The following is a 144,179-nucleotide window of genomic DNA, read 5'->3' on the forward strand; positions in this document are numbered from 1 at the left end:
ACACTACAGTGGATGAGGCTCTTAATTAAACACTACAGTGGATGAGGCTCTTAATTAAACGCTACAGTGGATGAGGCTCTTAAATGCTACAGTGGATGAGGCTCTTAATTAAACGCTACAGTGGATGAGGCTCTTAATTAAAGCTACAGTGGATGAGGCTCTTAAACACTACAGTGAATGAGGCTCTTAATTAAACACTACAGTGGATGAGGCTCTTAATTAAACACTATAGTGGATGAGGCTATTAATTAAACACGACAGTGGATGAGGCTCTTAAACACTACAGTGGATGAGGCTCTTAATTAAACACTATAGTGGATGAGGCTCTTAATTAAACACTACAGTGGATGAGGCTCTTAAACACTACAGTGGATGAGGCTCTTAATTAAACACTACAGTGGATGAGGCTCTTAATTAAACACTACAGTGGATGAGGCTCTTAATTAAACACTACATTGGATGAGGCTCTTAATTAAACGCTACAGTGGATGAGGCTCTTAATTAAATGCTACAGTGGATGAGGCTCTTAAACACTACAGTGGATGAGGCTCTTAATTAAACGCTACAGTGGATGAGGCTCTTAATTAAACGCTACAGTGGATGAGGCTCTTAATTAAATGCTACAGTGGATGAGGCTCTTAAACACTACAGTGGATGAGGCTCTTAAACACTACAGTGGATGAGGCTCTTAAACGCTACAGTGGATGAGGCTCTTAATTAAATACTACAGTGGATGAGGCTCTTAATTAAACACTACAGTGGATGAGGTTCTTAAACGCTACAGTGGATGAGGCTCTTAAACACTACAGTGGATGAGGCTCTTAATTAAACACTACAGTGGATGAGGCTCTTAATTAAACACTACAGTGGATGAGGCTCTTAATTAAACACTACAGTGAATGAGGCTATTAATTAAACACTACAGTGGATGAGGCTCTTAATTAAACACTACAGTGGATGAGGTTCTTAAACGCTACAGTGGATGAGTCTCTTAAACACTACTGTAGGGGAGAACGGGGGACGTTGTCACACTTTTTACTCTAGTGTGAATTGCTCATTATCAAAACATCTTTCAATAGTCATTCCTACATTAAATTGAAGCTTAAGATGTTGGCTTGAAATGTGTATCCCTCTCATTTTCCAACGTATTGTAACAAAGAGTTAATCACCTATCAAAGACACTCTGACACATTGTGACAACCAACCCCATCATGGGGATGGTTGTCACTTGTCACCATGTGTTTTAATGGGGAAAAATCTTAAAAATAAGACAAGAAGGCAGAACTAAATTTGAAAGTTTAATTGCATTGACAAGTTGACAAATACATAACTTAATGCATCTTAACATGAACATAAACAGGAACACATCTTTAGGCCATCCTATATATAAAAAAAATTAAATAAGAACACTCATTCACTTGTTACAGTGATAGTTTGATATATATTGATCAATATATTGTCCCAATATAGCAGTGCGGTCGCACAGGGCCTCGCGGGAAGGGGGACCTCGCACAAAACGTTATTTATGATTTTTTTTATAATTATTTTTTATTTATTTTATTTTTTTTTGCGAGGCCCCCCTTCCTGCGAGGCCCTTTTTCATCACAGACCTAAAATCTAGTTTTGCTTATATGCTTATATATTTCACATTAGACACGTTTGTAGAATGTGTCTGACTTGTTTCTGGCTCTGCGGCTCTGCAGCAGACATACTCACTATTGGAGCTCTGGGGCTCTGCAGCAGACATACTATTGGTTTCAACGAAGGGAGGGGTTACATCATGTGTACGCCGGCGTGCGTCAGCTGCGTTTGACTATTTCGCGCGTGCAGCTTTGGAGGTTATGCCAGCCAAGACGAAGAGGACAGTCATTCGGCAGATGGACTGAAGATGAAAGTTGTTGCATGTTAGACAGTTCAGTCAGGCTAGCCATGTCGGCTTAGCTAAAGGCAGGGACAGCTAGTTAGCTTTAGCTACGTTATAATATCGAGTGCTAACGTGTGGTTCAGTCGGGATAGCCATGCTGATGTCGGCTAGTAGCTAGCTTAGCTAAAGGCTAACTAGCGTTAGCTAACCTAGAGAGAGCGCGTGCAGCATTGTTATGCCACTGTGTACTCTCTGTTTAGGGCCAAATAGCATTTCAATTTGCTCTGGTTTTGGGTTGTTTCTTTCCAATGTGTCTCTCTCTCTCTCTCTCTCTGGCCTTGCTCTGGTGGAGGGTCAGGGGCATTGCCGGGTCTGTGCAGCGATAACACTGTATATTGACTGTAGAACGGGAGCTCTCTCTCGCTCTCTCTCTTGCTATATGTTGACTGTATCATGCCCAGCCTCGGGCAGCGCTATTATTTAAGAATATGTTGACTATATGAAAAACACACACTTAATGTCTAGGTGTTAGTCCTCATACAGTACACACTTAATGTCTAGGTGTTAGTCCTCATACAGTACACACTTAATGTCTAGGTGTTGAGGTCATACAGTACACACTTAATGTCTAGGTGTTGAGGTCATACAGTACACACTTAATGTCTAGGTGTTGAGGTCATACAGTACACACTTAATGTCTAGGTGTTGATGTCATACAGTACACACTTAATGTCTAGGTGTTAGTCATCATACAGTACACACTTAATGTCTAGGTGTTAGTCCTCATACAGTACACACTTAATGTCTAGGTGTTAGTCCTCATACAGTACACACTTAATGTCTAGGTGTTAGTCCTCATACAGTACACACTTAATGTCTAGGTGTTAGTCCGCATACAGTACACACTTAATGTCTAGGTGTTAGTCCTCATACAGTACACACTTAATGTCAAGGTGTTAGTCCTCATACAGTACACACTTAATGTCTAGGTGTTAGTCCTCATACAGTACACACTTAATGTCTAGGTGTTAGTCCTCATACAGTACACACTTAATGTCTAGGTGTTAGTCCTCATACAGTACACACTTAATGTCAAGGTGTTAGTCCTCATACAGTACACACTTAATGTCTAGGTGTTAGTCCTCATACAGTACACACTTAATGTATAGGTGTTAGTCATCATACAGTACACACTTAATGTCTAGGTGTTAGTCCTCATACAGTACACACTTAATGTCTAGGTATTAGTCCTCATACAGTACACACTTAATGTCTAGGTGTTAGTCATCATACAGTACACACTTAATGTCTAGGTGTTAGTCATCATACAGTACACACTTAAGTTCTAGGTGTTAGTCCTCATACAGTACACACTTAATGTCTCTGTGTTGATGTCATCATACAGTACACACTTACCTTCCAGACGTTGAGGTCTTTGTTAACTCATTACTCTTCTGCAGAGAGTTGCAACGTGACCGATCTGCCTGCAAGCAACTGGACTCAGGGGAACGTCACCTGTTCTCCATCCAACAGCAGCTTCGCAGTGCAGAGCTCCAGTGAACAGTACTGGGAGTAAGAATACTGAACATGCACGCATGCAAACACACACACACACACACACACACACACTATCCTTGTGACCCCCCCACACACGCACACATTATCCCTGTGACCCCACAGTGACCCCACAGTCATTCACCACCCCTGTCTTTCTGAAATGCATAGAACTACTAGGAATGTCTGACCATCAAGTGTGTCTGACTCTTACCACCAAACCTGCACGGACTACAACGTATAACGTATGACTTAGATCGTGCCAGTTAGGAATATCTTATTCAACTTTCTCTCTCTCTGTCTCTATATCTTCAGCTGTATATAGTGGCGGATGGCAAAATCTCACATACCTGCTGCAATGTGGGATGATGAATTGAATGCATCCCAAACTGGCGTGTCCTTTACTTACTGTCCTATACTACCATGCACCCCTCCTACTATACTAATATGTGTTATGTCTATGCACTAGTTTCAGCACTGTTTGATCATTGTTACTCAACTGAAAGAGTTGTACCCTTCCTGCTGACTTGTCGTACAGAACTTGTAAGTCGTTTTGGATAAAAGCGTCAACTAAATGACAAAATGTAAATGGTTCAGGTGGAATTCTATTAGGAAAATGCAATAAATTAGGTCTTGATATGAGAGGATTTCCCATGTGTACCAGTCCCCTTCAGCCCATAATAACATATATTGGGGCGGCTATGTGGCGCAGTGGGCAAGCCGCTCGCAACGAATGCTGGAGACTAGGCTCAAACAGGATTCCTCCTGTTCGAGCCCCGCTCTCCACATTGCTTTCAGTTTAGCTGGTCGTCCACAGTAATACACATTGGCCGCATTACGGGGAGGGAAACTGAAGGGTGGGGATCGGGCGTTGTGGACAGCGACTCCTACAGGTCGGTTGGTGCGCCTGCGCAGTAGAATCAAGAAGCGACGGGGGCGGGGCCCCTCCAAGCCCAGACCCCCGACGCTGAAAGATCGAGCCGCGCAGGTGAAAAGATGCGACGGCTGTTACCTCGAGTATCAGAGGGGACTTGTGCTATGTATGACTTAGTCCACATTGCAGCCGGCTTGTGGGAGGCAAGAAACAACGTTCAAAAGACAGGGGAGGGTTGAATTGGACGATATGAAAATTGGGATGGGAGAAAAATAGAAAATGGGAGAAAAAGTGGATACAAATAAAATAATAACATATATTATAAAATACATTATTTTATAACCTCTCTCTCTCTCCTCCCCCACCCCAGCCTTGTGGCCCTGCAGCGCTCCAGTGGTCTGGACGAGACTGGACCGATCGTCTGGCACCTGGCGCTCTGCCTGCTCTTGGCATGGATCCTTGTGGCCGCCGCCCTCTACAAAGGCATCAAGTCCTCTGGCAAAGTACGTCCACTCCACTCCTGTGTAGCTCCACGGGTCTAGAGATGCGCGTTGCTCTCGAGCACGGCACAAACACTGCCAGGGTTAGGGGGGTTTGATTGCCATTTCCCACTTGGACCACCTTGTGGTGGAAAGTAACCGAAGCTGAATAACTTACTCAGTCAAAAGAGACCTGGTTAATACAGTTTATTAACGCAGTCAATATATCAATACAGAAATAGTCAGAGTATGGCTGGATGACTCTCAACGAGGTGGTTAGCTAGGACACCCGGAAGACCCCCCACCAGATCTTGGAACATCTTTATACAAAACTGGAAAGAGTGGGGGTCAAAGGAATGTGACAAGATTACAAACATCACAAAACAAACTGGTCAGACTACTACTTGACCGTACTCCTAAAACCCACCTCACCCCTGCCTACTTTGACTACCTAGGATGGCTTAGAGTAGACGACGGAGTACAGCAACATGCAATGGGCCTGGTCTACAAGATACACTACACCACACAGGTACCCATGTACATGTTGAAATACTTCCCAAAGGTCAGTGAATACCACGCACACAACACCAGAGGGAGTTCCACAAGTCATGTGCAACCCACATTCGGCTCAAACAAGGGATTAAACACGTTTTGCAATTATGCCACAATAATGTGGAACGCCCTACCCACAGCCGTAAAAAAAATTTAATCCCTACCCACATTCAAAACCGCTCTTAACACATTGTGCGCCATAAAAGGTGTAAGTCGTTATTGCCCGCCATGTGTTGAACGCCAACAACGGCGTAATTTTTGGGATCAATATTTCATTTTTTCGCCATGGCATTCATAATTCATCCAGCCTCCCTCCGGACTGCAGCGGCACCCTGTCTGAGATTGCAACGCCTCAATACCGCCGCCTGGTGGATGGTCGGGCGAGTTACACTCACACCAAACCGGAAGTGGCGATCGGTGCATCGAGGAAATCCCTCCGGCAGTCATATCTTGTTATGTGGGTCCAGACAAACACTTGAGTGCATTTGGATCGCTTTCTAAATGCAATAATCGATATGATTTCGGCGTTTATTGCGCCATACAAACCGGAAATGGATCTAGGAGATCGACGTCAAATAATTGGAATCTTTTTCCTCCAGTCTCATCGGCGAACGGTAAGAGGACACTAACGTTATTTTCAGCCCGATTGTCCATTTCTTTGTTTGCAATCAGTCTGATCAATATATCAACCCATACTAAATAAAGCCGTTACTGACTATCAAGGAATTATAAACGACCCCCCCCCCCTTTCCTTCACGCATGATGAAGCATAATGTATACCGATCATATACATTAAACATTTTTAATATAGCGTGTATAGGAAAGAAACGCCAATCGCTAATCTATCATATGCGTCAGGGCTGTGTCTATTCTTATCCTAACTGATTTCTGCTTCCGCGTTCGCGTTCTGCGATCTGATTGGCCACTGATGTACGCTAGTTTTGCCCCCCCCCCCGGTATGACGCCAGGCGGGCGTAGAAATAATGCGTGGAGAGCGAGCCTCGCACACACGCACTTTGAAATGAATCATTCCAGCAAAGTAGGCTTCTATTATTCGAATTACTGTTTTAATGGGTATCACAGTAGTAAGTCCTACTGTAGAACATGACATATTAGCATGACATCTGATTTATTAATGCCAATACTAAAGATTAGGGACAAACGCAATTGGCACAAGTGTAAATCATGGATTAGTCACTCAGTTTTAACATCTCACTTAGCTCACCTCGTTAGTCTGCTGGCTGTGGATCCTATGGTCACAAGTTCAAATCAATCTTGGTTAAATTTTTTTTTCCCACTCTGGTTGGATGGTGTGTATGTATGTATGTAGCGTGCTGTATAATGACAATACATTTGAATCGAATCTCATTTTGAAATCGCTACCTGTTGAGTGGATCACCATGGTGCAATGCAATCACCTCCGAAGCTGTCTGCCACTGTCGTGTCCATACTTAGGCAGCGTAGCGATTTCAAAATGAGATTCTATTCAAATGTATTGTCATTATACAGCACAATACATACATACATACACACCATCCAACCAGAGTGGATAAATTAATTAAACGTAAAAAAAAAAAAAATTAACCAAGAGCAATTTGAACTTGTGACCATAGGATCCACAGCCAGCAGACTAACGAGGTGAGCTAAGTCAGATGTTAAAACTGAGTGACTAATCCATGATTTACACCTGTGCCAATTGCGTTTGTCCCTAATCTTTAGTATTGGCATTAATAAATCAGATGTCATGCTAATATGTCATGTTCTACAGTAGGACTTACTACTGTGATACCTATTAAATACCTATTGATACCATTGAATTGGATGATACGAAAAAAACAATATTTGTATATCCAGTGAAATTATTAGTTACCTGAAATTATTCCGTTTTTTGGACGGGGAAACCCTGCATATATCGTATCGGTTGATATCGGTATCGGAAATTAAGAGTTGGACAATATCGGAATATCGGTATCGGTAAAAAAGCCAATATCGAGCACCCCTAGTTGTTACATAGTGTCATTGTCATTGAGCATCCTGATCCGGCGTATTCAGACCACTATCAGTAGGGCACGTGCCCTACTGATGATCATCTGTGCCTCACTGATTACAATTTTTTTTTTTTTTTTTTTTTTTTTTTTTACAAATGTTTTTTATTTTCCCTTTTTTAACATGATCAAATGATCATTTAACATGATCAAATAATTATTATAATATTTTTTACTTTGCTTTGAAATATTATAGTGAAATATTTTGCACTGCATTTATCTAGTTGAAATCCTCCAACAGGCTCTTTTTTGTAAGTTGACTGGTTTGCACACCAATAATACAGTGCAATAATAGAATAGTAGAATAGATAGTAAAATTATGCAATAGAATGGCCAGAGTAAAATGGTGCTACAGTACAATCAACAGCGGGGTGTATTAGAAGGCTATGGTGAAGAGGTACGTTTTTAGCTTATTTCTGAAAATATTAAGAGATCTAGCTTCCCTAATGTCCATAGGTAGTGTGTTCCATAACTTTGGTGCATAGTTAGCAAAGGCTGCATCCCTGATTTTCTTTAGACTGTGGCTTGGAACCTTCTAGACCAGTAGTAGATGATCGCAATGTTTATACTTTGTATATAAGGAGGAGGACCTTGAAATCAATTCTAAATGTTACCAGAAGCCAGTGTAGGTTACTTACTTGTAACTTCGGGTTTGATCCAAGGAGTAAGTTGCCCCATATTGCTCTGTAACATTTCTCTTTTTGTTATAGGACCGACTAGTAGGATTTCAGTTTTGCCCTCATTTAATTTTAGGAAGTTGTTCGTCATCCATTTGTTTATTGCTAAGAGACGGGCGGAAATGGAGTTTATAGCTGTGTGATCATTTGGTTCAGCGGAGATGTACAATTGTGTGTCATCTGCGTAACTATGGAAACATACATTGTGCTTTCTAATGATGTCTCCTCAATGTTCAATGTTCAATGCAATGTTCAATGCAAGTAAAGCACTTTAAACTTTAAGTATGACTAAATGCTTTCTTGACTATATATATAGTAACTGTTCCAAAATGCATAGATTTCTATGTATTTTAGGAGTTTGGGTGGCTAGCTCTTTTTAATATAAATGTCAGATTGTTTTATTTATTTCATAGATTTCTATGCATTTCAGGAGTTTGGGGGGCTGGCTCCCCAAAATAATTAAATAACATAACCCTAACCTAACCCTAAAACCGAAATAAAGTAAAAAAAAAAATAGTTACAAAATCCACCCATTTTCGCCCACAAACCGGCCAAAACCGGCCACATTTTTTTCATAGATTTTGGTGCCCTTCTGTGCCCTACTAAAGTGCTGGGTCTAGATACGCCCCTGGGTGAGAGAGGTCAAAGAGAGAGGGGGGGAAGGGAGTTTTATCTCCCACAACCTGTACTGGGGGGAAATGAATGCAGTCATTGTCTTCTTGGACTAAAAAAAGCGCCATGGAAACCATTAATTCATTTCATATTAAACATCAAGTTTACAAAAGACCTGCAGCGTGACGTTACCTATACCGTCGTCGCTACAACTGGCTCGAAACCTCTCCTTATATACCTCACTGACCTCCTCCACCCCCACACTCAGTCACAGTCCCTGCAATCCTCGGACACTGGTCAGCTCTCCATTCCCCGAACCAGACTGCAGACCTTTGGGAGCAGAGCTTTCAGCGCAACGCCCCAACTCTGGACTCCTTAAAAAAAACTCAACTTACCTCTTCAACATGGCATTTGACCCCTAACTTCCTACATTGAATGTTGTGTGTCTGTCTACCATGTTTGTTATTGTTGTTTTTCGCCCTATGTAAAGTGAACTTGGGTTTTATGAAAGGCACTATACAAAACCAAGTTATTATTCTCTGCATGACAATTCTCCATGCAGGCCCCAGACTAGCCAAGCATATAATTCCATTCCAATAGCGTTCAACCTTGACCTCCTCTCTCTTGTCTCCCCAGGTGGTGTATTTCACAGCTACCTTCCCTTACGTGGTGCTGCTGATCCTGCTGATCCGCGGCGTGACATTAGAGGGCGCTAAAGACGGGATAGATTTCTATATCGGAAGTCAGTCCAATCTGACCAAACTGGCTGAATCAGAGGTCAGGGCCGTGTGCTGTTACCCTTTAAATTCACCTGCCCCCAAAAACTGTTGCATACTAGGGCCATTCTACCGAATTGGTTGAAAGTCAGGTTGGAAATATTTTGAATTTTTGTATGTTTTATTCCCAAAACAGAATATATATTGTACCATATCTAAAGTACATATATCTAGTGAGCGTACTGTACATTTTTATATTGTATTTTCAGAATATTTTTGAATGTTTTTCCTCTCCCAAAAATTGTCACTACCGAAACATAGTAATACACCCTAGTTGTGTAAGATTTGTGAGATTGTTTCCTTCCCTTCTCTAAAGAGTATTTTTTTAAAAAATCTTGAAGGTTTTCACAATTAAATCATTAAAAATGAAATGTTTACCAAATTTCAAAGTTCAATTGATACAATTAATCAAAATCTAAAAGCAATCTTTCTCTGTAAAATGCATAACACTGATCATATTGATTTCAGAGTTAATGATTGATGAAATTGAACGTACATTTAACCAATCAGTATCTATAACTCAATATACTTATTTTTTTTTACAAAACACCCAGTGTTTCGGTAGTGACTGCATAATACATAAAACATAATATTTAGTATAAAATGTATTGAAGAGAATATGTGTTCCATTCTTAAAGTTACACACTGATTTTCTGACTTTGGAACACATTTATTAAAAAAAATTGAGATTTAACTACTTATCATTCCATTTTGTCACTACCGAAATGATCACATCACTACGAAACTTTACCATATGTTTCGGTAGTGACTGTTTCGGTAGTGACAATTCTGGCTAACTTTGAGCATAACTAAAGAATGCTAGCAAGCACATGGCTAGTATACACATCTTTGAAGAGGTGTACACACATAAAAACATAATACTCTGCATGAAACCCCAAAATAGTTTACTTAATTGAAGAAAATATGTGTTCGGTGGTGACAATTATTATGGTTACACACCAATTTTCAGACTTTGGAACACATTTATTTCAAAAGTATGGGATTTAGCTACTTACAGCCATGAGGGACAGGGAGGCAGTGTCAATGCCTGGTCAAGAATGCAGGGGTGTGGCTAAAAACCAAGCTCAGCCAATGGACTAAAACTCCTGTGTTTCGGTAGTGACATGAAAACTAGGGACAAGGTTTTTTGAGTATAGTTTTTTAATTAAAAAATTAAACCCACAATTAATCTAAATCGTTCAACTTCTGTTTAAACTTAATCATGAAGATATTTGAAATTACACCATTGAACTAAATCTAAAAAAAAATGTAAGTGTTATTTACATACATTGAAATGTACATGTCAGGGTTTGGGACAGCTACTTCCCAATAGAAAGTACCCTATAAATGATGATTTTGTATATATTTAGCTCATCACAATATAATTTAATGCCTTGGGTTTAAATAGATCATAACATAATCTTAGTAAATATCTATGTCTGAATACTTAATTGTTTTGTTAAATAGTTTTTCTTGTTGTGGGACTGCACTTTGAACTAATTCGGTAGAATGCCCCACTAACTAGGGATGTTCGATATTGGCTTTTTTACCGATATCCGATATACTGATATTGTCCAACTCTTAATTTCCGATACCGATATCAACCGATACCGATATATGCAGGGTTTCCCCCCCAAAAACACAACATTATGCATACGTTTCACAATAAATAAAATAAGAATTTGTTCTTACTGTACTTGCTTGCCTGGGTAAATAAATGAAAAAAAAAATTAATACAAAAAATTTGAAAACTGATACCGATAATTTCCAATATTACATTTCAATTCCAATATCGGTAGGCCGATAATATTGGACATCCCTAATACTAACTATTGTGCTAAGTGTGTGTTTGTTTGTTTTAGGTTTGGCGAGAAGCGGCGACTCAGATCTTCTATTCTCTGTCCATCGCGTGGGGCGGAGTCACGGCCCTGGCCTCCTACAACAAGTTCCACAACAACGTGTTCAAAGACACGCTGATAGTTACCCTCACTAACTGCGGTAAGAATCCAGCAACAACCGATCACACGTCACATCTTCATATGAAAGTAGAGGAAGTGTGGATTTAGAATAACTGTAGGGATGGATAGTTCAAGTTTTGTTTTATTTTATTTGTCACATATAAGGTACATTGTACATTATAGTGAAATGATTGGTTCTGTATGACCCTCCTGAGATTGTGCTTCATACAGTAAAAGAATAAAGACCACACTATACAAAATATACAAAACTAAAATGTGCAAAAATTAGGTAGAAGAGGTAGTGCAAATATTTTAGTAATAGATAGATCAAATATAGTGTAGTGTTTAAAGTGAGTGTAGTGTTTAAAGTGAGTGTGTGCATGTTGTGTGCAATGAGTGTAGAATGGATGAGTTGGTGTTGCATAGAGTTTGCAGGTACAGTAGGATGTTAGATAGGATGTTACCATTAAACACGTGTTGTGTGATCATCACATAATTATCGGAGGAGACTTTAACCACGTCCAAAACATAGAATTGGATAGGTCCTCGGATAGACGAACTACCATCTCCAAAGCAGCGAACATCCTGAAATTTCATATGGAACAACTTGGCCTTATAGACCCTTGGAGAGCAAAATTTCCTACCGATAAACTTTTCTCCTTCTTCTCCCATATCCACCACACGTATTCGAGGATAGACTTCTTTTTGCTAGATGAAAAACTACTACATAATGTAGTCTCTACTAAGTACCATAGTATAGTCATTTCCGATCATGCCCCGACATCCGTTGAAATTAACTTCCCCCAGGGTAGAACACTCTCTAAATTTTGGAGATTCAATTCCCACTTATTATCTGAACCTGAATTTAGGGATTTTATCCATGCACAAATAAAAGTCTTCTTTGAGATAAACAACACACCTGAAGTTGGCAGTGACATGCTCTGGGAGGCCTTTAAGGCATATCTCCGCGGACAGGCCATCTCCTTTACCTCTCATTTTGGGAAGCAGGAACAATCCAAATGAACGGATATATCAGATGAGATTAAACGATTGGACATCCAGTATTCATCTAAACCAACTCCTGCTCTATACAAGAAACGACTCCAGCTCCAATCACAATATGATTTGCTCTCAACTAGTAAGATCGAGAGACTACTCTTGCACACCAAGCAAAGTTTTTTCGAACAGGGGGATAAGGCTGGAAAATTACTTGCGTACCAAGCACGAGTGGTGAGTGCCTCTAGACTGATTCCCAGGATAAAATCCCAATTAGGTGTCACTACAACAGACCCTACGGACATTTCTGAAATTTTCTCTGACTATTATTCCAAACTTTACACGTCGGAATCTTCACAGCAGGACTGGGATCGCCCAAACCCCCTTAAGTCTCTCAAGTACCCTCAAGCGAATATAGCGGAGGCTGAAGAGTTAGGCACGCCTATAACCATCTCTGAAGTGACTGAGGCAATCAAATCTTTACAAAGTGGTAAATCACCCGGGCCAGATGGCTATACTACAGAATTTTATAAAACGTACTCTGTGTTGGTTGCTCCTTTCCTACTGAGAGTATATAACGACTCCCTTCTAAAGGGCCAAATGCCACCCACGCTATCAGAGGCGTCATTATCCCTGCTGCTCAAAAAAGGTAAAGACCCTCTCCTTTGTAGCAGTTACAGACCAATCTCCCTCCTTAATGTGGATTGTAAAATATTGGCTAAGGTCCTTTCATGCCGTCTTCAGAAGGTGGTCCCGTTCCTGATAGACCCGGATCAGACGGGTTTCATCATGGACAGGCAATCCTTCTTTAACACCAGAAGGCTGCTAAATATCCTTTTCACAACCACGACTGGCGCACCAGAAATGGTACTCTCCCTAGACGCTGAGAAAGCGTTTGACAGAGTGGAATGGAGGTACCTGTTCCATACACTTGAGAAATTCGGTTTGGGACCGGGTTTTATTTCATGGATAAGACTCCTATACTCGTCCCCGGTGGCCTCGGTCAATGTGAATGGTACCAAGTCGGGCCAGTTTGTGCTCTATCGCGGTACTCGTCAAGGATGCCCGCTTTCTCCCTTGCTCTACGCGCTCGCCGCAGAACCCTTAGCCATTTGGCTTCGCAGTGAGGTTAGATTTGAGGGGATTGAGAGGTTCGGCCTGGTTCATAAACTCTCATTGTATGCCGACGATCTCCTACTTTATGTCTCCAATCCGTCATCGTCCATCCCTGTTATCCTTGATATTCTAGAACAACATAGGCAGCTCTCTGGATACAAACTCAATCTCCAGACAAGTGAATATTTACCGGTTAATGCGTCTGCGGAACGGCTTCCTCAATCGCTTTTCCCCTTTAAAAAGGCCACGGAAGGATTCACATATCTAGGGATTTTTATGGCCAAATCACAGACGGAGCTCTTCGCAAAGAATTTCCGTCCTCTGCTGGAGCGCTTTAGGCTAGATCTGACAAGATGGTCCTCTCTCCCCCTCTCGCTTCTGGGAAGGGTGAACCTGATAAAGATGGTGGTCCTACCCCGATTTCTATACGCTTTTCAGCATATACCGATATTTATTAATAAAGCCTTTTTCACTTCGATTGATCAACTTATAGGTTCATTCCTGTGGGGTAACAAAAGAGCACGTATTAAGAGGACGATTATGCAACTTCCCAAATCGGAAGGGGGTTTGGCTTTGCCTAATCTTCGCTATTACTACTGGGCATGTAATATAAACAAACTCCTTTACTGGAGGACCAGGAGGGAGGAAAAAGACCAACTCCAATGGGCTCGGATGGAAGTCTCCTCTTCAAAGTACTCACTCTGGTCTGTGGCAACATCCCAATTACCCATTTCGATCCCTATTAAACAGGTGGCTCAGAACCAAATTGTGACGGAAACTTTGAAAATCTGGAGTCAGTTTAGGAAACAATTTGGCCTACACGCTCCGTCAGGGCTAGCTCCAATCTCTCGTAATCACCTATTCTTACCATCCTGTTCTGATCCTGTATTCAGAAGCTGGGCAAACAAAGGTTTGCTAACCATTAATGACCTCTACTCCGGAGGTGTGTTCTCGTCGTTTGCAGAATTGTTGGAAAAATTTGGTCTCCCAAATTCCCACCTTTTCCGTTTTTTTCAGATCAGACATTTTGTTCAGAACCAATTCCCACAATTCCCTAGCCGTCCTCCAGACTCTAGGACTGACCCTCTCCTATCGCTCGGTACCGGGCGGAAAGGGCTCGTCTCAATTTTATATGATAAAATATTTTGGATGAACCCAACTTGCTTAGACTCCCTGAAAGCCAAATGGGACGAGGATCTGGGAATTATCATTACAGATGAACAATGGGATCATATACTAGACCTGGTACACACTTCCTCTATATGTGCAAGACACAGTTTGCTGCAGTGTAGGATACTGCATAGAGTTCACTACACCAATGCGAGGTTAGCAAAGATATACCCGGATAGAACGGATGCGTGTAATAGATGTAAACAATCTCCAAACGATTATATGCACATGTTTTGGACGTGCCCCAAACTCACAGAGTTTTGGACTACAATATTCAATACACTGAGTAGGGTCCTGGGAGTGGCGGTAGACCCAGATCCACTCACTGCCTTTTTCGGAATCCTGAATACCCCTACGATAATATCTAGGGCTGCAAAACGAGTTGTGGCGTTTACTACCCTCCTCGCTAGGAGACTTATTCTCTTTAAGTGGATACACCCTTCCCCACCTACTCACAACAGATGGATACATGAGATCAGGGCCGCCTCAGGGGGTGTGCGAGCAGTGCGGTCGCACAGGGCCTCGCGGGAAGGGGGGCCTCGCAAAAAAAAAAAAAAAAAAAAAAAAAAAATTGTGAGGCCCCCCTTCCCGCGAGGCCCTTTTTCATCACAGACCTAAAATCTAGTTTTGCTTATATGCTTATATATTTCACATTAGACACGTTTGTAGAATGTTCCTGGCTCTGCGGCTCTGCAGCAGACATACTCACTATTGGAGCTCTGGGGCTCTGCAGCAGACATACTATTGGTTTCAACGAAGGGAGGGGTTACATCATGTGTACGCCGGCGTGCGTCAGCTGTGTTTGATTATTTCGCGCGTGCAGCTTTGGAGGATATGCTTAGTTATGCCAGCCAAAACGAAGAGGACGGTCATTCGGCAGATGGACTGAAGATGAAAGTTGTTGCATGTTAGACAGTTCAGTCAGGCTAGCCATCCAGGCTAAAGGCAGGGACAGCTAGTTAGCTTTAGCTACGTTATAATATTGAGTGCTAACGTGTGGTTCAGTCGGGATAGCCATGATGATGTCGGCTAGTAGCTAGCTTAGCTAAAGGCTAACTAGCGTTAGCTAACCTAGAGAGAGCGCGTGCAGCATTGTTATGCCAAGATGAAGAGGACGGTCATTCGGCAGATGAACTTCGTCAACTCCACACGGTTGTCTCCATCCTCTTGGACGTTTGGTGAGTTTTTAATGCACTCTATTCTATTCCCGCCGTGGATATATCTCTCTCTCTCTCTCGGGAGCCAAACGGGCCGGCTAGCTGTTGTAGTAGCTAACGGTGTGTGGCCTGGTGTCAGCACCTGGTGCGAGGGAGGTGAGCTTGGTGTTTCATTATGAGAATATCTCCATGCTCAAGTCGGCTATAGTCCGCGAGGGACTTGTTGCCGGCACCGCTATGGTAAACACCACTCTGTAGTGGGACGTGTATTGCCTTCTTTTTCCCTTCTCTCTTCGGATGAGAAGAGAAAAACACAGCGGCTGTCTGAAGTGTTGGCCTGTATTGCTTTTCTCACGTTGTACAGTTTTTCAGTTGTAGCCGCATAGCTTGCTTCTGCGTTAGCTAGTGGTTAGCGATAGCCGGGTTGAGCTAACTGTTAGCCAGTTAGCTGTTTAGCTACGACGTTAGCTGCTCGTTTTCGCTCGGCTGGGAACGTTAGCTTGATGCTATCAGTTAGCCTAGAGTTAGCTGTTAGCTTGTGCTACGACCATTGACATTAGCCGTGAGAATAGCAGGCCCTGGCACTCTGACTACGACATCATCTTTGACAGAAGATGTAGTCGGGCCTGCACCATGACAAGGCTCCGGCCATAGCTTCTTTTTGTCCCGCCAGCGAGAGGCCTTTCGTCAACGTGGAGACCTGTGTTGCGGCCTTTCGCCCTGCGTTCCTTGGTGCAGGTAAGATGTCCATTGGACATTACCCCACTCTTCCTTCCTTCCCCTCCCGAATGTTTTGTTAATAACGATGTTTTTTTCCAGGCAAAACATTATGTTACTTCACAACATTTGGAGATATGACATGTGCTGTGTGTGAATTGTCTTGGTCATTTGTGTAGCTTGGGTAGCGTTGGCCAAAGCTGTGTGTGGCCTGGTGTCAGTACCTGGCTACTCTATTTGCAGTTAGCCTATTTAGCTGATGTCGGCCATTGGCTCCTTGCTACTTTGTTTTCTCTGGTATAGACCCTCTTCTCTTTGGATTTAAGTGTTGATCTTTGTCCTTTTGGATCTATGTATATTCATGTTGCCTTTGTGAAGTTATCTTTTCCTTCTGTTTTGTTCTTCCATTAAAAGTTGAATATCCTTTAGGGGCTCATCTTTGCTTATCTCTCTCATACATGCTCTCTCTCTAACACACACACACACACACAGACATGCTCTCTCTCTCTAACACACAAACACACATGCTCTCTCTCTCTCTCTTTCTAACACACACAGTCTGCCTATGGCGGCCTTTCTCGATGGCTAGGCTGTGCTCGCTGAGTCTGTACCTAGTCAAGGATCTTCAGTCACAGTGCTCAGGTATTCTGCCACTGTGTACTCTCTGTTTAGGGCCAAATAGCATTTCAATTTGCTCTGGTTTTGGGTTGTTTCTTTCCAATGTGTGTGTGTGTCTCTCTCTCTCTCTCTCTCTCTCTCTCTCTCTCTCTCTCTCTCTCTGGCCTTGCTCTGGTGGAGGGTCAGGGGCATTGCCGGGTCTGTGCAGCGATAACACTGTATATTGACTGTAGAACGTTTAAATCTCGCACAGGGCCTCGCATTTCTCCCAGGCGGCCCTGCATGAGATACTACATTGCGTTAAGCTTGAGCGAATCAGATTCTCCCTAAAGGGCTCCCTTGAAACATTCCAAGTGACCTGGCAACCATTTCTGCAACACATCGATACCCTGACTATCAATGAAGAGACTTAGAAAGGATAGAGCTTTACACCTCTAACTACACTTCCTTATTTTTTATCGTTATTTTATTCCTATTTTCTAATTCCCCCCCTCCCCCCCCCCCCCCCCCTCCCTGTCCTGGTATGTATGGGTGTGAATGAGACCCCCGGGGGCTGGGTGGGTAACTGGGGGAGGGAGAGGGGAACGGGAGACGCAGCTGCGGAAGGTCAGACTACTCAAGAATTACCACAATATTATGGGCAGGGGTGGGGAAAGGAGTGAAATAACCTCATTGATGACGTTCTTCCACAGCCACAGCCGTGCTGGAGAAGTTTTCTTTCTGTGTTTTTAGTTCTTTCTTTACTTCTTTGTATCAAAATATTTGTGCATGATACAGATAGGTCTGATTGATACTATTATTGTTTTTTTATTTTTTTATTTTTATTTTTTTTCAATAGCATCTATGCTGTATGTTTGGATGTTTTGCAGATGTGTCTTCAAAAACCTTGGTGTGGGGGGGGTGGGGTGGGTATGAGGGAGGGGAAGGGGAAATGAAAGGGGAAGAAAAGAAGAAAAGATGGAGAATGTATAATATTGACGAGTGTAAATGTATGTACGTACTACTTTTCCTGCAATAAAGAAATTAAACAAAAAAAAAAAACGTGTTGTGTTGTGGTATGGTATATCATAACTGATTCATTGTTTCTTGTTTGGTTATCTCCACCCAGGCACCAGCGTGTTTGCTGGTTTTGCCATCTTCTCCATCCTGGGTAACATGGCACATGTCTCTGGTAAACGTGTGAGCGAGGTGGCCCAGGAAGGTGAGACAGACTCAATATCAGCCAATACTGACATTCTGCCAAATTATAATGTAACCAAGTGGATTTGAACCTGGGACCATCTAGGATCCACAGGCGCCTGCACTAACCAGCTGAGCTAAAGGGTCAGAATCCACTCTGTCACATTGGTGACAGCGGTGGGATCTCACTGCCCTGTGAATCTGTATCCAACAATGGAGGTCAGTTCTCAGTCCCTTAAGTTAATGAATGAATGAAAACTTTATTTAACAGATTGCAGAATGGGTACAATACAGTACGGCTCAATACACACAATTGTTAAGGGGATGCAGACCAGAGAAAGACGTTTGTCTTGTTTACATCAGGGTCCCCCATTTTCAATTCATAGTGTTAAAGGAAAACTCCAACATTTTGGGAAATTCGCTTATTTGCCATCTACCCTGGAGTTGGACAAGAAGATACATACCTTTTTTCTTCTCTGTGCATGCAGTAGGAGTAGGAAGACGCGCACCGTTAGCCTAGCTTAGCGTCAGTCACTGGAAGTAGGTTCCTCCATTAGCCTAGTTCCCAACGTCTTCCTACTCCTACTGCATGCACAGAGAAGAACAATGTATCTTCTTGTCTAACTCCAGGGTAGATGGCAAATAAGCTAATTTCCCAAAATGTTGGAGTTTCCCTTTAACCCTGGGAATAGGTTCAAATCCACTCTTGTTACACTAATACCAAAATTCTACCAAATGCTAATGCCAAAATTCAAAAATTCCACCAAATGCTAATACCAAAATTCCACAAAATGCTAATACCAAAATTCCTCCAAAACCTAATCTCAAGTGTGTGTGTGTGTGTGTGTGTGTGTGTGTGTGTGTGTGTGTGTGTGTGTGTGTGTGTGTGTGTGTGTGTGTGTGTGTGTGTGTGTGTGTGTGTGTGTGTGTGTGTGTGTGTGTGTGTGTGTGTGTGTGTGTGTGTGTGTGTGTGTGTGTGTGTGTGTGTGTGTGTGTGTGTGTGTGTGTAGGGTTCGGGCTTGTGTTCATTGCGTACCCAGAGGCCCTGTCCAAGCTGCCCATCTCTCCTCTCTGGTCCGTTCTGTTCTTCTTCATGCTCCTCACTCTCGGGCTGGACTCCCAGTTTGCAGGAATAGGTGAGGTTTTTGTTTTGTTTTTCAAAATTGCTAATAAACGTACAAATTGTGAACAACAAGTCGACAGGTACATCTCTGGCAGCTAAAGGTCAATGGCGTTGTTCATCAGTGTCGAACTTGGGTGTATATTTTCATTGAGTCATTTAGCTGACTCTTTTATCCAAGCCACTTACAAACTTTGTGTTTGTTGTGTTATTGCAACAGGCACAGTTAACCACCTCTACCGTATGCACTTCATATGTTTGTTGTGTTATTGCAACAGGCACAGTTAACCACCTCTACCGTATGCACTTCATATGTTTGTTGTGTTATTGCAACAGGCACAGTAAACCACCTCTACCGTATGCATTTCATATGTTTATTGTGTTATTGCAACAGGCACAGTTAACCACCTCTACTGTATGCATTTCATATGTTTGTTGTGTTATTGCAACAGGTACAGTAAACCACCTCTACCGTATGCATTTCATATGTTTGTTGTGTTATTGCAACAGGCACAGTTAACCACCTCTACCGTATGCATTTCATATGTTTTAGTGGCATGACAGAGATTCTCTGACCTCAACATGGGGTCACTTGCCAATATAAATCCTGGTTTACAGATTACCCTGTGGTTCAATAACTTTCTAGTGTTTGTGTACAGAGTATAATATATTATGTTTCATAGGTTGAGTGACGTGTTGTAAACTCCTTCACTGTCCTCAGAGGTCATCTCCACCTGCCTGCAGGACAGCTTCCCTGAGCTCTTCAAATCCAAACGCTCGTTGATCTCCTTAGCAACCTGCGTTGTGCTCTTCCTGCTTGGTCTACCATGTGTCACGAGGGTAGGTCTGCTATGCTATGTTGTCATTTTACTGGTGTGTGTGTGCGTGCGTGCAGTGCACCTCTGTAACCTGTCTGTCATTTAAGAAAATATATTTTTTTAAGTTTACTTCAAAGCCCCTCTTAATTGCATGATATTTTATGATGAAACTGATTTTAATTGGATTTCTTTTATACAAACGATGTAACCAATAATAATAATAATAATAATAATAATAATAAACTTTATTTGTATAGAAACTGCAGCTCAAAGTGCTTCACAACAGAAAAAAGACGGGCATAAAATGAGCACATGAAGTGCAGACATATAAAATCACCGTTTTTCACATTAGGATCTAACATCCCAACAGGCCACCTAGTTTATGCTTTGATTCAGTTTTAAATAGACAATAATAAAAGGAGCAAGATAAAATAGACAGAGTAAAATAGTGCAACAGTGCAGTGCAATAAAATTGTAGAATAGAATGGATTAAAAAATATATATTTTTTACAGTGCAATAAAATAGTTCTGGATTACTGTTTCAACAGTTCAAAGCCGTCCCAAACCTTTGTTCGGTATCCATAGTTAAAAACATGACAGTCTTCTCTTCTGCCTGACACCACAATGCACATTTTAAGGCAAGCCATATCAGACAGTATTAAAGCTGACGGTCTCCCCTGCTCATGACAGTCTCCTGTTGCCTGACACCACAAATGCACATTTTAAGGCAAGCCGTATCAGACAGTAGTCTCCTGCTCATGACAGTCTCTTCTGCTCGATACACACACAGTTCAATACCCGACAGTTTTGAACCTGTAATAAACAATAGACGGAAAACTGTAGCCCAGTGCAATAAAAACCTGACTGTTTTGAACCTGTAATAAAAAGCAATAGACAGAGTAAAATAATACAGTGCAATAATAGAATAGTAGAATAGAATAGATAGTATAATTATGCAATAGAATGGACAGAGTAAAATAGTGCTACAGTACAGCGGAGTGTATTAGAAGGCTATGGTGAAGAGGTACGTTTTTAGCTTATTTTTGAAAATATTAAGAGATATAGCTTCCCTAATGTCCATAGGTAGTGTGTTCCATAACTTTGGTGCATAGTTTGCAAAGGCTGCATCCCCGATTTTCCTTAGACTGTTGCTTGGAACCTTCAATAGACCAGTAGTAGATGATCGCGATGTTCTAGGAGGCACATAGTTGACTAGAGACTTTGCAATGTAGCTTGGTCCTGTTCCATTTAGTGCTTTGTATATAAGGAGGAGGACCTTGAAATCAATTCTAAATGTTACCGGAAGCCAGTGTAGGTTAGCTAATACAGGACTGATGTGGTCTCTCCTCTTGGTTCTAGTTAGTAGCCTAGCTGCTGAGTTTTGAATGAGTTGGAGTCGTTCTGTGGTTTTTTTTGGGAGGCCAGTGAGGAGTGCATTACAGTATTCAAGTCGGCTTGAGATAAAGGCATGGATCCGTTTTTCAGCGTCTTTTTGATTTATAAACGGCCGTACCCTATAGCTATGTTTCTAAGATGGGAAAATTTATGTTTTTGTCACCTTGTTGATGTGTGATTTAAAGCTTAGGTCTGAGTCTATTATAACACCAAGACTTGTAACTTCGGGTTTGATCCAAGGAGTAAGTTGCCCCATATTGCTCTGTAACATTTCTCTTTTTGTTATAGTACCGACTAGTAGGATTTCAGTTTTGCCCTCATTTAATTTTAGGAAGTTGTTCGTCATCCATTTGTTTATTGCTAAGAGACAGGCGGAAATGGAGTTTATAGCTGTGTGATAATTTGGTTCAGCAGAGATGTACAATTGTGTGTCATCTGCATAACTATGGAAACATACATTGTGCTTTCTAATGATGTCTCAGAGTGGCAGCATGTATAGTGAGAATAATAATGGACCAAGGCAGCTCCCCTGTGGAACTCGTCCACGCCTTTGTTTCCTCCAGGCAGGACTATTGCAATGCACTCCTCATCGGGATTCCTATTAAACGCATTCAAAAACTGCAAACCATCCAGAATAGCACTGCTAGGATCCTGATGAGGGTGCGCAAATATGATCACATCACCCCCACCCTCAGATCACTTCACTGGCTCCCCGTGGAACACAGGATCGCGTATAAGGTCTCCCTCCTCACTCACCAGTGCGTACACGGTGGTGCCCCTGCCTACCTCAAGGAACTCCTCACCCCCCAGTCCTCCTCACGCTCCCTCCGCTCCGGCACAGCCTACCTCCTCAAAGCCCCCAGGACTAAGCTGCACACCATGGGCGATCGAGCCTTCTGCTCTGCCGCACCCAGACTGTGGAATGCTCTCCCCATCCACCTGAGAGCACCACAATCCGTCGAGGCTTTTAAAAGGGGCCTAAAAACATTTCATTGCTTTTGCCTGAATTTTTCTTTTACTTTTATTTTTATTTCTATTAATTTTTAATTTTTATTTTCATTATTTTAATCTATTTAATTTTTATGTTCTTCCATTTCATTTGGTTGTTTTATTCATTTGAATTGTTTTATTCATTTCACTTTTTGTCTTTATCTCCTGTAGCACTTTTTTTTTTACAAATGTAAAGTGCGGTACAAATTGAATTTATTATTATTAACTCCGAAGTAGGTGTCATGTTTCTCAGAAGAATGATCTCCAAGCCTGACGTAATATTTTCTCCCTTTGATATATGTTCTGAACAAGTTTAATACATAGTCAGAAAGACCAACTAACTTTTCTAGACGATTTATTAGGATATCATGGTCGATCGTGTCAAAAGCTGCGCTTAGATCTAATAGGACGAGAATTGAGACTTTGTTTGCATCAGAGTTTATTCTGAGGTCATTTAATTATTTTTATAAGAGCAGTTTCAGTGCTATGGTGCATTCTGAAGCATGATTGAAATTCCTCCATGATGTTTATTTTCTTTGAGAAAGGAGTTTATTTGTATTGAGACAATTTTTTCAACTATTTTGCTGATGAATGGGAGGTTGGATATTGGCCTATAGTTGGTTAGTACATTACTGTCTAGTTTGGGTTTCTTTAGTAAGGGTCTTACAACAGCTGTTTTTAATGCGTCTGGGAAAATACCTGTCAGAAGCGATGTATTTATAATATTTAGGACATGACTTGCAATACTCTCGAATATTCGCTTAAAAAATGCTGTGGGTATAGGGTCAATACAGGAAGTCGAGGAGTTACATTCCATGACAGTTTTGTAAAGCTCAGTTGATGTAATGCAAGCAAATTTTCCTATGGTTACTTTTTTGCAGGGTTTGCTGATGGTGTTCATGTTTGTATCAGGACTAATGCTGGCTCTAATTGGAGTTATTTTGTTATTGAAGAATAATGCTAGTTCTTCACATTTTGATGCAGATGACTGTGGAGGGGTGGGGGCAGTGTTGAGTAGCTGGTCGATGGCTGAGAATAATATTCTAAAGTTTCCAACCAATGACCACTGAAATAGAATCTGAGCACTTTTATATTCATACATATAGTGGAACTTCTTGAAATATGTCTGACTTGTCGTACAGAACTTGTAAGTCGCTTTGGATAAAAGCGTCAGCTAAATGACTAAATGTAAATGTAGACTTAAACCACTGGGGTTTGTCTGCAGTGCTATAAGAAGTAGCTGCTCGTTTAAAGCTAGAATATGTAATGCCATCATAAGGCGACCTCTAGTCAAAAGCGCCTCGCTTGGTATTGCACTTTGTTGGACAATGTTTAAAAGAGCCTCGCTTGATATTGCACTTTGTTGGACAATGTTTAAAAGAGCCTCGCTTGATATTGCACTTTGTTGGACAATGTTAGCCTCGCTTGGTATTGCACTTTGTTGGACAATGTTTAAAAGAGCCTCGTTTGGTATTGCACTTTGTTGGACTATGTTTTCTGTACACAAGAGGTGTCCCCAAAAGCATTTGAAGCCTCTGTTAATTATGTGTGTGTGTGTGTCATAGGCAGGAATATTCTGGGTCACCCTGATTGACAAGTGTGTTGCTGGCTGGGTTCTGCTCATAGCTGGTCTGTTGGAGATTATTGGCATCTCTTACATATACGGTAAATATACAAAGTGGTTCCGATTCACATTGGAATGCATTTTAATGTCATTGCACAGCACAAGTACAGTACAATGAGTAAACATGCTAAACTAATGTACAGTATTATATAGGTTTGATTGATTGATTGAACATTTTATTACAGTAACAAGATTGTAGAATGGGTACAATACAGTACGGCTCAATAGACACAATTGTTAAGGGGATGCAGACCAGAGAAAGACTTTCGTCTTGTTTACATCAGGGTCCCCCATTTTCAATTCATAACATTTATGACATACGTGACATACAGATATATATACACACAGACTGTGTATATATATCAGTGTTATTGTACATTGTTATCATACAGTGTTATATGGATATACTATAGATTGGGGTAGGTAGTTATGAGTACAGTGTAAGACAGTTGTAGATAAGTATGGATTGAGTATATGCAGAGGGGATAGGATGAGTATAGGCAACAGAGGGTATAGGTTGAGTATAGGCTTCAGAGGTTATAGGTTGAGTATAGGCAACAGAGTTCATCGGGTATAGGTTGAGTATAGGCAACAGAGTTCAGAGGTTATAGGTTGAGTATAGGGTTTATTTATATTGTGCCTTTATTCCAGTGGTGTGTGTGTTTATACCTTTTCACGTGGCTTCCAGGTGGTAACCGTTTCATTAAGGACATCGAGATGATGATTGGGACGAAGAGCGTGTGTTTCTGGCTGTGGTGGAGAGCGTGTTGGTTCTTCATCACCCCCTGCGTCATCATAGTGAGTACAGTCTGTCTGCAGCATAAACATAAACAAGTACCTCACCCAGCAATACCACACTAACTCATTCACTCACGGTTGGCCACTCTGCCCCTAGTGGCCACTCACATGCACTTGATTGATTGATTGAAAACTTTATTAACAGATTGCAGAATGGGTACAATACAGTATGGCTCAATACAAAACAAACTGCTAAGAGGATGCAGACCAGTTACGATAGCATGTCCCTTCTCATAATTACTGTGTGACTAACATCATGGTAATTGACCCATCTCAAACCCCACCCTCTTTTCTTGATTCTCCAAACAAAGTTTGTCCGAGGAAAGCCTGTTGCTGTAATTGGAAGATTTAGAAGGGCGGGGTTTGAGAGCTTTATTTCTGCCGGGTTGGATTTATAATGAAACGTGTATGTAGGGATGCACCAATACAGGGTGTTTATTTTCACATCAAGTCCGAATCTAAACTTTTAAATATTAGCCAATACAGTATAGCCTTAGATGTTATTTTCTTTCTCTCTATTAAAGGGAATATGCTTCTATACAAATCTTCATGTTATAGTACCTGGTGAAATTCTCCAGTGCCCTGTTGTTCAAATCCAAGTCCACTATCAGTGCATTCCTAGTGCTATGCTGTGAAAACATGTTTGACTCTCTTCTTTTCCTCCTCTTCTCTTCTTCTCCTCTTCACCTCTCTTCTCCAAATTTGTTCTCCTCCTCTCTTCTCCTCTTCTCATCCTCACCTCTCTTCTCCTCTTTTTTCTTCTCTTCTTATCCTCCTCTCTTCTCCTCTGCTTCTCATCCTCACCTCTCTTCTCCTCTCCTTTCTTCTCCTCTCCTCTCTATTTGTGTCTAGGTGATCCTGGTGTGGTCCTTCCTGACATACAAGCCTCCAACCTATGGGTCAATAAACCCAATAGAGTACCCTGCCTGGGGAGAGGCACTGGGCTGGTGTATGACTGTCTTCTGCCTCATCTGGATCCCTATCTTTGCTGTGTATAAGCTGATCAGAGCACAGGGGAACCCTTGGAAGGTATGTGTCCATGCGTATTAGGGCCGGGTGATTTTAATCAAGTTTCAATTACGATTTTGGCCTCCCACAACCAATCAAATCAACCGAGGGGAGGGATTACAAATCTCGGGTATCTGAAGATAAATTGACAGCAAAACAAACGGGTCCTACTAATCACCACAAAGTACCACAAAATACCCCAAAGTATACCCCAAAATACCCCAAAGTACCACAAAATACCCCAAAGTTCCACAAAATATGGTACTTTGGGGGTATTTTGTGGTGATTAGTAGGACCCAAACAAACCCATCGATAATGGAGGAGAAGCTAATTTTGTGAAGCTATAACAGCAACGCCTGTGAGGACTGTGAGTAGCCACGTTACTGAGGTTAGCTGAGGTAGCGCTCGTTGCGCCCTGTGCACTTGGATTTTCTGTATGCCGCCGTGCCACGCGTTTGAGCGCAAGAAAAAGGCGTCCAATCTGATCACAGCCGCTCACTGAACCCCCAACTGCTCCAGTGGAGTTGCTGAGACTGGTTGTTCAGCTCTCAGGGGTGAGAATGTGTGTAACTGTGTGATCGTGAAGCAAAAGGTGTGTTGCTGAAAAAGAACAAATATGCTAATTCAACTCTCCCCCCTGGAAAATAATGAAGGTAAAAGAAATAATAGGATATTATTTGCACCTGTATTCACCGGAGAGTAAGAATCCAATTGTACACTTGTTGCATATGGCAAATAAAATCTGAATCACGGTCCTCTCCTGTGTGTTTCTCCCTGTCTGCCCTCTCCCTGTGTGTCTCTCCCTAGTCCCTACAGCACCTGAAGTCTGTGTGCTCCCCCTGTGAAAATGATCTGAATCACGGTCCTGTCCTCTCCCTGTCTGCCCTCTCCCTGTGTGTCTCTCCCCACAGCGTCTGAAGTCGGTGTGCTCCCCCTCTAGAAACTATGAGTCACGATCCTGTCCTGTGTGTCTCTCCCTACAGCGTCTGAAGTCGGTGTGCTCCCCCTCTAGAAACTATGAGTCACGATCCTGTCCTGTGTGTCTCTCCCTACAGCGTCTGAAGTCGGTGTGCGCCCCCTCTAGAAACTGGCATCCGTTCCTGGAGATCCACAGAGGTGAACGCTACTCGCCAGAACGCTGCCTCTACAGGAAGAGCACCGTGACCGAAGCAGACAATGATGCGTTTGTCATTTCCCACACACGACTCTGACCTGTGTGTGTGTGTGTGTGTGTGTGTGTGTGTGTGTGTGTGTGTGTGTGTGTGTGTGTGTGTGTGTGTGTGTGTGTGTGTGTGTGTGTGTGTGTGTGTGTGTGTGTGTGTGTGTGTGTGTGTGTGTGTGTGTGTGTGTGTGTGTGTGTGTGTGTGTGTGTGTGTGTGTGTGTGTGTGTGTGTGTGTGTGTGTACGGTATGTGTGTACGGTATGTGTGGTAGGCCTATAGGTGTGTGTGTGGGTGCGTGTGTGTACACACCGCTGTAACCTGTCAGTCCTTCTTATTTTATATAATTGGTTTCTTTGAAGCCCCTCTTAATTGTATGATATTTTACTATGAAACTGATTTTAATTAGATTTATTTTATACAAACGATGTGACAAATGACCACTGAAATAAAATCTGAGCACTTTACATTGTTCTTCTAGAAATGTGTCTACGCCTCTCGTACAGCCCCTCCGGGGTTTGTCTGCAGCGCTATAAGAAGTCAGAAGCTGCTTCTTTAATAAAGCTAGAATCTGTAATGCCATTGAACAGCGACCTCTAGTCAAAAAGAGCCCCCGCTTGGTATTGCACTTTGTTTACATATTATGTTTTGGTCTGATGTGTGGGTTGAAGTGTAGTAGGGGGGGGGGTGCTATTGATTTCTCACATATTTCCAGCTGCTCATCTCTCTCCTGTAGCTTTCGGAAAACGATGGGACCATTTAATGGATCGCTCAAGTGCAGTATAGCAGGCTAAATGACTGGTAAACGAGAAAGGAAAGCAGCGATTTTACACACAAAAAGGAACCGGGTCAAAATGATGACCTAAACAAAGTTCAAGATGGGCTCTTCTGCCTGGAGTTCGCAGTTTGATGCCATTTAAGATTCTAGGTTTAAGCATCATGCTGGTGATGGTGTCTCTGTTATATTCTTAGTGTTGATGTTATGTTCTATAGTGTCTGTTATATTCCTAGTGTTGATGTTATGTTCCTAGTGTCTGTTATATTCTGTAAGCTTTGTTCTGCTGCACCTCTGAGGTTTAATGTTTTTACTATCTTCAATTGTTTTTATCAGCAGTGTCTTATTTATGTACACTGGTTGTTACAAAGGATCAGATTAAACCGAATATATATATTTATTGATTGATATATATTGCATAGTATTTGTATATCGTTTGATATCCCTTGTATATTCCTTGTACATATACACGGAATGTCCCTTTAGCCTAGTACAGACCATAATATTTCATTCTCCTATTGGACAGCGGTCCACCGGCGCCAGGGCCGTGCCTCCAGAGTCAGGTTCAAAGCCACCGTCAAGACATGTCTGTACATGCCCGGCCTTGCCCAGGAATACGAGACAGAAATGAGGTTGGCACTAGATTGTTCGCCGTGCATATAAATATGGCGCAGGTGAATACAGAAGTAGAGTTACCCAATAAGTTGAAGCCTCACCCACGATACTCCGTGCGGTGAAGTATGGCCTGTTTGGCCCCAAATAGAGCATTGAGACCGCGTGCAAATTAATAACTGAATTGTCAGAGTTTGGCGCTATACCGTCGAGTGCGACATATTTCTATTAAGTCAGTAATAGTCTATTTGTGTATAGTGTATCGTGCGGTTAAAGTTCTACAGTGACCAGCATCACCAACGCTTCCTCGTATCAGCTAGAGTGCTTATCCAGGCTGGGCTGCTTTCATGGCGCTTTCACCCGAGGAGACCTAGACGAGAACCGTGTGGACATGTACACTGGATTAATCTACCCGACGACTACATAGCCCTTTGCGGCTGGATTATATTTGTTTTGGTCCTGTGATTTATGGAGCGGAGAATCGCCGACGCCTACACGTGTGGGATTTACCCTGTGAGGAGCCAGGTCGAGTCTGCGCCTCAGAGAGCCTGAGGCCGGCTAGCTTTCTTCACTGTGGAGCTACAGTCTACGGAGAACAGCTGTATTCGTCTGTGGATCAAGAGACTATTGCACCGTCTCCTGTACTTGGAGTCTCCTTAGTCATCGTTGACCAGACTCTCTACTACCGACAGATCCTGTACCCCTGCTGGCTTACAACCGGGGGGACCCTTCCAGTATCTCCCGCTATATATTACTAGTGTACCATAGATATAATTCCCTAAGATTCAGGTTGTATAATTACCTCCTGCGTAACCAGAGAATGGACATTCATTATTGATTTGCCTACGCACATTCCTTTGCCTTATAAGCGCATCCAAAGTAAAATAGAGAAGTATATTATGTACCTTTTGCTGCAATAAATACTTAATTACCACTTTGTGTGGAACCGATTCATTGTGGGAAGTGTTCATCATATTTATATATCATGTACTGTATGGCCAGTAATTAAAGTACATAAAGCGGTAGTGGTTTAATGATACCATACTTATCAATACAGTCAGGGAATTGTACCCCTCAGTTACAATTGGTCCTTCGAGCCGGAGGGTAACTAGTGTAATATTAATATAGTGGTATTAATATTGACATGGCCTATGATGAACACTCCACAAAACGGTTCTCCTAAAGTAGATCGCCCGCAGCGTAGACGGCAGACACCTCAGTACTTAGAGGATTACGTTGCCAATATACTACCTAGCTTTCTACAGACGGTAAACGCGGAAGAAGTAGATAGTAAAATTATGTCCGACCCTATCGACCAGGCTACCCCGCCAATAGAGGCCCTAGTGGGTTCTAACGTAACTGACCAAGCTCACGGTAGGGACCAGGAGGGACCCGACATGACTTTACCCCCCGCCAAGACCGAAGAAGTAGTCCCCGGAGAGCTCCAGGATAAAGACAGCCCTCCAGGGATGGAACTCTACCCGCTACAAGAAGAGGAGAGCACCCCGGAGATGGATCTCCAGGACTCGCCACAGGAGAACAGATCTCCAACGAGTACTGCCAGGAGCGGATCACCTCAACCAGCGTCTTCCCCCAGCGAGGCGGACAAGATGCTGGCACAGGCATTCCTCGCCAGCCTAGCAGCCTCAACAGAGCGCGATCGACTCCAAGCACAGACGCTTAGTGAGCGCGAACATTCTTCCATGGAAAGAGAACGCCTTCAGGCGCAGCAACGGAGCGACGAAGATCGTATACGTCTAGAGATTAGACGCCTTCAGACGGAAGAGAATATGGTAAGGGACCGGGCCGAAGCCCAGCGCGCCGCCGCCGAAGCCCAGCGCGCCGCTGCCGGTGCCCAAAGAGAAGCAGAGCGCGACCTCGCTCTCACCAAGCGCGAAGCCGAGCGCGACCGATTACAAGCGCAGATAATGGAGCAGCTGATCACCAGGGCAACACCCCCTCCCTCCGCACGGGGTTCCAGGGCCTCGTCAAGACAAGGGTCAAGGGCACCCTCCCCTACCCGATCAAGCGACCCTGAGCCCGACCACCAGAGAGAGCCTATACCCCCCTCCGAACTCCTTCCCCGACCGGTCCACGCGAGACCCAGCTACAAGGAAGAAACGGTCTACACCGCGGAGAGGCTAAATAGACGACTACAGGATCTAGAGGACCTGCCAGAGGAAGAAGAAGAGGGAGAGGAGGAGAGTCAAGCCCGACAGCAGCACAGTACTCCACAGGACCAGGAGGTCCAGTACAGCCCAGGCTCTACCCCCGCGGCTCTGCGCTACAGACCCCCGACTCAATTCACGGGTGAGCTTGACGCACGACCAGCCCCGAGGAACAGCACCTGGATACGCGGGCCATGGTACCCAGCAGGTACCAGCCCACCAAGAGGCGTAAGAGGAGACTCGCCTAGGAGGCCTCTCTTCCAACGCTCACCGATGTGCCAGCCATCCATGGCATCATACATTGGCACACCGACGTTTCCGGACTTCACCCACGAGAACAGAGCACAGTACACGGAGCTACGAATGTGCTTAGAGACAATGATGTCCGATGTAGCTGATGAACCGTACAAGTATGCTATCCTACTGAAGCACCTCAAGGTGCCCCGAGCGCACAATATAGCGCTGGCCTATGCCACCTCTACTACCCCATACACAGCGGCTCTAGCAGCACTCGACCAAAGATATGGACGCATATGGGACTACGTAATACAAGAGATAAGGCATATTGACCGCCTACCCCCAGCCACAGACAATCGCTCACTAGATGACCTGTCTATCAAGGTACAATCCCTGGTAGGGATGCTGGGGGCGCAAAGAGAAAAGGGTATGCACGAACTGTACGCGAACTCTAATGTCGAGAGGATTTTAGAGAAGCTTCCGCCCGCCCGACAAGAGCGCTTCAGGCGGCAAAGAGACCACGTGATCCTAACAGTCCCGAGCCATCCCTCCTAGACCTAGCCGACTTCCTGGCGAGAGAAGTCAACAGCCTACGGTTGGATACGTTCATGCGGAGCACCCCAAGCTCCAGAGAGGGACCTAGGAGAGCAAACGATGGCCGAAGATTGGTGACCGTCATGCACCAATCAGAATCAGTACCGAGCAGCAAGAACCACAGTACCCCCTCGATGAAAGAGAAGTGGAAGATGGTGTGCCCGTACTGCGAAAAGGAACACTGGTTGTCACAATGTGACACGTTCAAGAAGATGACCGCCGACGAGGTGAGTCAATGGATAAAGTCCAACCGACGCTGTTACCGATGTGCGCGCAGTCACATGGCAGCCGATTGCCGCTTAAAGAAGAGGTGTAGTCGGTGTGACGGAGCCCACCTAGATGTCCTACACGACAGTAACAGAAGAAAGCCTGCACCCTCAAGCAGCACAAAGGCAAGTGTTATGTACATTGACCCCGCCAGCAGCGGGGGCGCCCGGGTGCTCTTAAAGGTGGTCCGCGTAACACTGAGTTACCAAGATAAGGTCATGGACACTTACGCCGTCCTTGACGACGGGTCAGAGAAGACCCTTCTCCTCGCGTCCGCTGCGGCCCAGCTGGGGCTGCGGGGGAGCGAAAACCAGATGACGATTCGGACAATAAGAAGAGATCTAAAGACGATAAAGGGCGAGAATGTCTCCTTCACTATCGCAGCAAGCGGGCAGCCAGAGAGACGGTATAGGATTACTAACGCTTTCACCAGCCAAGAAATAGGCCTGTCGCAGTACACCTACCCCATCGCCAAGCTGATGGATAAATATGTGCACCTGCGTCAACTACCTATACCGCTCATAGACGGTGCCACCCCGACCCTGCTGATAGGCTCCGACCATGCAGACCTCATCGTCCCGATAGACCGGGTCCACACAGGGCCCAGAGGCTGTCCTGCAGCAGTCGAGACCCGCCTAGGATGGACATTACAAGGCCCCCTCGCTAAGTCTCTTAACCGAACAGCAGCCACTAACTGCCTCCACTCCAGAGTGACAGAAGAAGACACCACCCTCCTACAGCATGTCGAGAAGCTATGGACACTAGAGACAATGCCCTTTAAGAACGAAAAGAAAGACATTCGTTCCAAGGAAGACATTTACGCTATAGCCCTCCTCGAGCAGGGGACAAAGAGAGTCAAAGTCAACTGAGTGATGAGATACGCAACTCCACTCCTGAGGCGAGAGGGTATGCCTACCTTCCACGCCCCAAAAGAAGCGACGGAGCGGTATCTATTGAACACAGAGCGGCGCCTAGCCAGAGACCCCGCTCAAGAGACGGTGTACCGCGCTGAGATTAACAAGCTAATCACAGCGGGACACATAAAGAAAATTGACATTAAAGAGGCCGATCAGACGACCGAATCATGGTACGTGCCGCACCACAAAGTCCACCACAACGGCAAGGATCGTATTGTGTTCAACTGCAGCTACCAGATCGGATCACAAAATCTGAATAAAGAGCTCTTGCCCGGCCCAACACTCGGCCCCTCTCTACTAGGCGTGTTACTACGTTTCCGCCAAGACAAGGTGGCCATCAGCGGCGACATCAAAGGGATGTTCCTGCAGGTGAGACTAGTGGAGGAGGACAAGCCCCTGCTGCGGTTCCTATGGAGAGAGAGGATCGGGGATGAGCAACCAGCCATCTATCAATGGGAAGTCCTCCCTTTCGGAACCACATGCAGCCCATGCTGTGCTACGTTTGCACTGCAAAAACACGTCGCAGAGGACCCAGCAGCTGATGAAGAGGTCCGACAAAGTGTAGGAAATAGTTTCTACGTGGACAACTGTCTGCAAAGCGTCTCGACGCCAGAAGAAGCCGAGGCCCTTCTACTCAAGCTCCGCGCCTCCCTGATCAAAGGCGGCTTTGATCTCAGGCAGTGGGCCAGCAGCGACCCGCAAGTATTGCGCAGCCTCTCCCCCGAGGACAAGGCAGCAAGCAGCGAGACCTGGATGGCGACCATCCCAGGAGAAGCCCAAGAAATGACATTAGGACTAGTCTGGCGCTTCAAAACAGACTCGCTCCATTATAAACACACACCCCTGACCAAGGAGCAGGGAAGGTCGACTGCACTACCGACCACCAGACGGAGTGTATACAGAACACTCGCCAGACAATATGACCCGTTGGGATGTATTCTACCTTACACCACCAGGGCAAAGATGATTGTAAGAGCGTTATGGGACAAGGACCAGGGCTGGGACGACCCCATACCCGAACACCTTGCATCCACATGGAGAGAGTGGGAGACGGAACTCAGCTCACTCCCAGGTGTCAACATACGCCGCAGCTACTTCCCACCCACAGTGAGGTCGGAGACGTGCCAGATGGACCTGCACGTCTTCAGCGACGCCTCCGAAGTAGCCTACGGTTCGGTGGCCTACTTGCGTGCCCGAGAAGAGGGAGGAGAAATACATACTGCTTTCATCCTGGCTCGCTCAAGAATAGCCCCACGAAAGCAACAATCTATCCCGCGTCTAGAGCTCTGCGCAGCCCTAGCAGGAGCGCAACTCGCCACGTTAATCCAACGTGAACTCACCATTCCGGTGCAAAGAACAATCTTGTGGTCAGACTCCACGACAGTACTCACATGGATCCGGTCTGATTCGTGCAGATACAAGGTCTTCATGGGAGTCAGAGTCACAGAGATTCAAGATTTAACAGAAGTAGCAAGCTGGAGGTATGTGGACACAAAACACAACCCAGCTGACGTCATCACCTGGGGAATGTCCCTGGATGACCTCACCCGTCACAACCTATACAGTGACGGGCCAGAGTTCCTAAAGCTCCCGGAAGAAGAGTGGCCTACACCCACCCCACGGGAAGCGAGTAAAGAGGAGGCCGAAAACAAGAAATCTATGTTCTGTAGATTGAACACACTCGTCTCCACAGACCCCGACATAGACGATTGCCTCACCCTAGAGAGTGCGCAGCTAAAGACATTCCTGTGGCACCACCCAGAGGTTCAGATCACTACTGACATTACAGCAGCTGACTACGAAGAAGCAGAACTTCTTCTACTACAACGAGCCCAGAGAGACTCGTTCCCCGATGAGCTAGACTGTCTACAGGGAGCAAAGCCCGTCCCATCAGACAGCAGACTGCTCCACCTAGCCCCCGAGAGCGACGCCCATGGTCTCATCAGAGTGGGTGGTCGTCTGCGGAGAGCTCCAGACTTACCGGATGACATCAAGTACCCGATAGTCTTAAACAGCCGACACAAGGTCACAGAGCTGATCATAAAGAAATACGACGAGGATGTGCATCACGCCGGGGCAGAGAGAGTCTTCGCGGAGATCAGACGTCGTTATTGGATACTGCAAGGGAGAGAAGCAGTGCGGCGCTTCCAGCGAACCTGTCTAGACTGTCGTAAGTGGCGAGCGCAGCCCAGTATACCCCGGATGGCTGACCTACCTCCCTGTCGCCTCCGACTCGGCGACAAGCCTTTTCACTCCACCGGTATGGACTGTTTCGGCCCGCTGTATATAAAGAAAGGAAGAGGAACCGAGAAGCGGTGGGGTATTGTATTCAAATGCATGACCACCCGAGCGATGCATATAGAACTCCTTCCAACCATGAGCACAGACTCATTCCTTATGGCCTTCCGAAGATTCATATCGCGGAAAGGCAAACCGTCTATATTATTGTCTGATCACGGGACAAACTTCAAAGGCGGAGAAAGAGAGCTGAGAGAGAGCTTCCAAGCTATGGGCCCAGAACTTAAGACCCACCTCGCTCCATCCCAGATTGACTTCCAGTTTAATCCCCCGAACGCACCTCACTTCGGTGGAACTTGGGAACGAGAAGTACGTTCAATAAAGACAGCCCTGTACGCCGTGCTTGGGGCCCAGACCGTGGCGGAAGAAGTCCTAATGACAGTCCTCACGGAGATCGAGGGAGTATTGAACTCAAAGCCCCTCGGTTACGTCTCAAGTGATGTAGCAGATGTCGACCCAGTCACCCCCAACACACTCTTGATGGGGCGGCTGGACCCCGCGCTACCACAGACAATGTACAGGCCTGAAGAAGCGAACGGCCGAAGAATGTGGAGGTACAGTCAAGTATTGGCTGACAAGTTTTGGAACAGCTTCCTACTCCACTATCTACCGTCTCTACAGACCCGCCAGAAATGGGTGAAAGAGAGAGACAATTTGACAGAAGGGACAGTCGTCATGATTATCGACCAGTCACTACCCCGAGCTATGTGGCCGGCTGGCCGCGTAAGCAAAGTGATCACCGGTGCCGACGGAAAGGTCAGAGCAGCCGAAGTGCTCGTCCAAGGACGGATCTACACCCGACCCGTGGCGAGGCTAATAGAACTGCCAAGGCTCCCCGATACTATCGATGACGACCATGACCCCATGACTTTGTGAACTGCCCGACCCCTCACAACAGACATTGAGTAGTGGACAGTGCGGTTAATCTGTCTCTGCTTAGCTAATTAGGTGGGACTAATTAGGAGGCGGCTGTTACAAAGGATCAGATTAAACCGAATATATATATTTATTGATTGATATATATTGCATAGTATTTGTATATCGTTTGATATCCCTTGTATATTCCTTGTACATATACACGGAATGTCCCTTTAGCCTAGTACAGACCATAATATTTCATTCTCCTATTGGACAGCGGTCCACCGGCGCCAGGGCCGTGCCTCCAGAGTCAGGTTCAAAGCCACCGTCAAGACATGTCTGTACATGCCCGGCCTTGCCCAGGAATACGAGACAGAAATGAGGTTGGCACTAGATTGTTCGCCGTGCATATAAATATGGCGCAGGTGAATACAGAAGTAGAGTTACCCAATAAGTTGAAGCCTCACCCACGATACTCCGTGCGGTGAAGTATGGCCTGTTTGGCCCCAAATAGAGCATTGAGACCGCGTGCAAATTAATAACTGAATTGTCAGAGTTTGGCGCTATACCGTCGAGTGCGACATATTTCTATTAAGTCAGTAATAGTCTATTTGTGTATAGTGTATCGTGCGGTTAAAGTTCTACAGTGACCAGCATCACCAACGCTTCCTCGTATCAGCTAGAGTGCTTATCCAGGCTGGGCTGCTTTCATGGCGCTTTCACCCGAGGAGACCTAGACGAGAACCGTGTGGACATGTACACTGGATTAATCTACCCGACGACTACATAGCCCTTTGCGGCTGGATTATATTTGTTTTGGTCCTGTGATTTATGGAGCGGAGAATCGCCGACGCCTACACGTGTGGGATTTACCCAGTGAGGAGCCAGGTCGAGTCTGCGCCTCAGAGAGCCTGAGGCCGGCTAGCTTTCTTCACTGTGGAGCTACAGTCTACGGAGAACAGCTGTATTCGTCTGTGGATCAAGAGACTATTGCACCGTCTCCTGTACTTGGAGTCTCCTTAGTCATCGTTGACCAGACTCTCTACTACCGACAGATCCTCTACCCCTGCTGGCTTACAACCGGGGGGACCCTTCCAGTATCTCCCGCTATATATTACTAGTGTACCATAGATATAATTCCCTAAGATTCAGGTTGTATAATTACCTCCTGCGTAACCAGAGAATGGACATTCATTATTGATTTGCCTACGCACATTCCTTTGCCTTATAAGCGCATCCAAAGTAAAATAGAGAAGTATATTATGTACCTTTTGCTGCAATAAATACTTAATTACCACTTTGTGTGGAACCGATTCATTGTGGGAAGTGTTCATCATATTTATATATCATGTACTGTATGGCCAGTAATTAAAGTACATGAAGCGGTAGTGGTTTAATGATACCATACTTATCAATACAGTCAGGGAATTGTACCCCTCAGTTACACTGGTCATGTTTACTACTGTCACGGTCCTACATGCATTAACTTATGGGGTGATAATTACAATGACGATGATTGGTGTTGACCACATCTCTGATAATCTCAAAGTTCTGCTACAATAAAGAACTTCTTGGTACCTCTTTAGTCTACGGTGACATTATTGACACCAACTGTAAATAGAGCTGATCAATAGAAGACACAGGAGACTCGTTTAAATCATGTATTTATTTGGAAAATATCGGTGATGTTACTTTCTATGGAACTCTAATTACATGGGTCATACCATCATGGTCTTTAGGGATGCACCGATGTTAACCAATATTACAGATGTTGATATGATCTGTATACATAAAACAAATTTATATAATAATCGAATTATGTACATACTGGAACAATGTTAGTCATTGTCTCATGCAAGTAACATTACCCAAACAAACTCATACAAACACACAATGGCAGCTAGACAGAGAAATAATACATGTCCCACACAGATCCCAGACCAGCCCCTAACTGAAGAAGGTAGGGGGAACAATTCTATAGAACTGGAACCAAGTCCTTTTTAAGCCCAGTTGCAGCACTTGCAGCTGACGTCGAAGACCAGGCCGGCAGCACAGTGCTGGTCGTAGGTCTGTCCCCGGGAGCACTGGTAGAAGTGGTTCTTGTTGGTGAGGTCAGGGTAGAGTCCGTCAGACTTGCCAGCGCAGAAGCCAGTTCCACCACTTCCACCACCACCACCACCACCTGGCTGGGTGGGGATGACAACAGGTGGCAGGGGTCGTGCTGTGCAGTCTAGGTGAGATGGAAGAAAAGAGAAGAGATATCAAGAGAGCGAATTGTGTCTGAAGGGATGTGTGTGTCTCTTATGTGTGTGTGTGTGTGTGTGTGTGTGTGAGTGTGTGTGTAGTATGTGTCTGTCTTACCGCCGCCAATTCCCAGGCCGGTCTTGATGGTGTTGATCAGAGGATATTTCCCCTGGCCACAGAAGGTGCCGCTGAAGTCATCCATGTCCAGACTCCAGACCATGGCTCCTCCAAAACCACTCTTCTTCAGCCAGTCAATCTGTAGAGAGACACACACGGGTTAAACTGGGACTGTAGAGACACAGAGTGGTTAAACTGAGACTGTAGAGAGACAGAGTGGATAAACTGGGACTGTAGAGACACACAGTGGTTAAACTGAGACTAGAGAGACACACAGTGGTTAAACTGGGACTGTAGAGACACACAGTGGTTAAACTGGGACTGTAGAGACATAGAGTGGTTAAACTGAGACTGTAGAGAGACAGAGTTGTTAAACTGAGACTGTAGAGACACAGAGTGGTTAAACTGAGACTGTAGAGCAGCGGTCGGGAACCTATGGCTCGCGAGCCATATATGGCTCTTCCGGTGACGGCATATGGCTCCCAGACAATTTAGAAAAAAACAATAATAATAATAAAAAAATTATTTAATTTTAAAATAGTTGTGATATTTCTTAATAATACTGTGTCATTTTAAAGTAAACAGAAATTAGTTTTGAAGATACATTTCACGGGTCGGGTCGGGAACCAATGGCTCGCGAGCATGTCCGGGTCATTGTAAAGGTGGAAAGTCTTGCGCGACAGCGAGCAGAGCTGGACAGAAATGAAAAATCTTCAACCTGAAGACCAGCTGATTCTTAAAACTTGGAACGAGCTTCCTGTGACATACCACACAATGCAGCGTGAGTATTGCCGTATTGACCATGTTTGGCTCTACATATGCATGTGAGCAGTCATTCTCGCATATGAGGAACATTAAGACCAACCTACGCTGACGTTCGCCTGCATGAAGCTCAACCTCACCACGTATGAACCAGACTACAAAGCCATCAGCAAAACCATGCAGCACTAGAAGTCGCATTAAAAGTAAGACATATTTAATTTATTATATGTTAAAAATACTATATGGCTCTCAATGAAATATATTTAGAAATATTTGGCTTTTATGGCTCTCCCAGTCAAAAAGGTTCCTGACCCCTGCTGTAGAGACACAGTGGTTAAACTGAGACTGTAGAGAGACAGAGTTGTTAAACTGGTCATAAAGCACAGCGACCAAATACAAGATTAGTGATACATGCAACACATCTGAACAATCGCATATAAACAGACCTTGATGTTGAAACTCTTGATGTTGTCATATCCGACCCAGACCTCACTGGTGAAGGCATAGGGCACCTGCTGAGGGGCGTCCCAGGCCTCAGTGGCTGTCTTCAGGAAGGTGCAGATCTGAGGGGAGAGGGGGCAGAGATTTAGGTCTCTTTCTCACACATGCACACACACACACACATCAAACAAATACACATATTAACAGTAAAGAGACATGTGTAACTGAGGGGTACAATTCCCTGACTGTATTGTTAAGTATGGTATTAAACCACTACCTCTTGTACTTTAACTTCTGGCCATCCAGTACATGATATAGATATGATGAACACTTTCCCACCTGATGAAACGAAGTCCACACAAATGTACAAATCGAATATTTAATATAGCAAAAGGTATATACAACGTTCACTTGTTTACACTTATGATTTGAAATGCACTTGTATGGCAAATGAGTATTCGTAGGTAAATCAACATTGAATGTCCAATCTTTGTCACGCAGGGAGTAAGTATACAACCCGGTTCTTTAGGAACTATAGCGATGGTACTTAAATGATTATAGCTGGATACACTAAGGGGGGGGGGGGGGGGGTCCCGCTGGTTGTAAGACAGTAGGAGGGGGGGGTTAGAGAAGCCGCTGGCGGTATCCCATCTGGCCGACGATTTCTTGGGAGAATTCAAAGTCTTGAACACGGTGCCCACAGAACCTCGGTCCGCAGATGAATACAGCTGGACCCTCTGGTGGACGGTAGCTGCCGGTCCACAACGGAGAGACGTGAGGCGACCTCACTGGTGTAGAGCGCCGTCTCACCTGGAGTCCTCTCCGGGGGGTAGTTCCAACACTCCGCAGTGTTGGCCGTTATCCATGGAATAATCAAAGCACCCAAAGCATAATCCAAGCCGTGGAAGGCTCGCCGTCGTCCGGGTAGAGTAATCCAATGTACAGGTCCAGTCGCCCTGGCCCGGAGCTCCTCGGATGCAAGCACCACTAGTGGTCTGCCCAGCCTGGTTAAGACTCCAGATAAGGTCAGGAACGATGGGGGTACTGATAACTTTATAACTCTAACCGAACGATGCACCTATACATAATAGACTATTATTAGCTTAATAGAATACGTCCAACTCGACGGTATAGTGCCAAACTATGACAATTCAACTATTAATCCACACGATATCTCAATGCCTATTCTGAGGCCAAGTAGGCCTTACTGCACCACACGTGCGTCGTGGGTGAGGCTTCGCGTCTGTTACTCGGTTGGAGGGTAAAGAACTAATGGACTAAAAGAAAGTTCTACTTTACTTGCGCCATATATATATGCGCTGTGAACAAATAGTACCATTCGTATTTCGCCAGACGTATTCCTACGCGGAACCGGGCTTGCCACGACATGTTGGGCGGCACGATTGAACTTGAACCTAGGGGTATGGCTGCTGGCGCCAGGTTCTCGTCCAATGGTAGAATGAAACTATTATGGGCTGTTTAGTAGACTAAAGGGATATTCAGTGCATATTGTACAAGGAATATACAGGGGATATCAAACGATATACAAATACTATTAAATATATATAAATAAATATATATATTCGGTTTAATCTGATCCTTCACAACAACCGCCCCTAATTAGTCCCACCTAATTAGCTAAGCAGAGACAGATTAACCGCACTGTCTACCACTCAAGGTCCGCTGTAAGGGTCAGTCAACTCACAAAGTCATGGGGTCATGGTCATCATCGATAGTGTCTGGGAGTCGGGGCAGTTCTATTAGCCTCGCCACGGGTCGTGTGTAAGTGCGCCCTTGGACGAGTACTTCAGCTGCTCGGACCTTGCCATCGGCACCGGTGATCACCTTGCTTACGCGGCCAGCCGGCCACATAGCTCTGGGTAGTGACTGGTCGATAATCATGACGACTGTTCCTTCTGTCAAATTGTCTCTCTCTTTTACCCACTTCTGGCGGGTCTGCAGAGACGGCAGGTAGTGGAGTAGGAAGCTGCTCCAAAACTTGTCAGCTAGTACTTGACTGTACCTCCACATTCTTCGGCCGTTCGCTTCTTCAGGCCTGTACATTGTCTGGGGTAGCGCGGGGTCCAGCCGCCCAATTAAGAGTGTGTTGGGGGTGACTGGGTCGACATCTGCTACATCACTGGAGACGTAACCGAGGGGTTTTGAGTTCAATACTCCCTCGATCTCCGTGAGGACTGTCATTAGGACTTCCTCCGCCACAGTCTGGGCCCCAAGCACGGCGTACAGGGCTGTCTTTATAGAACGTACTTCTCGTTCCCAGGTTCCACCGAAGTGGGGTGCGTTCGGGGGATTAAACTGGAAGTCAATTTGGGATGGAGCGAGGTGGGTCTTAAGTTCTGGGCCCATAGCTTGGAAGCTCTCTCTCAGCTCTCTTTCTCCGCCTTTGAAGTTTGTCCCGTGATCAGACAACAATGTAGACGGTTTTCCTTTCCGTGATGTGAATCTTCGGAAGGCCATAAGGAATGAGTCTGTGCTCATGGTCGGAAGGAGCTCGATATGTATCGCTCTGGTGGTCATGCATTTGAATACAATACCCCACCGCTTCTCGGTTCCTCTTCCTCTCTTTATATACAACGGGCCAAAACAGTCCATGCCTGTGGAGTGGAATGGCTTGTCGCCGAGTCGGAGGCGACAGGGGGGTAAGTCAGCCATCCGCGGTATGCTGGGCTGCGCGCGCCACTTTCGGCAGTCTAGACAGGTTCGCTGGAAGCGTCGCACCGCTTCTCTTACTTGAAGTATCCAATAGCGACGTCTGATCTCCGCGAAGACTCTCTCTGCTCCTGCGTGGTGTACATCCTTGTCGTATTTCTTTATGATCAGCTCTGTGACCTTGTGTCGGCTGTTCAAGACTATCGGGTACTTAATGTCATCCGGTAGATCGGGGGCTCTCCGCAGGCGACCACCCACTCTGATGAGATTATGGGCGTCACTCTCGGGTGCCAGGTGGAGCAGTCTGCTGTCTGATGAGACGGGCTTTCCTCCCTGTAGACAGTCTAGCTCATCGGGGAACGAGTCTCTCTGGGCTCGTTGTAGTAGAAGAAGTTCTGCTTCTTCGTAGTCAGCTGCTGAAATGTCAGTGGTGGACTGAATCTCTGGGTGGTGCCACAGGAATGTCTTTTGCTGCGCACTCTCTAGGGTAATGCAGTCATCTATGTTGGGGTCTGTGGAGGCGACTGTGCTCAGTCCACAGAACATAGGTTTCTTGTTCTCAGCCTCCTCGTTACTTGCTTCCCGTGGGGTGGGCGTAGGCCACTCTTCTTCGGGGAGCTTGAGGAATTCTGGTCCGTCACTGTAGATGTTGCGACGGGTGAGGTCATCCAGAGACATTCCCCGGGTGATGACGTCAGCTGGGTTGTGTTTGGTGTCCACATACCGCCAGCTCGCTGCTTCTGTTAACTCTTGAATCTCGGTGACTCTGACTCCCACGAAGACTTTGTATCTGCATGAATCAGACTTGATCCATGTGAGTACTGTCGTGGAATCTGACCACAAGATTGTTCTGTGCACCGGAATGGTGAGTTCACGGTGGATTAACGTGGCTAGATGCGCTCCTGCTAGGGCTGCGCAGAGCTCTAGACGCGGGATAGATTGTTGCTTTCGTGGGGCTATTCTTGAGCGAGCCAGGATGAAAGCAGTGTGTATCTTTCCTCCTTTCTCTTGGGCACGCAAGTAGGCCACCGATCCATAGGCTACTTCGGAGGCGTCGCTGAAGACGTGTAGATCAATCTTGCATGTCTCTGGCCTCACTGTGGATGGGAAGTAGCTGCGGCGTATATTGACGCCTGGGAGTGAGCGGAGTTCCGTCTCCCACTCTCTCCATGTTGAGGCAAGGTGTGCGGGTATTGGGTCGTCCCAGCCCTGGTCCTTGTCCCATAGTGCTCGTACAATCATCTTTGCCCTGGTGGTGTAAGGTAGAATACATCCCAACGGGTCATATTGTCTGGCGAGTGTTCTGTACACACTCCGTCTGGTGGTCGGCGTCGCCGCCGACCCTCCCCGCTCTGGAGTCAGGGGTTTGTGTCTATAGTGGAGCGAGTCTGTTTTGAAGCGCCAGACTAGTCCTAGTGTCATTTCTTGGGCTTCTCCTGGGATGGTCGCCATCCAGGTCTCGCTGCTGGCAGCCTTGTCCGCGGGGGAGAGGCTGCGCAAATACGTGCGGGTCACTGCTGGCCCACTGCCTGAGATCAAAGCCACCTTTGATCAGGGAGGCGCGTAGCTTGATTAGGAGAGCCTCGGCTTCTTCTTGAGTCGAAACGCTTTGTAAACAGTTGTCCACGTAGAAACTGTTCTTCACACTGTGTCGGACCTCTTCATCTGCTGCTGGGTCCTCTGCGACGTGTTTCTGTAGTGCAAATGTAGCACAGCACGGGCTGCATGTGGTTCCGAAGGGGAGTACTTCCCACTGGTAGATGGCTGGGTTCTCATCTCCGATCCTCTCTCTCCATAGGAACCGCAGCAGGGGCTTGTCCTCCTCCACTAGTCTCACCTGCAGGAACATCCCTTTGATATCCCCGCTGATAGCCACCTTGTCCTGGCGGAAGCGCAGTAGCACGCCTAGTAGGGAGGGGCCGAGTGTGGGGCCGGGCAAGAGCTCTTTATTCAGATTTTGGGATCCGATCTGGTAGCTGCAGTTAAACACAATGCGATCCTTGCCGTTGTGATGGACCTTGTGATGCGGCACGTACCATGATTCGGACGTCTGATCGGCCTCTTTAATGTCAATCTTTGTTCCGTGTCCCGCTGTGATTAGCTTCTCAATCTCAGCGCGGTACACACGCTCTTGAGCGGGGTCTTTGGCTAGGCGCCGCTCTGTGTTCAATAGATAGCGCTCCGTGGCGTCTTTCTTTGCGTGAAAGGTGGGCATTCCCTCTCACCTCAGGAGTGGAGTTGCGTATCTCATCACTCCGCCGACTGTGACTCTCTTTGTCCCTTGCTCGAGTAGGTTGATGGCGTAAATGTCTTCTTTAGAACGAATATCTTTCTTTTCGTTCTTAAAGGGCATTGTCTCTAGTGTCCATAGCCTCTCGACATGCTGCAGGAGAGTGGTGTCTTCTTCTGTCGTTCTGGAGTGGAGGCAGCTAGTGGCTGCTGTTCGGTTGAGAGATTTAGCGAGGGGGCCTTGTAGGGTCCACCCTAGGCGGGTCTCGACTGCTGCAGGACAGCCTCGGGGTCCTGTATGGACCCGGTCAATCGGGACTATGAGTTCTGCATGGTCGGAGCCTATCAGCAGGGTCGGGGTAGCGCCGTCTATGAGCGGGATAGGTAGTTGTCGCAGGTGCACATATTTATCCATCAACTTGGCGATAGGGTAGGTGTACTGCGATAGTCCTATTTCTTGGCTGGTGAAAGCATTTGTAATCCTATACCGTCGCTCTGGCTGCCCGTTTGCTGCGATAGTGAAGGAGACATTCTCGCCCTTTATCGTCTTTAAATCTCTTCTTATTGTCCGAATCGTCATTTCGTTCTCGCTCCCCCGCAGTCCCAGCTGGGCCGCAACGGACGCGAGCAGAAGGGTCTTCTCTGACCCATCATCAAGGACGGCGTAGGTGTCCATGACTTTATCTTGGTAGCTCAATGTCACACGGACTACCTTTAAGAGCACTTGGGCGCCGCTGCTGCTGGCGGGGTCAATGTACATGACACTTGCCTTGGTGCCGCTCGATGGTGCAGGTGAAGGCCGTCTTCTGTTACTGTCGTGTAGTATATCTAGATGGGCTCCGTCGCACCGACTGCACCTTTTCTTTAGGCGGCATTCGGCTGCCATGTGTGGTCGCGCACATCGGTAACAGCGCCTGTTGGACTTTATCCATTGACTCACTTCTTCTGTATTCATCTTTGTGAACAGGTCACATTGTGACAGCCAGTGTTCTTTCTCACAGTAGGGACACACCATCTTCCACTTCTCCTTTCTCGAGGGGGTACTGTGGCTCTTACTGCTCGGTACTGACTCTGATTGGTGCATGACAGTCACCGATCTTCTTCCATCATTTATTCTCCTGGGTCCCTCTCTGGAGCTTGGCGTGCTCCGCCCGAACGTATCCAGTCGTAAGCTGCTGACTTCTCTCGCCAGGAAGTCGGCTAGATCAAGGAGGGATGGTTCGGGGCCGTTGGGATCCCGGTAGTCTCTCTGCCGCCTAAAACGCTCTTGTCTTGCGGGTGGCAGCTTCTCCAAAATCCTCTCGACGTTAGAGTTGGCGTATAGCTCATGCATGCCCTTTTCCCGTTGCGCTCCCAGCATCCCTACCAGGGACTGCACTTTGATTGACAGGTCTTCTAATGAGCGATTGTCTGTTGCTGGGGGTAGGCGATCAATATGCCTTATCTCTTGGATTACGTAATCCCATATACGTCCATATCTCTGGTCCAGCGCCGCCAGGGCTGCTGTGTATGGGGTCGTAGAGGTGGCATAGGCCAGCGCTATATTGTGCGCTCGCGGTACTTTCAGGTGCTTCAGTAATATTGCATACTTGTGGCGTTCATCAGCGACATCCACCATCATTGTCTCTAAGCACATCCGGAGCTCCGTGTACTGTGCTCGATTCTCATAGGTGAAGTCTGGAAATGACGGCGTGGTAATGTATGACGCCGTGGATGGCTGATACATCGGCGAGCGTTGGGGGAGAGACCTCCTAGGCGAGTCCCCTCTTGCGCCTCTCTGTGGGCTGGTACCGACAGGGTACCATGGCCCGCTGGTCCAGGTGCTATTCCTCGGGGCTGGTCGTGCGTCGTGCTCACCCGTGAATAGAGTCGGGGGTCTGTAGCGCAGCGCCGCGGGGGTATAGCCTGGGCTGTACTGGACCTCCTGGTCCGGTGGAGTACTGTGCTGTCGTCGGGCTTGGTTCTCCTCCTCTCCCTCTTCTTCCTCTATCAGGTCTTCCAGATCCTGTAATCGTTTATTTAGCTTCTCCGCAGTGTATGCCGCTCCTTCCTTGTAGCTGGGTCTCGCTTGGACCGGTCTGGGAAGGGGGTCTGCGGGGGGTATAGGCTTGGTCTGTTGATCAAGTTCAGGGTCGCTTGCTCGGTTAGGAGACGCTGCCCTTGACTGTTGTCTCGACGAGTTCCTTGAACCCCTGGCGGAGGGAGAGGGTGTTGCCTTGCGGATCAGCTGCTCCATTAGCTGCGCTTGTAACTTGTCGCGCTCGACTTCGCGCTTGGTGAGATCTGCTTCTCTTTGGGCACCGGCAGCGGCGCGCTGGGCGTCGGCCCGGTCTCTTGCCATATTCTCTTCCGTCTGAAGGCGTCTCATCTCCAGGCGTGTGCGCTCTTCTTCGCTCCGTTGCTGTGCTTGGAGTCGGTCGCGTTCGCCCTGAAGTCGGTCGCGTTCGGTAGAGGCTGTCAGGCTGACGAGGAACGCCTGTTGTAGCATCCTCTCCGCTTCGCTGGGGGAAGGCGGTTGTGGAGGTGAGCCGCTCCTGGGTGAGCCGCTCCTGGGTGTACTCGTTGGGGAGTCCTGGAGCTCTATTTCCTCGGCGCTCTCCTCCTCTTCTTCCGTGCAGAGTTCTCTCTCTGTAGGGTTGTCTTCCTCCCGGGGCTGGTCGGGGACTACTTCTTCGGTATTGGCGGGGGGTAAAGGCATGTCAGCTCCCTCCTGGTCCCCACCGTGAGCTTGGTCAGTTACATTAGGACCTACTAGGGCCTCTGTGGTCGGGGAAACCTGGTCGTTAAGGTCAGACATAATTTTACTTTCTACTTTTACCGCGTTTACCGTTTGTCGGAGGCTAGGTAGTTGACTGACAGCGTAATCCTCTAAGTACTGAGGTGTCTGTCGTCTGCGCCGCGGGCGTTCTACGTTAGGAGGACCGTTTCGTGGAGTGTTCATCATAGGCCATTTTAATATTAATAACACTATATTAATATTACACTAGTTACCCTCCGGCTCGAAGGACCAATTGTAACTGAGGGGTACAATTCCCTGACTGTATTGTTAAGTATGGTATTAAACCACTACCTCTTGTACTTTAACTTCTGGCCATCCAGTACATGATATAGATATGATGAACACTTTCCCACCTGATGAAACGAAGTCCACACAAATGTACAAATCGAATATTTAATATAGCAAAAGGTATATACAACGTTCACTTGTTTACACTTATGATTTGAAATGCACTTGTATGGCAAATGAGTATTCGTAGGTAAATCAACATTGAATGTCCAATCTTTGTCACGCAGGGAGTAAGTATACAACCCGGTTCTTTAGGAACTATAGCGATGGTACTTAAATGATTATAGCTGGATACACTAAGGGGGGGGGGGGGTCCCGCTGGTTGTAAGACAGTAGGAGGGGGGGGTTAGAGAAGCCGCTGGCGGTATCCCATCTGGCCGACGATTTCTTGGGAGAATTCAAAGTCTTGAACACGGTGCCCACAGAACCTCGGTCCGCAGATGAATACAGCTGGACCCTCTGGTGGACGGTAGCTGCCGGTCCACAACGGAGAGACGTGAGGCGACCTCACTGGTGTAGAGCGCCGTCTCACCTGGAGTCCTCTCCGGGGGGTAGTTCCAACACTCCGCAGTGTTGGCCGTTATCCATGGAATAATCAAAGCACCCAAAGCATAATCCAAGCCGTGGAAGGCTTGCCGTCGTCCGGGTAGAGTAATCCAATGTACAGGTCCAGTCGCCCTGGCCCGGAGCTCCTCGGATGCAAGCACCACTAGTGGTCTGCCCAGCCTGGTTAAGACTCCAGATAACATCAGGAACGATGGGGGTACTGATAACTTTATAACTCTAACCGAACGATGCACCTATACATAATAGACTATTATTAGCTTAATAGAATACGTCCAACTCGACGGTATAGTGCCAAACTATGACAATTCAACTATTAATCCACACGATATCTCAATGCCTATTCTGAGGCCAAGTAGGCCTTACTGCACCACACGTGCGTCGTGGGTGAGGCTTCGCGTCTGTTACTTGGTTGGAGGGTAAAGAACTAATGGACTAAAAGAAAGTTTTACTTTACTTGCGCCATATATATATGCGCTGTGAACAAATAGTACCATTCGTATTTCGCCAGACGTATTCCTACGCGGAACCGGGCTTGCCACGACATGTTGGGCGGCACGATTGAACTTGAACCTAGGGGTATGGCTGCTGGCGCCAGGTTCTCGTCCAATGGTAGAATGAAACTATTATGGGCTGTTTAGTAGACTAAAGGGATATTCAGTGCATATTGTACAAGGAATATACAGGGGATATCAAACGATATACAAATACTATTAAATATATATATATAAATAAATATATATATTCGGTTTAATCTGATCCTTCACAACAACATGAGAATGGCTCAATGGGCAGAGCATGGCACTAACACTACCAAGGATAGAGGTTCAATTCCCACTGGGAGTCTGAAGAAGTGTGGTGTGTTTGAAATGTCACTATTCTGTTGTGTGAATAAATTCCTTGCGTCTGGAGATTTCAGTGTACAGACTCTATAGTTCCCTGTTGCGCACTCATGCTCGTTCCACCACCTTAAGATCATTGGATGTGTGTTTTTTTTTGTTTTATAGTCAATTGACCTGTCTCATCATATCTCACCTCATAGTAGGACAACAAGTCTCAAGCCTCATCTAATCTCACCTCATAGTAGGCCAACATGTCTCAAGACTCATCTAATCTCACCTCATAGTAGGCCAACATGTCTCAAGACTCATCTTATCTCACCTCATAGTAGGCCAACATGTCTCAAGCCTCATCTAATCTCACCTCATAGTAGGACAATATGTATCAAGCCTCATCTAATCTCACCTCATAGTAGGACACCATGTCTCAAGCCTCATCTTATCTCACCTCATAGTAGGACACCATGTCTCAAGACTCATCTTATCTCACCTCATAGTAGGACAACATGTCTCAAGCCTCATCTTATCTCACCTCATAGTAGGACAACATGTCTCAAGCCTCATCTTATCTCACCTCATAGTAGGCCAACATGTCTCAAGCCTTATCTTATCTCACCTCATAGTAGGACAACATGTCTCAAGCCTCATCTTATCTCACCTCATAGTAGGACAACATGTCTCAAGCCTCATCTTATCTCACCTCATAGTAGGCCAACATGTCTCAAGCCTCATCTTATCTCACCTCATAGTAGGACAACATGTCTCAAGCCTCTCTTATCTCACCTCATAGTAGGACAACATGTCTCAAGCCTCATCTTATCTCACCTCATAGTAGGACAACATGTCTCAAGCCTCATCTAATCTCACCTCATAGTAGGACACCATGTCTCAAGCCTCATCTTATCTCACCTCATAGTAGGACACCATGTCTCAAGCCTCATCTTATCTCACCTCATAGTAGGACACCATGTCTCAAGCCTCATCTTATCTCACCTCATAGTAGGCCAAAAAGCCAGTCTGACGGGTGAAGGGACCGGCAGGTCCAGCTCCATTGTTGGGAGCTCCCACAGCTGTGTTAGAGGAGGAGGCCAGCTTGAAGTTGTGTCCATAGGTGGCCATACCAACCAGCAGCTTCTCAGCTGGGGCACCGTTGCTCTTCCAGTAGTTCATAGCATAGTCCTAAGGAGAGGGAACCAGGCGCTATGAGAAGAATTATCACAAAAAGTTAAAACAAAAATCTGTAAAAAAGTGTTTCATTTACTTTCATTCAGCCATTACTACCACAGCTATATACAATAAGAAATTAACTAAACATTATAATAATAATAATAATAATAATAATAATAATAATAATAATAATAATAATAATAATAATAATAATAATAATAATAATAATAATAATAATAATAATAATAATTATAATTATAATAATAATAATAATAATAATAATAATAATAATAATAATATCTTAAATTTATATAGCGCCTTTCAGGTGTAGCTACAACCTGCATTGGAACCAAGGCTAAGAGCAACAGGGATGATGAGGAACAAACACCAACAATCACCGCTTGTCACCACTTGCTACAAAACAGAGAAAACACTGAATAATCTCAGTGCAGAGACATATCAACACAGTACAATGACAGCGGAACATCACATACACAGTGCACTTTCATATTAACTTGTCATTCAGTGCTATTACAGTGATATTCATTACATCCAGTGATATGGACCTGTTCTCAAACCCCGCTCTCTTTTTCTTGATCCTCCGATCACAGCGGTTGCTTCCCGGAGATTGGAGGATCAAGGAAAGAGGGCAGGGTCATAGGCGGCGGGTTACTAAGGCTAGGCGAGGCTATGCCTTACCCAAATCGTTATGCTGGGAATCTTGAAATGTATATAATATATGCACAGGCTGCTGGCTATTGTGTGTGTCTTGTGTTGCAGCCGGCTGGCCGAGGTGTCAACGACGAAGGTGTCAATCGGTGGCAGCGTTTAACATTCCAGGTACAGGCAGTAACCAATCACACATAGGCTCAGGTTAAATAATGTAGCCAATCACATCATTCACATGATCATCCTGATCCCGCAGGCCGAGTAAAGCAAACATCTGCGTTCCGAATTTCAGCCCGCCGATCGCTTTGTAGCGAACACCAGCGCACTATTTTGAGTCAAATTTCTAAAAGCAAAATGGATATACGGTATTTTTCCAAGGCATAAACAAAGTAATTTAGAAGCTGCACCGGGCTGGCCCTGGGCATAACTACCGATCACCTGAGGCTGTATGTTGTTTTATCTTGGCAAACAAGGGCTTGCTCTAAGAGGACATGATGAGAGTCCGAGTTCATCAAATCGTGGAAACTTTTTAGAGCTACTGTATGTACATTGTTTTCAAAGCATGATGAGATCTAAATTACGAAAAACGTTCCCTTCATTGCAACTTGTGATTCAAGTTGTGAACGGTCTTTCTCACCAAGACGAAACGTCGCATTTATCTGCATTAAGGTAAGACAATGGTTAATATATTATTGGATGCCTTCATTTGAACACTTAATTTGCACTATATGAAATGAGTGGGGCTCGCTGTAATAGCCTAGTAGTGTGTGTGCGTATATGAAATCAGAACCTGGACAGCATCATTTGCGTGCAACCAAAAAAAAAAGGAAACATTTTGCCATTCTAATAATAGCCTTCCCTAATGTCAAGCTCACCCGCCGCCTATGGGCAGGGTTTGAGATAGGTCAATCAAGTTGCCCTGATTAACAGCATCTGCTAAATGCCTAAAATATGATCATAGTAAATGAATCCTCCAGCTCACCATGTTGAAGTAGATGAGGTCTCCCTTGTCGGCGGGGCCTTTGTACAGAGGGCTGTTCTCTCCAACCACGCGTTCCCAGGAGCCGTGGAAGTCGTAGGTCATCACGTGGAAGTAATCCAGCAGGCTGGTGACAACAACACATGGGGATAATTTCATTTTTATTCTTTTTTTCATGTATCTAAAAAGAATTTGCACCAAATCCATTACAAATAAAAGACAACAGACCCAGTTGGTGTGAAAATATGCCGACAAACATTAAATATCTTTGGAACCGTTTGTGTTCAATTGTATCTGGATCGCAAGATTAACTTCTCTCTGTCAAAACTGAAAGTGTATCTCACCGTCACATAAAGGCTGGCTGGCAGTGCGCATAGAATAAGGCATAGATTATTGAAATTCGTTTTCCTCTAACAAACGCATCTATTTCTATATTTCCTATAATTTCTCTATCTACTCGTGGTTAGCTTACTGGGGGTTGGAAACTCAAGATTAGCCGCCTGCAGATGGCAGGGAGAGGTGCCGGGGTGTGACGTATATTTGAGTTGATGAAATATTAAACACTTTTTTATTTCAGTGTCACAGTATCACCTCAATCTCCAAAATAAGAGGGAGCCACTGCAAAGGGGCTGAAGAGCCGCAGGTTTCCGACCCCTGCCCTATCCCCACTCAATTCCAACCCACACATCAGACCAAAACAAAACAGTTAAACAATGTGTAATACCCAGCTGGGCTCCTTTGTCTAGAGGCTGCTGTTTGATGGCATTACAGATTTGATCTTTAAATCTAAAGTGTGTGTCTTTGATAACCGTATGCGTGTGCTTGTGTACGTAATATTTGTATGTGTGCATGTCTGTGTGTGTGTGTGTGTTTGTATGGGCATGTGAAAACGTGGGAGTGCATGAGAGCAGGTGTGCATGTGCACGTATGTGTACTAACGCTCCAATCTCAGCAATCTGGTATCCAGTCTCAATGGTTCCCTTTCCAGCGGAGACGGCAGCCGTCAGCATCAGACGAGGACGGTTGGTGCTCTTGCCCTCCGCCTCAAAGGCCGTCAGCAGCTCCTACAAGAGGGATAGGAGGATGAAGGAGGAGGAGGAGGTGTAGATACATTGTATTGTTGCATTATATTCAGATATATTCATATATCCTAAGGGTGCTATTATAATAATAATGATAATAATAATATAATAACAATATCATATAATATTATATGGATTAAAGCAGACAGACCTGACACAGGACAGTGTAGCGCGCCTTGTCCACAAGTGGGGAACCACGAGACCCGGGGTACTCCCAGTCAATATCCAGACCATCAAACCCGTATTGGCGCAGGAACTTGATCACACTGGTGGTGAAGGTCTGGCGGTTAGCGGCACTGGCCACCATGGCTGTGAACCTGAGGAGAGAGACAATAACAATCAGCATCTTAACTGAGGAGAGAGACAATAACAATCGGCATCTTAACAAGGGACTCAAGGTCCTGGCATCATTGATCCTATTGGATACTCACTTGGCAGTGCCAAAGTTCCATCCTCCAATAGCCAGCAGAGTCTTCAGGTTGGCGTTGCTGAAAGCAGAGGAAAGCGTACTTTGATTTAGTGCTCTCGCCTCATTTTACAGGCATGATTCATGTACTTTTGTGTCTATGCCTCTGTGTGTATCCTGCTGGATTCACACTATCAGGCTAGTGTTTCAATGGAAGCATTAATCAATGGTCATGGTGCTATCATCACGTTCCTCAGAAGTGTCATACTGTAACTCAGTACAACAGAAAGCAGATCGTTTTTTTGTCAGTGTATATATATATATAGTATGTGCATGTACATGTATGTACTAACTCTTTCTTGAGGGCCTGGAACTCAGCATAGAGCTTCTCGTCGTTCCACTCGTAGGTCGAGATCTCGTTGTTGTTGTTCATCACGGAGAAGGCATAGATGAGGTGGTCACAGAGACACGGGTCCACGTTGGCAGGGAAGTACTTTCCTGCTCCGGGACGGTACTGTCCCCAGTTGGTGAAGTAGCAGGAGAGCACGTATGATGACCCTGTGGGAGGTGAGGTACAGGTACAGGTACAGCTACAGTTACAGGTACAGGTACAGGTACAGGTACAGGTACAGCTACAGGTGAAGGTACAGGTACAGGTACAGGTACAGGTTGGAGGATATTGTGCTATTCTGCCATCGTCGTGACATATTGTGTTTGTTAATCATTCTTTCTGTATCTGCATTTAAAGTTTCCAGGTCGTTATGTGTCGAGTGAGGTTCATGATCCTCAGACCCAGGGAACCACTTCAGAACATAGAAGATGTATATATTACATTATATACTGTATTTTACTGTATATTACCTAGCTGTTACATTACTGTATTATACTGTATCTTACCTAACTGTTACATTATATACTGTATTATACTGTATCTTACCTAGCTGTTACATTACTGTATTATACTGTATCTTATCTAGCTGTTACATTATATACTGTATTATACTTTATCTTACCTAAATGTTACATTATATACTGTATTATACTGTATCGTACCTAACTGTTACATTATATACTGTATTATACTGTATCTTATCTAACTGTTACATTATATACTGTATAATACTGTATCGTACCTAACTGTTACATTATATACTGCATTATACTGTATCTTATCTAACTGTTACATTATATACTGTATTATACTGTATCTTACCTAGCTTTTACATTATATACTGTATTATACTGTATCTTACCTAACTGTGACATTATATACTGTATTATACTGTATCTTACCTAGCTGTTACATTATATACTGTATTATACTGTATCTTACCTAACTGTTACATTATATACTGTATTATACTGTATCTGATGGATGTCCGGCTTCAACATGGACGGTCGCATTTTACGTAGCTCCCGTAACCAACGCAACAGAGCAACAACAAAAAAGTACTTTGCGCATTTTCTACTTTCCCTCCTGTGGATTATGGATTTGTACCTGAATTCACAACTCAAGCAGCAACTCCAGACAGAAGTGGAGGGTAGCGAAAACGTAAAACAGCAGTCCCATTGCGACTTCTATTTGTTAACGGGCTCGGAGAGGAAACATCCAGCCTTCGGAGCCACGACCATCCACACAGTACTTACTGCAAATCCGGAACGAAAGAAATTACCCCCGGCAGGCAAGTGTAATAAGAAATCAATGTTTTTATTATATCTGCTCATGTCGGGTGACATTCATCAGAACCCTGGTCCCGTAATGACACGGAACCAGAGACTACAGTCAAATCTGCTGACCCAAGAAGCAGCAGCCAGCACAACAGATCAACGGCTACCCACACATACTGCGGCTAACGACATGATCAACGGCAACATTCCTCCTCTGCCACCTCTGCAAAAGAACCCACAAGAGGCCACAGCGAGAGGGAAGGAACCGGGGTTCACAACCGAGGCGCCCAGCACGTCGCGGGGACAAAACAGCGAGGCATCGCTCCTCACACCGGCGCCGGAGATCAACAGCATCCACGCAATTGACGCTTCAGCCAGCAGTTGCACCAGCCGACCAGCAAGCGGCGACATACCCTCACAGAAGCCCCAGCGGACTCGGCGAGTGGCTAAAGGGAGAGCGGCGCGGAACATCAAGGTCACCAAGGACCCGACGGTTAGCTTGGCTGGCCCCGCCAAGGCCGCCATGCCAGCTAGTCTACCCGGGCCGAGGCCAGGACAAAAGGCACCCCCCCTCCCCCACAATGGAGTACAATCAGACATATCTGTAATCAACCAGCCCCCCCCCCCCTCATCGTGGGCTTTCACACAAAGGAATACAGACTCCAGCAAAGGACAAAGCATCACCCCCTCCCCCCCTCACCACCCACGGCACAAACAGCAACAACGCCCCCCCTCCCCCCACCACAGGACAGGACACAATTGAACAGAGTTACCTCAACTGTGATGACGTCAATCATATTACAAGCAAAAATGGACTTCACATATTTCATCTAAATACAAATAGCCTGAGACCTAAACTGGCTGAAATCAAACAGTTGTTTTTAAACGGTAAGGCTAACATATTGTGTTTCACAGAAACAAAATTAGACTCATCTGTACAGGATCCAGAGATTGAAATTGAAAACTACTCAATAGTCAGGAGGGATAGGAACCAGTATGGAGGTGGCGTCTGTGTGTATATACACAAGGATACCAAATACATCAACCGTACTGACCTTAACCATGATGAAATTGAAACTGTTTGGATTGAAATCTTATTAGACAGGGCGAAACCAGTACTAGTAGGCACAATCTATAGACCACCAGAACAGAGTGGCTTTTATGACACACTTGATGGGTGTTTAGCTGGGGTGGAGGGGGTAGAAAAAATTCTTATTGGGGACTGGAACACGGATATGCTGCGTAAATCAGCACCCGTCTTCAAGGCCTTCAGTAGATTTTCTGACCTGCACGGTTTCAGCCAGCTAATCACACAACCCACAAGGGTATGCGATTCGACACAAACCACCATTGACCTCATTTTGACCTCTGACAAGTCCATGATCTCCAGTAAAGGGGTGATAGCATGCGGGTTAAGTGATCATTATATGATTTTCTGTACCCGCAAAAAGCTAAAACAGAAGGCCGGCTGTCACAAAACAGTCACATCTAGAGACCTCAAAACTTACTCTAGAGAGGCCTTTAACCTAGAACTGGGGAGCTTGGACTGGTCAGATGAGCTCAGTGGTACACAGGTTGAAGAAACATGGCTTGGATTCAAAACCAAATTCACAGCAATACTCAACAACATGGCACCGATAAGAACCACCAGGGTTAAAAATCGCGCTGAGGCATGGATGCACACTGAAATACTGGCCGCTATGAAAACCAGAGACAAAAAATGCTCTGAACTTCATAAAAGTCAGACAAAGCTTTCTAAAAGCTCAAACAGTGAACTCCAAGCCCACGTGGTTGAACTAAAAATCCAAAGAAACAGACTAAGAAATGACGTAAACACCATGATCAGAACCGCAAAAAGAAATTTCATCAACGACAAAACTGAGGAAAACAAAAACAAACCCCGCGAACTTTGGAAATTACTCAATAATCAACTAGGCTGCAGTAAAAAACTTAAAACCAGATTCTCAAACATAAACATAAAGACGGACAACACGCTCATCACAGACAAGCTGGATGTAGCCAATTACTTAAACATCTTCTTCACAAACATAGCCACAACACTGGTAAACAAACTACCCTCCCACTCAGGGCATTATGGGGTAGAACACATAGTAGCATACTACAAAAACCTAGGGGTCCACAAAGACGACTTCAAACTTGAAATGGTAACAACCGATGAGGTACTCAAAAAATTGAGCGCCCTCCAACCTAACAAGGCCACTGGCCATGACAACATCCCCTCCAAATTCCTCAGAGACGCAGCAGCCGCCATCACCCCAGTCATCACACACATAATAAACCTCTCTATAAGACAGGGGCACGTCCCCAAGGACTTCAAAATTGCGAGAGTGACCCCTCTACACAAAAAGGGCAGCAAATTAGACCCAGGCAACTACCGCCCTGTTTCTATTCTTACCTCCATCTCGAAAGTCATGGAGAAAATAGTCTACGAACAGGTCGAAAAGTACCTGGCGGAAAAAAACCTAATCTACGAATTCCAATCTGGCTTCAGAACGTCCCACTCCACTGACACATGCCTCCTCTATTTGAACGACCACATCAAACAAGAGGTGGACGCTGGCAAATACTGCGGCATGGTCATGCTGGACCTACAAAAGGCCTTCAACACTGTCAATCACTCCATTCTAATGGACAAGCTAAAAGCAATTGGTTTTGATAGCCTATCAGTGAGCTGGATGCAATCCTACCTGGAGGGGAGAGAACAGATGGTAGAGGTAAATGGTACTCTATCCCCCCCCCTCACAGTGAGCTGTGGTGTTCCACAAGGAAGCATACTAGGACCGCTACTCTTCCTAATTTATGCAAATGACATGTCGTCAGCCTGTGACTGCAACTTGTTCCTGTTTGCGGACGACTCAGCCCTGCTGGTCTCTGACAAGAACAAATTGCAGGTTGAAAAAACCCTCAGCTCGGAACTAGGCAAAATCTGCATATGGCTCGCTGATAACAAACTATCATTACACATGGGCAAAACAGAGTCCATTCTCTTCGGTTCAAATAACAAACTCAGCAAGACCGACGGATTCTCAGTTACAGTGGGTGACAATATTGTCACAAGGAAAGACGAAATTACCTACCTGGGTTCCATCCTAGAGGCAAATCTTTCCTGTGACAAAATGGCATCCAATGTAATAAAAAAAGTCAACCAACGAACTAGATTCTTGTACCGGATCTCCTCTCTGGTAAACAAGAATACCCTGAAGACTCTGGCAGGAGCACTCATTCAAGGGTACTATGACTATGCGTGCACCTCATGGTACCAAAGCACCTCAAAGGCGCTTAAAACAAAATTACAAACATCACAAAACAAACTGGTCAGACTACTACTTGACCTGAACCCCAGAACCCACCTCACCCCTGCCCACTTTGCCAACCTAGGATGGCTTAGAGTAGACGACAGAGTACAGCAACTTGCAATGGGCCTGGTCTACAAGATACACTATACGACCGGGGTGCCCATGTACATGTCAAAATACTTCCCAAAGGTCAGTGAATACCACAACCACTACACCAGAGGAAGCTCAACAAATCATGTTAAACCCAGATTCGGCTCAAACAAGGGACTAAACACGTTTCGCAATTATGCCACAACAATGTGGAACGCCCTACCCAAAGCTGTAAAGGAATGTGAATCCCTGCCCACATTCAAAACCGCCCTTAAAGGGCACCTACGGGAGGCTGCAATTCGAAACTGGCCACCGTAAATGCCCAAAACCCCCACCACCTCCTAATAGACAGTCTCCTCCCCACCGCATGTATATATTCCCTCCCCGCCGTATGTATATTTCCCTCCCACCCACCCACCCCCTCCTAATGTACAGTCCCCTCCCCATCATATGTATATACTCTGTCAGGATCTAGGGGTAACAGTACTGTATATTTGAATACCGCCTATGTCACAAATGTATCAGTACTAAATACCTATATGTCCCTATGCCATAAATGTCATGTATGTTGTGTATGTCATAAATGTCTATATGAATTGAAAATGGGGGACCCTGATGGAAACAAGACAAACATCTTTCTCAGGTCTGCATCCCCTTAACAATTGTATGTATTGAGCCGTACTGTATTGTACCCATTCTGCAATCTGTTAAATAAAGTTTTCATTCATTCATTCATTCATCTTACCTAGCTGTTACATTATATACTGTATTATACTGTATCTTACCTAGCTGTTACATTATATACTGTATTATACTGTATCTTACCTAGCTGTGACATTATATACTTTATTATACTGTATCTTACCTAGCTGTTACATTATATACTGTATTATACTGTATCCCACCTAGCTGTTACATTATATACTTTATTATACTGTATCTTACCTAGCTGTTACATTATATACTGTATTATACTGTATCCCATCTAGCTGTTACATTATATACTGTATTATACTGTATCTTACCTAGCTGTTACATTATATACTGTATTATACTGTATCTTACCTAGCTGTTACATTATATACTGTATTAGACTGTATCCCACCTAGCTGTTACATTATATACTTTATTATACTGTATCTTACCTAGCTGTTACATTATATACTGTATTATACTGTATCCCACCTAGCTGTTACATTATATACTGTATTATACTGTATCTTACCTAGCTGTTACATTATATACTGTATTATACTGTATCTTACCTAGCTGTTACATTATATACTGTATTATACTGTATCTTACCTAGCTGTTACATTATATACTGAATTATACTGTATCTTACCTAGCTGTTACATTATGTACTGTATTATACTGTATCCCACCTAGCTGTTACATTATATACTGTATTATACTGTATCTTACCTAGCTGTTACATTATATACTGTATTATACTGTATCTTACCTAGCTGTTACATTATATACTGTATTATACTGTATCTTACCTAGCTGTTACATTATATACTGTATTATACTGTATCTTACCTAGCTGTTACATTATATACTGTATTATACTGTATCTTACCTAGCTGTTACATTATATACTGTATTATACTGTATCTTACCGAGCTGCACGTGCAGCAGGAGAGCCAGACCTGCAGAGAGGAAGGGATTGAGAAGGAAAGAGAGACAGAGACAATTAGAAGTAGAATTACATTTGTACACATACCAGGAATTTGTCCTCTGCATTCAACCCATCCTAACTGTAGGTAGATTCCCAAAAATATACAACAAACGCAGGAGAACATTCATATTGATTGCTCCTATCCTCGAACTTAAGCCCAAAAGAGGGACCAAATTCCACCTGTGCATGTCTTCTTTTATATATTTATTCTTAGCGTGTGTATATATATATATATATATATATATATATATATATATATATATATATATATATATATATATATATATATATATATATATATATATATCCTCTGTCCGTATATACCTGCATATAATAATTTTTACATATCTGTAGATATTATATCTATATCTATACAGTGTACATCACCTACTCTTACTAGTTACGCTGCTGACCAGTATGACTTACTATCTACCATACTGTCTTTATACTTGTATCACTGTACATATTAATACTCAAACTCTGTACATACATCTGATTAGCACTATTACTCGGTAGTAGCTTATACTCATTTATATATTTTATACCCAGTTTAACCACCTGTACAGTACTATTGCACTTTATTGTTACATTTGCACTCTGGTTGGATGACAAACCTCTTTTCGTGTGCTGTACTTATGCTGTATAATGACAATACATTTTAATCGAATCTAATCTAAGTATGTTTAGTTTGAATATAAAAAAAAAACAGTACCTAGAAATACCTACATATTTAAAATGCAAAAAGAAGGATGAGAAGCAACTTCTCAACTTACAAACGAAGATGAGGAATTTACCCATGGTGCCTCTCTACAACCATCTGAAGGTCTGCGGCCCCTTATATACTCGCCTGGTCCGTCTCCATATCTGTAGGCCATGTTTGATCTGGCCGATTAAATCCATATAACTCCATATAAAGCAGTAAGCCTGACTCACTTGTTCTGACCAAGACCTGGATATTCCATTGACATTGCTGAAAGCACTGATAAACTTGAAATGCCCTTTGATAAAGATTTGCGTGTATGATTGTACATTCACATTTACAGTCAATATTCAGTCATTTAGCTGACGCTTTTATCCAAAGTGACTTACAAGTTATGTACAAGTCAGCAGGAAGGGTACAACTCTGGCAGCTAAGGCTACGTTTTTAATTTAATTTCATTTAATTTCATTTAAAAACTTTATTTAAACTTGAAAGGCAACTAAGGTTTCCCTCATGTACAGTCACATCGAGTGTACGTACAGAAATAAGAACACAAAAAAGCACATTAAATCACACCATAAAATCATAACAATAAGATAACAAGACGAGGCAAAAAGCAAACATAACAAATATATTAAAACACGTAGAACTTGATTGACAAAGGTTGGAGATCAAGGTTTTAAACTCTGCAACAGAGGGGAGAATCTCAAGCTTTAAGGACAGTTGGAGTTCATTCCATGAGCTAGAAGGGCATCATAGCAAAATGCAGATTTACCCTGTAAAGAACGGGTTCCATAGGTTCCAAAATTCCATTCCATTTATGATGTAGTATAAGGTAGCTTGCCAATAAGGGCATAACCATTAACAAATACCAGTGTTTGTTGCACCTCTCCATCAGAGAGGGCCAACCAACCTTCTCATAAAGGACACAGTGATGAGTGTCGTATCTATCATTAGTGATGAATCTGAGGGCTGAGTGATGGACAGAGTCCAGGGATTTAAGGGTTGAGGCCGCAGCATGTCTGTAGATTACATCACCATAGTCCAGGACTGATAAGAAAACTGCTTCAACAAGTCTCTTCCTACTAATCGAGCCACACACCAAGATATTTATATTCAGTGAGTCTCTCAATGCTAGAACCACTTACGGTAGATATGTGTACACAATCATATTGATGATATGATATGATATGATACATTTATTTATATTTGGCCCGGGGCGTAGCCCGGGAAAAAAATAAAAACAGAAGGACATGAACAATACCAATTATAATTGCCGATAACAAGGCCAGCGGCCTTGATAATATTTCAGCAGAGCAGTATGCGAGCCCCAGGGTTGCTGTCCTGCTCTCTATCTGCTTTACAGGTCTCATGACACATGGGCTGCTGCCGGACTCCATGCTATCAGTCACTGTGGTGCCAGTTATCAAGGACAAGGCAGGAAAGGTGGGGAGTTTGGACAACTAATGAATGAATGAATGAAAACTTTATTAACAGATTGCAGAATGGGTACAGTACAGTACAGCTCAATACATACAATTGTTAAGGGGATGCAGACCAGAGAAAGACTTTCATCTTGTTTACATCAGGGTCCCCCATTTTCAATTCATTGTAACATATATGACATACATGACATACAGATAGACAGTACTGCTACATCTATACATTTATGACATACCAGATTTGCAAATACAGTACTGTTTGTGATACGAAAAAAGTCCAGAAAAAAAAGTATATACATTTGACTTGGAAACTGTACATTGGAGGAGGTTGGTTAGGTGGGGGGGGTGGGGAGGACTGTACGTTGGAGGTGGTTGGGTGGAGGGGGGGGTTGAATGGGAGTGGGGGGGAGGTTGAGTAGGAGGGGTGGGTGGGTGGGTGGGTGGGGGACACTGTACCACTGTACAAGCAAAACTGTACATTGGAATATTGACAAGACCATACTTGGTAATTTACTGTACATTGTGTTAGGACATTGTTGTTAGGACCCATTGCGCTGGCCAGTGTACTTTCTAAAGTCTTAGAGAGAATGTTATTGGATCGTTTAAGTTATTTTTTAGTCACTTTGAAAATCAGTTTGGGTTCAAAGCCAAGCATGGCACTGACCTTTGTATCTATGCTTTGAAAGAAGTTATTAATACGTATAAGGGTAAGAATTCCTCTGTGTTAGTGGATTTTATTGATGCCTCTATTGATGCCCGCGGGATGATTCTGACCGGCCCGCAAAAGATTACATGATAAAAAAATTAAATGAATAATTTTACTTTTTTTTTTTACTTTTTTTTTATGTCAACGTTCACATGCACAATTGAGGGAAAACTTTGCAAGTCGATTTGATGAATTTGACATGCCCAGAGAATTGATGCATTTTGTGAGCAACCCATTTGCCAATGTAGCTGCTATTTCCACAAAAGGACAAGAGTTCCTTGCATCACTTCACATTGATGAAGGTCTCCTGCAACTTGAAATAATTGACATGCAAGCATCATCTGCTCTGAAGCAGGCACTTGAGAATGAATCCACCACAACATTTTGGATAAAGTGTATTCATGTCAACACATTCCCCAAAATAAAAACGCTGGCAATATCAATGTTTGGCTCAACATACACCTGTGAATCCAGTTTCTCTCACATGAATGCCATTAAAACAAGCAACCGTGCCTCCTTGACAAATTAGCATTTGCATCACTGTTTGCGGGTAGCCCTCACTTCCTATGAACCCTCTTTCTCTGCCATTGCCCAGTCAAAGAAGTGCAATCTCTCTCATTAGATGTGTGTATGTAGGCTAGGCCTGTCTGCCCCCCACCCCCCATGATGTTTGAGAGTTAAGAGTGGACAATAAGTGCTAATAAGATGCTGTGATTTGCTGTTGTTGCACAGACATGAAGCACTTTTTCATAAGCTCAGCTGCACTATAAATGTGTTTTTTTGTTCAAGTGTTGATGTTAGAATGTTCAGATGCACATCATGCACTTGTTTGTTTTTTATTTAATTTTTATATTGAAATGTTGAAGAGGAGATGTTGCAGTTGTTGCACAGTCATAAATGAAGCACTTTTTGCAGGAGATGTTGCAGATGTGGCACATGAATGAAGCACTTTTTTTTTTTTTTAAGTATACTACTTTTGCAATGTAGTTAAATAAAAGTTGTGAAAATGTGGTTGCGTGTTGTGTCAAGTGTAAATCATAGCACGGGGAGGTGCCGTGGCAGTCCGGCCCCTGGCCCCTTGGGTTTCTGACAATGTGGCCCCCTGAACAATTTAGTTGAATAGCCCTGCTCTAAGGCATTCGACCAAGTTAACCACCAGAAACTGTTTTTAAAGCTGAGGGAGAGGGAGGACTTCCGGTTCCGATCCGCAGCGCATGGCTGGCTGATTTTACAGAGCTCGGCAACCAAACCACATTAACCCTGATTACGTTTTATTTTTTATACCATTTGATTTTCTTGAAGTTAGAATTATGTCTAAACAGACGGAGAAAAAGATGGGAACCCTGAACGACGTGGATAAGGAACTCATCAGGTCGATATTCCGTGAGGAAACAGACGCTATCATGGCTAAGCTAGCCGGCAGGGTAGATGCACTACAGGAGACGGTGACCGCCATAGACGCACGATTAGCCATGGCAGAGGGAGGTATGTCCGCGGTCGTGGGAGGTAGCTGAGACCAACGTCGCGGGAATATTATACTTGGAGGACAAACTACGTGATTGTGAGATGAAGTCGGCGGACCTGGAGGACCGTGGTAGAAGATGTAATGTTAGAATATACGGGTTACCGGATGAAACGGAGGAGGACGAACCGATAAAATACCTCGAGGAGATGATACCAAAATGGTTTCCGAAACTGGCTCGCCCCGAGATCGAAAGAGCGCATAGGATCTTCAGACCCGCTACCCAGTTGAAGGGCGAGCGTGCAAACCCTCGCACATTCATATTCTGCTGCCTGAGATTCCAGACAAGACAGCATATATTGAGAGAGGCCAGACTGAAACCTCCGGTGGTGAACGGCCGTACCTTGAGATTCGCCGCTGACTTTAGCGATTACACAGCTAAACGTCGCAGAGCATTCGCCGGCGCCATGGATCTAGCATGAGAGAGGGCGGTGGAGGTATATCTACTATTCCCAGCAACGCTGAAGGTGAAGACGGGATGGGGAGAGGTATCGTGCAACCGTCTATTCAAGTCACCATCCGAGGCGGAGGACTTCATTCGAAAAAGCAACACAGTCACTCCGACTGAGAGGAACAGACCGGCCACGGTGGAGCATACACCGAGCGACGGGCAATGAGGGGCCGGCGCGGGTACCTGAGGCTGGCTTCACGCGTGGCCTGCTAACATGCTAGCTATCCAGGCTAGCGGCTCTGTAGGAGTGGAGCTGGTTCCACACGTGGGCTGCTAGCATACAAGCTAACCAAGCTAACGACTCCACTGCACGTGAGCTATTAGCACACCGGCTAGCTATCCAGGCCAGCACTATGGTAAACACGTTCGACCGTGGCTTTCTCAATCCTCAGGATGGTAATACTTGACTTCTCTATACGGTACTGTCTCAATCACAAACATGATTACTGACTATTTGAATGTAATTCAGACGCCCCCAAACTCTTATCAGTTTTTTCTTTATTCTTTATCTCTTGCCATTTTTATCATCTAACACTTGAACTATCCATTGAACGGCGCAAGGTTTGTTACGTATGTTTGTTGTCTTTATACGGCTCTAACCGAGCGGGATGAAGATCACAATTTTCACTCAAACAGACTGAATGTGCTTATGATCCGTCCAACCGAGGGGGTTGATCCCCTTTGCAACGAACTGTATGCGGGTGGCAGATCGAGGCTATCCTACCGCTGCGGACAATGCGTGCATTTAACACTCTTTCTTATCACAGCAGAACACAAGACCGTCACCGACGCTGCACTACCTCAACGATGGCAGCACGGTAATGATCGGGGTTTATTTCCACAGTGGTATTATTTCGACATGTGTTAAGAGTACCTCACTTTAATCAAGTTCAGTTCGGACGAACTATGTTTCATGTGCCTTTATCGTCTGCATAATGTTCTATGCACTGAACTCTATATAGATATAGATTGATTCTCTCTGTTGAGAGATGGGGGGTTCCCCTATTCCTAATTCGTTACAATATACAATTCTGGTTAGAATGGTTAAGTTACGTAATGTGGTTTTGGTTGCTGTGACCCGGTGAGGGGGGGATACGGGGATTTTAGTTTTTTATTTCTTTTGGCTCGTTCTACTGTATGTCTGCTCTCGCCCAACAGGACCTTAGCGTGGGGATGTGTATATGTTGTGGTGCTCTATTTCGGGGGAATCACGTTCAGTCATAGTGCAACCTGGTTGGACTATGGCTAATTTAAACATCTTGATCTGGAATTCAGGGGGGCTTAATATTCAACATAAACGCACAAGTGTACTAACATGGTTGAAAAGACAGGAGGTTGAGTTTCAAGTTTCAAGTTCAAGTTTCTTTAATAGTTGTCATACAGAAGTACAGAATACTTTCATACAAAATGCTTCTTACTGTTACGCTCCAGAGACTGTGCTAGACAAGATAGTATCAAATAACATAGTATAGCATGTAATTTAGAAGAAGAAAATGAGGTCACAGTGTTCGGTATAGACATATGTACAATGTTCTGAGTTACCATATAATATACAATACTATGCAGTGTACTAATGTACAGTACTATATAGTGCAAAGCAGAAATGGGATGAGGTACAATTTAGGTACAATTTACAGTAAGGTGTACGAGTTGTAGTGCAATCCTTCATCAATAAATATAAAGTGTGGGGAGTGGGTGCTACAGTGTGTTTGTTTAAAGTGGGTGTGTGCTATAAAGTGTGTGGAGTGGGTGCTACAGTGTGTTTGTTTAAAGTGAGTGTGTGCGTGTGGATGTGTGTGCTATGTGCGTTTGGTGGTTGTTGTTGTGTAGTGTTCATTGTTCATTTAGCAGCCTGATGGCCTGGGGATAGAAGCTTCTTCTGAGTCTTTCTGTGCTCGCCTTGAGACTCCGGTATCGCTTGCCTGACCGCAGCAGTTCAAAGAGGCAGTTGTTCGGGTGACTGGAGTCTTTAATGATTCTCTTAGCCTTGCCCTTGCAACGCTTGTTGTAAATGTTCTGGAGGGTGGGGAGCCCCCCTCCAATTGTGCGTTCGGTTGAACGTGTCACTCTTTGTAGTCTGCTTCGGTCTTGTGCAGTGCTATTCCCAAACCAGGAGGTGATGTTGCCGGTCAAGATGCTCTCTATTGTACATGAGTAGAAGTTCTTAAGGATCTTCTGACTGACTTGGAACTTCCTTAGGCGCCTGAGGAAGTAGAGGCGTTGTCGAATGTCCAGAATGTTTTTTCCTCCCCTAGGCTATTCGATAGCTTTGACGTTGACTTGAAGCCCATTGCACTGTCAGACCACAAATACATCCTCCTTAAGGGTTTGCTCAGCAAAATGACGTCTCGTGCCACTAGATGGCACTTTAACTCAACGCTGCTGAAGAACGAGGAATTGAACCTACAATTTAAGGAGCTCATTGAATTCTTGCAGTTTAATGCTGGATCGGTACAGGACCCCAGAACTTTGTGGAATGCGGTTAAGGGGTTTATTAGGAGTAATACCACTCTATTCGCTTCCAATCTCCGCAAGGGGCGTCTCTCCAAGTTAGTAGAATTGGAAGAGCTGCATAAAACATGCATATCTATGCATAAAACATGCATATCTATGCAGCAAAGATACTCTAGCCGACTTAAAGTGGTGAAAAAGGAGATTAACTCCATTTTAAGACAACAATCTGAATTTCAAATGCACAGAACAAGACAACACTACTACTTTCATAGCTCTAGACCCAGTCACCTACTGGCTATGAAGATACGGGCCAGCGATCAATTTGCAGATATCCCTGCCATTAAGAACCAACAGGGTGAGATAACCACCAACCCCAACAAAATCAACGATACATTTCGCTCATTTTATTCCAACCTGTACGAGTCGGAAGTGGTCTTTGATCACGCCAAGCTGGAGGACTATCTTAGTCAAATTAACCTACCACAAATCTCAGAGGAGGACGCTAAACGGTTAACTGAACCTATCACACTAGATGAGCTCAGGGAAGCAATTGCTGATATGCAACGGGGCAAGGCTCCTGGTTGGGACAGCATTCCACCGGAACTCTATACTGCGTTTTGGGATATACTTGGTCCCTTATTACTTTCAATGATTTTACACTCAGTCGAGGAGGGCAATTTTTCCAGGGATGTCAATATGGCACTTATATCTGTTCTACTCAAGAAAGATAAGGACCCCACAGTTTTTTTTTTTTTTTTTTATAGTTTTTTTTTAAACATAACATAAATTTAGACACACAAGCATTAACAGTAAATATCCTAAGTAAATCACAGGATTATACATTTCAAATCAATATAAATGTAGTTTACGGGATATATATACCTAATACTTGCAATCCAATACATACATATGCTCTTGCTCGCTCTCCCCCCCCCCCCCCCCCCCCGGACCCCCACTTGGATAATCCATCCATTTTCATTTGTTTCTAACGTTTCTACCTAAAATTCTTGCTGTAGATATCTCTAGATAAATCACATCGAGATAGGTAAGAATCCATACCTTCCGGCAAATTTTTTCCGGTTGAATCCATCGTGAAGCTATCAGCTTTTTAGCAGCTGTAAGACCGGATAAAACTAGTCTCTTTAGCTGTATAGGGGCTGCATACTGAAAGACATCATTCAACAGCAATACAGAGGGATGTACAGGTATATTCAGAAGTAAGAATTCTGATAATTGCAGGGTCACTTCTTCCCAGAATTTCTTAACAGGTGGGCAATCCCAATACATATGCATAAATGTACCCTCATCACCATTTGTACATAAAGAACATATAGAATCTTGTCTAAGTCCCATTCTGTTCAATCTTATAGGAGTCAGGTATGTCCTGTGAATATAATTAAGATTAATTTGTTGATGATCCGGGTTGCGTGATGCAATTCGAACGTTTTCCCAGACTTCTTGCCAATCAAAATCTACTTCCAAATCTGGTATATCCCTCCTCCATACTAAGTCTAGGGGAAGGATTTCATACGAAGACGTTAGTAAGTGATGATAAAAATCAGATACGAATCCTCTCGATGTCTCTCTTTCATAGAAGAATTTGTGATATCTGTGATGCTCAATTGGTATTTTTAATGGGACTCCATGAGCCTTAAAACATTTTAATAACTGTGCGTAGAAATAATATGTGGAACTGGTGAGGTTACATTTTTTATGTATATCATGATAGCTACAAAAACCCTGTTTGTTGAAAACATCTCCCAATGTATGTATGCCCTGCTTTTCCCATTTGGGGTATCTGATAGGTCTGTGAGGATTGGCTCGTTCCCCGCCACACGCTTCTTCAAGGTACTGTGTTGATTGGTGCATTCCCCGCCACACGCTTCAGGAGCGATTACCAATTCCATCACCCACCTGTCGTAGTTTGTGATTAGCGCTCCAGAGGCTTCATATACTCGGACCTTCTTTCAATCGTTGTCGGGTCGTTTTGAATACTACTGCTACTGCCTGCCTTCCCCCCGTTGTTGTGCCTCGTCTACTTTCTCTCCAGGACATCTTTGGATCGCCGCTGGTGAATATCTTGATCATCCGTTTGGAGCTGCGCCTCATTGCCCGCTTTACGCGTTTGCGCTTTGGTGAGTTTTGGAAGCAAACCTTTTTGGATTATCTGTTTTTGTGTGTTTGGATAACACTGAAGAAGTACCATTTTGTTTTGTACTGGACTCAGCTAAATTGTGTGTTTGGATAACACTGAAGAAGTACCGTTTTGTTTTGTACTGGACTCAGCTAAACTTGTGTGTAGTTTACACCATAGATCAAGTCACTTGTATTTCATACTGGACTCAGCTAAGGGAGGACTGAACTGCACTGCCTCTGTGTACTGTTGGACTGTTGTTGATCTCTCTCTCTCTCTCCGTTTCCACTCCGAGTTGGAGCTGGGAGTATCTGCAGAGCCGCAGCGGCGCCTACGCCGATTCCCCACCTCTAACACTGGGAGGATCTGCAGAGCCGCAGACAACTCTGCCGAAGGCATTCTCTTTTTTTGTTGATTCAGAATTGTTATTTGGCTCTTTTTGATTCTGTAATAAATACGCCCTAGTGTTTGGCTTACTCTGAACTACCTGTCTGTGCCGTGCTGTTGAGGTCGGTTTCAAACCCTAACAGTTTCCCAATAAGGAGTGCATTGTTATTGAATAGGGGAGTATGGCTATGCCAATTATGTTGGTTAGTATATTTCTTTTGTGTTTCTCGCCATAACCGAATCACATGTGTAATAAGAGGGCCAAATTTCACTTCGCATTGCTTAATTGATAGTTTGGTGTATACTATGTCCTGCAGTCTATGTGGTGCTACTATCTTTTCTTCTAAGGAGGCTTTCTCACTCAACATCGGGGTCGAAATCAGCTCCGTGCCGTCCTCATTCCGAGTTCCGTGCCGAACTCCCCCCCCCCCTCTCCCCCCTCTAGTTTGTGTACACACTTCAGTCTTGGTGCGCTCTGGGTTTTGTTTACGGTTTGCGTTTTGAGCTTGTAAGCTTGCCGTAGTCGATGATGTCACGCTCGAAATGTAAACACAGAACACGGAGACTGGAGAATGGTTGTTGATATAAAGAAACAAATAACTAATAAATATGAAGTTATATTTGAACCTCTGTTGTCAAGCCTTGTCAATATAACCCACCCCCCTTTTCTCACAAATGGAACTCTGTTGTAGAGTCCGCTTTTGATCGTTTTGCAGGGTTAACAACAACGCTAAGCTAACGGCTAACGCTAACGTTACTACATGCAACATACTATAGTAACATTGCTCGCATCGATTATATTGAATGTCATTGATCTACTGGTCGACCGAAAATGTAAACGGGAATGTCTTAACACGACTGCGGACTCTGGATGTTGATATAAAATGAACAAATTGCCAATAAATATGAAGTTATATTTTATCACGAATGGATGGTGTTGTAGAGTCCGCTTTTGAGCGTTTTGAGCGATCTACTGGTCGACCACGGCCGACTGGTTGGGCACCACTGGTCTAATAGAAATAAATGCATTCGAACAATGTATAGACATAGCAATGGCAAACAAAATTTATGACGTTATGTCAGCACCAGGCACCACGCCCGTGAAAAGGTACAAGCTCGCAAAGCCACACCCCCCGTTCTCCCGGGACCGACCCCGAGACCACCTCTGCCAGCTGGTCCCGTTCAGCGGGGGGTGAAACGATTCAGCGCCGACTCGCACCCCAAAAGTGGTGAGTGAGAACACTGCCCCCCGTGCTCCGGGACGGTGATTCGATACAAAAGGCTGAGTGTGAAAGCCCCCTAAGTTTCTCCAGGATACTGATGCTTGGGAGTCAAACCAGGTTGTCAGTGGTCTTAAAGAGTACGCTTTAAAATAGTGGTAAAAGTCTGGGAATGCTAATCCACCGTCGGCTTTGTTTCTCTGTGCGGTGAATCTTTTTATTCTTGGAGGTTTATTATTCCAAACAAATGTATATGCGGTGGAGTGTAATTTTTTCCAGTAACCATCAGGAGGGGGTAGCGGTAACATTGAGCTAATGAAGTTGATTCTAGGTAAGACATCCATCTTAACTATTGATACTCGGGCCTGTACTGAATTTTTTAGTTTGGACCACCTGTCAAAGTCGTAATTGATCTTATCTTGGACTTTTGTGTAATTGTACTTCACCGTTTGGTTTATAGTAGGGAATACCTCAACTCCTAAACATCTGAAGTGTTTTACCATTGGTATTTTTCCTAGAAGGAGTATATTCTTTGCAAGGGCGTTAAGTGGTAGGAAGGCCGACTTTGGCCAATTTATCCTAAATCCCGATAGATTGCCAAAGTCATCAATCAACTTGAGAAGATGAGGCATTGAGGTGGTAGGGTTTTCCATGAACAATATTACGTTGTCCGCATAGAAACTAATATGATGTTGTGTGCCCTTGATTGAGATTGGTTCTATGGATTGGGATTGTCTTATAAACTGTGCTAAAGGCTCTAAAGAGTCTTTTCTGGACTCTTTTCGTATCACAAACAGTACTGTATTTGCAAATCTGGTATGTCATAAATCTATAGATGTAGCAGTACTGTCTATCTGTATGTCATGTATGTCATATATGTTATGATGAATGGAAAATGGGGGACCCTGATGTAAACAAGACGAAAGTCTTTCTCTGGTCTGCATCCCCTTAACAATTGTATGTATTGAGCTGTACTGTACTGTACCCATTCTGCAATCTGTTAATAAAGTTTTCAATCAATCAATCAATCAAAACCAAATGTGGCAGCTATAGACCCTTAAGTCTCCTCGGAGCCGATCTCAAGCTATATGCTAAGGTGCTAGCCATCCGACTTCAAAAGCATATGACATTTCTGGTTAACCCCGATCAGACCGGCTTTATAAGAGGCAGACTGGTCACGGATAATATCAGACGGTTAATGCACGTGATTGATGCCAGTAAGGATGTTGCAGCCCCTACGGCTGTCATGTCCTTAGACGCGATGAAGGCCTTTGACAGATTGGAGTGGTCATATTTATGGGCAGTACTGGGAAGGATGGGATTGGGCGAGGGTTTCATTCACATGATCAAAGTCCTCTACACAGATCCCTCTGCCATGATCTTGACAGGGAAGCTTTGCTCACCACTATTCGCTGTTTCGCGCTCTTCTAGACAGGGTTGTCCTCTTAGCCCAGGACTCTTTGCTCTTTCACTCGACCGGGTCAAAATGATGACCTAAACAAAGTTCAAGATGGGCTCTTCTGCCTGGAGTTCGCAGTTTGATGCCATCTAGGTTTAAGCATCATCCTGGTGATGGTGTGTCTGTTATATTCTTAGTGTTGATGTTATGTTCCTAGTGTCTGTTATAGTTCTAGTGTTGATGTTATGTTCTATAGTGTCTGTTATATATATTTTTTTCTTTTGTATCCACTTTTTCTCCTTATTTTTCTATTTTTCTCTCATCCCAATTTCGCCTCGCCAATTCTCCCCTCCCCTGTCTCAAACGTTGCTAGACTATGCCTCCCACTGGTCGGCTGCAGTGAGGACCAAGCCTTGCATCACGTGTCCCCTCCGGTACACGAGGAGGGAGCCGTCGCATCTTTTCACCTGTACAGCGCGATCTCTCAGTGGCGAGGAGTACCGCGTGGGAGGCTCACGCTGCCCCGGTTACTTCCTGATTCTGCTGTACAGGCGCACCAACCGACCTGTAGGAGTCGCTGTCCACAACGTCCGATCCCCACCCACCAGCTTTCCCACCCCTAACACTGCCAACTGTGTTAGTATGAACGACCAGCCAAGCTGGTAGCACGCCGAGAGCTGGGCTCGAACCCAGCATCTCCTGCGTTAGTGGCGAGCGCCTTGCCCACTGCGCCACTTAGCCGCCCTATGTGTCTGTTATATTCTGTAAACTTTGTTCTGCTGCACCGCTGAGGTTTAATGTTTTTACTATCTTCAGTTGTTTTTATCAGCAGTGTCTTATTTATGTACACTGATAATGTTTACTACTGTCACGGTCCTACATGGATTAATTTATGGGGTGATGATTACGATGAGGATGATGTCATTGATGATAATGATTGGTGTTGACCACATCTCTGATAATCTCAAAGTTCTGCTACAATAAAGAACTTCTTGGTACCTCTTTAGTCTACGGTGACATTATTGACACCAACTGTAAATAGAGCTGATCAATAGAAGACACAGGAGACTCGTTTAAATCATGTATTTATTTGGAAAATATCTGTGATGTTACTTTCTATGGAACTCTAATTACATGGGTCATACCATCATGGTCTTTAGGGATGCACCGATGTTAACCAATATTACAGATGTTGATATGATCTGTATACATAAAACAAATGTATATAATAATCGAATTATGTACATACTGAAACAATGTTAGTCATTGTCTCATGCAAGTAACATTACCCAAACAAACTCATACAAACACACAATGGCAGCTAGACAGAGAAATAATAGATGGCCCACACAGATCCCAGACCAGCCCCTAACTGAAGAAGGTAGGGGGAACAATTCTATAGAACTGGAACCAAGTCCTTTTTAAGCCCAGTTGCAGCACTTGCAGCTGACGTCGAAGACCAGGCCGGCAGCACAGTGCTGGTCGTAGGTCTGTCCCCGGGAGCACTGGTAGAAGTGGTTCTTGTTGGTGAGGTCAGGGTAGAGTCCGTCGGACTTGCCAGCGCAGAAGCCAGTTCCACCACTTCCACCACCACCTGGCTGGGTGGGGATGACAACAGGTGGCAGGGGTCGTGCTGTGCAGTCTAGGTGAGACGGAAGAAAAGAGAAGAGATATCAAGAGAGCGAATTGTGTCTGAAGAGCTGTGTGTGTCTCTAGTGTGTGTGAGTGTGTGTGTGTGTGTGTGTGTGTGTGTGTGTGTGTGTGTGTGTGTGTGTGTGTGTGTGTGTGTGTGTGTGTGTGTGTGTGTGTGTGTGTGTGTGTGTGTGTGTGTGTGTGTGTGTGTGTGTGTGTGTGTGTGTGTGTGTGTGTGTGTGTGTGTGTGTGTGTGTGTGTGTGTGTGTGTGTGTGTGTGTGTGTGTGTGTGTGTGTGTGTGTGTGTGCACTATGTGTCTGTCTTACCGCCGCCAATTCCCAGGCCGGTCTTGATGGTGTTGATCAGAGGATATTTCCCCTGGCCACAGAAGGTGCCGCTGAAGTCATCCATGTCCAGACTCCAGACCATGGCTCCTCCAAAACCACTCTTCTTCAGCCAGTCAATCTGTAGAGAGACACACACAGGTTAAACTGGGACTGTAGAGACACAGAGTGGTTAAACTGAGACTGTAGAGAGACAGAGTTGTTAAACTGAGACTGTAGAGACACAGAGTTGTTAAACTGAGACTGTAGAGACACAGAGTTGTTAAACTGAGACTGTAGAGACACAGAGTGGTTAAACTGAGACTGTAGAGACACAGAGTGGTTAAACTGAGACTGTAGAGAGACAGAGTTGTTAAACTGGTCATAAAGCACAGCGACCAAATACAAGATTAGTGATACATGCAACACATCTGAACAATCGCATATAAACAGACCTTGATGTTGAAACTCTTGATGTTGTCATATCCGACCCAGACCTCACTGGTGAAGGCATAGGGCACCTGCTGAGGGGCGTCCCAGGCCTCAGTGGCTGTCTTCAGGAAGGTGCAGATCTGAGGGGAGAGGGGGCAGAGATTTAGGTCTCTTTCTCACACATGCACACACACACACACATCAAACAAATACACATATTAACAGTAAAGAGACATGAGAATGGCTCAATGGGCAGAGCATGGCACTAACACTACCAAGGATAGAGGTTCAATTCCCACTGGGAGTCTGAAGAAGTGTGGTGTGTTTGAAATGTCACTATTCTGTTGTGTGAATAAATTCCTTGCGTCTGGAGATTTCAGTGTACAGACTCTATAGTTCCCTGTTGCGCACTCACGCTCGTTCCACCACCTTAAGATCATTGGATGTGTGTTTTTTTTCTTTTTTTTTTTATAGTCAATTGACCTGTCTCATCTTATCTCACCTCATAGTAGGACAACATGTCTCAAGCCTCATCTTATCTCACCTCATAGTAGGACAACATGTCTCAAGCCTCATCTTATCTCACCTCATAGTAGGACAACATGTCTCAAGCCTCATCTTATCTCACCTCATAGTAGGCCAACATGTCTCAAACCTCATCTAATCTCACCTCATAGTAGGACAATATGTATCAAGCCTCATCTAATCTCACCTCATAGTAGGACACCATGTCTCAAGACTCATCTTATCTCACCTCATAGTAGGACACCATGTCTCAAGCCTCATCTTATCTCACCTCATAGTAGGACACCATGTCTCAAGCCTCATCTTATCTCACCTCATAGTAGGACAACATGTCTCAAGCCTCATCTAATCTCACCTCATAGTAGGACAACATGTCTCAAGCCTCATCTTATCTCACCTCATAGTAGGACAACATGTCCCAAGCCTCATCTTATCTCACCTCATAGTAGGACACCATGTCTCAAGCCTCATCTTATCTCACCTCATAGTAGGCCAAAAAGCCAGTCTGACGGGTGAAGGGACCGGCAGGTCCAGCTCCATTGTTGGGAGCTCCCACAGCTGTGTTAGAAGGGGAGGCCAGCTTGAAGTTGTGTCCATAGGTGGCCATACCAACCAGCAGCTTCTCAGCTGGGGCACCGTTGCTCTTCCAGTAGTTCATAGCATAGTCCTAAGGAGAGGGAACCAGGCGCTATGAGAAGAATTATCACAAAAAGTAAAAACAAAAACCTGTAAAAAAGTGTTTAATTTACTTTCATTCAGCCATTACTACCACAGCTATATACAATAAGAAATTAACTAAACATTATTATAATAATAATAATAATAATAATAATAATAATAATAATAATAATAATAATAATAATAATAATAATAATAATAATAATAATAATAATAATAATAATAATAATAATAATAATAATAATAATAATAATAATAATAATAATAATAATAATAATAATAATAATAATAATAATAATAATAATAATAATAATAATAATAATAATAATAATAATAATAATAATAATAATAATAATAATAATAATAATAATAATAATAATAATAATAATAATAATAATAATAATAATAATAATAATAATAATAATAATAATAATAATAATAATAATAATAATAATAATAATAATAATAATAATAATAATAAGGCTAAGAGCAACAGGGATGATGAGGAACTAACACCAACAATCACCGCTTGTCACCACTTGCTACAAAACAGAGAAAACACTGAATAATCTCAGTGCAGAGACATATCAACACAGTACAATGACAGCGGGACATCACATGCACAGTGCACTTTCATATTAACTTGTCATTCAGTGCTATTACAGTGATATTCATTACATCCAGTGATATGGACCTGTTCTCAAACCCCGCTCTCTTTTCTTGATCCTCCGATCACAGCGGTTGCTTGTTCCCGGAGATTGGAGGATCAAGGAAAGAGGGCAGGGTTTGAGATAGGTCAATCAAGTTGCCCTGATTAACAGCATCTACTAAATGCCTAAAATATGATCATTGTAAATTAATCCTCCAGCTCACCATGTTGAAGTAGATGAGGTCGCCCTTGTCGGCGGGGCCTTTGTACAGAGGGCTGTTCTCTCCAACCACGCGTTCCCAGGAGCCGTGGAAGTCGTAGGTCATCACGTGGAAGTAATCCAGCAGGCTGGTGACAACAACACATAATCTTTCATTTTTATTCTTTTTTTCATGTATCTAAAAAAATATTTGCACCAAATCCATTACAAATAAAAGACCCAGTTGGTGTGAAAATATGCCGACAAACATTAAATATCTTTGGAACCGTTTGTGTTAAATTGTATCTGGATCGCGAGATTAACTTCTCTCTGTCAAAACTGAAAGTGTATCTCTCCGTCACATAAAGGCTGGCTGGCAGTGTGCATAGAATATAGGCATAGATTATTGAAATTCGTTTTCCTCTAACAAACGCATCTATTTCTATATTTCCTATCATTTCTCTATCTACTCCTGGGCCCTATTCCCCGTACCTGGTTCAACTAAGTCGATCAAGAGTCCCATTATCCAGATTCAATTAACCCGATGTTTGAAGCCGGGATTTTCCTGTTCCTCGAAGGTGGATTCAGTCTCGTTAACTCGAACCAGACTTGAGACCCAGGATAAGTGCGCGCGGCCGCTTCAGTTGAAAAGCCAGCACGTATCGATAGCAGAGATCCTGATTTTCTAACGGCATTGATTGATTAATTGATTTAAAACTTTATTAACAGATTGCAGTACGGCTCAATAGCCTCGCCGACAAGTTAAATGCATAATCTATAGGCTAATTTTAAGTCCCTCATTACCCCAATCAATCAGATTATATTTCTTTAAACTTGCCTGCTGGCAGTAGGTTTATGGATTGAATAATCAAATGAGATCTTGCTAGCGAAAATAATTAGTTCAACTGTTATACAGAATAAGGATACGGCTCTCTTACCCATTGATTGATGTATGGTGGATCTTTTACTTTTCTGCACTGTGGTGTGACGGTTTGTGGTTTTGACTTTCACGCAGACGGCCCGGGTTCGAATCCCACTTCTCCTAGTCTTTTCCTTCTTTTTGCAATGTAGGAATAATTCAATTTGGTGCACGTTGAGAGCTATATAAAGAATGACATCCTCAATGCATGTAGATTTATAATATTTTAACTTAAAACTAGGCTACTTTTGCGTATAATCATTAATATTATATTCCAAAAAAATTATATTGGAAACGCGGGGTTTCGAACTCCTGTCGCCCGGTTGCCAGGATTGAGCACTAGCCTCTGCGCCACTGTGCCAGACGGGATATATTCATTGTTTATCCATTAATGGACGAGAGACCCGTGTTTAGAATATTTTTCTTTTGAATGAAGTTTTATCTCTTTATTCTCAAATGCATTAATGTGACGTCAACGGCTCATTCAATTTCTCAAATCCGTCAAACAGCGCATCTCATCAGACATTTTAATCCCAGTTACAATATCACACAAAAACCACAATCCACGCATAGACACTTCAATTTTATGCTTGAATGAAACACAATCCGGGCGCTCCGTTAAGCAAATCTACAGCGGAGAATATATGAAACTAATCAGAGCCAAACGGCCGATAGGTTTCATTCATTAAAGATATCCCCGCGGGATTCACATTTGCAATGCGCCGTTATTAAAATAACCACATGCAGCGTGTATCGCGACTCCGAGCGCCGTATATGACGTGCATTATTTTATTTAGGACAAAGTAAATCTATAGGCTCAATATGATTTATTATCAGCATTTAGTTCTATTATTATACATTTCAAAAGCCCCCTCTAGGAAAACGAAGCACAGAAACATAATTCAGAATGGTATAAATGGGATCTCTAGACTGTGAGAATCATTTCAGGAAGCGAGCTGTCATTTATTTGCGGGGGCGTGGCCATGGTTCATCCAGCTAACTGAAGTTAACCCTGCTCTCGACCAGGCTCAAACTTTTTGATCTGTTGTCATGGTGATTTGGACAATCGAGCGTCGGGGAATGGAAAGGTTCGGCTTAAGTCAGGCTAGACTGGAAATTATCCGGCTAACTCAGTTATCCAGGTACGGGGAACGGGGCCCTGGTTAGTTTACTGGGGGTTGGAAACTCAAGATTAGCCGCCTGCAGACGGCAGGGAGAGGTGCCGGGTGTGACGTATATTTTAGTTGATGAAATATTAAACACTTTTTTATTTCAGTGTCACAGTATCACCTCAATCTCCAAAATAAGAGGGAGCCACTGCAAAGGGGCTGAAGAGCCGCAGGTTTCCGACCCCTGCCCTATCCCCACTCAATTCCAACCCACACATCAGACCAAAACAAAACATTTAAACAATGTGTAATACCCAGCTGGGCTCCTTTGTCTAGAGGCTGTTGTTTGAAGGCATTACAGATTTGACCTTTAAATCTAAAGTGTGTGTCTTTGATAACCGTATGCGTGTGCTTGTGTACGTAATATTTGTATGTGTGTATGTCTGTGTGTGTGTGTTTGTATGGGCATGTGAAAACGTGGGAGTGCATGAGAGCAGGTGTGCGTGTGCACGTCTGTGTACTAACGCTCCAATCTCAGCAATCTGGTATCCAGTCTCAATGGTTCCCTTTCCAGCGGAGACGGCAGCCGTCAGCATCAGACGAGGACGGTTGGTGCTCTTGCCCTCCGCCTCAAACGCCGTCAGCAGCTCCTACAAGAGGGATAGGAGGATGAAGGAGGAGGAGGTATATTGTATTGTTGCATTATATTCAGATATATTCATGTGATAGACCTCCTAAGGGTGCTATTATAATAATAATGATAATAATAATTTAATAACAATATCATATAATATTATATGGATTAAAGCAGACAGACCTGACACAGGACAGTGTAGCGCGCCTTGTCCACAAGTGGGGAACCACGAGACCCGGGGTACTCCCAGTCAATATCCAGACCATCAAACCCGTATTGGCGCAGGAACTTGATCACACTGGTGGTGAAGGTCTGGCGGTTAGTGGCACTGGCCACCATGGCTGTGAACCTGAGGAGAGAGACAATAACAATCAGCATCTTAACTGAGGAGAGAGACAATAACAATCAGCATCTTAACAAGGGACTCAAGGTCCTGGCATCATTGATCCTATTGGATACTCACTTGGCAGTGCCAAAGTTCCATCCTCCAATAGCCAGCAGAGTCTTCAGGTTGGCGTTGCTGAAAGCAGAGGAAAGTGTACTTTGATTTAGCGCTCGCGCCTCATTTTAAAGGCATGATTTATGTACTTTTGTTCCTATGCCTCTGTGTGTATCCTGCTGGATTCACACTATCAGGCTAGTGTTTCAATGGAAGCATTAATCAATGGTCATGGTGCTATCATCACGTTCCTCAGAAGTGTCATACTGTAACTCAGTACAACAGAAAGCAGATCGTTTTTTTGTCAGTGTATATATATATATAGTATGTGCATGTACATGTATGTACTAACTCTTTCTTGAGGGCCTGGAACTCAGCATAGAGCTTCTCGTCGTTCCACTCGTAGGTCGAGATCTCGTTGTTGTTGTTCATCACGGAGAAGGCATAGATGAGGTGGTCACAGAGACACGGGTCCACGTTGGCAGGGAAGTACTTTCCTGCTCCGGGACGGTACTGTCCCCAGTTGGTGAAGTAGCAGGAGAGCACGTATGATGACCCTGTGGGAGGTGAGGTACAGGTACAGGTACAGCTACAGGTGAAGGTACAGGTACAGGTACAGGTACAGGTACAGGTACAGGTACAGGTACAGGTTGGAGGATATTGTGCTATTCTGCCATCGTCGTGACATATTGTGTTTGTTAATCATTCTTTCTGTATCTGCATTTAAAGTTTCCAGGTCGTTATGTGCCGAGTGAGGTTCATGATCCTCAGACCCAGGGAACCACTTCAGAACATAGAAGATGTATATATTACATTATATACTGTATTTGACTGTATATTACCTAGCTGTTACATTACTGTATTATACTGTATCTTACCTAACTGTTACATTATATACTGTATTATACTGTATCTTACCTAGCTGTTACATTACTGTATTATACTGTATCTTATCTAGCTGTTACATTATATACTGTATTATACTGTATCGTACCTAACTGTTACATTATATACTGTATTATACTGTATCTTATCTAACTGTTACATTATATACTGTATAATAATGTATCGTACCTAACTGTTACATTATATACTGTATTATACTGTATCTTATCTAACTGTTACATTATATACTGTATTATACTGTATCTTACCTAGCTTTTACATTATATACTGTATTATACTGTATCTTACCTAACTGTTACATTGTATACTGTATTATACTGTATCTTACCTAGCTGTTACATTATATACTGTATTATACTGTATCTTACCTAGCTGTTACATTATATACTGTATTATACTGTATCTTACCTAACTGTTACATTATATACTGTATTATACTGTATCTTACCTAGCTGTTACATTATATACTGTATTATACTGTATCTTACCTAGCTGTTACATTATATACTTTATTATACTGTATCTTACCTAGCTGTTACATTATATACTGTATTATACTGTATCCCGCCTAGCTGTTACATTATATACTTTATTATACTGTATCTTACCTAGCTGTTACATTATATACTGTATTATACTGTATCCCACCTAGCTGTTACATTATATACTGTATTATACTGTATCTTACCTAGCTGTTACATTATATACTGTATTATACTGTATCTTACATAGCTGTTACATTATATACTGTATTATACTGTATCTTATCTAGCTGTTACATTATATACTGCATTATACTGTATCTTACCTAGCTGTTACATTATGTACTGTATTATACTGTATCCCACCTAGCTGTTACATTATATACTGTATTATACTGTATCTTACCTAGCTGTTACATTATATACTGTATTATACTGTATCTTACCTAGCTGTTACATTATATACTGTATTATACACTGTATCTTACCTAGCTGTTACATTATATACTGTATTATACTGTATCTTACCGAGCTGCACGTGCAGCAGGAGAGCCAGACCTGCAGAGAGGAAGGGATTGAGAAGGAAAGAGAGACAGAGACAATTAGAAGTAGAATTACATTTGTACACATACCAGGAATTTGTCCTCTGCATTCAACCCATCCTAACTGTAGGTAGATTCCCAAAAATATACAACAAACGCAGGAGAACATTCATATTGATTGCTCCTATCCTCGAACTTAAGCCCAAAAGAGGGACCAAATTCCACCTGTGCATGTCTTCTTTTATATATATATCCTCTGTCCGTATATACCTGCATATAATAATTTTTACATATCTGTAGATATTATATCTATATCTATATCTATATCTATACAGTGTACATCACCTACTCTTACTAGTTACGCTGCTGACCAGTATGACTTACTATCTACCATACTGTCTTTATACTTGTATCACTGTACATATTAATACTCAAACTCTGTACATACATCTGATTAGCACTATTACTCAGTAGTAGCTTATACTCATTTATATATTTTATACCCAGTTTAACCACCTGTACAGTACTATTGCACTTTATTGTTACATTTGCACTCTGGTTGGATGACAAACCTCTTTTCGTGTGCTGTACTTATGCTGTATAATGACAATACATTTTAATCGAATCTAATCTAAGTATGTTTAGTTTGAATATAAAAAAAAAACAGTACCTAGAAATACCTACATATTTAAAATGCAAAAAGAAGGATGAGAAGCAACTTCTCAACTTACCAACGAAGATGAGGAATTTACCCATGGTGCCTCTCTACAACCATCTGAAGGTCTGCGGCCCCTTATATACTCGCCTGGTCCGTCTCCATATCTGTAGGCCATGTTTGATCTGGCCGATTAAATCCATATAACTCCATATAAAGCAGTAAGCCTGACTCACTTGTTCTGACCAAGACCTGGATATTCCATTGACATTGCTGAAAGCACTGATAAACTTGAAATGCCCTTTGATAAAGATTTGCGTGTATGATTGTACATTCACATTTACAGTCAATATTCAGTCATTTAGCTGACGCTTTTATCCAAAGTGACTTACAAGTTATGTACAAGTCAGCAGGAAGGGTACAACTCTGGCAGCTAAGGCTACGTTTTTAATTTAATTTCATTTAATTTCATTTAAAAACTTTATTTAAACTTGAAAGGCAACTAAGGTTTCCCTCATGTACAGTCACATCGAGTGTACGTACAGAAATAAGCACACAAAAAAGCACATTAAATCACACCATAAAATCATAACAATAAGATAACAAGACGAGGCAAAAAGCAAACATAACAAATATATTAAAACACGTAGAACTTGATTGACAAAGGTTGGAGATCAAGGTTTTAAACTCTGCAACAGAGGGGAGAATCTCAAGCTTTAAGGACAGTTGGAGTTCATTCCATGAGCTAGAGGGGCATCATAGCAAAATGTAGATTTACCCTGTAAAGAACGGGTTCCATAGGTTCCAAAATTCCATTCCATTTATGATGTAGTATAAGGTAGCTTGCCAATAAGGGCATAACCATTAACAAATACCAGTGTTTGTTGCACCTCTCCATCAGAGAGGGCCAACCAACCTTCTCATAAAGGACACAGTGATGAGTGTCGTATCTATCATTAGTGATGAATCTGAGGGCTGAGTGATGAACAGAGTCCAGGGATTTAAGGGTTGAGGCCGCAGCATGTCTGTAGATTACATCACCATAGTCCAGGACTGATAAGAAAACTGCTTCAACAAGTCTCTTCCTACTAATCGAGCCACACACCAAGATATTTATATTCAGTGAGTCTCTCAATGCTAGAAGCACTTACGGTAGATATGTGTACACAATCATATTGATGATATGATATGATATGATACATTTATTTATATTTGGCCCGGGGCGCAGCCCGGGAAAAAAATTTAAACAGAAGGACATGAACAATACCAATTATAATTGCCGATAACAAGGCCAGCGGCCTTGATAATATTTCAGCAGAGCAGTATGCGAGCCCCAGGGTTGCTGTCCTGCTCTCTATCTGCTTTACAGGTCTCATGACACATGGGCTGCTGCCGGACTCCATGCTATCAGTCACTGTGGTGCCAGTTATCAAGGACAAGGCAGGAAAGGTGGGGAGTTTGGACAACTAATGAATGAATGAATGAAAACTTTATTAACAGATTGCAGAATGGGTACAGTACAGTACAGCTCAATACATACAATTGTTAAGGGGATGCAGACCAGAGAAAGACTTTCATCTTGTTTACATCAGGGTCCCCCATTTTCAATTCATTGTAACATATATGACATACATGACATACAGATAGACAGTACTGCTACATCTATACATTTATGACATACCAGATTTGCAAATACAGTACTGTTTGTGATACGAAAAAAGTCCAGAAAAAAAAGTATATACATTTGACGTAGAAACTGTACATTGGAGGAGGTTGGGTAGGTGGGGGGGGGTGGGGAGGACTGTACGTTGGAGGTGGTTGGGTGGAGGGGGTGGTTGAATGGGATTGGGGGGGAGGTTGGGTAGGAGGGGTGGGTGGGTGGGGGACACTGTACCACTGTACAAGCAAAACTGTACATTGGAATATTGACAAGACCATACTTGGTAATTTACTGTACATTGTGTTAGGACATTGTTGTTAGGACCAATTGCGCTGGCCAGTGTACTTTCTAAAGTCTTAGAGAGAATGTTATTGGATCGTTTAAGTTATTTTTTAGTCACTTTGAAAATCAGTTTGGGTTCAAAGCCAAGCATGGCACTGACCTTTGTATATGCTTTGAAAGAAGTTATTAATACGTATAAGGGTAAGAATTCCTCTGTGTTAGTGGGTTTTATTGATGCCTCTATTGATGCCCGCGGGATGATTCTGACCGGCCCGCAAAAGATTACATGATAAAAAAATTTAATAAATAATTTTACTTTTTTTTTACTCTTTTTTTTATGTCAACGTTCACATGCACAATTGAGGGAAAACTTTGCAAGTCGATTTGATGAATTTGACATGCCCAGAGAATTGATGCATTTTGTGAGCAACCCATTTGCCAATGTAGCTGCTATTTCCACAAAAGGACAAGAGTTCCTTGCATCACTTCACATTGATGAAGGTCTCCTGCAACTTGAAATAATTGACATGCAAGCATCATCTGCTCTGAAGCAGGCACTTGAGAATGAATCCACCACAACATTTTGGATAAAGTGTATTCATGTCAACACATTCCCCAAAATAAAAACGCTGGCAATATCAATGTTTGGCTCAACATACACCTGTGAATCCAGTTTCTCTCACATGAATGCCATTAAAACAAGCAACCGTGCCTCCTTGACAAATGAGCATTTGCATCACTGTTTGCGGGTAGCCCTCACTTCCTATGAACCCTCTTTCTCTGCCATTGCCCAGTCAAAGAAGTGCAATCTCTCTCATTAGATGTGTGTATGTAGGCTAGGCCTGTCTGCCCCCCACCCCCCATGATGTTTGAGAGTTAAGAGTGGACAATAAGTGCTAATAAGATGCTGTGATTTGCTGTTGTTGCACAGACATGAAGCACTTTTTCATAAGCTCAGCTGCACTATAAATGTGTTTTTTTGTTCAAGTGTTGATGTTAGAATGTTCAGATGCACATCATGCACTTGTTTGTTTTTTATTTTATTTTTATATTGAAATGTTGAAGAGGAGATGTTGCAGTTGTTGCACAGTCATAAATGAAGCACTTTTTGCAGGAGATGTTGCAGATGTGGCACATGAATGAAGCACTTTTTTTTTTTTTAAGTATACTACTTTTGCAATGTAGTTAAATAAAAGTTGTGAAAATGTGGTTGCGTGTTGTGTCAAGTGTAAATCATAGCACGGGGAGGTGCCGTGGCAGTCCGGCCCCTGGCCCCTTGGGTTTCTGACAATGTGGCCCCCTGAACAATTTAGTTGAATAGCCCTGCTCTAAGGCATTCGACCATGTTAACCACCAGAAACTGTTTTTAAAGCTGAGGGAGAGGGAGGACTTCCGGTTCCGATCCGCAGCGCATGGCTGGCTGATTTTACAGAGCTCGGCAACCAAACCACATTAACCCTGATTACGTTTTATTTTTTATACCATTTGATTTTCTTGAAGTTAGAATTATGTCTAAACAGACGCAGAACAAGATGGGAACCCTGAACGACGTTGATAAGGAACTCATCAGGTCGATATTCCGTGAGGAAACAGGGAGATTCGCCGCTGACTTTAGCGATTACACAGCTAAACGTCGCAGAGCATTCGCCGGCGCCATGGATCTAGCATGAGAGAGGGCGGTGGAGGTATATCTACTATTCCCAGCAACGCTGAAGGTGAAGATGGGATGGGGAGAGGTATCGTGCAACCGTCTATTCAAGTCACCATCCGAGGCGGAGGACTTCATTCGAAAAAGCAACACAGTCACTCCGACTGAGAGGAACAGACCGGTGTTGGGGAAAATGTGTATATGAACTGAACTAGTTTAATATGGGTCAACTAAGCAGTACTGAAAGACGGTCTGGCTGATGTTCTTAAAACAACTTTGCAGATAGACATTTCGGTACATCACGTCGTGTGCTTTAATCTGGTACATCATATCTTAATCTTTTCTCTCTTTAATCTTTTCTCTCTTTCACACACATACATATACACACATCTCACTAATCTTTTCTCTCTTTAATCTTTTCTCTCTTTCACACACATACATATACACACATCTCACTAATCTTTTCTCTCTTTAATCTTTTCTCTCTTTCACACACATACATATACACACATCTCACTAATCTTTTCTCTCTTTAATCTTTTCTCTCTTTCACACACATACATATACACACATCTCACTAATCTTTTCTCTCTTTAATCTTTTCTCTCTTTCACACACATACATATACACACATCTCACTAATCTTTTCTCTCTTTAATCTTTTCTCTCTTTCACACACATACATATACACACATCTCACTAATCTTTTCTCTCTTTAATCTTTTCTCTCTTTCACACACATACATATACACACATCTCACTAATCTTTTCTCTCTTTAATCTTTTCTCTCTTTCACACACATACATATACACACATCTCACTCAATCGCATCTCTCTTCGATGTTAAATCTATGTGTCATTTTAATGTACGTCATGTCATATCTGATATAATGTGTCACGTCATCTTATCTGTCATGGGGGGGGCAGGGCTGAGAAGGTATTTATGGGACAAGCAGAGGGATTGAGGGGTTAGAGTGTTTTTCTTCAACTGTGGTGACCGTCTGCTGATCCATAGCTTCTGCTGTTAAAACTTTCTTTCATTAAACAAATTGCCTGTTGAAATTGGAAATATCGTCTCCTGCTGTGTTAAACAACCATCAGCCACAACATTTGGTGACCCTTGACCTGTAGATCGCTCCACCGGGCCTTTCATACGGCCAGTTCCTGGAATCTCCCGTAGACATTCTGGCGGTTGTCGACAAAAAAGGTAAGCGTTGTGCTTTTTATTATAATATCCGTCAGAGATTCTGCGGGAGGAAAAAGTGAGCTGGCTGTGTGACTGGTTTTCGGGGATGGACGACTAGAAAATGAACACGAGTGGTGAGGTGTTGACACTAGGGCGAATCCTCTTTTAACAGGCTATAAATGCGCCACTAATCAATTTTTAATTGCATGTTTTCGACCTCTGGTCAAACTTTTCTCTCTGGTCAAACTTCTCTCTGACCCTTTACAACACTCTCCCCATTCCCCACTTCCTTGTTATAACTGTGGTTGGCTGGTCATGGTTGGTTTTTAGGTTCCGGCCCTCTCATACACACACATACACCGACACACACACACACACACACAGTCACACACACACACAGTCACACAGACACACACACCGACACACACACACACACACACACATTCCTGTGTACACACATACAATACACACATACAATACACACACACGTCTGTGCAAAGGCACACAGACACACACCGACACACACACACACACACACACATTCCTGTGTACACACATACAATACACACATACAATACACACACACGTCTGTGCAAAGACACACAGACACACACAGACACACACACACTCACCACACACAGACACACACACACAGACACACACACACACACACACACCGACACACACACACACACACACATTCCTGTGTCCCGGTAGACAGCGGGTTGTGAGGCAGGCGTGTGGAGTTAAACCTGCTGATTACAGACATACACACACACTCACCACACACAGACACACACACACAGACACACACACACACACACACACACACACACAGTCACACACACACACAGTCACACAGACACACACAGACACACACACACTCACCACACACAGACACAGACACACACACCGACACACACACACACACACATTCCTGTGTACACACATACAATACACACATACAATACACACACACGTCTGTGCAAAGACACACAGACACACACAGACACACACACACTCACCACACACAGACACACACACACAGACACACACACACACACACACACACACCGACACACACACACACACACACATTCCTGTGTCCCGGTAGACAGCGGGTTGTGAGGCAGGCGGGTGGAGTTAAACCTGCTGATTACAGACATACACACACACTCACCACACACAGACACACACACACAGACACACACACACACACACAGTCACACACACACACACACAGTCAGCACAGACACACACAGACGGACACACACACACACACACACACACACACACAGACACACACACACACACACACACACACCGACACACACACATACACAGCACACACACACAGTCACACACACACACACACACAGTCACAAACAGACGCACACACACACACACACACACACAGACACACACACACACACACCGACATACACACATACACACACACACACACACACACAGACACACACACCGACATACACACATACACACACACACACACACACACACAGTCACACACACACACACACACAGTCACACACAGACACAAACAGACGCACACACACACAGTCACACACAGACACACACACCGCATTGTAGAACCAGGTTAACTGTGTCCTGGCTGTAGTAGAACCAGGTTAACTGTGTCCTGGCTGTAGTAGTAGAACCAGGTTAACTGTGTCCTGGCTGTAGTAGCATTGTAGAACCAGGTTAACTGTGTCCTGGCTGTAGCATAGCTGTAGTAGTAGAACCAGGTTAACTGTGTCCTGGCTGTAGTAGTAGAACCAGGTTAACTGTGTCCTGGCTGTAGTAGCATTGTAGAACCAGGTTAACTGTGTCCTGGCTGTAGCATTGCTGTAGAGTAGTAGAACCAGGTTAACCGTGTCCTGGCTGTAGTACAACCACACACACACACACACAACACAATAAACACACACACACACTAAACAACGATGCATACAGCAGAAGACATACTGTTAGACCGGAACCCGCTCCTAAAAAATATAATTCTCAAGGTAGGTGTCCGTTGGCAGAGGCGTACAAAGGCCGGGGACACAAAATGGCCTTCCGGAGGTACTTTTGATCTCGACCGATGCGAAGAGATGAATGTAATGATTCGTAACCACAAGCCAGGCGACAACAGCAAAAAGAGGTTGAAAAAGAGGACAGAAGAGTTGGGGGTAATGAAGCTCTACGCCCAGAAGGGGAAAGCATACAGGCAGGAAGCTTTAGCGCTAAATCAGAGAGAGACGGATATAGGGAAACCAACACCCCCACCTTATATCACGCAATTGCCGGTGGGCACTGTGACAATAAGAGGAGAATATGAGGAGACGGAATTAGGGACCCCGGCTAGGTCAGAAACCTCCGCTAGATCAAAGACCTCCCTTAGGCGAGATACCCCCCCCAAACTGACCCCGCAGGATCTCTATCCGAAAGACCTGGCGGCATATGGCGAGACAGTACGTCGGAAGTTGTATAATGCAGAGGAAGAGGAGGTAGAGAACCTGGGCAGGCAGAGGGAGGGAGTCGGGAGGAAGATAGAGGAAGAGCCCCGTCAAAATGTGGCGCAGCAGACATCAGAGAAACACGGAGCGTGTGGCCACACTAAACTGTTGACTGAGGAGGAAGATGAGAATGACACGAAACCAGGACAGGAGAAAGGAAACATTACAGGAACCCTGACTTTCGCCCCTACATTCGTGGGAAGTGTGACAAGCACAGGCCAGTTTCCCCTGCTAATAAAGGGGAACGATATCTTTCACATGCCATGGTCACCTCTAGACATCGATGGTTTAATAGTAAGACTACCGGACCTTTCAGAAGGAGCCTCCAGGTGGATCACGCAGTTTGAGGAAAATACGTCATCTTTTCTGCTAGCAGTGGGTGACGTCAAATCCCTGTTGACGCGTTTGCTAGGAGTTGGTGCCTGCCGGGACATCATGGGTGATACATCGATGCGAGTGGCATGCGACACGCAGGCCCATGATGGAGACATATTCAACGCGCATAGAGCGGCGTTGTGGTACAAACTCAGGAATCAATATCCATCACGTATTAATCCGGCAAAACTGGCAGGCAACCCCATAATGGAGACGGAAGGGCCTGGCGCCTATGTGAACAAAATACTGAAGGAGTGGAGAGGTGAGCTAGGACACAACCCAGAAATTGACCCGTTGCAGAGAGCGATGTTTAGAGAAAGTGTGATGAGAGGGCTTCCAGAGGTGGTTAAGAATAGACTGGAAGACGTGGTGGGGTTAATGGACATGACTTATCCTTTGTTCTGTGCACATGTAACACATAGTGTGGAGAAGCAAATGGCTCAGGAGCAGAAAGTCAGGGATCAGGATAGAAATGACGCAAGGAAGTTAACTCAGCAACAACTGCAGCCCCAAAGGAGGCTGCAGGCAGTAATGGTGTCATCTGCTACCTCTCCACCCATGCAGGACCAGGGACCCCCGCCTGCACCTCAGGTAGTGAGAAGCTATGGCTATAGTTCACAGAACCAGGCGTCCAGGCGGCAGGCAGGGAATGGGCAATCAGGCCCACGGTTTACACAGGGAACAGGGAACGAACAACAGTTTCCCCGTTTCCACTGTTGGAACTGCGGCATGCAGGGACACAGGGAAATGAGATGTGGGCAACCATACCGTCCCGGCTCGGAGTATGGAAGACCCGTGCGCCAGGGGGAGTCACAAGGGCCCCACAACCAGGGGGAGACAGGAGGGCCCCGAAACCAGGGGGGTAATCACTAGGGGTGCCCAGAGAATGCGACGGGGGGAAATCAAATGATTGTGGTTTCCAAGGGAGCTGAGCAAGAACCTATTCTGCAGGTCCTAGTGGAGGGCAAATTAACAGAGATGATGGCAGACACTGGAGCAGGTTTTTCCTGCATAAAGCAAAAATACGCCGCTCACTTACCCCAGTCTGGACAGTATGTTCGGACGGTCGGATTCTCGGGAAAAACACAATTAATACCCACATCAGATCCAATCTCTATGACGTATAACAACAAGACCATAACAATACCTGTATTAATTTCGGACAGCACCCCGCGCAATCTCTTGGGACGAGATGCAATGTGTAAACTAGGCTGTAAAATCCTATGTACGCCTGAGGGGATTCAAATTGAACAAGACGTGTACCAAATGATGTTACAAGGGACAGGGGAGAAAGAGGCCACTGTGTTCTGGCTGGGCAACATAGATGCAGAGCTGCAAAGGGTCTGTGACCCCTGGGAGCCATTTCTGAAAACCCAACTGCCTCATTCTAGACAAACAAACATGGAGGCACATTGCACACTACAGTATTTGACGAATAGTGACCTAGTTAGGAACAAGGCATGGTTGCAGGGACAGCCCGAGCAGGTGCAGATTAACTCATCTACGATAATTGTAGGGAGACAGGGCGCGGCGTTGAGGGTTAACACGAGTAAGTATCTACGGGAACAACATAGACTAAGAGACGCCGCCCCACACATCACTCTGAGAATAAATCCTGGTTACGAATCCGAACATCTAGGTTCAATGATACAGGAATCCGAGACTCAAAGGTGGGTCTCCACGGAATCTCAGCTAATTTGGAACAGCGCAAATGGGAGTTTCATAAAAATAATGATTTCCTTTTCAGTTTTAGCAAAACCGCAAGTAATCAGATTACCAGGAGACCCTTGCGTTATTCCAGAGGCGGATGCTTTGCTGGAACAGGACATGTTGGCGCGCACCCCAGAACGGTTGTGGTCAAAACACGACACAGATGTGGGTCTAATATTGTCGGCACAGCCAGTGAAGGTCAGGTTAAAGAAGGGTTCTAGACCACCCTTTATCAGACAGTATACAATGAAGCCAGAGTCGGAGGAAGCTATATCACATCAGATTGAGGGACTGTTAAAGGCAGGAGTGCTCGTCCCTTTCAAATCCAGATGTAATACACCTATCCACCCAGTGCTAAAGGCGGACAGGGCTAGGTACAGACTGGTACGACTTGAGGGCGGTGAACGACGTGGTGTCTGGACCAGAGGCGGAAGTCGCTAATCCACACACCCTCCTGACAAACATCCCGAGTAGCTCTCAGTACTATACGGTCATTGATCTCACGCAGGCATTCTTCAGTGTTCCATTGGAAAAAGAGTCTCAGTATTTGTTTGCTTTTACCCACAGGGGGAAACAATACTCTTACACCCGGTTGCCACAAGGGTTCGCGCACTCGCCACATTACTTCTCGAAGGCGCTCAAGGAAGACTTGCAAGGAGTGTGCGACACACTACTCAGCACGGTCTTACTGTATGCAGATGACATTCTAATCTGCTCGGATACACGTCAGCAGTGCCATGAGGACTCCATCAAAGTTTTGAGTGGATTGGCCGTGGGAGGCCACAAGGCATCCCGTTCAAAACTGCAGTACTGCCAGCCAAAAGTTGAGTACTTGTCTCGCGTCATTCAAAAGGGCATAAAAAACATCTCACCCACGCAGCTCGAAGCTGTATCCAAGGCACCTAGGCCATTGACGGTCCGACAGATGATGACGTTTTTAGGGATGACTGGGTACAGCTCTGAGTGGGTGGAGGACTATACGATAGCGACAGCGCCGTTGAGGATGATGATAAAAGAGGCGGGTACAGACAAGCTTCGCGCTCCCTTGACATGGACCGAGGAGGGGGAGGACGCGTTCATAAACATTAAGCGTCTGTTGTTACAGGCCCCTGCCCTGGCGCTGCCGGATTATGAGAAGTGTTTCCACCTATTCGTCTCACATAGAGCGCAGCATGCGACAGCTGTCCTGACTCAAACACAGGGGGGGGTGGGAAAAAACAACCGATAGCATATTACTCTAGAGCTCTTTCGCCGGTAGAGCAGGGTCTGCCACCTTGTTATCAGGCCCTGGCCGCAGCACATTTGATGTATGAGAAAGCAACGGCCGTGACAATGGGATATGACATTTGCATTTGGACACATCACAAATTGGCAAACTTGATTGAAAGAGGCAAATTTGTTCTGACCAGCCAACGGCAACAGGCTTACATGAGGCTCCTGCAGTACTCGGACGTTACGATAAAAACATGCCACGGCAGTAACCCGGCGGATCTGGTACCACTCCCGAGCGAGGGTCAACCGCATGAGTGCGAGGTGGAGGTACAGGCTTTCGTGAAACTCCGTCCTGATTTGGGAGTCGACCCGCTCGCGATAGCAGAACTCTCACTTTCTGTGGATGGGTCCTGCTATCGGGAGGGGGAAAATTTAAGGTCAGGATACGCCGTCGTACAGTGCAAACCTAACGGAGAAACACTAACAAGAAAGGCCGGACAATGCATGCAACCATGTTCGGCCCAGCTTGCAGAACTAATAGCACTAACAGAAGCATGCATAATAGCTAAAGATCGCACGGTTAACATCTTTACAGACTCTGCTTATGCGCATGGCGTATGCCACCTATTCGCGGCCATTTGGAAGGCAAGAGGCTTTAAGAAATCGGACGGCTCACCGATCCTTCACCACAAGCAGGTTGTGGCGCTTATTCAGGCTGTAAAGTTGCCCAAAAGCATTGCTATCGTAAAGTGCCAGGCACACAGAAAAGACCTGTCTTTTGTGACGACGGGAAACAACACGGCGGACGAGGCCGCGAAGGCGGCGGCTGCGGTGCCGTCCACGGCTGTTCTGATGTTTGCGGCCGAACTGACGACTGAGGTAACTGAGGATAATTTGAGTGATCTTCAGGACTCAGCCACGCAGGCCGAGAAACAGTCGTGGACGGAGAGGGGGGCTGTAAGGGGGGCAGATGGTCTGTGGAGGAGTCATAACGGTTTGATAGTCGCCTCCATCGATCTTCTGTCCTTGGTGATACCTGAGGCTCATGGTGTTGATCACTGTGGAAGAGCAGAGACCCTGAAACGAATCACGAAAATGGGATTTTGGTCCCCAAAGCTTCAGGCACAAATTGATGTTACACTAGCCAGGTGTTTAACATGCTTACAGGGCAATGTGCGCAAAGGAGTACCGACAGTGGCGGCTTACACACCCCTCCCTGAGGGACCATTCAGACATCTGATTATGGACTACACGGATATGATAACGCCAGTGCAGGGCAAACGATACCTCCTGGTAGTAGAGGACTGCTTTAGTCGCTGGATTGAGGCCATTCCATCTAAACACAAGAACGCGGACACAGTGATCAAGTTCCTGTGTCGCGAGGTCATTCCGAGATTTGGAATTCCCACGATATTACAAAGCGATAATGGCCGCGAGTTCATCGACAAGGTGGTTAAAGGGCTGATGCAGAAATTAGGTATAAGACAGCGCCTTTCCTGTGTCTATAGTCCCGGGTCGCAGGGAAAGGTGGAAAGGGCCAATCTGGTCATTAAAAACAAACTGTTGAAAATCTGTATGCAAACTAAGCTTAACTGGATTGATGCTTTGCCACTTGCTCTGATGGCTATTAGAAGCAGCGTAAACCGCCAAACACAGCTAACACCGCATGAAATGCTTACAGGCCGCAGCATGCCAGCACCGCCATTTAGACACCTGGCTAGGGGCCCGGCATTAGATATTTTTGAGCAAGATCTGAAAAAATATCTTCAGCAAGTGACTAAAATACATGAAGCTGTGTTTCGACAGGAGCAGAGAAAGGAGAAAAAGGGGGTGAAGGAGGCGGAGAAGGAAGCCACCAAACCGAGGCTGATCCCTGGGGACCTGGTCTTCGTAAAGGTCCACAAGAGAAAGTGGTCATCACCCCGGAGAGAGGGCCCGTACGAGGTGATCCGATCGACTGGAACGGCAGTCCAAGTCAAAGGATCAGCGACCTGGTTCCACTTCAATCACTGCATAAAGGCCAGCGGCGATCTCTTGGGGGATACAATCGATCGCAGTTATGCAGAACCCGACATGGAGGGCCCGAGACGGCAACTGGAAGGTGCAGTGCCTGCTGATGCTCCCGCAGATGTTGGCAGCAGTGTGCGGACGGTCGGCCGGGCGCAACGACGTCATTGAGAACCGTCACGGTCGACCCGTCCTTGAGGATGACGGGTTTGAGTGGGTAGGAGTCCCACGGGGTCCCGCTCAGGCTCAAGTACCGGCAGGCTTTCATGACCAGGCTCAGAATCAGGCGCCCCCTCTGCCCTCCATCGAGGAAGGGGGGGAGAAGATAAGACTACAACCAAAAGGGGTGTTTCCCGGAGGACCGCAAGGGCATGTTTTTGATTTTGACCATTCCCCTGTTACAGGCGGGGATACTTACCATTATACTAACGAGGATCGGGTTGTGGGGGTAGATAGGAGGGTTGAGCCTGTCCCGAACCAAGCACAGGGGACAGGGGTGAGGGGAAAAAGGGAGGTCAAGGACGCTGAGTCGGAAGAGGTGGGGGGACAGGATATGTTCCAGAGGACAGCCGGAACGTTGAGGGACTCAGTGGGCTCACTCTGGGCCAGGTTGAGGGGTTTGCTTCCTTCCGGGGAACAAGATGGGGGCGACTATGACTATGACGAGGAAGACCCGGAGGCTGACCCGATGTATAGGGCGGCTTTAGGGAATGAGTGGTTTAAGTGGGTCCAGTACACGAGCGCGCAGAATCAGATAGAGGATTGTTATGTCTGCTCCAAGGCACGTCCGGATAGGCTGCTGGTGAAGGGCACGAAGTTCAGTTGGGCTCAGTGTGACAGGGACGCAGAGGCATGGGAGGGGCCCCATAATAGTCGCCCTTGGTGCGAGGCAGAGTGTTTGGGGTTTCTCGGCTCTAGTCGTTTTAAGGCGGCAGGAAACGTCACGGATTTCAAGGATGTCACTATGCGGGAACGTTGTAGGAAATTGGATGTACGTGTGCAGGGGGTAGCGACGGGGTTGCCAATACCCAGAGGTGTCAAACTATGGCTGACCAAGGATTTCGAGTGCTTGCAAAAGGAGGGGACCCGGGACGTAGGGGAGGTGGCAGAGGGGCGGTGCACTACTATTTGGAGCATCACGACTAACTGCACGAAAGAAGGAAAGTGTGGACACGGGGTCGTGTTAAAGGGAGTGGATACCAACCCACGGCCTGTAGCTTGCCCTTTTCATGTCCAGGATATAGCACTGGCGGACCAATACTGGCTCTGCGGCGGTAGGAGGTTGAGGAATACACTTCCTTTAGATTGGTCAGGTAGATGTGCCCGGGTTCAGGCAATCATGCCAATGGTGGTCCTACCATTATCAGTGACGGAAGGACCTTCTGAGTCTCCTATCTCTCGAACGAAGCGTAGCTACAAGGCAGACCCAAGGGTGTATCTGGACAGCATAGGACAGCCAAGGGGCATTCCAGCCGAGTTCATGGCTAAGAATGAGATTGCGGCAGGGTTTGAGTCTATTCTGCCATGGATATCGGTCAATAAGAACACCGGGTGGATCAACTATTTGTTTTACAATCAGCAGCGGTATCTCAACTACACCGAGGAGGCGTTGGATGCAATGGGGGACCAGATACACGCGACCAGTACGGTGGCGTGGCAGAATAGACAGGCTCTGAACTGGTTAATGGCGGAGAAGGGTGGAGTCTGTTCCATGTTTGGACAGTACTGCTGCACATTCATTCCGACGAATGTGGGGCCAGGGGGAAAGTTCTCCGAGGCCATGGCTAAGCTGAAGGATTTGAGGGAGGAGTTGAGGGGGAATTCTGGCCGGAATGAAGAATGGTGGGGGAGTGGGGTGTTGGAAAGATTGGGACAGTGGGGAAGCATAGTGATGCAGACGGGGATATCCATTGGGGTGGCAGGGTTGATATTGGTTCTCCTTTTCTGTTGTGGTATGCCTCTCTTGGGTAGGCTGGTAACTTCACACGTAACGAGCCGAATGCTGATGGTGGGACAGAAAGAGATTGAGCCACAAATCGGGCCATGCCCTCAGCTTTATGCTGCCTTAGAGGGAGACGAGGGGATAGAGGATTAGGGGTATGGTGAGGTAGGGACATTTTCTTTCTGTTTGGTTCAGTTTTGTTTGTTTTATTCCTTTAACTAGGCGTATGGTGAGGAAGGGACATTTTCTTTCTGTTTGGTTCAGTTTTGTTTGTTTTATTCCTTTTAGAGTGACGGGGGATGATCTGAGTGATGGTTTATTTTTTATTATTTTTGTTTATTTTACTCATGGTCCTGGTCAAACCGGAATGGAAGAGGCATCGGTATGGAATGGTACGGAGTGTCGGTTCTGAGCCTGAGGAAGCATTGAGAAGAAGTGTTCTGGGGATCGGTTCTGGGGACTGAAGGGACAAAGGGGGGGGCTAACGCAGTGGGCAAGATGGGCACCTCCCGTCGAAGATGGGGGGACACGTGGTGAGGTCGGGACCAGCGCCTCCCGGCCAGGCATGGGGACATGCTTCTACGGGGACTGGAGGTGTGGCGTGGTGGTTGCTGTATTGGCAAAATGTGACTTTTGGCAATACGGTGAGGAGACTATGGCGTGGGCATGGAAGGGGGGCTGAGCGATGGACACTAGGACTCAATGTTATGGAAGAGACAATGTCATTTTTTTTGGGGGAGGGATGTTCTATGTTTAGTTCTGACGGTCAACTTAATAATAATAATAATAATAATAATTTAGGACCTGCTCCGAGGTCACCATTTGGCACACATGCGAACCATGCATACAATGCGTATCTGCGATTAACCCATCCCGTCGTCCTTCCCCCCCAAGGGCAGCCGGGAGCAGACAGGCGCCACGTGAGCCGCGCCAGGGGACCAATCCAAGTGCTCCTGTCCGTCTTCGTCAAGGACGCCACAGCGTTAGCGATCTTGTTGTTGTGCATGTTTTTCCATTGGGTTTATCTTATCGGGGGGGGAAACCCTTGCGAGCACGGGGAGAACATGCAAACTCCACACAGAAAGGCCTGGGAGATACCCCACCTGGGTAACTGGCATCATGGAAACCTGGTCCCCTGATGAGAGTCGCGGTTTCCGGCCGGAACTGTGGCTCATTTGGTAAGCGGTGGAGGTTGGGGGGATTTGTCTGTCAGGTTAGGATTATAAATTGGGGTGTTTTTTTGATGTTTTATTATTACTCTTGTTTTGAGCGGTTTTGTGTTTATTGTGGGAACGGTAGTCAGCCTTTGTTGGTCCGTTAGGGGTCCAGTGAATGAAGTAAGCGTTCTTGTTTAGTTAGACATTTAAAATGTATTAGGTTTCTTGTTTAGATTAGGCATTTAAACTTTTATTATGTAAATATGGTTTCTCGTTTAGTTAGACGTTCACATTTTCTTGGTTATATGATTTGGGTGGGACTAGGGATAGCCCCAAATGGGGGAATGTTGGGGAAAATGTGTATATGAACTGAACTAGTTTAATATGGGTCAACTAAGCAGTACTGAAAGACGGTCTGGCTGATGTTCTTAAAACAACTTTGCAGATAGACATTTCGGTACATCACGTCGTGTGCTTTAATCTGGTACATCATATCTTAATCTTTTCTCTCTTTAATCTTTTCTCTCTTTCACACACATACATATACACACATCTCACTAATCTTTTCTCTCTTTAATCTTTTCTCTCTTTCACACACATACATATACACACATCTCACTAATCTTTTCTCTCTTTAATCTTTTCTCTCTTTCACACACATACATATACACACATCTCACTAATCTTTTCTCTCTTTAATCTTTTCTCTCTTTCACACACATACATATACACACATCTCACTAATCTTTTCTCTCTTTAATCTTTTCTCTCTTTCACACACATACATATACACACATCTCACTAATCTTTTCTCTCTTTAATCTTTTCTCTCTTTCACACACATACATATACACACATCTCACTAATCTTTTCTCTCTTTAATCTTTTCTCTCTTTCACACACATACATATACACACATCTCACTAATCTTTTCTCTCTTTAATCTTTTCTCTCTTTCACACACATACATATACACACATCTCACTAATCTTTTCTCTCTTTAATCTTTTCTCTCTTTCACACACATACATATACACACATCTCACTCAATCGCATCTCTCTTCGATGTTAAATCTATGTGTCATTTTAATGTACGTCATGTCATATCTGATATAATGTGTCACGTCATCTTATCTGTCATGGGGGGGGCAGGGCTGAGAAGGTATTTATGGGACAAGCAGAGGGATTGAGGGGTTAGAGTGTTTTTCTTCAACTGTGGTGACCGTCTGCTGATCCATAGCTTCTGCTGTTAAAACTTTCTTTCATTAAACAAATTGCCTGTTGAAATTGGAAATATCGTCTCCTGCTGTGTTAAACAACCATCAGCCACAACACCGGCCACGGTGGAGCATACACCGAGCGACGGGCAATGAGGGGCCGGCGCGGGTACCTGAGGCTGGCTTCACGCGTGGCCTGCTAACATGCTAGCTATCCAGGCTAGCGGCTCTGTAGGAGTGGAGCTGGTTCCACACGTGGGCTGCTAGCATACAAGCTAACCAAGCTAACGACTCCACTGCACGTGAGCTATTAGCACACCGGCTAGCTATCCAGGCCAGCACTATGGTAAACACGTTCGACCGTGGCTTTCTCAATTCTCAGGATGGTAATACTTGACTTCTCTATACGGTACTGTCTCAATCACAAACATGATTACTGACTATTTGAATGTAATTCAGACGCCCCCGAACTCTTATCAGTTTTTTCTTTATTCTTTATCTCTTCCCTTTTTTTATCATCTAACACTTGAACTATCCATTGAACGGCGCAAGGTTTGTTACGTATGTTTGTTGTCTTTATACGGCTCTAACCGAGCAGGATGAAGATCACAATTTTCACTCAAACAGACTGAATGTGCTTATGATCCGTCCAACCGAGGGGGTTGATCCCCTTTGCAACGAACTGTATGCGGGTGGCAGATCGAGGCTATCCTACCGCTGCGGACAATGCGTGCATTTAACACTCTTTCTTATCACAGCAGAACACAAGACCGTCACCGACGCTGCACTACCTCAACGATGGCAGCACGGTAATGATCGGGGTTTATTTCCACAGTGGTATTATTTCGACATGTGTTAAGAGTACCTCACTTTAATCAAGTTCAGTTCGGACGAACTATGTTTCATGTGCCTTTATCGTCTGCATAATGTTCTATGCACTGAACTCTATATAGATATAGATTGATTCTCTCTGTTGAGAGATGGGGGGTTCCCCTATTCCTAATTCGTTACAATATACAATTCTGGTTAGAATGGTTAAGTTACGTAATGTGGTTTTGGTTGCTGTGACCCGGTGAGGGGGGGATACGGGGATTTTAGTTTTTTATTTCTTTTGGCTCGTTCTACTGTATGTCTGCTCTCGCCCAACAGGACCTTAGCGTGGGGATGTGTATATGTTGTGGTGCTCTATTTCGGGGGAATCACGTTCAGTCATAGTGCAACCTGGTTGGACTATGGCTAATTTAAACATCTTGATCTGGAATTCAGGGGGGCTTAATATTCAACATAAACGCACAAGTGTACTAACATGGTTGAAAAGACAGGAGGTTGATGTGGCTTTGCTGAGTGAAACGCATCTTTTGAAGGCTGACAGTGCTAAACTTGCAAACAAATTTTATCATAATATAAGCTCCTGCTCTTTTAGCACTAAATACCGGGGAGTAGCCATAGTGGCTAAGCGGAAGTTGAATATTAAACTATTAGACGTGTGGTCTGATGCGGAAGGACGAATCACTATAGCGAAGATGGAATACACTAACAGGAAAATTGCTCTTATAGCTGCATATGCCCCTAATGTGTATGACGCGCAACTTTATACTGCACTCACTACAGAGATGCTGAAACTACCTGAGTACTCATTCATAGTGGGTGCTGATTTCAATGCCATGTGCGATCCATTGATTGATAAATCCGGAGATGCTGTAACCCACGATCAAAAGCAAGCTGCCGCGGCCCTACGTGGCTAGTCTAAAGACACGGGGTTATTGATATGTGGCGGTTACTAAACCCAACCTTGCGAGACTACTATTTTTTTCTCCGCGAGACATAAAACTTTCTCCAGAATGTTTTTTCCTCCCCTAGGCTATTCGATAGCTTTGACGTTGACTTGAAGCCCATTGCACTGTCAGACCACAAATACATCCTCCTTAAGGGTTTGCTCAGCAAAATGACGTCTCGTGCCACTAGATGGCACTTTAACTCAACGCTGCTGAAGAACGAGGAATTGAACCTACAATTTAAGGAGCTCATTGAATTCTTGCAGTTTAATGCTGGATCGGTACAGGACCCCAGAACTTTGTGGAATGCGGTTAAGGGGTTTATTAGGAGTAATACCACTCTATTCGCTTCCAATCTCCGCAAGGGGCGTCTCTCCAAGTTAGTAGAATTGGAAGAGCTGCATAAAACAATGATGTCTTCTATGCAGCAAAGATACTCTAGCCGACTTAAAGTGGTGAAAAAGGAGATTAACTCCATTTTAAGACAACAATCTGAATTTCAAATGCACAGAACAAGACAACACTACTACTTTCATAGCTCTAGACCCAGTCACCTACTGGCTATGAAGATACGGGCCAGCGATCAATTTGCAGATATCCCTGCCATTAAGAACCAACAGGGTGAGATAACCACCAACCCCAACAAAATCAACGATACATTTCGCTCATTTTATTCCAACCTGTACGAGTCGGAAGTGGTCTTTGATCACGCCAAGCTGGAGGACTATCTTAGTCAAATTAACCTACCACAAATCTCAGAGGAGGACGCTAAACGGTTAGCTGAACCTATCACACTAGATGAGCTCAGGGAAGCAATTGCTGATATGCAACGGGGCAAGGCTCCTGGTTGGGACGGCATTCCACCGGAACTCTATACTGCGTTTTGGGATATACTTGGTCCCTTATTACTTTCAATGATTTTACACTCAGTCGAGGAGGGCAATTTTTCCAGGGATGTCAATATGGCACTTATATCTGTTCTACTCAAGAAAGATAAGGACCCCACAGTTTTTTTTTTTTTTTCTTTTTTTTTTTTTAAACATAACATAAATTTAGACACACAAGCATTAACAGTAAATATCCTAAGTAAATCACAGGATTATACATTTCAAATCAATATAAATGTAGTTTACGGGATATATATACCTAATACTTGCAATCCAATACAATACATACATATGCTCTTGCTCGCTCTCCCCCCCCCCCCCCCCCCCCCCGGACCCCCACTTGGATAATCCATCCATTTTCATTCGTTTCTAACGTTTCTACCTAAAATTCATGCTGTAGATATCTCTAGATAAATCACATCGAGATAGGTAAGAATCCATACCTTCCGGCACATTTTTTCCGGTTGAATCCATTGTGAAGCTATCAGCTTTTTAGCAGCTGTAAGACCGGATAAAACTAGTCTCTTTAGCTGTATAGGGGCTGCATACTGAAAGAATCTTATCTTATCTTATCTTATCATTCAACAGCAATACAGAGGGATGTACAGGTATATTCAGAAGTAAGAATTCTGATAATTGCAGGGTCACTTCTTCCCAGAATTTCTTAACAGGTGGGCAATCCCAATACATATGCATACATGTACCCTCATCACCATTTGTACATAAAGAACATATAGAATCTTGTCTAAGTCCCATTCTGTTCAATCTTATAGGAGTCAGGTATGTCCTGTGAATATAATTAAGATTAATTTATGCAATTCGAACGTTTTCCCAGACTTCTTGCCAATCTACTTCCAAATCTGGTATATCCCTCCTCCATACTAAGTCTAGGGGAAGGATTTCATACGAAGACGTTAGTAAGTGATGATAAAAATCAGATACGAATCCTCTCTATGTCTCTCTTTCATAGAAGAATTTGTGATATCTGTGATGCTCAATTGGTATTTTTAATGGGACTCCATGAGCCTTAAAAATGTTTAATAACTGTGCGTAGAAATAATATGTGGAACTGGTGAGGTTACATTTTTTATGTATATCATGATAGCTACAAAAACCCTGTTTGTTGAAAACATCTCCCAATGTATGTATGCCCTGCTTTTCCCATTTGGGGTATCTGATAGGTCTGTGAGGATTGGCTCGTTCCCCGCCACACGCTTCTTCAAGGTACTGTGTTGATTGGTGCATTCCCCGCCACACGCTTCAGGAGCGATTACCAATTCCATCACGCACCTGTCGTAGTTTGTGATTAGCGCTCCAGAGGCTTCATATACTCGGACCTTCTTTCAATCGTTGTCGGGTCGTTTTGAATACTACTGCTACTGCCTGCCTTCCCCCCGTTGTTGTGCCTCGTCTACTTTCCCTCCAGGACATCTTTGGATCGCCGCTGGTGAATATCTTGATCATCCGTTTGGAGCTGCGCCTCATTGCCCGCTTTACGCGTTTGCGCTTTGGTGAGTTTTGGAAGCAAACCTTTTTGGATTATCTGTTTTTGTGTGTTTGGATAACACTGAAGAAGTACCGTTTTTGTTTTGTACTGGACTCAGCTAAATTGTGTGTTTGGATAACACTGAAGAAGTACCGTTTTGTTTTGTACTGGACTCAGCTAAATTGTGTGTTTGGATAACACTGAAGAAGTACCGTTTTGTTTTGTACTGGACTCAGCTAAACTTGTGTGTAGTTTACACCATAGATCAAGTCACTTGTATTTCATACTGGACTCAGCTAAGGGAGGACTGAACTGCACTGCCTCTGTGTACTGTTGGACTGTTGTTGATCTCTCTCTCTCTCTCCGTTTCCACTCCGAGTTGGAGCTGGGAGTATCTGCAGAGCCGCAGCGGCGCCTACGCCGATTCCCCACCTCTAACACTGGGAGGATCTGCAGAGCCGCAGACAACTCTGCCGAAGGCATTCTCTTTTTTTGTTGATTCAGAATTGTTATTTGGCTCTTTTTGATTCTGTAATAAATACGCCCTAGTGTTTGGCTAACTCTGAACTACCTGTCTGTGCCGTGCTGTTGAGGTCGGTTTCAAACCCTAACATTACGACCCGACCATGACGACCTCAGCCGACACAGACAGAGTCAGAACAGCGTTGGCGGTCTAGATTGAATTGACCAACGACCACAGCCTACAGTTAGGTTACTGCCTCCTGGGCAATGAGGGCTGATTTTTGTTTTTCCTACCCAGACTTCGTGGCAGAGCTCCGCAGGGTTTTCCACCACCCAGCCCGTGGCCAGGACCCAGGAGCTCGGTTGGGCACCTTCCGGCAGGGCAGTGGCGGGGTCACAGACTACGTGCTGGAGTTCAGACTGGCCGCAACGGAGAACAGTTGGAACGATCAAGCACTTCGTCTCACCTTCATGAGGGGGCTCAACGACGCTGTAAGGGACCAGCTCGCGACCCGTGAGGAGCCTGAGTCCCTCGAGGACCTATTCAACCTCGCCATTCGCATCGACGGATGCCTCCGGGAGAGAAGGCATGAGAGAGCCCGACTGGGACCCCCAGAAGTTCCCCAGACCCCCCGCACTCGTGACGGTACTGCGGTCCGTCCTGCTCCCACCACAACTGGTGGTTCCTTCCCCTCCCATTCGGTGTCCGAGGAGGAACCCATGCGCCCGGCTGAACGGGAGGCCAGGTCCGGCCTTTGCCTCTACTGCGGCCGGGATGGGCACCGTATCTCCAACTGCCCCACCCGGCAGCCGCCTCTACAGTATGACCGTCCCTGAGAAGGCAGCGATGGATAGATATATCTCTGAGTCCTTGGAAGCAGGCCTCATTCGGCCTTCCTCCTCCCCGGTGGCGGCCGGTTTCTTTTTTGTTGGGAAGAAGGACGGAGACCTTCGACCCTGCATCGACTATCGCCAGCTCAACGAGATCACCATTAAGAACAAGTACCCTCTTCCTCTCATGAACTCCACCTTCGAGCCTCTCACCCAGGCTACCGTCTTTACCAAGCTGGACCTCCGGAGTGCCTACCATCTGGTCCGTATCCGAGAGGGCGATGAATGGAAGACTGCCTTCAAGACTCCCAGGGGCGAGGCTTCCGGTATGAGAGCAGACGGGTAACACACGTGCGATAGAGCTCCTGGTCAAATGAGCGAAAAAACGGATAAAAAAAGACCCGAAAAGTAATTAAAAATGAAAATGCACACGAGAAGTAAGGAAGAGACAACGATTGTGAAGGAAATAGAAATGGAGAACATACGAGAAGGAGAGAATCTGAAGAAACAGAATCCCCGAAGCGAAGCCGAGAAAAGCCAGGCGGAAGAAGGGGCAGGTACCGCTGAGGCAGACACGGGAATGCCAGGATGGGCCGTGGTCATGCAGGCCGGGATACTGGAGAACATAACAGCGGCGATAAAACTGAACACGGACACGATAAGGAATGATATTGGGAAGCTACGGGAGGAATTGAGGAAGGAACAGGAGGACTTCAGAGGTGAAATGAATACAGAAATCAAAAGGGTGGAGGAGAAGATGGCGGAACAGGACAGAAACGTGACCGAGCTACAGACTAGGACGGCACACGCGGAGGAATGGAACACGGAGATACACGAGGTATTAACATGTGTGATTCAGAAACAAGAACAGATGGAGACAAAGATGTCGGACATGGAGGGGAGGTCACGGAGAAATAACATCAGAATATGGGGACTGAAAGAAGGAGTCGAAGGGGAATCGGTGACCCTATATGTGGAAAAGCTTATCAAAGAACAACTGAAGGAAACGGGACTGGAAGAAATGGAGATACAGAGGGCCCACAGGGTGTTGGCTCCGAGACCACAACCGGACAGACCTCCGAGGGCGGTGATTATTAACTTTCTGAGATTCGAGGTTAAGGAATTGTTACTCAGAACCGCGTGGACCAAGAAGATTGAAATCGAAGGGAAAAGACTATCATTTGATCACGATTACTCAACAGCGGTAGCGATAACACGCAGGTCCTACGCGGGACTGAAGAAAACACTGAAAGAAAACGGAATGAGATTCCAGTCACCCATGACCTCGCTAAGGATTCACTGGGAGGAAGGGGCGGCGACGTACGCGACGGCACGAGAAGCGGAGCGAGAGATGAGACGGCGAGGGATGCGGATGACGGAGGACGGAGAAGGAAGGAGGCGGGAGGACCAGACGCGGAGCTTGCAGCAGAGATTGGAGGGAGCCCGCAGGTGGATCAGAGTGGGAGACCGAAACCGGAGAGAGGAGAGAGGAGAAGGCCGAGGTGAAACGTGACGGAGCGAGGACGGAGACTGATGAGGAGGCCAGAGAAGGAGAGGAGGCGGGAGGAGGCGAACGGATGAGTACACGCACAAGAGATTGAAAAAACTATTCAAATAGAGACAAAGTATAGAAACTGAAATAACATATGCATAAGCACACATTCCCAGGTAGAGGCAGGATATAGAAATGAACGTAACGTATACATGGACACATAATACACAAGCTGATGGAGGAAATAAATGGAAATATAACTAGGTTTGATAGGCGAGACACAGAACATACTGAAACAGATACATAGACACACGCTGTGAGTAACACAGTTGGGAGGGATTAAGGGGATAAATGGACATCACATAGAAAATAGAGGAGAGGAAAAGAAAGTAAAAAGGGGTACACGGGAGACACCGCACACGGATATGGGAGGAAGGAGGGACAATGAAACATATGAGTCACATTGAGAGGGACCAAGAAAAGAGGGTCTTTGATCAAAAGGAAGGACAGAGCGCTTTTGACCAGGAGCTCGAAAGCAAAAAAAACAGTAAGAAAGCTGGACAAATATGACGAGCGATTGGGGGCAAGGGTTACAAACCCCCAAGCCGTCAGGAGGGGGCCCCTCGCTAGGAGGGCAATTACCCCTCACCCACCAGCAGGGGACAGGGGGGGACACAGGGACCCCCCGAACGCCTTGGGAGCACTTTATGTAAAGTTTATGTTTTTTATTTATGTTAATCATTATATGTATTCGGTGAAGAGAGCGGAGGCTCCAACCGGAGGGGGAAATGAGTGTGACATGGGGGGGACTGACAGACGAAAGAAGAAGAAAGATGACAAGGGTTAAAGGTATAAAAATGATGTCGTTAAACGTTAATGGAATGAATAATGCGATAAAAAGGGGCAAAGTGATGTTGAAATGTAAAAAAAGTGAGATGGAAGTGATTTTTCTGCAGGAGACACATTTGGTAGCACAGGGTCATGAGAAACTGAAGAGATTTGGATATGAAAATGCATACTATAGTTCCTTTGAACAAAACCAGAGGAGAGGAGTAATCACGTTAATCAAAAACACAGTCAAATTTGAATTGATCAAGGAAGTAAGAGACAAGGAGGGAAGGTTTGTTCTGGTGAAGGGGAAAATGGAGGGCCAAATGGTTACGTTAGTAAATGTTTATGCACCCCCAGAGAGTGAGAGGGATTTATATGAGACCATTTTTGATATGATAGTGATGGAACTAGAAGGGATATTGATATGTACGGGAGATTTTAACGTAGTACTGAATCACGACCTAGACACCACGAGTACTATAAAAGGACGGGCACCCATCAGTAGATATATGAATATTCAGATGACGGAAATGGGAATTACAGACGTTTGGAGGGGGATGCACGCCATGGACAGGGAATACACACATTACTCACACCCACACGTGACATATGCAAGAATAGACTACTTTTTGATGACGACGGGGGACAGCTACAGGGCACGGGAGAGCAGTATAGGAGTGGCGGACATATCGGATCACAGTGCCATATATCTGACAGTAGATCTAGAAGGGAGACGGAGGAACACGATTTGGAGACTAAATGTAGGAATATTAAATAACAAAGGGGTGGTGAGTCAGATCAAGGAGGAGATAGCCAGATATAAGGAAGAAAATGACAACGGGGCGGTAGACCCGAACATTTTATGGGACACACTGAAGGTAGTGATAAGGGGGAAATTGATGGAAAAAACAGCAATGCTGAAGAAGGCCAGAACGGAGACATATCACACACTAAAAACAGATGGGTCAATTCTATAACCCAATTTCTTGGTTAATTGTGTTGGGTTAAAATTATGGGTTAATTCTCTGAGCATAACCATTATTTGGGTTATTGAGATTTAATTTTGACCCAATGTTGACCCAATTTGTGAGTTATAATAATTATGGGTCAATTTTCTGAGACATAACCCATGTGTTGGGTCAGAGAGCTGGGTGTTTCCGCCGGGATCTGCAAAGCTACACCCCTCCCCCACTGGGAACTATCGTACATGCCTTTTGTTCCAGTCAGTCAGAGTGTCACGTTCACGTTCACAGTCAACACGGTCCCACGTTCACAGTCAACACGGTTCAACAAACCCTCTTCACGATCACGGAAAATACTTCACTGACTCAAGGTAAGATCCGTTTCGTTAGCACAGTATTTATATCTCAACCCATCCATTGTGCCTATTGCGTCGTGTTAACCATGCACTGTGAACGTTGTGGAACTAAATTAGCTAGCTCTTCACAGCTATCTGTCGCGTCATCAGCTAGCTAGCTAGCTAGCTATCCACCGCAAGTTGCAACTTAGCTACTCATTTCTATAATCGGTTCATCTCTAACCTTGTAAAAATATGTGGTAACCTCTATTAATAAATACGACACACGACACGACACGACACATAAATCATTACCGTTCAAGCATGCTACCGAAAGTGACCAAGTCTATGAGTATTACAAAGGTTCTGGCTAGTAGCTAGGCCTAGTTAACCAGTACTAGTAACGTTACTGTTATTGCTAATTTTACCGTGTTTTGGGTTGTAATGATACCAGATTAACTGGAGACTATCTATAGCTGTGTAACGTTATATGATTGATATCTTTATTAACCATATGTGTGTAATAAAGCTGTTGTCCTCTCAATGCGGTGACATAGCTGGTTCGCTAGCTAGCTACATACTGAGATTTAGCGCCATTTTGCGCCATTTTGAGGTCTACATTTCCATCATCTCTCTAATGTCCCGCGATTCGGGCATCAATTTACAACATCCTATACTAAATTAAGCAGTAGACTGCGGAAGCCAGACATGTGGTGAGGCTTTTTACACCTGAAATCAGTGCTAAATATTCTAGGCTGCTATGTCAGCAAGTATACTTGGCCTATCGTTCACACGTGGCTGAGTACTTGGGCACGCATGAGGCATTAATTAATTGCAGATGTGTTCATTTCCACATTGCTTTCTCTTTTGTTTCAGGCCAGTCTTGATGGACAGCTTTGTCGCAGAAAAGCTTATTGAGTGGCAATTGCCAGAGCTCACAGACAGTTTTAAAGGTGAGAATTTTTACTTTCTTGACCATGAAAATGTTTCCATGACAAAGCAGTATTGTATAGGGTTTCAACACACATGCAGGCACACACACATTATTCTGTTCTTCATCTTGGTTATCTGGTCCTGCCAGCCTGGTCCTCTGTTGGAGTTAGCTGCCACTGGATGGCACTGAAATTACTGTAAAAGTATTTTTGTTTTCTGTCTTTGTCTTTCAGATCAAGATATCGATGAGGAGGCGTTTCACCTTTTAGATGGCGAAACAATCCGGAACCTCATCCCCAAAATAGGCCCCAGGCTCAAGTTTTCAAAACTTTACAGAGAATTTGTAAGTGATCACTAAGTGTTCTAACATCAAGGCAGATGGCGTATACATGCTTTAAATGCAAAAGGCTAATTCCTGGTGATGCCAAGTCTCTCTTTTCATATTTACGAGTAGCACACAATATAAACGCTTCATCCACTTATTTCCAATGTTGTGAGGGAGTTTGTAGCAGAACATTTTCTTTCATTCGGTCTTACAGAAAGCACTTGCAAGGAGAACATAACGATAACCAGGCCCTGGCCCAGCCACCTAACGTACCAAATCAGGCTGCTAATACTTTCAATGCTGAAGAGCTAGTACGGCAAGTTGAGGGTGAACAAATGGCGGAAGATGAAGATAATGATGATGAATGGGACGAACTAGAGCAAGAGGGAATCACAGAGAGAGTAGCCCATTTTATAGCTCATCTTAGATCAAAATCTTCCCAGACCTTTACAAATATAAATGTTGTGGTTCAGCAAACCTCAAGTTTAATTGGAGATTTAGTGAGCAGACTACAAACAAAGACCATGTCGCTTTTCAGTCAGTTTGGGCATGATCAAAACCCACAGGTAGAGGAGCTCAGGCAGGACTTTTTAGATGCAGCTAACCCTTTCGAGGGTCTGGAGACAGACTATAAACAGATTAGGTATTTTACTAACTCTGGGAACTTCATCCAGCCAATTGAGGAGTGTTTCTCCGATAACCAAACCTTTGTACAGCGGAGAGACTCTGCCACTGGCACCGTTCGACAAGTTGCTCTGACTGATACCTTTCAGCGTATTCCACTAAAGCGTCTTCTGGTCAAGATACTGGAGCTTCCTGGTGTTTTACAGGCCATGATGGAATGGCAACAGAGAGAGAGTGATGCTCTTCAGGATATATTTGATGGAGATTTCTGTAAAAATCATCCACTCTTTTTGAAAGAGGTGTCAATCCCATTGCTGTTATACAATGATGATTGTGAAACTGTGAACCCCCTCGGGTCAAAGACTGGGGTTCACAAGTTAGGATTTATATATTTTATCTTGAAGAGTTTGCCACCAGACATCCTATCCAATTTGCAGTCACACTTCTTGTTGGCAGTCTATAAATCAGATGATGCAAAAACCTATGGCATTGATGCAGTGTTGCGCCCTATTGTGGAAGAACTAAAGTGTCTTGAGAGGGATGGCATAACTGTTAACACGCCTAGCTTCCAAGGCGTTGTCAAATTCGCCGTTGTTCAGGTAGTGGGAGACAATTTAGGATTGAACGCAATACTTGGTTACATAGAGAGTTTTTCGGGGAACCATGTGTGCTGTTTATGCAAAATACACAGAGATGTCTTGAAAGTACAGACACAGGTAGACGATACGCTGTCCCGAGATGTGAATACTCACGCAGAGGATTTACGGACAGACAACCCCTCTCAGACAGGCCTTAAAAGAGACAGTGTCCTCAACAGTCTGTCTTTTTATCATGTTACGGACAATATGGCACTAGACATAATGCATGACATCCTCGAAGGGGTAGGGCCATACGAATTTAAACTTGTGTTAAATGCACTCATAGAACAAAAGCTTATCTCACTAGATAAGCTAAACTATCGTATCACCAGCTTTGATTATGGATTTTGTGATGTGGGAAACAAGCCCTCTGTAATAAGTAAGAATGATTTAAAGAACCTTGGAAGCCCTCTGCATCAGTCTGCAGCTCAGATGTGGTGTCTACTAAGGTTACTTCCAGTAATGATCGGTGACCTTATCCCTACAGACAATAAGGAATGGGAACTTCTCCTACTCCTATTAATGTGCATGGAGATCATCTTCTCTCCATCTGTTACTCATGCAGCAACACAGTACCTGAGTAAAATCATTGAAGAGCATCACTCTCTTTTCCTGGATCTATTTGCTCTGCATTTGCGCCCAAAACACCATTTCATGCTTCATTATCCAAAAGCAATTCGAACACTTGGACCATTGATCCATTTGTGGGTAATGCGCTTTGAGGCAAGACATGGATTCTTCAAACAAGTCAGTCATGTCACTTGCAACTTCCGCAACATTAGCAAAACCATGGCTTATCGACATCAGATAATGCAATGCTACAGTTTCATGTGTGGGTCTGTGTTAAGCCACAACACAGAAATTGGTCCAGGGTATACTACCTTTCTGGCTCATTTTGAAGGCTATAATGAAATTCAAAGTGGTCTCACAGGAATCCCCCTTTTCGCTGAATTGTATGTACCGGCCAGGGTCACTGTTAAGGGTACAACATACAGACCAGGCATGACAGTGTTTATGTCCTATGACCAAGATGGAGAGCCTCAGTTTGGGCTTATTAAAGCCATTTTGGTTTTAGAGCCATCTGTAAAGCTAGTTGTTCAGAGGTGGGAGACAATGGGGTTTGAGAAGCATTTCTTTGCTTACAGTGTGATCCAAACCAAAGATTTGTTGGCTATCGATGTGAAAGAGCTGATTGATCATCACCCACTACATGCAGTCCAGTCATACAGAGATGTTGACACTGTATTCATCTCTCTGCGCTATAGACGTTTTTAGACTGTGAATGGCCATCTGAATGGCCACTGCCACTTGTAAATAGTGAGGAAAAAAATCAGGAAAGAAACACTGCCTTGAATTACTAGAAACACAGTGATAGCCTACAGTATATATTCCGAACATATTTTGAATAGTTAGTCTTTAGTTTCATGCTGTGGACTGCCTTACTCTGCTACAACTCTTCGATGACTGAGATACATTGTTGGACTGCTGGGATGGGGAAACTCCTTGGACTACTGAGATGACATTAATTGTTGTAAGTAAGAATGTGTTTAATTAAAATGGTTCTACAACTAAACACTAACCACTTTAAACCCTATGACAAAATAAATCTTCACCAGTATTTAAATGTTTCCATGTGTGTAGGCTATTGGCCATCTTGGGTGTCAATCGGTTAAATGGAAAACGACACTGCTGACTGCAAATATATTTTGTATCTGTACACAACAACTCACTTTAACCTAAAATGCCTCTAAGCTGATAACCTTTCTTTGCTGCAAAAGGCTTCGAATGCTGAGCCACCTGCAACAAGCCTTGTTGCTACCATATCCCCCATGGAGGAATCTGCAGCTTCTGGATCAAGCCAGGAGGTCTCCACCATAGAGGAATCGAGGGCAGCAGACCAGATTGTGATTCTACGACCGGTTCCACTATTTGTAAGTTGTTCAAGAAGCATGGATGGATCTGGAAGCACTTGGAGCCAGTACATATCTCAGAACTTCAATACTTAAACTAACTCATCTATACTCTTGTCAGTATTTTATTTAGCTAATATTTGACTAGGGTAATGTTTTTAAATATCAAATGTTGACCCTTGATTTGTGACACGTCCGAAATCTGAAGTCCTTGAACGGGTTCTCAGCCTAGGCTCCCGCCTATCCCCTGTGTTTTTGGCGTGAGGCAACAACTTCAGATGTGTAGGCTACACCGCATAGACATGCCGCTAGTACATCACAAGGAAGAAATCTGTATGCTGCCAGAGTTAAATTGGTTGATGGTACTACAGCACATCCTTAACAGCTGTCATGTTTCTGTCATGTCTCTGCAGGATATCGTAGCGGCTCTTTCTGCCGCTCCCAATGGCGGGCAAATTCTGGAGAGCCTGGATAAAGGTGATTCCATCTTCGGAAAGAAAAGAATTGCCATGGTCAAAATACTGGTGGATTTGCTGATCCAAAAGTTTGGAGAGAGGTACGTCAAGTCTAGAGTTGATTAGGAGGCATAACTTGACTCATTTAGAGCTAAAGCGTCCGCTAAAAATGACCCCCAAATGAGAGTTTCATAATGTAATTTGGCTTGTAGGCCTATAGCTTTTTTTAATTTTTATTTATTTTATTTATTTATAATATAATAATAAATAATAAATAATATTTATTTAATTATTTATAATATAATAATAAATAATAAATCATATGTATTTAATTATTTATTTAATAATAATTATTATTATTAAATTGTTTTATTAATTAATATTGATTTTATGTATTATTATTATGTATTATTATGTATTATTATGTATTATTATTATTATTATTATTATTATTATTATTATTATTATTATTATTATTATTATTATTATTATTATTATTATTATTATTATTATTATTATTATTATTATTATATATATATATATATTTTTTATCCTATCATTCTGATCTATAGCAAGTCATTATATTTGTGCTTTATGTTATACCAGGACTGGTAAAATGTTTCGATCTATGTTTACAGGCCAACCATGGACATAAAAGAGGCTCTGGCAGAATCCTTGGTGCGGACATTCCCATCATTAAACGATGGATCAGACCGTGGCTATGTACGTTTTCTTCCTCCAGGCTAGTTCATAGAGAAATGGAACATTTGATGAGTAGTAATATTAGTAGAAAATAAGGAGTCATTTTTCTCTCGCATCACATACAGGACACCCAATGTTAACCCGTTGAGTAACAAGTTTTTCTACAACTCAAGTTCAGACCTATGTTGCTCTATTTCAGTAGCACTAAAAGTGAGTTTTCTTTATTGTATCAGAAACTTCAGAATGTAATCTTTCAAAAGAGACCAGGATCATGCATGTGCTATAAGTATAAAGTATAGTATTTTGTGTTGTGTTTGTAAATAGCTGTAAAAAATGTATGGCATTTTACAATACAAAACTTTCCATTCCTGCACGAAAATCAATCAGATCCAATTTGATTGTACTCCAGGTACAGGGTTGATGCATTTTATCCCCCCCCCCTCCCTGCTCTTTGTTTCAGGTACAGGACGTTTTCCATAATTTAAGCATAACATTGCAAAGGGTGACAGAGTTCTATCTTGTCTTATCGTTTCCAGGACATATGGTGCATCAAAGGCCGGAAGGGAATGAAGAATGGCAAACCTTTCTACTATCCAGCTACTGGATTCATTGAAGAAAGGCTTCGGAATGTCCGAAAGAGGCGGGGTTCTGGGTCCAGACAGCGAATGCCTGAAGCCAACGAGCCACCCAGGGCATACATACCAGGTAATACCTGGTCGGCAAAAAGGGCCATGTTTTCCTGTGTCCCCAGGGGGTAACTATATTCTTCACCAGGGGGAGCTTACTGCACATGAATCCTCAAGGGGGGCTCCATGGAGCAAAAATGGCTGATTTCTGACTTTACCTCGTTTAATATACCTTGTTGAACCCCTCACCAAAACATGCAACAATGCTGGGCAATAGCACCTCCCTCTGGTCAGCCGGGGCGCCTGACTGGAGGGAAAGGATCTGATTGTAATAATGTGCTAAGTCCTACTGGTGAAAATGGGTTACGAAATCGGAGATAATTTTTAGATAGTTAATTTACAATGTGTTGTATATATGTTTCTATAGAATCAACCCTGCCAGAAGAAAGGGCCCAGCAGCAAAGGGAGTGGCTGAAACATAACCTGGAGCCCTTCACTCAAGTTCAGGAGTACATGAAGGACACCGTCCTCTACAGAGCCAAGTGGATTCGGGGAAATCACTCCAAGGACATAGAAGAGGTCATTACGGAGTACCCTCGCCTCACCAGCCCAGGCATGGTATGGATCTACTGTAACATATTGCATCTACAATGATAATTCATAATGGTAGTTTTTAACCTGACCCTAATTTCCCCATCTACTTATCTAAATGAGTTGAACTAGCCTTTAAAATATCAGCTGTCACATAACATTTCTTTTAGGGCTGTCAGTTTATCGCGTTAATTAGATTAATTAATTACAAATCCTGTAATTAATTAGATTTTTTTTAATCGCCTGACGGCACTAATTTCTTTCAAACTAAATCTTTTTTAGATATCGCAGGACTTCTTGGTGCTGCATGGCGAGGCTGCACCAAAGTTGTTTGAGACATGGGTGACGGAATATGCAGAGAAAGTCCTGCAGCTGGCGAGACAAGATGGGAAACTCCCCCTTCCTGTCGATGACATGACACTGGGTAAGTTATAGCGATTCCTTCTCTTGAGTTGCGAAATAGGAAATGGCTTCTCTTCCAGGTTGTAGATCTGCATTTGTTGTAGCTTTTGCCAATTTCAGTTGATGAATTGTGATAATAATACTCTGGTTATCTTTTTTTTCCAGTCGTTTTATTTGTTTGTTTGTTTGAAAAGGTCTTAAATTATTACCAATTGAGTGCCGGCCACAACATTCTGACACTTTCTGTTGTTCACCTACAGATGTCAAAGGGGAACTGGCCCTCAGGCTGCTACCCGACATGTTCCCACAGACGGTATATAGGCTCAACAAAAAATGTAGGCGGCACTCCAGCGAAGAGGCCCGGTCAGCCTTCGTTGACCTCAAGCCTGTAAGTACAATTTCATGTTATGAATTGGGGAAATGTTGCTATGTAGCCTAAGAAGGATGTTGGTGCACCAAAGTTGTCAGGCTATAAGGTTGACGAAGACATCTGTAGCCTGATCGGGCTATGGCCCCCATAACCTCTATTTAAACTCGAAAGGCATTGAGGTTTCCCTCATTTACAAAGACGAGTTAAAACCACTGTTTTGAGCCCTCCAAAATGTCATTGCACGTTCCATTGGCATGAGAAAAAAAACGAACTTGATTTAATTTGGCTCCCTTGTATAGTTGGTATAAACCTGTTATCTTGCTTATGATTTGCTGTCAACCTAGCCCCTTTCGTGACTGCGGTTTGCAAGCCTGGGGCTTTTGTGACCGCAGTCACTTGCTGGTGTGCCGCGACGAGTTTAAAAAAGAACTACCAAGCGTGATCGGGGGGCTGGGGGTCGGTCAAAAATATATCAGATATGAATTTCAAAGATACCCAGCGTACAATATGGGTTTAACACAGCTTTACAGTGGGGTCTGGAAGCTCGGAGTTGCTTAGGAAATTGGTGTCACCGCGCATTGGTGTCACCGCGCATGCGCACCAGGCAGCCAAATGCCTGGTGAAATGCTGGTGCGCATGCGCGGTGACACCAATGGCAGAAATACACGGCTCGCTCTGTAAGTACCACTCGCTTTCTAACAATGTTTTAAACTGTTTATTAGCAACTCCGAGCTTCCAGACCCCACTGTAAAGCTGTGTTAAACCCATATTGTACGCTGGGTATTGAAATTCATATCTGATATATTTTTGACCGACCCCCAGCCCCCCGATCACGCTTGGTAGTTCTTTTTTAAACTCGTCGCGGCACACCAGCAAGTGACTGTGGTCACAAAAGCCCCAGGCTTGCAAACCGCAGTCACGAAAGGGGGGCTAACCCAAGATCCACCTGTATTTAACATTCTTTCTTTGCTTATTTTAGGTTGGGACAAATATGGTGGAGTACCTCCAGCAGGCAAGACCCTCTCCCTCGGTTTTGGTGCTGGGAGAACCACACACATGTTGTGCTCAGGCATTCGTGATCTATGCAGGTCGGGCACACCCTGAAAGCACAATGCTCGGGGCAGTTGATACGTGTTTTAAAGCATTTTATGTATTTGACATAAAGTACCCCAGGCAGTGTGTTCATGCATGGGAGTTTCTCCAGCACGTTATATATAATATTGAGGGACCAGAGTCCAAGCATGTAGCATTCTTAAGGACAGCCGTACGTAACGCAAAACGTACAAATGAGGAGGAGGTGGAATAGGTGAAGTAGCAGGAGGGAAGGTGGGGGAAGAGATGGAGGAGGAGGGAGATGGGTAGACGCTAAATCCCGTATTTCTATATGTATATATTAGTGCTGTCAATCGATTAAAATATTTAACACGATTAATCGCATGATTGTCCATAGTTAACTCGCGATTAATCACAAATTAATAAAAATGTTCTACCTTAAACGGATCTTTTTCAAGTTCCAAGTTTTAATACTCTCTTATCAACATGCGAGTCAACAAATGCTTTCGTTATGCAGTCATTTAACACAAAAGGATGACCCTCATGCATTGCAAATTTGCATCAAATTCAAAACAGAGTGATGCACAAAATAACTTAAAAGAAAGAAAATTCATTAAAACAATGAATAAAGTGTACATGAAATAATAGGGGAAAGAAAACGTTAGGAACTTGTTACATTCACCCACACAAGGGCTGAGTAATCGCACACACATGTTGTGCTCAGGCATTTGTGATCTATGCAGGTTGGGCACACCCTGAAAGCACAATACACGGGGCAGTTGATACGTGTTTTAAAGCATTTTATGTATTTGACATAAAGTACCCCAGGCAGTGTGTTCATGCATGGGAGTTTCTCCAGCACGTTATATATAATATTGAGGGACCAGAGTCCAAGCATAGCATTCTTAAGGACAGCCGTACGTAACGCAAAACGTACAAATGAGGAGGAGGTGGAATAGGTGAAGTAGCAGGAGGGAAGGTGGGGGAAGAGATGGAGGAGGAGGGAGATGGGTAGACGCTAAATCCCGTATTTCTATATGTATATATTAGTGCTGTCAATCGATTAAAATATTTAACACGATTAATCGCATGATTGTCCATAGTTAACTCGCGATTAATCACAAATTAATAAAAATGTTCTACCTTAAACGGATCTTTTTCAAGTTCCAAGTTTTAATACTCTCTTATCAACATGCGAGTCAACAAAAAAAGAGCTTCCCGGCACTGATGGATCTACTGAAGGAATATGGCCACTACTCAGGATACAAACTAAACGTGACAAAGACACAGACCTTAGCATGGAACTATTCTCCAACGACGGAAATTAGAGAACAGTACGGGATAAGATGGGACATGGACAAGATTAAATACTTAGGGGTGAACATCACGAGAGGGGTGGAGAAACTGTTTGAGGCGAATTATACACAGATAAATCAGAACATCAAGAGAGACTTAGAGAGATGGACAGTAATGCCCTTGGACTTCAATTCAAGAATAGAGGTCATTAAAATGAACATACTATCAAGGTTACTGTACCTATTCCAGTCACTACCGATACAAATACCACAGAATCAATTCAGGGAGTGGGACAGACTGATATCGAGGTTCATATGGGCGGGGAGAAGACCACGGGTCAGATATAAAACACTACAACTACCAAAGGAAGAGGGAGGGATGGCAGTACCCAGCCTACAAGATTATTACTATGCAGCACAACTGAGAGCAGTGACGTGCTGGTGTAACGACAGATATGAGGCAAGATGGAAAGGCATTGAAAAAGAAGGGGAGGGATACAAGGTACAAGCTCTGGTGGGAGATAGGGAACTATTTAAAGAAAAAGAGGGACTATTAGATCCAATCACCAAATGCACCTTGACCATATGGAACAGAGTAGTAAAAACACACAAATTGGAGAAGCAGTCAGGGGTCCTGAGATGGGTAGCACATGACAAGAGATTCAAACCAGGGAGGTTAGACCATGGATTCAGAAGGTGGGAGAGGGGGGGGGGGGCAACAGCGATATGCAAAATGATAGAGAGGGAGAAATGCAGACACTACAAAAATTAAAGGAGAAATTTGGACTAGAAAACAGGGACCACTTCAGATATCTACAGGTTAGAGACTACTACAACAAAGAAATAAGGGGGGCCAAAGACGAGGAACAGAATGGAATAATAAAGATGATAGTATGGGCATACGAAGGGGGGCAAGGAAGAGTAATATCAGCAATATACCGGGCTATAATGACCAGCAAGGGACACACGACCGATTATATAAGGGAGAAATGGGAGAGAGAACTAGAGATAGGAATAACAGGGAAGGAATGGGGGAACATATGCGAGGTACAACATTCAACAACAGGATCGAGAATATGGAAAGAATTTGGATGGAAAAACATAATCAGATTCTTTATAACCCCAGAGCTGAAGGGAAAATATGCACCAACACAAAAAGCATGCTGGAGGATGTGTGGGAAGGAGGGGGCAAATCACACGCACATATTCTGGGGATGTCAGAAGCTGAAGGGGTATTGGGAGGAGATAGGGGAAGCAATGATCAGAATATTAGGATACGGGCTACCACAAACAGGACTGGTGCTTTACTTAGGAGACCTGACACACAAGGGAATACAAGGGGGGGACAAATATTTAATAAAGATAATGTTGATAGCGGCCAGAAAAGCAATAACGAGACTGTGGTACAAGGAAGACCCACCGACAATAGCAAAATGGGTAGGAATAGTGGAAGAAATACAGGATATGGAAAGGATAACACACATGCTGAGGTTACAGGAAGAGAAATTTGGGGAAAGATGGGGAAAGTGGGAGGATTATAAAAGGAACGAGAACGACATCACAGAGGAAGAACCAAATGCAACACAAGAGGGCGAAGGGTAAAGGAGGAAAGATGTTCAAGGAGGGTCTATGAACCCATGTCACACACCTGTGCTTTAGTTAGTATTTTCTATTTTGTTATTGGGATATTACAATTGCTGAATGCTTTTATACCTTATTATTTATGTCTGTTTAACGGTGTGATATTAAATATACAGGGATGATGTGGTTTGTGTATGGGTGAACCAAAAGGCAAAGTGAAAGTTAATAAACAAGAGAAAAAAAAAGAAAGGACGAAGGATAAGGGAAGAAAGAAGCTCAAGGAGGGTCTCTGGACCCAGATCACACATACAAGCCTTAGTCAGCATTTATCATCTTTGAGTAGGAATTACCTGTTTATGCCTGTTTAAGGGAGATACACAATCAGCCTTTGTATCAAATACCTAGAAAACAACAGTAGGGGAACCAGACAACTAACCATGTGATACCCATGTAAATATTTATGTGCACTGTTTTTTCTTTTTGTTTTTATTGTGATGCTAGTTTCTTTATTTTTTATTATTTATTTTTTGTAAGTGCTGTCTGTCTAAAAACTGTTAATAAAAAATTTAAGTTTAAAAAAAAAAAAAGACTCCCAGGGGCCACTATGAGTACCTGGTAATGCCGTTCGGCCTCACCAACGCTCCGGCGGTATTCCAGGCGCTCATGAACGACGTCCTTCGTGACATGCTGGAGGAGTTTGTGGTGGTATACCTAGACGACATCCTCATTTTCTCCAAGACCCTCGAGGAACACATTCAGCATGTCCGCCGTGTGCTGGAGCGCCTCCTCCACAATCGGCTCTTCGTCAAGGCAGAGAAGTGCCGATTTCACTCCGACTCCGTCGATTACCTGGGCTTCATCGTGGAGAGCGGCTTGACCAGAGCTGACCCTCGCAAGATCCGGGACGTGGAGGAGTGGCCAGAACCCACCTCTCGGAAGGAGCTACAGAGCTTCCTCGGGTTCGCCAACTTCTACCGAAGATTCATCCGGAACTACAGCCAGGTGGCGGAACCACTTACCAGGCTAACCTCTCCCGCCCTGCCGTTCGACTGGTCCCCAGCGGCGTGTGCTGCGTTCCGTTCCCTCAAGAAGAGGTTCACCACCGCCCCGGTCTTGCTCCACCCAGACCCCAAGAGACAGTTCATCGTAGAGGTGGACGCCTCGGATACTGGACTAGGGGCTATCTTGTCTCAGCGGTCGGCAACGGACCAGAAGGTACATCCGTGCGCCTTCTACTCACGTCGTTTCCTCCCTGCCGAGAGGAACTATGACGTCGGCAATCGGGAGCTGCTGGCGGTTGTGGCTGCCTTGGAGGAGTGGCGTCATTGGCTAGAGGGGGCCGAGGAACCATTCACCATTTGGACGGACCACAAGAACTTGACGTACATCCGTGCTTCCAAGCGCCTCAACGGCCGGCAGGCAAGATGGGCCAGCTTCCTCAGTCGGTTCGACTTCTCGCTGACTTTTCGCCCTGGTTCCCACAACACGAAGGCCGACTCCCTGTCCCTGTTACACTTCAAGGGGGCTCCAACCACTGAGGACCTGACTCCCATCCTCCCAGAGGCCAGGGTGGTGGGAGTGGTCACCTTGGGCATCGAGGGGGTGGTAAGGCGTGCTCTACGCTTCCATCACGCTCCAGGCAATGTACCTGCTCATCGCCTCTTCGTCCCCGACTCAGTCCGGTCCCGGGTCCTCCAGTGGGGCCATACCAGCCGGTTCGCCTGCCACCCAGGCGTTCATCGCACGTTCTCCTTCCTGGCTCGTCGATTCTGGTGGCCCACCATGAGGAACGACGTCAAGGAGTTCGTACTGGCCTGCGCGGTCTGCGCCCGCAGCAAGGCCTCCCACCAGGCACCCTCCGGGCTATTGCAGCCGCTTCCCATTCCGAGCCGCCCTTGGTCCCATGTGGCGTTGGACTTCGTCACAGGTCTTCCTTCTTCCCAGGGGAACACGTGCCTACTGACCGTGGTGGATCGGTCCAGCAAGGGGGTTCACCTCGTGGCCCTTCCCAAGCTTCCCTCGGTGGCCGAGACGGCGGACCTCCTGACACGCCACGTGTTCCGCCTCCATGGGTTTCCCCAGGACGTCGTCTCGGACCGGGGGCCCCAGTTCACTTCCCAGGTATGGCGGGCTTTTTGCAAGGGATTGGGGGCAACGGTCAGTCTTTCCTCTGGTTATCATCCCCAGACTAACGGACAAATGGAGAGGATGAACCAGAGCGTGGAGTCTGCTCTTCGGTGTGTGGCTGCCGAGAAACCCGCTTCTTGGAGCCGGTTCCTTCCCTGGGTCGAGTACTCCATCAACTCCATGGTCAGTTCCGCCACCGGCCTCTCACCTTTTGAGATATCCCTGGGCTACCAACCCCCTCTTTTCCCTGCACAGGAGTCGGAGGTGGCAGTTCCCTCCGTACAGGACCATCTCGACCGGTGCCGTCGGGTCTGGGAGATCACCAGGACTGCGCTGCTCCGGTCATCGGAGCGCGCCAGTTGTGGGGCTGACGTACCACCCTGGGCAGAGGGTGTGGCTGTCCGCAAAGGACCTTCCGCTTCGGTCCTCAGCCAAGAAGCTTAACCCCCGGTTCATCGGTCCTTTTGAGGTTCTGAAGGTACTCAGTCCGGCGGCGGTGAGTCTTAAGCTTCCTGCGTCCATGCGCATTCACCCCGTTTTCCATGTGTCCCGGGTGTGGTATAATATAATGTCCTCATGTAAATATACTCCCCTCCCCTGTGTCCCCCTTACCTGTGCCCCCCCCCCCTCTCTGTGGAATAAGACATTCCCCTCCCCTTTCTCCCCAAACCTGTACCCCCCCCCCCATTTGACCTATCAAATGGGACCACACACCCCCCCTTGTTGAACTATATAGGGCTCCTCCCGACCACAATCGAGGTCTTCTCACCTGGGTCATTTCAGCTGATCACCTGGGGGAAGCCCTCAGCCATTCTCTCTATGTACTTACTATCTGTTTGGTTAATAAACCTTTGTTATTATCCAAACCTCGGTTGACTGAGAACATTCTTCATCAGGATATCCACAAATATCCCACAATTGGCGTCTACGAACTTGTGACGGACCTTCTTGCGTCCTACCGGCGTGCTGTATTGTTTCAGCTATACAGAGAAAAGTGAGTATAATAGATGGTCGACCAAAAATGTATGGCAAGGAATTAAAACCTTCCCGCTTTTCTCTGTGCCAGGTGAATATTACAGAATATTGTGTGAGGTTTCTGTCCTTGCGCTCTCACTCGTTCTGTTCCTTTAACCACCCTTGCTTTGTTTTCATTCATTTTCTGTCAATTGGTTCTATCCCCTCGTTCACACGTTTCTCCCCGTTGACGTCATCAGAGACGTCGCTGATTGGTTCTCTCACTTCCCCACGCTTTTCAATCACATTCCCCAGCTGTCACTGCTTTCTCCCCGTTGACGTCATCAGAGACGTCGCTGATTGGTTCTCTCACTTCCCCACGCTTTTCAATCAATCGATCCCTCATTATTTATACCCCGTTTTTCCCCACCCTAAGTTGTTGGATCGTCTTGTTTTGTCGCCTTGATTTGTCTCTGGATGTTTTTCCCCGTTGCTGCTGCTGCTGCCTTTTTCTCTGTGCTGTTCTCCAGGAATTCCTAGAAGCCTTCGCTTGGATACCTGCTCCCGTGGCGCGCGCTCGCCTCCACTGTTGTTCCAGTTCCAATTACGCATCTCGTCTGGGTGAGTTATCTATTTGACTGTTCTTGACCTATTCCGTTTTTCGTGTGTAAACTTACACTGAAGACTACCACCTTTTTGTCAAACAGTCACTCACCCAGCCATTATCTATTTTTGCTTGTTCCTTTATGGAATGATATTTTGGGATCTACCATCTCCCTCTGTGTGCTAGCTCACACCGAAGATATTATTTCACAATTGGACTGTGTGTTTACATGAAGATATCCACTGTGTTTGCTCACACCGAAGATATTATTTCACAATTGGACTGTGTGTTTACATGAAGATATTCACTGTGTGTTTACATGAAGATATTCACTGTGTGTTTACATGAAGATATTCACTGGGACTGTGTTTGGATTTAGCTCACTGTGTTGTTAACACGAAGAGTTTCACTTGGGCTATTTTTGGAATTGTGCTCTCTGTGTTGTTAACACGAAGAGATTCACTTGGGCTGTGTTTGGAACTGTGCTCACTGTGTTGTTAACACGAAGAATTGTACACCCTGTTCTCCTGCTCGTTTAAGACTGCTCTGTCACTGACTCGTTCCCTCTCTCCCTCTCTCGGTCTCGCCACAACATCTGAGAACCCGCCGAGAGGATTCTGCAGAGCGGTTCAGAAGTCAACACCTGCTTCCCAAGACAACCCTCACGGGAGAAGCTGCAGAGCAGCAGAACTTTGCCCCTTGATCATTGTACCTGTCTTGTTTGACCTGCTTTCCCTGTTTCTCTTATTCTTAGTACCAAATAAACAAGCCCTCGTATTTGGCAACTCTGAATCCTACTCTCTTGTGTCGTTGCGTTTGGGGTCGGTGTCAAACCATAACATTACGATCCAACCAACAATATGACGACCCCAGCCGACACAGAGAGGGTCAAAACCGCACTTGCTATTCAAGTCGAGTTGACCAGGGATCACGGTCTCCAATTAGAGCGGGCTGCGGCTGCGGTGCAAGACCTCAGGGACCAGGTCTTGCCTATGCAGGGTTCTATGGCCGCTATGGCGGGACAACAGTCCGAGATTCTCGCTCAGCTTAACTCGCTGGGCGACGCCGTTAATACTTTTCATCTCTCATACCCTTCAGGAACATTCCCCGCAGCCCCAGCAGATCTCGCACCTCGGGAACCCCATCTCTCCGTCCCACGGCTGTTCGACGGTAATCCCGAGGAGTGTGCCACATTCATCATGCAATGTGAGTTGGTTTTCCGTCATCAACCAAGCCGTTTTTCTGCTCATGGGTCCCGAGTGGCTTTTATAACCAACCTACTTTCAGGCCATGTTGCCCAGTGGGTCACTTCCTCCTGGGCAATGGAAGCAGATTTTTTGTTCTCCTACCCAGACTTCGTGGCGGAGCTCCGCAGAGTGTTCCACCATCCAGCCCGAGGTCTGGACCCTGGAGCCCGGTTGGGGACCTTCCGACAAGGGAGCGGCAGGGTGACGGACTATGTCATAGAGTTTCGACTGGCGGCGGTGGAGAGTGGATGGAACGAACCTGCTCTTCGCCTAACCTTCATAAGGGGGCTCAGTGACGCAGTCCGGGACCAGCTCGCTACCAGGGAGGTGCCCGACTCCCTCGAGGAGCTGTTTAGCCTTGTCATCCGTATTGACGGACGCCTCCTGGAGAGAAGGCGCGAGAGGACCCGACTGTCACCTCCTGAAGCACCCCGGACTCCTGGACGCCCCGTCCCCAACACTACTGATGTTAACAGGCTTCCCCGTCCGGTGCGCGAAGAGGAACCCATGCAGCTGGGACGCTCTCATCTGAGCCAGGCGGAGCGTCAGGCAAGGCTCAGGTCCGGTCTCTGCCTCTACTGCGGAGGTACGGGACACTTTCTCGCCGACTGCCCTATCCGGCCAAAAGATCGGGCTCACCAAGACCCCGGGAGATCCTGGTGAGCCGTTTTTCCCAGTCCCAGCGCCGCGCACCACCTGACCATCTGATGAGCGTCACCCTGGCCTGGGGGGACCAACGTGCCACGGTGGAGGCCCTCATCGACTCTGGGGCAGACGAGAACTTCCTCGACTTCGAGTTTGCCACCCAAGCCAACATACCTCTTGAGGCCCTAGTGAGGCCCTTGGAGATCTTTTCGTTGGACCAACACCGCCTGGCCGACATCTCTCAACGCACCGGCCCAGTCGTGCTGACCATCGCTGGGAACCACGTCGAGAGAATCCAGTTCCTCATTACCCAATCCCCCCTTGTCCCGGTGGTCCTGGGTAGGCCCTGGCTCGCGCTGCACGAGCCCCACATCGCCTGGTCCTCCGGTACCATCAGGGGCTGGAGCTCCTCCTGTCACGCCCGCTGTCTGCAGGCGGCGTCCTGTCCCCCGCCCCGGAGACCGGCTGGTGAGTTGCCCCCGGACCCCTCGTCCATTCCTCCCGAGTACCACGACCTCATGGAGGTATTCAGCAAGACCAGGGCTCAGGCCCTTCCACCTCACCGCCCCTATGACTGCGCCATCGACCTCCGCCAAGGGGCTCCCCTTCCCGGCAGCCGGCCGCCTCTACAGTCTGACTGTCCCGGAGAAGAAGGCGATGGATCTCTACATCTCTGAGTCATTGGAAGCAGGACTCATTCGGCCTTCCTCCTCCCCGGTGGCAGCCGGGTTCTTCTTTGTTGGTAAGACGGATGGGGACCTGCGGCCCTGCATCGACTATCGTCAGCTCAACGAGATCACCATCAAGAACAAATACCCCCTACCTCTCATGAGCTCCACCTTCGAGCCACTGACCCAGGCCTCGTTCTTCACCAAGCTGGATCTCCGAAGTGCCTACCATCTTGTCCGTATCCGTGAGGGCGATGAATGGAAGACCGCCTTCAAGACCCCCAGGGGCCACTATGAGTACCTTGTGATGCCGTTCGGCCTCACCAACGCCCCGGCGGTATTCCAGGCACTCATGAACGATGTCCTCCGTGACATGCTGGAGGTGTTCGTGGTGGTGTACCTGGACGACATTCTTATCTTTTCCAGGACCCTCGAGGAACACATCCTGCATGTTCGCCGGGTGCTGGAGCGCCTTCTCCACAATCGGCTCTTCGTCAAGGTGGAGAAGTGCCGTTTCCACTCCAACTCCGTCGAGTACCTGGGCTTCATCGTTGAGAAGGGCTTGACCCGAGCGGATCCTCGCAAGATCCAGGCTGTGGAGGATTGGCCGGAACCCACCACTCGGAAGGAGTTACAGAGTTTCCTCGGGTTCGCCAACTTCTACCGAAGGTTCATCCGGAACTACAGTCAAGTGGCGGAGCCTCTTACCAAGCTGACCTCCCCCGCTCTGCCGTTCGACTGGTCCCCAGCGGCATGCGCTGCGTTCCGCTCCCTCAAGAGAAGGTTCACTTCCGCCCCTATCCTGCTCCACCCTGACCCCAAGAGACAGTTCATCGTGGAGGTGGACGCCTCGGATTCTGGTCTGGGCGCTGTCCTATCCCAACGTTCTCCTTCCGACCAGAAGGTACATCTTTGCGCCTTCTACTCGCATCGCTTCCTCCCCGCCGAGAGGAACTACGACACCGGCAATCGGGAGCTACTGGCGGTCGTGGCTGCGCTGGAGGAGTGGCGTCATTGGCTAGAGGGTGCCGAGGAGCCTTTTACCATCTGGACGGACCACAAGAACCTAACGTTCATCCGCGCTTCCAGGCGCCTCAACGGTCGGCAGGCGAGATGGGCCAGTTTCCTCAGTCGGTTCGACTTCTCGCTGACCTTCCGCCCCGGTTCCCGCAACACGAAGGCCGACTCTCTGTCCCGGATGCACTCCAAGGGGGCTCCACCCTCTGAGGTCCCATCTCCCATCATCCCGGAGGCCCGAGTGGTTGGAGCCATCACCTTGGGCATCGAGGGTGTGGTGAGGCGTGCCCTTCGTTTCCAACGTGCTCCAAGCAACGTCCCTAGGAGCCGTCTCTTCGTCCCCGACTCTGTCCGGTCCCAGGTACTGCTGTGGGGCCATACCAGCCGGTTCGCCTGCCACCCAGGCGTCCATCGCACGTTCTCCTTCCTGGCTCGTCGTTTCTGGTGGCCCACCATGCGAAACGACGTCAAGGAGTTCGTATTGGCCTGCGCGGTCTGTGCCCGCAGCAAGGCCTCTCACCAGGCACCCTCCGGGCTCTTGCAGCCCCTTCCCGTTCCAAGCCGTCCGTGGTCACATGTGGCGCTCGACTTCGTCACTGGTCTACCCTCCTCCCAGGGGAACACCTGCCTTCTGACCGTGGTGGATCGATTCAGCAAGGGGGTCCACCTCGTGGCCCTCTCCAAGCTTCCCTCAGCAGCCGAGACGGCGGACCTCCTGACGCACCACGTGTTCCGCCTTCACGGCTTTCCCCAGGACATCGTCTCTGACCGGGGGCCCCGGTTCACCTCCCAGGTATGGCGGGCTTTCTGCAAAGGATTGGGGGCAACGGTCAGTCTCTCCTCTGGCTATCATCCCCAGACAAACGGGCAGACAGAGAGGATGAACCAGAGCGTGGAGTCTGCTCTTCGTTGTGTGGCAGCCGAGAGGCCGGCATCCTGGAGCCGTTTCCTTCCCTGGGTTGAGTACTCCATCAACTCACTGGTCAGTTCCGCCACCGGCCTCTCCCCTTTTGAGGCCTCCCTGGGCTACCAGCCCCCTCTTTTTCCCGCACTGGAGACGGAAGTGGCAGTTCCCTCCGTGCAGGTCCACCTCGACCGCTGCCGTCGAGTTTGGGAGATCACCAGGACCGCGCTGCTCCGGACATCTGAGCGCGCCTGTCGTGGTGCCGACCGGCGCCGGGTTCCCGCGCCGACTTACCGCCCTGGGCAGAGGGTGTGGCTCTCCGCAAAGGACCTCCCGCTACGGTCCTCGGCCAAGAAGCTCAACCCCCGCTTCGTCGGGCCTTTCGAGGTCCTGAAAGTACTCAGTCCGGCGGCCCTGCGCCTGAAGCTTCCTGCATCCATGCACATCCACCCCGTGTTCCATGTCTCCCGGGTTAAGCCCGTCTCCCTCTGTCCCCTTATGCCTCCGGCTCCTGATCCGCCGCCTCCTGTGCTAGTGGATGGTCACCCCCAGTGGCAGGTCCGCCGGTTGATGGGCGTTCGTCGGCGGGGCCGGGGGTTCCAATACCTGGTGGACTGGGAGGGTTACGGCCCTGAGGAGCGTAGCTGGGTCTCCCGGCAGCTCATCGTGGATCCCGGCTTGATCACCGACTTCCATCGGGCCCATCCTGACGAGCCGGGTCGGCCTGGTCGCCGGGTGGCTCCCGTGGAGGGGGGGGTACTGTGAGGTTTCTGTCCTTGCGCTCTCACTCGTTCTGTTCCTTTAACCACCCTCGCTTTGTTTTCATTCATTTTCTGTCAATTGGTTCTATCCCCTCGTTCACACGTTTCTCCCCGTTGACGTCATCAGAGACGTCGCTGATTGGTTCTCTCACTTCCCCACGCTTTTCAATCACATTCCCCAGCTGTCACTGCTTTCTCCCCGTTGACGTCATCAGAGACGTCGCTGATTGGTTCTCTCACTTCCCCACGCTTTTCAATCAATCGATCCCTCATTATTTATACCCCGTTTTTCCCCACCCTAAGTTGTTGGATCGTCTTGTTTTGTCGCCTTGATTTGTCTCTGGATGTTTTTCCCCGTTGCTGCTGCTGCTGCCTTTTTCTCTGTGCTGTTCTCCAGGAATTCCTAGAAGCCTTCGCTTGGATACCTGCTCCCGTGGCGCGCGCTCGCCTCCACTGTTGTTCCAGTTCCAATTACGCATCTCGTCTGGGTGAGTTATCTATTTGACTGTTCTTGACCTATTCCGTTTTTCGTGTGTAAACTTACACTGAAGACTACCACCTTTTTGTCAAACAGTCACTCACCCAGCCATTATCTATTTTTGCTTGTTCCTTTATGGAATGATATTTTGGGATCTACCATCTCCATCTGTGTGCTAGCTCACACCGAAGATATTATTTCACAATTGGACTGTGTGTTTACATGAAGATATCCACTGTGTGTTTGCTCACACCGAAGATATTATTTCACAATTGGACTGTGTGTTTACATGAAGATATTCACTGTGTGTTTACATGAAGATATTCACTGTGTGTTTACATGAAGATATTCACTGGGACTGTGTTTGGATTTAGCTCACTGTGTTGTTAACACGAAGAGTTTCACTTGGGCTGTTTTTGGAATTGTGCTCTCTGTGTTGTTAACACGAAGAGATTCACTTGGGCTGTGTTTGGAACTGTGCTCACTGTGTTGTTAACACGAAGAATTGTACACCCTGTTCTCCTGCTCGTTTAAGACTGCTCTGTCACTGACTCGTTCCCTCTCTCCCTCTCTCGGTCTCGCCACAACATCTGAGAACCCGCCGAGAGGATTCTGCAGAGCGGTTCAGAAGTCAACACCTGCTTCCCAAGACAACCCTCACGGGAGAAGCTGCAGAGCAGCAGAACTTTGCCCCTTGATCATTGTACCTGTCTTGTTTGACCTGCTTTCCCTGTTTCTCTTATTCTTAGTACCAAATAAACAAGCCCTCGTATTTGGCAACTCTGAATCCTACTCTCTTGTGTCGTTGCGTTTGGGGTCGGTGTCAAACCATAACATATTGTCAAATATTGAGATCATGGCTGAGTAAGAATAATGTGCATTAATATATCTGATCTGTATTGAGAATCGTTACCAGGGCGCGCGTGCACCTGGGTCCTTATCAGGCGGTTCTGAGAGGATGGGTTATATGTGCTATTCCCGAAAGTTTAGGCACAAAGGTTGAAGTGCTATTCCTGGTCGAGTTGGAGCCGACCAAAAGCTAAGGCACACAATACAGGTTGTTGGATTGCTAACCCAAGTCTAATTCAGACTGAAATATAGGCAACAAAACGAGATACGTGAGCTTATTAGAGTGATATCATTGGAAAACGCTACATTAAACGGGACATCAGTCGCGGAAAGTACATTAAACGGGACATTAGTCGCGAGTTGAAGAGACCGAGAGTATGATTAAACGGTATATTCACATCTAATATATCGCTGGTAAATTTCGAAGTCAGGTTCGGTCGTTATGACTTTAATAACGATGTATAGTTATATATCAAGGGATAAATGCCTTGTCGCAGCAGATGCTGGTCGACTAAACGAACAGCGATCCAAAACAGTCAGATATACACACACGTTAACTTATATGTATTAATGTTTGTTTGTCTGTTTAAAGTCTCGTTTGTATGTGCACAGTATAGAACCCGCCGCGGTGCTGTATTGAGCAAAGAAACCGACGGATAGCGCGACGAGCATAGGGAGACGAGTACCGTTATACAGAGAATAACATTGAGGTGCAATTCACGCGACAAACTAGGATAGTAATTTCCGGAACCAACAAAACCGGCCCACGGGAACGACCATTTGGGAAGTATAGTTTTATCGTTTCAGTTTGTTTACGTTTTCACATATGCACAGGCGCGTTCATTCGGTAACAAAACGCTGGGTTTAGGTAAATTCCAGACTATTGAGAGCTCGCGGAACTAGTATGCAGGATTGCAAAGCGTTATTTCCGAGATGAACGGAAACGCGTGAACGTCGCGTGGACTGATGACGTCATACAAAAGTGCGATATGAAACTATCATTGGGCGAACGGTAAGGTTTAATATGCCCGAGGGCGAAGGTATATGAAATCTACGTATAATATACGACGTCAACACAACAGCTTTCCCCGGTGAGTATGAAAATCATAATTATAGATGCTTTGATTGATTGATTGAAAACTTTATTAACAGATTGCAGAATGGGTACAATACAGTACAGCTCAATACACACAAGTGTTAAGGGGATGCAGACCAGAGAAAGACTTTCGTCTTGTTTACATCAGGGTCCCCCATTTTCAATTCATCAGGACATATATGACATACAGATAGTCAGTACTGCTACATCTATACATTTATGACATACCAGATTTGCAAATTCAGTACTGTTTGTGATACAAAAGGAGTCAAGAAAAGAGAGTATATACATTTGACGTAGAAACTGTACATACACAACTATCATCTCAGTTACAGTAAATTACAACTATCTCAGATCACTTGAATGTTTATGTTGCTTTAATTTACACATTATAAGTCACATAAAGCTAGTTTTAAATAGGATTCTAATCAACACAACCCAGACAGTCAAAGCGTCACTAACATATTTTTGTGTTTACAGGAAGCAAGCAGACAATCAGGAGAGGCAGACGGATTTAACTCTAAATTGAATTACAAAGCAGTGTTTAAACACACCTGTATCACAAAAGACTGAAACTCCAACAATTTGCATGTCAACCGAAGATGATGTGGAGCTGAGAGACAATCGATTGACCATTTAAAACAAATCTGCATCCAAACACCCACATGTAAATTGTGTTTACAGGAAGCAAACAGACAATCAAGAGACAGAAAGGGACTGAGTTAATCTACATTAGAACACAAAGCAGTTTGGAGCTAAAGGGAAATCAATTGTGAGACGATAGCAGACACTATTCAGGATGGACACTTGAAACCCACAGGGTATGGAACCACTTAGTTAACATGAATCAGACACGGGTGAAGAATTTGCAGTCATGAAAGGCACCATATTTCCCATACTAACAAAATAACATAACTTGCATGCTATCCCCTCCTTCTATTCTCTGCTTATAACCAATAACATGCATGATTCTTTTTAACAAACTAATACATTTCCATGACTGCAAAATATCAACCACCAAAATTGCAGCACAATTATCTAAATGTACAAGATATACAAGTACATTGATCATTTAGCTGACACTTTTATCCAAAAGCGACTCACAGGGTCTGTATGACAGGACATCAAAAAGGGCACAACTCTATCAGCTGAGTAACAATGGTCATCAAAGAGTTGAGTGCTACAGTGTAGGTTAGTTTATTAGGACAAATGCATCACAATAAGGTTAGCTAGGGTTAGAATTATTTGTATCAGTTGAAAGCAGGATAATCATTTACACAATGATTATCAAAATGCACAAGGTATATTAGAGGTAATTAAATTAATACTACTTAAGAGTAGACGAGAAAATGAATGATTGTTTTTCATCCAAAATTAACTGGCTGCCTAGATTTTATGTTTTTCCCCCATGCTAAATTATGATGAGCACACTAGAGGTGTGAGGAAAGCCAGAGAAGTCGTGACGAGGTAAGTATCCTGAGGTACACCCATCGCACGCATCCTGAGGTAAGATCAACTTCAATTTGACATCACAGATTATAAAGATAAAGAGAAATTTTCTGATTCCATGCAAAGATCGGATCCAAACGATATCAAATGCATGATGGTATTACACAATGAATTGAATTAACCCTAAATGATTTTCCTCTTTAGCAGAAAGGCGTTGAATCATTTATGTGAGGAGGTTTTCTAAGGCAGTTTTTTATCATCCTCAGATCATAAATTGGTGAGAGGACAGGACGAGTGAGACGACGCGTGACCTGAACCACGAACGACGGCGCGACCAGGCAAGGAGGAACACAACCGACGACAGCAACCGTGGGAGAGCCGCCATCCAACCCAGCCCACAGACGTCCCCAAGAAAGTGGAGCAGGGGACCACGAAGGAGACTGACCAAGGAGACACTGACGAAGAGGAGATCAACCTTTGACGGCCTCCACCCCGGCACTGCAGACCACGGCAGACCAAACCCATCACCTGCAGATGGGAACCAAAGCCCCGACCATCAAGATGGATTCCGATGATAAGCTTCTCATCTGGTGAGAGAGAGCGTCCTACTGACTAGCCACTACACCGGCGGGCCCTCGCCCTCCATCAAGTGGTACCGCAATGACGAGGAGAGGACAGCGAAACCAGCACAACACATTCAAAAACGCCCTGACCACCATGTCTCTGGGCCTGATAAAGGTCAAGCGTGAGCACAGTGGCAGACATGTGATGGTGGTGGAGAACAACATAGGCTCCAGGAAAAGAGTCTGCAAGGCCACTATAGTTGACTGCTACCGGTGACCCTTGACAAGGTACACAGGGAGTGGACGGCGACCTCCTGTAAGCCCCCTCTGAATGATGGAGGAGTGAATGTTCCCGACTGCACCGTCAAGAAGAGAGACATCATCATCAGAGACCTGTGGACCAAGAGGCATCTGAACGCCACATTGTCCACATTATTATGTATTTATTAAGATTTTACTGTGTTACTGTATTACATCACATTTGAATTACTTAGGTTACAAAATTGTATTGTCAGACAAGAAAGAATCAGTTGGTTTATTCTCTCATAGAAGAGGACATGTAACGTTGTTGTTTTGCACCTGTATGGTGAACCATTGATAGTATATGCACTAGAATTACATACAGAAGCGATGCATAAGACGTTTTATCTCCTCATTTATAGAGAAGAAATGGAGAAAATTGCCTGATTCTAAGTGTAACTGAGGGGTACAATTCCCTGACTGTATTGATAAGTATGGTATCATTAAACCACTACCGCTTTATGTACTTTAACTACTGGCCATACAGTACACGATATCTAAATATGATGAACACTTTCCCACAATGAAATCGGGTCCACACAAAGGTAATAATCAAATATTTAATATATAGCAAAAGGTACATATAATAGTTACTATTACATTTATGATTTGAATGCACTTGTAAGGCAAATGAGTACTCGTAGGCAAATCAACACTGAATGTCCAATCTCTGGTTACGCAGGAAGCAAGTATACAACCTGGCTCTTAGGGAATTATAACGATGGCACACTTAATGATTATAGCTGGATATACTGTAGGGGTCCTCCCGGTTGTAAGCCGGTAGGGGGGGTAGGAGAGCCGTCGGCAGTATCCCGTCTGGTCAACGATGTCTAGGGAGACTTCAAGTACAGAAGACAGTGCAGTAGAATCTTGATCCACAGATGAATACACCTTGGCTCTCTTGTAGGCTGTAGCTGTAGCTGTAGCTGTAGGTCCACAATGAAGAAGAAGCGAGGCGACCTCAGTCTGGTCTGAGCGCCGTCTCACCTTGACTCCTCTCGGGGTAAATCCAACACTCACCGGTGTTGGCGATTATCCGCTCCACAAATCAAAGTACCAAAGCAAATATATATTCCATGCCGCATAGGGCTCAGCAGTCGTCGGGTAGGTAATCCAATGTACAGGTCCACTCGGTCCTCGCCTAGAACTCCTCGGATGAAAGCACCACGTGTGGTCTGCCCAACCTGGTTAAGACTCTAGATAACACGAGGAAGCGATGGGGATGCTGCTCACTTTAGAACTCTAACCGCACGATGCACCATACATAATAGACTATTATTACTTAATAGAAATACGGTGCCAAACTCTGACAATTCAGCTATTAATTCGCACGAGGTCTCAATGCTATTCTAAGGCCAAACAGGCCATACTACACCGCACGCGGTATCGTGGGGTGAGGCTTCACATTCTGTTACTTAGTTGGGTAGAAGGGTAAAGGACTAAGGCATAAGAGGTCTTCTACATTTACTTGCGCCATATTTATATGCACGGTGAACAAATAGTGCCACTCTCCTTTCGGTAGCCGTATTCCTGCGCAGAGCCGGGGCTAGTAGAGACATGTCTCGTCGGTACCATTGAACTTGGCTCCAAGGGGCTTGTCTCCTGGCGCCAGGTCCTTGTCCAATAAGAGAATGAACTATTATGGGCTATAGTAGACTAAAGGGATATTCCGTGTATATGTACAAGGAATATACAAGGGATATCAAACGATATACAAATACTATTCAATATATATCCATAAATAAATATATATATTCGGTTTAATCTGATCCTTCACAACATCCGCCCCCTAATTAGTCCCACCTAATTAGCTAAGCAGAGACAGATTAACCGCACTGTCCACTACTCAATGTCCGCTGTAAGGTCAGTCAGTTCACAAAGTCATGGGGTCATGGTCGTCATCGATAGTATCAGGGAGCCTTGGCAGTTCGATTAGCCTCGCCACGGGTCGGGTGTAGGTCCGCCCTCGGACGAGCACTTCAGCTGCTCGGACCTTTCCATCGGCACCGGTGATCACTTTGCTTACGCGGCCAGCCGGCCACATAGCTCGGGGTAGTGACTGGTCGATAATCATGACGACTGTTCCTTCTGTCAAATTGTCTCTCTCTTTCACCCATTTCTGGCGGGTCTGTAGAGACGGTAGGTAGTGGAGTTAATCTACATTAGAACACAAAGCAGTTTGGAGCTAAAGGGAAATCAATTGTGAGACGATAGCAGACACTATTCAGGATGGACACTTGAAACCCACAGGGTATGGAACCACTTAGTTAACATGAATCAGACACGGGTGAAGAATTTGCAGTCATGAAAGGCACCATATTTCCCATACTAACAAAATAACATAACTTGCATGCTATCCCCTCCTTCTATTCTCTGCTTATAACCAATAACATGCATGATTCTTTTAACAAACTAATACATTTCCATGACTGCAAAATATCAACCACCAAAATTGCAGCACAATTATCTAAATGTACAAGATATACAAGTACATTGATCATTTAGCTGACACTTTTATCCAAAAGCGACTCACAGGGTCTGTATGACAGGACATCAAAAAGGGCACAACTCTATCAGCTGAGTAACAATGGTCATCAAAGAGTTGAGTGCTACAGTGTAGGTTAGTTTATTAGGACAAATGCATCACAATAAGGTTAGCTAGGGTTAGAATTATTTGTATCAGTTGAAAGCAGGATAATCATTTCCACAATGATTATCAAAATGCACAAGGTATATTAGAGGTAATTAAATTAATACTACTTAAGAGTAGACGAGAAAATGAATGATTGTTTTTCATCCAAAATTAACTGGCTGCCTAGATTTTATGTTTTTCCCCCATGCTAAATTATGATGAGCACACTAGAGGTGTGAGGAAAGCCAGAGAAGTCGTGACGAGGTAAGTATCCTGAGGTACACCCATCGCACGCATCCTGAGGTAAGATCAACTTCAATTTGACATCACAGATTATAAAGATAAAGAGAAATTTTCTGATTCCATGCAAAGATCGGATCCAAACGATATCAAATGCATGATGGTATTACACAATGAATTGAATTAACCCTAAATGATTTTCCTCTTTAGCAGAAAGGCGTTGAATCATTTATGTGAGGAGGTTTTCTAAGGCAGTTTTTTATCATCCTCAGATCATAAATTGGTGAGAGGACAGGACGAGTGAGACGACGCGTGACCTGAACCACGAACGACGGCGCGACCAGGCAAGGAGGAACACAACCGACGACAGCAACCGTGGGAGAGCCGCCATCCAACCCAGCCCACAGACGTCCCCAAGAAAGTGGAGCAGGGGACCACGAAGGAGACTGACCAAGGAGACACTGACGAAGAGGAGATCAACCTTTGACGGCCTCCACCCCGGCACTGCAGACCACGGCAGACCAAACCCATCACCTGCAGATGGGAACCAAAGCCCCGACCATCAAGATGGATTCCGATGATAAGCTTCTCATCTGGTGAGAGAGAGCGTCCTACTGACTAGCCACTACACCGGCGGGCCCTCGCCCTCCATCAAGTGGTACCGCAATGACGAGGAGAGGACAGCGAAACCAGCACAACACATTCAAAAACGCCCTGACCACCATGTCTCTGGGCCTGATAAAGGTCAAGCGTGAGCACAGTGGCAGACATGTGATGGTGGTGGAGAACAACATAGGCTCCAGGAAAAGAGTCTGCAAGGCCACTATAGTTGACTGCTACCGGTGACCCTTGACAAGGTACACAGGGAGTGGACGGCGACCTCCTGTAAGCCCCCTCTGAATGATGGAGGAGTGAATGTTCCCGACTGCACCGTCAAGAAGAGAGACATCATCATCAGAGACCTGTGGACCAAGAGGCATCTGAACGCCACATTGTCCACATTATTATGTATTTATTAAGATTTTACTGTGTTACTGTATTACATCACATTTGAATTACTTAGGTTACAAAATTGTATTGTCAGACAAGAAAGAATCAGTTGGTTTATTCTCTCATAGAAGAGGACATGTAACGTTGTTGTTTTGCACCTGTATGGTGAACCATTGATAGTATATGCACTAGAATTACATACAGAAGCGATGCATAAGACGTTTTATCTCCTCATTTATAGAGAAGAAATGGAGAAAATTGCCTGATTCTAAGTGTAACTGAGGGGTACAATTCCCTGACTGTATTGATAAGTATGGTATCATTAAACCACTACCGCTTTATGTACTTTAACTACTGGCCATACAGTACACGATATCTAAATATGATGAACACTTTCCCACAATGAAATCGGGTCCACACAAAGGTAATAATCAAATATTTAATATATAGCAAAAGGTACATATAATAGTTACTATTACATTTATGATTTGAATGCACTTGTAAGGCAAATGAGTACTCGTAGGCAAATCAACACTGAATGTCCAATCTCTGGTTACGCAGGAAGCAAGTATACAACCTGGCTCTTAGGGAATTATAACGATGGCACACTTAATGATTATAGCTGGATATACTGTAGGGGTCCTCCCGGTTGTAAGCCGGTAGGGGGGGTAGGAGAGCCGTCGGCAGTATCCCGTCTGGTCAACGATGTCTAGGGAGACTTCAAGTACAGAAGACAGTGCAGTAGAATCTTGATCCACAGATGAATACACCTTGGCTCTCTTGTAGGCTGTAGCTGTAGCTGTAGCTGTAGGTCCACAATGAAGAAGAAGCGAGGCGACCTCAGTCTGGTCTGAGCGCCGTCTCACCTTGACTCCTCTCGGGGTAAATCCAACACTCACCGGTGTTGGCGATTATCCGCTCCACAAATCAAAGTACCAAAGCAAATATATATTCCATGCCGCATAGGGCTCAGCAGTCGTCGGGTAGGTAATCCAATGTACAGGTCCACTCGGTCCTCGCCTAGAACTCCTCGGATGAAAGCACCACGTGTGGTCTGCCCAACCTGGTTAAGACTCTAGATAACACGAGGAAGCGATGGGGATGCTGCTCACTTTAGAACTCTAACCGCACGATGCACCATACATAATAGACTATTATTACTTAATAGAAATACGGTGCCAAACTCTGACAATTCAGCTATTAATTCGCACGAGGTCTCAATGCTATTCTAAGGCCAAACAGGCCATACTACACCGCACGCGGTATCGTGGGGTGAGGCTTCACATTCTGTTACTTAGTTGGGTAGAAGGGTAAAGGACTAAGGCATAAGAGGTCTTCTACATTTACTTGCGCCATATTTATATGCACGGTGAACAAATAGTGCCACTCTCCTTTCGGTAGCCGTATTCCTGCGCAGAGCCGGGGCTAGTAGAGACATGTCTCGTCGGTACCATTGAACTTGGCTCCAAGGGGCTTGTCTCCTGGCGCCAGGTCCTTGTCCAATAAGAGAATGAACTATTATGGGCTATAGTAGACTAAAGGGATATTCCGTGTATATGTACAAGGAATATACAAGGGATATCAAACGATATACAAATACTATTCAATATATATCCATAAATAAATATATATATTCGGTTTAATCTGATCCTTCACAACATCCGCCCCCTAATTAGTCCCACCTAATTAGCTAAGCAGAGACAGATTAACCGCACTGTCCACTACTCAATGTCCGCTGTAAGGTCAGTCAGTTCACAAAGTCATGGGGTCATGGTCGTCATCGATAGTATCAGGGAGCCTTGGCAGTTCGATTAGCCTCGCCACGGGTCGGGTGTAGGTCCGCCCTCGGACGAGCACTTCAGCTGCTCGGACCTTTCCATCGGCACCGGTGATCACTTTGCTTACGCGGCCAGCCGGCCACATAGCTCGGGGTAGTGACTGGTCGATAATCATGACGACTGTTCCTTCTGTCAAATTGTCTCTCTCTTTCACCCATTTCTGGCGGGTCTGTAGAGACGGTAGGTAGTGGAGTAGGAAGCTGTTCCAAAACTTGTCAGCCAGTACTTGACTGTACCTCCACATTCTTCTGCCGTTCGCTTCTTCAGGCCTGTACATTGTCTGGGGTAGCGCGGGGTCCAGCCGCCCCATCAAGAGTGTGTTGGGGGTGACTGGGTCGACATCTGCTACATCACTTGAGACGTAACCGAGGGGCTTTGAGTTCAATACTCCCTCGATCTCCGTGAGGACTGTCATTAAGACTTCTTCCGCCACGGTCTGGGCCCCAAGCACGGCGTACAGGGCTGTCTTTATAGAACGTACTTCTCGTTCCCAAGTTCCACCGAAGTGAGGTGCGTTCGGGGGATTAAACTGGAAGTCAATCTGGGATGGAGCGAGGTGGGTCTTAAGTTCTGGGCCCATAGCTTGGAAGCTCTCTCTCAGCTCTCTTTCTCCGCCTTTGAAGTTTGTCCCGTGATCAGACAATAATGTAGACGGTTTTCCTTTCCGTGATGTGAATCTTCGGAAGGCCATAAGGAATGAGTCTGTGCTCATGGTTGGAAGGAGTTCGATATGTATCGCTCTGGTGGTCATGCATTTGAATACAATACCCCACCGCTTCTCGGTTCCTCTTCCTTTCTTTATATACAGCGGGCCAAAACAGTCCATACCGGTGGAGTGAAAAGGCTTGTCGCCGAATCGGAGGTGACAGGGAGGTAGGTCAGCCATCCGGGGTATACTGGGCTGGGCTCGCCACTTACGACAGTCTAGACAGGTTCGCTGGAAGCGCCGCACTGCTTCTCTCCCTTGCAGTATCCAATAACGACGTCTGATCTCCGCGAAGACTCTCTCTGCCCCTGCGTGGTGCACATCCTCGTCGTATTTCTTTATGATCAGCTCTGTGACCTTGTGTCGGCTGTTCAAGACTATCGGGTACTTGACGTCATCCGGTAAGTCTGGGGCTCTCCGCAGACGACCACCCACTCTGATGAGATTATGGGCGTCGCTCTCGGGTGCTAGGTGGAGCAGTCTGCTGTCTGATGGGACGGGCTTTGCTCCCTGTAGACAGGCTAGCTCATCGGGGAACGAGTCTCTCTGGGCTCGTTGTAGTAGAAGAAGTTCTGCTTCTTCGTAGTCAGCTGCTGAAATGTCAGTTGTGGGCTGAACCTCTGGGTGGTGCCACAGAAATGTCTTTAGCTGCGCACTCTGTAGGGTGAGGCAATCGTCTAGATCGGGGTCTGTGGGGACGAGTGTGTGTGTCAACCCACAGAACATAGGTTTCTTGTTCTCTGCCTCCTCTTTACTCGCCTCCCGTGGGGTGGGTGTAGGCCACTCTTCTTCGGGGAGCTTGAGAAACTCTGGTCCGTCACTGTAGAGGTTGTGACGGGTGAGGTCATCCAGGGACATTCCCCGGGTGATGACGTCAGCTGGGTTGTGTTTGGTGTCCACATACCTCCAGCTCGCTACTTCTGTTAACTCTTGAATCTCGGTGACTCTGACTCCCACGAAGACCTTGTATCTGCACGAATCAGACCGGATCCATGTAAGTACTGTAGTGGAGTCTGACCACAAGATTGTTCTTTGCACCGGGATGGTGAGTTCACGTTGGATTAACGTGGCGAGCTGCGCTCCTGCTAGGGCTGCGCAGAGCTCTAGACGCGGGATAGATTGTTGCTTTCGTGGGGCTATTCTTGAGCGAGCCAGGATGAAAGCAGTATGTATTTCTCCTCCCTCCTCTCGGGCACGCAAGTAGGCCACCGAACCGTAGGCTACTTCGGAGGCGTCGCTGAATACGTGCAGGTCGATCTTGCATGTCTCTGGCCTCACTGTGGGTGGGAAGTAGCTGCGGCGTATATTAACATCTGGGAGTGAGCGGAGTTCCGTCTCCCACTCTCTCCATGTGGATGCAAGGTGTTCGGGTATGGGATCGTCCCAGCCCTGGTCCTTGTCCCATAGCGCTCTTACAATCATCTTTGCCCTGGTGGTGTAAGGTAGAATACATCCCAACGGGTCATATTGTCTGGCTAGTGTTTTCTGTATACACTCCGTCTGGTGGTCGGTATTGCCGTCGACCTTCCCTGCTCCTTGGTCAGGGGTTTGTGTCTATAATGGAGCGAGTCTGTTTTGAAGCGCCAGACTAGTCCTAGTGTCATTTCTTGGGCTTCTCCTGGGATGGTCGCCATCCAGGTGTCGCTGCTCGCTGCCTTGTCCTCGGGGGAGAGGCTGCGCAGTACTTGCGGGTCGCTGCTGGCCCACTGCCTGAGATCAAAGCCGCCTTTGATCAGGGAGGCGCGGAGCTTGAGTAGGAGAGCCTCTGCTTCTTCTGGCGTCGAGACGCTTTGTAAACAGTTGTCCACGTAGAAACTATTTGTCACACTTTGTTGGGCCTCTTCATCTGCTGCTGGGTCCTCTGCGACGTGTTTTTGTAGTGCAAACGTAGCACAGCATGGGCTGCATGTGGTTCCGAACGGGAGGACTTCCCATTGATAGATGGCTGGGTGCTCATCTCCGATCCTCTCTCTCCATAGGAACCGCAGCAGGGGCTTGTCCTCCTCCACTAGTCTCACCTGCAGGAACATCCCTTTGATGTCGCCGCTGATAGCCACCTTGTCCTGGCGGAAGCGTAGTAGCACGCCTAGTAGAGAGGGGCCGAGTGTTGGGCCGGACAAGAGTTCTTTATTCAGATTTTGTGATCCGATCTGGTAGCTGCAGTTAAACACAATGCGATCCTTGCCGTTGTGGTGGACCTTGTGGTGCGGCACGTACCATGATTCGGTCGTCTGATCGGCCTCTTTAATGTCAATTTTCTTTATGTGTCCCGCTGTGATTAGTTTGTTAATCTCAGCGCGGTACACAGCTTCTTGAGCGGGGTCTTTGGCTAGGCGCCGCTCTGTGTTCAATAGATACCGCTCCGTCGCCTCTTTTGTGGCGTGAAAGGTGGGCATTCCCTCTCGCCTCAGGAGTGGAGTTGCGTATCTCATCACTCCGTTGACGTTGACTCTCTTTGTCCCGTGCTCGAGGAGGGCTATAGCGTAGATATCTTCCTTAGAACGAATGTCTTTCTTCTCGTTCTTAAAGGGCATTGTCTCTAGTGTCCATAGCCTCTCGACATGCTGCAGGAGTGTGGTGTCTCCTTCTGTCGCTCTGGAGTGGAGGCAGCTAGTGGCTGCTGTTCGGTTAAGAGACTTGGCGAGGGGGCCTTGTAATGTCCATCCTAGGCGGGTCTCGACTGCTGCAGGGCAACCTCTGGGTCCTGTATGGACCCGGTCTATCGGGACTATGAGGTCTGCATGGTCGGAGCCTATCAGCAGGGTCGGGGTGGCACCGTCTATGAGCGGGATAGGGAGTTGACGCAGGTGCACATATTTATCCATGAGCTTGGCGATGGGGTAGGTGTACTGTGATAGTCCTATTTCTTGGCTGGTGAAAGCATTAGTAATCCTATACCGTCTCTCGGGCTGCCCGCTGGCTGCGATAGTGAAGGAGACATTCTCGCCCTTTATCGTCTTTAGATCTCTTCTTATTGTCCGAATCGTCATCTGGTTCTCACTCCCCCGCAGCCCCAGCTGGGCCGCAGCGGACGCGAGGAGAAGGGTCTTCTCTGACCCGTCGTCAAGGACGGCGTAAGTGTCCATGACCTTATCTTGGTAACTCAGTGTTACGCGGACCACCTTTAAGAGCACCTGGGCGCCGCTGCTGCTAGCGGGGTCAATGTACATAACGCTTGCCTTTGTGCTGCTGGATGGTGCAGGCTTTCTTCTGTTACTGTCGTGTAGGACATCTAGGTGGGCTCCGTCACACCGACTACACCTCTTCTTGAGGCGGCACTCGGCTGCCATGTGACTGCGCGCACATCGGTAACAGCGCCTGTTGGACTTTATCCAGTGACTCACTTCTTCAGCGGTCATCTTCTTGAACTGGTCACATTGTGACAACCAGTGTTCCTTCTCGCAGTACGGGCACACCATCTTCCACTTCTCTTTCATCGAGGGGGTACTGTGGTTCTTGCTGCTCGGTACTGATTCTGATTGGTGCATGACAGTCACCGATCTTCGGCCATCGTTTGCTCTCCTAGGTCCCTCTCTGGAGCTGGGTGTGCTCCGCACGAACGTATCCAGCCGTAGGCTGCTGACTTCTCTCGCCAGGAAGTCGGCTAGGTCTAGGAGGGATGGCTCGGGACCGTTAGGATCACGGTGGTCTCTTTGCCGCCTGAAGCGCTCCTGTCGGGCGGGCGGCAGCTTCTCTAAAATCCTCTCGACGTTCGAGTTTGCGTATAGTTCGTGCATACCCTTTTCTCGTTGCGCCCCCAGCATCCCTACCAGGGATTGTACTTTGATAGACAGGTCGTCTAGTGAGCGATTGTCTGTTGCTGGGGGTAGGCGGTCAATATGCCTTATCTCTTGTATTACGTAATCCCATATACGTCCATATCTTTGGTCTAGTGCTGCTAGAGCCGCGGTGTATGGGGTAGTAGAGGTGGCATAGGCCAGTGCTATGTTGTGCGCTCTGGGCACTTTCAGGTGCTTCAATAGGATGGCATAATTGTGGCGTTCATCAGCTACATCCACCATCATTGTCTCTAAGCACATCCGTAGCTCCGTGTACTGTGCTCGGTCCTCATGGGTGAAGTCTGGAAACGTCGGTGTGCCAATGTATGACGC

General features: G+C 45.3%; 3 protein-coding genes across 3 annotated transcripts in view; 1 reads left to right on the forward strand and 2 right to left on the reverse strand.

Annotated features, from left to right (window-relative positions):
• The window catches only part of slc6a14 (solute carrier family 6 member 14), a gene marked incomplete at its 3' end in the record, with an annotated part of 69,835 nt that extends 42,527 nt beyond the window's left edge, over positions 1-27,308 (forward strand). Inside the window, exons 5-15 of the mRNA XM_084315617.1 lie at positions 3,325-3,436; positions 4,663-4,795; positions 9,294-9,434; positions 11,296-11,431; positions 18,274-18,366; positions 19,355-19,480; positions 20,186-20,304; positions 24,233-24,332; positions 24,980-25,089; positions 25,942-26,118; positions 27,153-27,308. Coding sequence (XP_084171743.1) covers positions 3,325-3,436; positions 4,663-4,795; positions 9,294-9,434; positions 11,296-11,431; positions 18,274-18,366; positions 19,355-19,480; positions 20,186-20,304; positions 24,233-24,332; positions 24,980-25,089; positions 25,942-26,118; positions 27,153-27,308 — 1,403 coding nt within the window. The remainder of the gene's footprint in view (positions 1-3,324; positions 3,437-4,662; positions 4,796-9,293; positions 9,435-11,295; positions 11,432-18,273; positions 18,367-19,354; positions 19,481-20,185; positions 20,305-24,232; positions 24,333-24,979; positions 25,090-25,941; positions 26,119-27,152) is intronic.
• A 10,674-nt stretch (positions 27,309-37,982) lies between these two features.
• Positions 37,983-60,775, reverse strand: LOC311230827 (acidic mammalian chitinase-like; the record flags this gene model as incomplete). Its single annotated transcript, XM_084317212.1, has 11 exons — positions 37,983-38,212; positions 38,344-38,482; positions 39,552-39,668; positions 49,909-50,094; positions 51,734-51,857; positions 52,670-52,794; positions 52,964-53,129; positions 53,244-53,300; positions 53,572-53,776; positions 59,919-59,948; positions 60,751-60,775. 11 exons carry the CDS (start codon positions 60,773-60,775, stop codon positions 37,983-37,985), a joined length of 1,404 nt encoding a protein of 467 aa, XP_084173338.1.
• A 13,038-nt stretch (positions 60,776-73,813) lies between these two features.
• LOC311230385 (acidic mammalian chitinase-like) lies at positions 73,814-82,618 on the reverse strand (the record flags this gene model as incomplete). The annotated part of the gene is made up of 11 exons (XM_084316652.1): positions 73,814-74,034; positions 74,352-74,490; positions 74,804-74,920; positions 75,787-75,972; positions 76,857-76,980; positions 79,385-79,509; positions 79,677-79,842; positions 79,957-80,013; positions 80,285-80,489; positions 81,849-81,878; positions 82,594-82,618. The coding sequence occupies 11 exons, from the start codon at positions 82,616-82,618 to the stop codon at positions 73,814-73,816; spliced, it is 1,395 nt and encodes a 464-aa protein (XP_084172778.1).
• Positions 82,619-144,179: the final 61,561 nt, after the last annotated feature.

This window comes from Notolepis coatsorum, assembly GCF_963971535.1.
Source record: "Notolepis coatsorum genome assembly, chromosome: 6".
NCBI classification, from domain to species: domain Eukaryota; kingdom Metazoa; phylum Chordata; class Actinopteri; order Aulopiformes; family Paralepididae; genus Notolepis; species Notolepis coatsorum.